General features: G+C 36.1%; 5 protein-coding genes, 1 long non-coding RNA gene and 1 pseudogene across 14 annotated transcripts; 6 read left to right on the top strand and 1 right to left on the bottom strand.

Moving 5' to 3' along the window:
• The first annotated feature begins 42,131 nt into the window (after positions 1-42,131).
• On the top strand, positions 42,132-47,099 carry LOC113712005 (indole-3-acetic acid-amido synthetase GH3.17-like). The gene is made up of 5 exons (XM_027235281.2): positions 42,132-42,522; positions 44,430-44,723; positions 44,871-44,972; positions 45,067-45,848; positions 46,231-47,099. Exons 2-5 carry the CDS (start codon positions 44,431-44,433, stop codon positions 46,800-46,802), a joined length of 1,749 nt encoding a protein of 582 aa, XP_027091082.1. The 5' UTR covers positions 42,132-42,522; position 44,430; the 3' UTR covers positions 46,803-47,099.
• Positions 47,100-58,681: 11,582 nt separating this feature from the next.
• LOC113712004 (indole-3-acetic acid-amido synthetase GH3.17-like) lies at positions 58,682-63,510 on the top strand. Of its 9 annotated transcripts, none has more exons than XM_027235277.2 (6): positions 58,682-58,959; positions 59,141-59,170; positions 60,916-61,209; positions 61,357-61,458; positions 61,541-62,334; positions 62,716-63,510. In XM_027235277.2, exons 3-6 carry the CDS (start codon positions 60,917-60,919, stop codon positions 63,285-63,287), a joined length of 1,761 nt encoding a protein of 586 aa, XP_027091078.2. In that variant the 5' UTR covers positions 58,682-58,959; positions 59,141-59,170; position 60,916; the 3' UTR covers positions 63,288-63,510. The 9 variants fall into 9 exon arrangements, with proteins under 9 accessions (XP_027091078.2, XP_027091076.2, XP_027091077.2 ...); XM_027235275.2 differs by having other exon boundaries at positions 58,682-59,008; XM_027235276.2 differs by having other exon boundaries at positions 58,682-59,013.
• A 1,442-nt stretch (positions 63,511-64,952) lies between these two features.
• LOC113711328 (indole-3-acetic acid-amido synthetase GH3.17-like) lies at positions 64,953-76,188 on the top strand. Its single transcript, XM_027234492.2, has 3 exons — positions 64,953-65,186; positions 74,638-75,144; positions 75,509-76,188. Exons 1-3 carry the CDS (start codon positions 64,953-64,955, stop codon positions 76,091-76,093), a joined length of 1,326 nt encoding a protein of 441 aa, XP_027090293.1. The 3' UTR covers positions 76,094-76,188.
• Positions 76,189-81,354: 5,166 nt separating this feature from the next.
• LOC113711327 (protein FAR1-RELATED SEQUENCE 5-like) lies at positions 81,355-83,440 on the top strand. Its single transcript, XM_027234491.2, has 2 exons — positions 81,355-82,949; positions 83,206-83,440. The coding sequence occupies exons 1-2, from the start codon at positions 81,355-81,357 to the stop codon at positions 83,438-83,440; spliced, it is 1,830 nt and encodes a 609-aa protein (XP_027090292.2).
• Positions 83,441-100,013: 16,573 nt separating this feature from the next.
• Positions 100,014-101,104, top strand: LOC113711325 (putative F-box protein At1g67623). The gene is made up of 3 exons (XM_027234489.1): positions 100,014-100,138; positions 100,215-100,377; positions 100,706-101,104. The coding sequence occupies exons 1-3, from the start codon at positions 100,014-100,016 to the stop codon at positions 101,102-101,104; spliced, it is 687 nt and encodes a 228-aa protein (XP_027090290.1).
• Positions 101,105-114,837: 13,733 nt separating this feature from the next.
• LOC140015520 (uncharacterized) lies at positions 114,838-115,865 on the bottom strand. Its single transcript, XR_011822162.1, has 2 exons — positions 115,715-115,865; positions 114,838-115,073 (listed from the first exon to the last, which is right to left on the bottom strand). It is a non-coding gene; the product is annotated as an uncharacterized lncRNA (long non-coding RNA).
• A 17,894-nt stretch (positions 115,866-133,759) lies between these two features.
• On the top strand, positions 133,760-138,443 carry LOC113712007 (indole-3-acetic acid-amido synthetase GH3.17-like; annotated as a pseudogene).
• Positions 138,444-144,179: the final 5,736 nt, after the last annotated feature.

Here is a 144,179-nt window from a genome sequence, read left to right as displayed (position 1 = left end):
ATTTTCAATTAAACCCGTTACCCAAAAAAGGACGGGCTCTTTAGGCCTTTCCTCCATTACTGCAACACGGAGCCCGTTCTGCTTTGCGGGCGAAAATTAGTTTATAGCATAAAGTTATCCTGCACCCGTTTTGGATTAGGTCACCGGCTGTCTTTGGATTTCCTCCACTGTAAGAACAAATGTGTACCCATTTTAGTTTTGGTCCAAAACTCCCTATCCTTAAATTTTTGCCACAACGTAGGAAGAAAAGTGTAACCATTTTCCTTTGTGGCCCAAAATTCATTTCTGGCATAAATTTAAATTTCCACCGTTACCCAATAAAGGACCAGCTCTTTACGGCTTCTGTCTATTACAACAACACAGTGCCTAATTTTCGCAAACCAAAACTCATTTTTCGGCTACATTTAAATTTCCCCCGTTGTGGCATAAAACACCAGTTCTTTATGGTTTTCCTCCATTACAAGAACAGAGTATCCATTTTGCGTGGAATAAACACGAATTTGTCGGGTACATTTAATTTGAGCCCGTCCTGCAATACAACACCAGCTTCTTATGCGTTTCGTCCATTATAACTACACAATATGCACAGGCACATGAATAAGGAGATTATGGCGGGAGCCAGAGAATTTGAACTGTTTTTCGTGTCCGTGGGAACATGAAAAGCTAGCTCTGTATGCCTATCTTGCATTAATTGAACAAACTGGCCACTACCCCAACTAGTTAACTTGTATGGCAACATAAGCGCAACCGTTTTTGCAATACAAGGCCTGCTCTTTATGGGTGCGCAATAAGAAATTCTTTTCTGTCTGAACTGCCTTTTTTCCCCCACCACTACAAGAGCTATTGTGCCTCCCCAAAATCTGTGAATTAGAAAGCAGAAGTGTGAAACGGAAAACATTACAATCCCGTGGTCGCCCATCTGCAGCCATTTTCACTCGCGCCTCAGTAAAGGCCCCTCTGCCGGATTTTCCCTTCTTCTCGTCAGTTTCGCCAACCCCTTTAATTTGCCATAAAGTCATTCAGTTGTGCTATAATTTCGATTTAATTAGTCTGCGTGTAACCGGTGGCACCTGAGATTACCCCCCGTTAGGGTTCAGGTGTGGCTCATCTCCGCAGAACGGAAGCACCCGCTATCTTAAGGTATTGTTCGGTATTCAGTGGAGACATTTCTATCTTATTTTTTGGAAAATTTCGTTATTTTAACTTGTGCGTGTGTTACAGTTTAATTTAGGGGCAGCTTACTCTGTGTCTGTCATTTGGGTTAACACACTCACCAGTTGAACATGTATGCTCCATGTATGCTTCATATTGTTTGGGGAGTTTTACAGACCCTTTAGGCCAATGTTTGCATCACATTAAATGCAGTTTTGCATATAAGGAACAGCTATCAACCCTTACATTATATGCAAAGGCTTAATTCCGTAATTGGTCCGCGAAGATGTAAGCGGACCAAAATCATGGGGACTAACAAGGAAACAAATGTTGCATTTTGTTGTTTGTAAAGTGAGTGGTCCAGGGTAAATTGAGATGCTGAAGTACATAAAGACCCTGTACAGCATGGATTTAGCTTGTTGAAATTCACCTTCTGTACGATAAGATGAAAGAAAATTAGCCTTACGCCTCCCAGAAGAAGTGGAAGGCAACATTCGTACTTCAGTTGTTAGCTCTATATGATGACAATGGCAAAAACGAAGGTTATGAAAAATTATGAATGTTCCACTGTGTCCAGGCAATTCATATCTGCATTCGCATCCGAAGCTGAGGTTTGCGCTATTATGGACAGCTGTTTGAATCTTCCTGTGTCTCCAGGCATGCCAGTTGAGGTAGAAGCACTGGCCTCGGAATGTATTGATATTAGCGAATATCTGCGTTCCCAAAATCTGATTAATTTCCTGTCCGTTAAAGATAAGTGTTACGATGGGTTGGTTCGAGAATTCTATGCGAATTCTAGTGCAAATAAGGACAAGTCAGTAGTGCGGTCTGTGGTTAGGAATGTACATGTTGGGGTGTCTACCGAGGTTCTATTTGCAGAGTTTTGTCTGGTTGACACTGGCTATACTGTCGATTACAAAATAATTAGTGCCAAGAATATGGATAAACTAGCTGTGCCCGGGTATGATGAGAGAGAGTTTCTAGGACAAATTCTGCAACATGATGACAGCATTAGGCGAGCAATGGGGAAAAAACCAAAGTTTTATGCGCCTGACATGAAAGTTCTGCCAAGGCTCTTGCATCTTATAATATGCCATAACATTGTTCCCAAAGGTGGCAGTATCAGTTCGGTGAGTGCACTAGAAAGAATAATGTTGTGGCACTTGTTGAACAAAAAGCCACTGAACATTGGCAAGCTGATGATTGCCACAATCTTCAACAAAATTAGGAAGATTAGGAGCAGGGACAATAAAAAAACCCATCTCCCATTCGGTATCTTTCTAACCAGCATATTCAGGCGCTTTAACGTTCCCATTTATGCTGACCACATTGACAAAGGCTTTCACAGTCACAACATTAGAGTTTCGTACTTCAAGAAAATGGCAGTGAAGTCTGAAAGCCAGGGTTGGATGTGGAAGAAGTTTAAACCTGCTAATGCTGTGCTCGGAGACACTGCAGAACAGGATAAGATAAGTGAAGCAGCCAACGAATTGGTTGACATGGGGGAGTGTGCTGCGGTTGATAAGCCGCCGTTTTTGGGACAAAGCGACGACGTTGAAGATGTTGTTATAGTTTCACAACAAACCAGAGCTGGTGCAAGTGTATGTTAATGTAAACTCTGATTTCATGTTGTTGTACATTTCTGCCAACTAGCCAAACTGCGTAACCTGACTTTTGTTTTGGTAGCTAAAAAATAAGATGAAAGAAATATTTCAAAAGGTTGGTGTTGTGCATGTGCAATGGAGCAGCATCGACACATTGCCATTTCTAACAGATGTAAGAGATTTTTGTTACATGTTTCGTAACAATTTCTTTTCTGTATGTATACTGACATCCACAAACGCGGCAGTGGCATCCAGAAGAATGTGGTGTACCTGACGCGGACTTGAAGGCAGCTGTGGCCTTCCATCTTACTCATATCACTCCCACAATGTACGGCTTGTAGTACATTTCATCAGTTGAAGTATGGCACGTCCATCGTATTCTTATGATCTTGAACTTCACTGTCCGCAGCTGTGTCAGTGCACTGGATAAGCAACAGCTATTTGGTATTAAAAAGGTGGAATTGCAGGAAGTGCTGCATGAGGAGCATTGTCTGAATGACAAAGTAAAGTTTTTGCATTCTTGGGGAATGTAATAGGTCCTTCCCTGTTTCGTGTTTTGCCATTTTTATTCAAACTGTGCATTTCTTCCTTTGTTTTAAGGTTGTGACACAGTACTTGCATTTACTCCAACGAGAGTACCAGCAATTTTGTTTCTTCAATCCTTTGTTTTGGGTACGTTGTAATACCCCTGTTTTTTAACTTTCCATAAATGTTGCTTGCAAAATTTATAGGTAAGTCTTCCCTCTCCTGCTCTTCATTGCAGGTCAAATGCGTGTTAGATTATCCACGCATATCTGCCACAACCAAAAACACCTTCGTTGATGAAACCAATGTCCAAAGTATGAAAAATCCTGAAAAGGTATACGCTAGTTTTTCATTGTCATTGCTTTCTCCCACTGAACATCAGGGGTCACAGTATTAGCTGCACAGCTGATCGGCCTAATATTGCTAAAATTGTAACAAATTTGACGCTGTTCACTGTGGTATCTGTGCAGATATTTTTTCCCATAATTTATTTCCAACATTGGTTTGTCATGATTGCACATGTGAACGAAAAAGAAGTGTACATTGTTGATTCTTCGCACAATCTGAACACATTCTACCAGGATTTGATACAGTCAGTGGTGCGTACCTTGCAAACTTGTTGCTTACGATAATAACAAACAACGTCAGATTTACAATGCCAGTGTTTTGTTTCTTTTGCAGGAATGAATTTTGGGAGAATTTTTTAAGGATGGACCCTGGACATTTCATGTTGTACAGCACAGAATTAAACAGACGGATGGGGCAAGTTGTTGCGTTTTCACTTTGAAGTTCATTCAATATTAGGCAATGGGCTGTCGCCCGAAACCTGTAAGTGCACGGATGCATGATTTCTATCTACCAGACTAACTATCTTGCATCTAAATACGGACATCTGTATGTACAGCTTGACGTTGTGATTGCTAGAAATTTTATTGCCTGGGAGATCGCATTGGGGAAACTGGCAAACCCCATCAATTACGCTGCCTTTGTCGAACAAAATAAACAGCTGACGCAGTTGCATGGCAGTGCAGATTTGCAGGAAGGTCGTGTCAAACATGACGAGCAGGTTGATGCACTACAAGGAACCGTACATATCCTAGTATTGTAATGTAGCGGTGAATGTTAACGCTGTACGTCATTTAAAATTCTTTGTCAAAACGACATTATTGGTAGCCAAACTGCTTGTTTAAAGCAGTTTCAAAAAACAAAAAAAAAACCCCATGTTTGCCTGTTCCAACACATCTGTGGCTGACAAAGCACACCGGGAACTGGTTTTGTAGTCTTCTATACCAACACATTCAATGGCTGGTGGTTGGCAAATTGTTGGTGTCCCCAGTCCATTCCTTTTTCCCTTAAAATCTGAAGATTATCTTGCTTCCTTTCACATCTGTGGGCCACATTAGATTTGACAGGGAAATACATCCAAGACATGTAATGGTTTTCTGATATTTTTTTTCCAACGGAAACTACAGGACCGTGTTCAAGCATAGCTGAAGGTCCTTCTACTAAGGGTTCGAATAAGAAACTTCTTATTCTGGATTTGAATGGAGTTATTATGGGCAATGCATTAGGTCGGAGGACCAGAAATCGAGACTTCAACTTCAGACCCCATTGCTTTGCTTTCTTGTAATTCCGTTTCTCCTATTTTGATGTGGCAGTTTGGTCATCCAAACAAAGGTATACGACAGTGTATATTGTACATGAATTGCTCAACTCTTTACGGGTTGTGTGTTTTCGATAACTGCATGTTCTGAATGTCATTTTTTTACAGGAATAATATTGAACACTATTGAAGGAAAATATTAAAGATAAACTGATTTTTTGTCTGGGTGAGATTTCTTTCCTATTATATACGATTCCCGTAGTCAGTCGACCAGCCGCAATTGTGCTAATGAGCAACTGGGACGCTTCTGTATTTTGCAGGATCAGTCTCGTTGCATTGTGGCAGAAACCAGACTTAAGGAAAATGCGGAGAAAAAGGTCATGTTCAAGGAACTGAAAAGTGTTTGGGCAGATTATAGGTCATACAACAGCTCTAACACAATATTAGTTGACGATTCTCCGTATAAATCATTCATCAATTCTGTAAGTATACCATCTAAAACTTCGTTTTGGGACTTATGCTTGTATTCCAGTTCAGATGAAGCTATAACGTTCTTTCACTGATGATTTATGTAGCCTTACAATGCAATCTTTCCCAGCAGTTACACATCACCCAATGCGGCAGATAATTATCTAGGTCAGCTGGATTTTTGTTTTACTAATGTGTACGGTTACACTTACAGGAAATTGTTCAGGTGCCCTGAAAGCTTGTGTTTTGCAGATCCTGAAGGAGGCTTTGTAGAGTACCTGAAGAAATTGGCTGATGCACATAATGTACAACAATTCATCAAACAGAACGCTTTTGGCCAGTCACCCATATTTGAAGGCAGCGCTGATTGGAACTTTTACACTGAAGTTGTTTCCAAGCTTGGCTTGGAAAAGCAAAGCTTCGAGCAATTGAAGCGAAAGCGAGAACCCCCAAAACGATATACTCCGGAGGTAGGCATGGGGTACATGTTCTCAAAAATGTTTACAGAGTAGGAGCATACTGTGTATATTTGTTAATTGCATTTCTGTTGCGCACAGACCAAATCGAAAAAGGGAAGGTGAAACCATGACGAAGATCACGATGAGGACTTATCATTCAGAGGATGCTTGAGCAAGCATGTGTTCAAAGAAGAGAAGCTGTGAATAGAAAGGTGAGAGAAGCAACACTGGTGCGCCTGACCCGGACGCTTCGAGCAGGTACTGATGTTTTCATTTTGGGTACTATTTTCTTCCCTTAGGTCTGCTTTGTTTATAAACTTCCCTGGGCTGAGCGTCTTTATGAATGGTAGTCAAATGGTCACGTTGAATATGATTTACGGATGGGAGTTTCGGAATGCACATGCAAAATAAAGTTGTCGACGACAGCATAAGACAAATGGAATTTGCTTCGTAGACCGCAACTTACTCATCGTTCACGTATTTAGTGGTTTGTGGTTGTTGAGACAAGAAGCTTCAAACTCAGTTCAAACACATGCTTACGCCTGCACTTTTTTGTAATGTTGTTTGAAGAGTCTGTCGTATTGAACCCAACATTTCTTGTAATGTTGTGCCTCTTGAGTGTCTTCCCACATATGTTTTATTTTTGAATTGTCCACTGTGTCCTTGTAGGATTGTGCCTTTTAATGCTTATGTATGTGGGCTGCAGTTGTTTTTTTCCACCCTTATAAGTTCAAATGTTGTCAGCTTTCCTGTGGTGCTTATTGTCGTATTGTTTCATAGCATCTTTTGGTCTCTAAGACAATCGTAAATGCCAGTGACTCCATCTGCCCATCTCCAACGTCCTCCAGACAGATGCAATACTGAGACTGTACATCCCTTTGATGAAAGGGAAGCCTGTACGATATGTATTGCTTTTGCTAATGCACTGCGTAAACATGTCGTTGGCCGGGGAAAATTGGCTGCTGCCAGACGAAGCCAAGCTGTTGGAGTCCGACACTGGAATGTGTGTCCTGCTGACATCCTTGCACAACTTGCAGTACAAAACAGACACCGGTTGATGGATTTCTGCAACAGAATTTGGCAGATGTTATCGCCGGGATCCATGCAGGTGCCGCACATACGGCTCCTGCAGCAAATGATTTTACGGAATAAGTAACGGGTGCTTGTTTCTGCTAGTGAAAAGTTGTTTGTGGTTCTGACTTTAAGCTCAACGGTTGTCTTACTAGAACAAAGCAGTGTGTATTATTACTGACACAAAGCAACTGGAATGTGTAAGCAAGCTATTTTTTGGCCTCGAAAAACACATGTTTAAAGAAGTAAAGCCGAAATTTGTGTGTTTGGCTACAAAGGAGCAGCACATTCATATCTTTCGTGGCAGTGCAACAGAAGTGTGCCCATTTTCTTTTTTCAAACAATTGTCGTATTGCACTCAAATTTCAGAAAAAATGTAGCTGTTTATGGATTTCGTCCATGACAACAAAAGCGTGAACTTCTTTTTGGGTTCGTGTTTATGGGAAAAAAATTGTGTTTTCCAACAAAGCACCACCAAATAAATGGCTTTCCCCAATTACAATAGCAGTGTAACGATCTTGGTGTGAAAACTGACACAAACTAGTTTTTGGCCTCCACAAACCTATTTTGTTTTTACCAATTATAAAAACTTGGTGTTTTCCAACACAGCAGGATTGAGGTTATGCCTTACCCCCAATTACCTCCGAACTGTACGCAGTTTGGAGGAAAAAACAAAATATTTCCGCCTACATTAATGTTTACCGTTTTTTCCCAAAAATCACCAGATTTTTATGGCTTTTCTCCATTTCTGAAAACATTTGCTACCATTTGGAGGCCGAAACACAAACTTCATCTAACCACTGGCCAAAAAATTCGTTCTTCTTTTCCAACATAGCACCAGCAAATTTCGCTTGGCTCTCCTCCACCGCATATGGGAATATGGGTACTCTGTTATCCAATAAATAAATTTATTTATGGGATTATGGGTAATGCGTTGTTATAATGGTGGAAAGCTGGAAAGAGCTGCTGTGTCGCTCAAAAACGGGTTTGTTTTTGTCTTATCAGCTAAGTTAAAAACCTTGAATGGGAAAATGGGTATTCTGTTCTTGTAATGGAGGAAAGCCATAAAAATCTGGTGTTTTATTCGAACACGGGGTTTTTTTTTTATCTTATGCGAGAATTAAAAACGTTTATGGAAAAATAAGTACTCTGTTCAAATAATGGAGGAAAGGCATAAAGAGCTGCTGTTCTAAAGCAGTTCGGGTTTGTTTTTTTCTTATCCGGTAATTAAAAACATTTATGGGAAAGTACGAACTCTGTTCTTCTAATGGAGGAAAGCCATAAAGAACTGGTCTTTTACGTGAAAATATGACTTTTGTGACAATGACCGCCATTTGGTTTACGAAATTATCCCAAAAAGAATTTCGCTTTACCCCTTTGTTTTATAACAATTGTTATATCACGGGTAAATCCCTAAATTAAAAAAGTTTATGGAAAAATGCCAATTCTGTTCTTGTAATGCAGGAAAGCGATAAAGAACTGGTCTTTTATGGGAAAAATATGACTTTTGTGAAAGTGACCGCCATTTGGTTTACGAAATTATCCCAAAAAGAATTTCGTTTTATCCCTTTGTTTTATAACAATTGTTATATCACGGGTAAATCCCTAAATTAAAAAAGTTTATGGGAAAACGCCAATTCTGTTCTTGTAATGGAGGAAAGCCATAAAGAACTGGTCTTTTATGGGAAAAATATGACTTTTGTGAAAGTGACCACGATTTGGTTTATGAAATTATCCCAAAAAGAATTTCGTTTTATCCCTTTGTTTATAACAATTGTTATATCACGGGTAAATGGCATAAATTAAAAACGTTAATGGGAAAACGCCAACTCTGTTCTTGAAATGGAGGAAACCCATAAAGAGCTGGTCTTTTATGCGAAAATATGACTTTTGTGACAGTGACCACGATTTGGTTTATGAAATTATCCCAAAAAGAATTTTGTTTTATCCCTTTATTTTATAACAATTGTTATATCACGGGTAAATCTGAAATTTAATTGCATTTTATTCCGAAACTTTTATATAACCAAGCATCAGCAACTGCAATGACGTTATTTCGGATGTGTGAACCAAGCTAGCTTTTGGAATGCAAAAGTTTGATTCCAAAAGCAAAGTCTCTGATTCGATTTCCATTTCTGATTCCAAACTATGAAACAATCACCCCGTAAATTATATGTTGTATCAACAAACATGTATCACTATTCGAGTTACTGATACTACGAATTACATTGCGTACGTTAACATACATTACATAGCTAAGTGTAATTAATAATAATATTATAAATTGTGTGTATGTGGGTAAATTAGATATTGTAGTGCAATGTATATATACAAATGTTATAAAACAAATGGATAATTAAAAAAAAAATTAGTTGTACAATGAAACGGCGCGTTTGTTCGAAACAGTTTGACCAAACGGTTCGTTAGACTAGTCAATGGCTGTACAATAGGACGCGACGCAGTAGTTGAGGAGTCAGGGAGGCAAATTGCACACTAGTCAATGGCTGTACAATAGGACGCCAGGCAGTAGTTGAGGAGTCAGGGAGGCAAATAGCAATGAAGCCTGAACTGTCTGCGTCACCTTCATCGGGGGGTGTCTGGCCTGCCAAAGTCACGGTACTGCATCTGGAATTCGTTTGGTGATCGACAGCAGGTACGAGGTCATCCTGCTCAGTTATGAATATCTAGCATGCTTTGTTTGTTTCTGGACGTTTTACATATAACTCGTCTTCACAACTGTTGTCTGTTTTGGTATCGCTCTACAGTTTCGTTTCTTTAAAATTTTCCCATGCCAGAGTTAGATTGATGTGTTGTTTCCAAGGGTTTCCGATGAATGGGTTACCATTTGCGTTTTGTATTTCGTCTTGACACAAATTACCATTTTCGCATTCGTGCAGGTTCAGTTTCCTCGGACGACTGGGTCCCCAGAAGTGCGTCGTAACACTGTGTACGGTGGGGGAAAAACAATAACGTTATTGTCAAAATTTACACTGCAGTTCAAGTATTGCAGTTGTCAATTTCCCACTCCCCCGCCTCATGCAATTCGTTTGACTGTTTTATTTTTTCTGTCTTAAATTTTCGTTAAGCTATGCACATAAGAGAAACATCAATGTTTCATATCGTATTGCACAATATTACGCACAATCCGGTTTGGAAACCAATATAAAAAATTGTGAAGCCTACAAAATGAGTACGACGCTGTATAACTTGCACAATATTTCGAAACTTGACATCATGCAAGGCAAGAAACTAGACTGTTATACACAAGCATGCGAAAATTAGGATATTACACCTCACCGGTCATTATTCGGTTTGATAAGAAAGCAGCGGGTGGTAAATGTTGACTTAATTTTTTGACCTTTCCGGGATTGTCTGCAGGCACCAAAAGGAGGCAACCACACATGGCCAACGCCGAAAATTTGCAGACGACAACCTCCTTCTCCTCCCTTCCCAGAGAGCTGGTATCCGAGGTTCTTGCACTTGTCGCAGCTTCTTCATCAACTGATCTTTTCCGAGTAAAGCTATGGTACATTCAGCTATTGATCATACAAATATGCGGCATTTAGTAATTTGTACATGTCATTCTGTTTTGCGTTTCTTCATTCCTGATTTTTATTAACTTATTGTGCTAAACCGATTTTGTAATAAAATAGGAGTTGTGTCTGGGTCTACTACGTTAACACAACAGTGTACCATATTTTTCGTAACGTAATAATTAATTTAGCGTACACAAATTTCAATTAACTACAAATTTAACTTGTATTTTTCCACAATTGAGAACGAAAGGGTGGCCATTTTGGAGCGATGTACATATTCGCATATGGGACAAAACGACGTTCGAAAAAAAGGGGGTTTTACGAATAAATCACCAACTCTTTATGGCCTTCGTCCTGCACAACAGGACAGTTTTGTTGTTTTGAAAAAGACATACATAGAGCGATGGAAGCAAAACAAAATTGGTGTTTTCCAATAAAGCACCCGTAAATTTATAGCTTTCTTTCGATTGCACAAAAATTGTGCACATTTTTTAGACAAATGCATATTCACTTCTTCGAAAAAATGATTTTCAAAAAATGGTGTTCTCCAATAAAACACCAACTGCTTATGACTAGCCTGCATTATAACAAACCGCTGTACTCAATTTGGAGGCCAAAAGCACCATATTTTTGTGAAAATTGGGCAAAAGCACCATTTTTTGTTGGACAGAAAAATGGTGCTTTGCAATTAAGCACCACCGCATTTAAGGCATTCCCCCACAGTTCCAACAGTTTTTCATATTTTTGGAACACCAAAGATGTTCACTTTTCAGATAACATTACTCAACATTCGTGTTTTGCAACGCAGCACCATGTCTTTAATGCTTTCCTCCATTACAACTAAACGGTGCCCATTCCGGAGGCCACATCCAAATTTGGTTTTACGAACAAAAAAATATCGTGCATGGACTGGCCATTACAACTAAAGACTGCCAATTTACAGCTTTGCTGCACGAAATCCATGATTTACCATAACATACCTTACCTGGTCTTTATGCCACTCCTCCAACATATTGCACAAACCACCCGCTCTTTAGTGGTGATTTACTTGTACGTATTTAACTGACGCTAACTGTATAAACCACCCACTTACCTTTCATGAATATCGGATACGCACGCCTAACAGTTCAAACAAAGTGACAGATAAGAGAAATACAATGACACATAAGGTGACATTTACATACTAATGCAATTCGAATTCAAAATATAGAATTGTTTTGCCAACATTATAATCACCAATACTACGGCGAACACATTCAAGCTTGCCGCTTAAGGTGAGGCATTACATGTTCATTGTTTTGCGCTGAAACCAGACGCAGAACAACCACTTTTACACATTGCCTCCCAATATATTGAGCACACAGTGCCTTTAAGATATAAGAACCACAAAATTACTAAACCCCCTACATACATTGCCAGGTTAACCAAAATCCTGCCATTCATATTGGTGGCTCGGGAACTGCAACACGAAGAAGATGATCGAACCCCGGGACGCCGCGCAGCACCACCTCCCTCATTGCTGCGCTACATTCGGAGAGAAACATGTTGATGGCTATCTTGAACCGCTCCTGGCTGGACATCAACTGCGTTGACAACAATACTGCGTTACCGTTTACAAAAGGCAGCCGATGAGACATTTGTATAAGGCGCAGTTATTGTTGGGTCAAACCTAAAGATCCAATCCCGGGCGAAACTCATTAATGTGCTCCATGAACTTCATCATGTATAGTCCGCAGTCAAACCTGAAACAGAGTAAGGAATGGGTTAGGGATGTTGGACTGCGAAAGGATATGAAGTATAAGGATGGAGCCGTAACGTGTTCGTTTGCCGAGGGCTCCACAATGCACTTTCAATGGGAAACTGGCATATGTTGTGCTTGTACCGTGGTCCAAAACCAAACAACAGAGCCTCATGAATTCTGCGCACCTACATGGAGTCAAACCAACAAAAAGGGATTACCATCTTATCTGCTGTATTATAAACAAACATGTATACAGATTATATTAGTTGGCCAAACACAGGACTTATATTGTCTGACAAAACTAGGCCCGTATAAGTAGCCATGACAGTGAAGAGGTACACGTAAATGTCAAACAATACTACTTTGTGATGGGTGAGTGGATGACTGCCGACAAACTAACCACTACTCTTGTAATTGCCTCACGCCCAACACTTTGTTGTTCATCCGGCAAACTGTCGTATATAAACAGTTTGTCGTCGGTCATGTCTATGATGCAGAGGAACCAATGCTCACAACGATAGTTCATTGGGACACAAATCTGCAAGGCACCAACGCAACAAACAAAACATATCCTGATTACACCATGCACACTAATTGCTTGCGAAAAAGTATCAACTCTGGTGTAACTCAACAACCATCCAACAAACACAACAAATGGCATACGCATACCTTGCTGCAAACATACACAGGTCCGCCAAATGAGGCGTCTGTCAGGTAGTCGGTGTACAATGTCTCGGCAGCCACATTGGTTGACAAAATCAGGTGCTATTTAGCGCAACAAATTGTCAGTAAATGAGACAAAACACAAACAGTATTTAAGTGGGTGGACATGCCTTGCGTTAATTAAATGGATATGTTGTTCATGTATGCTTCACAGCAGACTGCATGGTCACACATGCATAATACGCACGCTTGAAGGCTGACTTCGTCGAACGGTACGTGGACAACAATTGAGTGCGCAAATGAATGTGTTGGGGAAGGATTACTTGGGTGCGACGGAAGTTGAAGAGGAACTTCATCTTCGTGGTAAAGTAAACCGATAACTTGTTAATGCATATATTCAAGACCTGCAGTCCGTATAACCAAACATATGCTAACACAGCCCAAAGATCGACTTATGCGTACTTGGACAACCGCAGGGAGAAACCATGTTGCTGCCGTGGCAAATGAGTTCAGTCGCCGAAATTGACAAGTTAGCCAAGTAGCATAACAGTTGATGACCTGAAGCACAGCATTAGTGATATAATTTAGATTTTTAGTAAAATGCACACGTACTGGGTGCAATTTATTTCAAGTTACGAAGTGCTTGTAATGAGCGTGATACCTCCGAACTTATCCAACTTTCGGGAGAAAGACTCATTACATGCTCTCGACATGCAATCTGACCCAACATGAGTAGCAGCGTTTCACTGCATGTTACAATGCGAACCCGTGAGCATGTGTAGGTATGAAAACAACGGTACAGCAACGGAACAATAATACCTTTGCATATGCCGGTTGTGGAAGATGAAGTCAACAACCTGGGCAAATGTGTGAAGTGGTAAGTATCCGCAGTCCACTCCATTGTTGTCCTATCATTGGTGCGCCACATGACAGCGTTGGAGACGAGAACAAGTAAGACAGGGGTTACTGTGAAGCATTTAGTTGACAAACAATTTTACGCATACAAATACCCATCACTTACTCCTGCCTTGAATATTTGGTTAAGCGCTGAAGTGTCTGGTTGCGAGGGTGGACTCACGCCACGAAACTTACCCTACACATTATGAAGCTGTTAGCAAAATGTACGCCATCTGTCACACAGACAACTGCTTGCACATCATACTTATGCTTTACACCGAGGGGGATAAGGAATTTGGGGTACATGTCAAGCACACTAACGTAAGAACGCACGGACACTATACAACAGCCACCTTTTGTCGACGCCGCGCTGATGTCTGTAGCTTGCAGGTTGCTGACCTTTTCAAACCTTTACACTTCTTCATTACACCGGGCCCAAGTTTTTTTGATGTTGTGGACGACATTTGAGAGTTCTCCCTCGACGCAATGGGAACCAGGGGAATTGCATCACTTGGTGCAGCAGATGAGGGCCACAGTGCTTTCATGCACCCAGGTTTCTTACGTCTGGTCAGCGTCACATTACTATCCTTTATCGGGGAGGTTATATCATTTGATTGGCCACTGTCGGTGATGTGAAACCCCGATCTAGACAACCAAAACACCATGGCTTAGGCAGCGGAAATTTGACCCAACTAATCCCTAGAAGTCACGAACAATTTTGATATTATCTCAACCCGTAACTACTCGAATTAACGAACCAAATTGGAGGTAGTAGAACGCCACAATCAAGGAGATACTCGATTGATAAGTTCGGGTGAATAACTTGAGAAGATTCTCAAGTATTCAAAGGAAACTCTCTTGCCAAAGAGAAAGTGAAAACTCACTAATTGTATTTAATAGCCAAAAATTGATCTCAAAATAAAGAGGAAGTGGGGCTATTTATAGCCCTTACAAGCATTAACCCTAATCCAAAAGTTGACCAAACTACCCTACATACTTAAGAAAGATTTTGGGCCTTACTTACTAACAAATGGGCCGCAATTAAACTATCTTAATTACCTAGACTTTTTAAAACGAGAAATAACCAAAATCAACGAGGAAAATCAAATAATCCTACTAAACTCAAGCATTCGTGCAATCAACTAGTCTTCACTTGAATCTTCCAATTCCCCATGTGCTTGAATGGGCCTTGGTCTTTATATTCTCATCATTCCCCTCCTCTTAAAAGCAATTTGCCCACAAATTGAAGCACGAATGGTGACAAGACGAGTTACATGTCTTCGACTCAATCTTGTTATGATGGCTACAGATGGCATCCAATGCAAAGCCCATGTGCTAAGTTAGAAAATAACCCTCGTCGAACCTTGAATCTCACAAACCATCTTCAATGTATGCTCAACTTTATTGTTTGTGGTCATGAGGTAAGGGTCCTCAAAGTTGTATGAAGTGTATCCCGTGAAATTGAACTCCGGCTCGAACACACTTGCAAGGCACCAAGGCGGATTTGGTGATGTTGGAGCTGCATGTGGACTAAGAGCAAGACGAAAATCATAATGGTCATTGAGGTACTTGTTCTTTAAACGAACCCTTGGTACACAACCATTCCTAAAATATGGAGTGTTCCCTTCAAGATGAGCTCGAATCAACTCCCCTTTGGTGTGGACTGATTTGAGTTGACATTGTTCCATGAATGGATACCAAGGGAGTTTAACTCTTGGAGTACCAACTCCATGGAGGCTTGCAACGTCTACAATTGATTTTAGAATGGAACACACCAAGATCAGCTCAACTTGCCTTTGCTTGATCTGTATAAAAGAAGAAACACTAAACAAAGCAAAGGTAAGTTTGTTAAGAAAATAATAGGCCTTCACCGGGTTGCTCAAGATCAGCCCACTTTCTCTTCTTTCTTCCTTTTTACCACCCATCTCATTAGATTTGTCCATCTCTTTTTCTAGTTCAACAGCTGACCATTTTATCTCATTACTTTCAACTTCCTCGGGTTTTACCTCTGCAGGCACAATTCCCTCATCTAGCTTTTTCTCCATTCTATAACGCTCAAACTCACTTTTCATGCATGCTAGATCAATACAAAGTTGGTCATAAGTAAGTGATACAAGTGCAAGACGACGACTATTAAATAAGAAGGAATACTTATTAGTATGTCCATCAATTTTAACTTCTCGCCTCGACATCCATGCTTTGCTCAACAACACATGTGTCACTTGAATTGGGACTACATCACACAACACCTCATCCACATATTTGCCGATTTGAATAGGTACAAGTGTGTGCTTAGTAACCCAAACATCCCCATGAGTGCTCGTCAACTTGTACGGTTGAAGATGATCAATGGTTGGAAGATTTAATTTCTCAACCATGATAGCACTTGCAAGATTGACTTCACAACTACCATCAATGGCCAAGCTACAAATTTTATCTTTGACACCGCAACGAGTATAAAACCAACCAAGCAACTGAGATTTGACGAGGTCCAATTGCTCATCTACACCACGTAATGCCACTTCTTTGACTCCCTTAGGATCAGGAAGACAATGTTTTGGGCTAGCTTTTATGCGTCTTATACTCGCCATGACGTATGAGGGAACCTGCAAAAAGTTAGCAACGAAACCGAAGATATTGCCTTTCACGCTCCCTTACGTGTATCCACTCGCACTCATGTATATGGATGTCACTCTAATGGACTTACCAAATACCTTTACCTGTTGGGTTAGGTAGTTGAGAAATGCTGTTCAAGTCCAACAACCGTTACCAACCTTTCCACAAGTGTAATCACAAGAATGTAGGAGAAAATGTAGGAAAGTGTTTCTAGAATCTAGGAAGAGAATATAGGAGAGTTTCCTAAAGTGGATGAGAGAATATAGGAAAGGTCCTAAAAATGGATGAGAGAATTTTAGGAGAGTTTCTTAAAAAATGGATGAGAGAATTTAGGAAAGTTTTCAAAAAAAATGGATGAGAGAGTTTAGGAAAATTTCCTAAAAATGGATGAGAGAATATAGGAAAGTTTCCAAAAAATGAATGAGAGAGTTTAGGAAAGTTTCCTAAAAAGGTAGGAGAGAGTGTGTCCAAGTGAGTACAAAGAGTTATCCAAGTACTTTACTTAGTTTCCTAATTGATTTTGGAAACAAGTTAGTTTTTGGAAACCTTTTGAAAATCCTCTTCCTCTTGAACAACTTTTGGTAACCTTCTTGAAACAACCTTTGGTAATTTTCTTGAAACAACTTTTGGTAACTTCCAAATTCTACTCCAAAAAAGATTGCACAAATCAGATTTGGTTCTCTATTCAAAACAATTCGGTTGCCCCTTTCTTTCCTTTCCTTTTTTTTTTCTCTTGCCAACCAATTCCTCTTTTCTTTCTTCTTTTTTTTTTGTCTTTTTTTTTTTTACTACAACTATCAACCACGACACAAAACAAGAAAGTCCACAAATAATAACAACCAAGAACTCCAAGATCTTTCAAGAACGTTCAAGGAAGTTGTCAGGAACTTCAGAAATTTCAAGATTGTGGTCAAGAATTCAAGAAGCTCAAGATTATTGTAAGTTCTCTTCAAGATTCACAAAATTCCAACAAGTTTTGCCAAAATTCAGATTTGAAAACCAAGTAAACAAGTTGGATAACACAAAGAACAAGGCTGGACAGATTTGTATTCGTATGAACAGTAACTATAAACAGTGTCGGTGAACAGTAATGATGAACAGTATAGGTGAACAGTGTCTGTGAACAGTAATGATGAACAGTATTTTTTTTTTTTTGTTCTAAACAAACGAACAGATTGGGATAAACATATATGACTAGAAATAAACGAAAAACAAAAAAAAAGATATAACCTGGTGGTTGTCAACTAGCTCTGGTACCAACTGATGTGAAACTCCGATCTAGACAACCAAAACACCATGGCTTAGGCAGCGGAAATTTGACCCAACTAATCCCTAGAAGTCACGAACAATTTTGATATTATCTCAACCAATAACTACTCGAATTAACGAACCAAATTGGAGGTAGTAGAACGCCACAATCAAGGAGATACTCGATTGATAAGTTCGGGTGAATAACTTGAGAAGATTCTCAAGTATTCAAAGGAAACTCTCTTGCCAAAGAGAAAGTGAAAACTCACTAATTGTATTTAATAGCCAAAAACTGATCTCAAAACAAAGAGGAAGTGGGGCTATTTATAGCCCTTACAAGCATTAACCCTAATCCAAAAGTTGACCAAACTACCCTACATACTTAAGAAAGATTTTGGGCCTTACTTACTAACAAATGGGCCACAATTAAACTATCTTAATTACCTAGACTTTTTAAAACGAGAAATAACCAAAATCAACGAGGAAAATCAAATAATCCTACTAAACTCAAGCATTCGTGCAATCAACTAGTCTTCACTTGAATCTTCCAATTCCCCATGTGCTTGAATGGGCCTTGGTCTTTATATTCTCATCAGTCGGAATCCCGAATATGTAAAGGGTTCAGCCTATGTCCAGAGTCCTAAACATCTGCATACTGAGGCTGGTATCCGCCACCGGACAACGACAGCTGAACAACGTAACTGGCCTTCATGTTGGCCAGATTCGCCTCACGGTTGGCACGCCCGCGGCTGCTGTCGGCACCCTTTGGTGGGAGGAGGTGAGCATCACCTCTGCGTCGGCCCATAACTGTAGTGTGGTCATCTGCTACACAAGTTCTTTCGTCCCCTCTTACTAATGCTTCCCTCACCAAATCCAACGACCGCCCCATGCTTATCATCGTTTCCCTTACAGCTATTAGGTGCGTTTTCAACTCGTTGTTGCTTTTCTCAAGAAGACTGAGCCTACGATCAACCGACGAAGGAGGTTCAACCGGCGCGGAACATTCTCCACGTTCACGATGTGTCTTCACGGTCAGATTTACCTGCCACAAATCAAATTCATCCCTCGTAACACGGTGGATTAAGATAACAGTTGGATAACTCTAACCCAGTACCTCGAAACTTATTAACCCACCAAAACAAACATAGCGTCTGCTTACCTGGTAATTCATCTGCCCGTGAAATACGCCCGCAGACTTCAACCTTGCCATGCCGGCATCAATGTTAGCCTGCCGCCACCGCCTAATCCATGTGATTCCACCATCGTCTTTGGATTGCAAACGATCATCTCCCAAACCAAACCGGCCAAAGTACGTTATCTACAAACATGGACGCATCAGTTTTAATCATTACTTCGCCAATTTATTTATTTTTATTAGTAGTTCTTTTGGGAAGAGCTTCAGCAATTATTATGGTGGAATATAGTTCATGACGCCGACATAGGTCGTACCACTCACCACAAGAAACGTCACACATCCGGACACCTTGCGGATTGCTAAAGCTTGTGCTGTCCTCGCCCCAAACACGAGCTTATCAAATACAAATGCGCTCCAGTCATAGTCTGCCAATTCGCCAGCACGCGCAACAAACAGCGCAAACTCCCTATAGAAACTGTCACTTTCCCCAGGGCACAGCAGGTAGTACATCAAAAGTACAAATAATTTAACCCTAAATTCTGTGCCGCAGGTTTCAAGATTCTGAAGGTTTCGATGCAGTTCAGAATACACAATGCATCCTTCTGTAACTGGGATGTGGAGCTGCTCTTCAACTGCCGCACTAATGCCTGTGCTACGTAGACCATTGCATATGTCCTTGCTACCTTGCGGGAGCCCAAAACATGCCGCAACATCTGATGTGGTGACTGGCACAATGTGGCCCTCAACACTCACACAACCAATTTCGATGTTGAAACTGTTAATAATCCATGACAACATTTGTGGATCCAGCGTTAACGGCATAAGTTCAAGAATGCCAGTGAAACCACAGCCACATACAACTTCTCTCTGCTCCCTTGTCAGCCAATCAATCATTTCCTTCACATTCATCATGTTTGTTGGACTAGTCAACGTACATCCCTGCAACAATCCAAGACTAACGAAGTTAGTAAATGCAAAGTGGCGAGATATGCTTGCTTTCAAAAGTTATGCATAAACTGCAAACAGTAGGGCCTTTTTTGCAGCCTAACTCACCTTCAGTGCCAGCCCTGCACTACGTTGGCCCTGTGACGAACGAGTACTGTGGTTGCTTGAAATTCCCCCCATCGGACTACACCTGAACAAGTAGGCAAGATTCGTTGACACACCAGCGCCACCTTCGACAGTCGCTGCGCAATTTTCCCCCTCTGTGCAAGGTAATGGAGTTGTGGATGAATTGGAGTAAAGTGACAGGAGCACCTTCCAGTCCATAGTCCCATCTTCGTCGTCCCTGCGTTTTACGGTTGCACGGCCGGATAACATCCATGAGATGCAAGCCGCAATTGGAAAAATATGGTCTAACAAACACAACGCCTCCACATCCACAAACATTTGCTTCCCCTATACAGGAAACCCCAGAACAACGACCATACCAAACAATATATGCAGGGGTCTGGTTTATGGGTTACCTGCTAAGTTAGTGATGTGGCTTCAAACCAATTTTGCTGCTCTAACTGTTGGTTTCGAACCCATATATTATATGCACATACATATATATCTGTATACGTGTGTCTATGGCTTTATATATACATATATATGTCCTACTTTTGTCGTCGGCTGTGCACAATCCAAAATTTTGTTCTTCAATACCTATCCGGACCAATAAACAAATAACAAAGTTTTCGTGGCCCACGACTGGGCCTGTGCTACCAACAAACCAAAAAGTAGTTGCCGCATGCTACTGTTAACCATTTCGAACTTTACCATGTCCGTTTCTCAGTAGACAAAAGTTTACGCATGAAAGAAAGCGCGCTTTACCTACACGATTAGTGCATGTCTTTATTGTGGTTAAGCCGGACAACTGTGGTGGCTGTAAATTCCCCCTCATTTATGGTGTTCACCATTGATTTGTGTATCAGCATTTACTAAAACTATTTACAGCGCTTATGGTAAGCATGTGCACATGCGTGAAAAGTGAAACTGAAAATATGCAAGCAACTATTCTAAAAACTTAAAATACTTACATGCTTACTGGGGCTTCCAACAAAGCAAAGAACGGTGCACAACAAGAGGACCTCTGCAACAACAATTGCACTGTTTTGTGTCCGGTTGGAGGGATGAAGTCAAAGACGGTGTAATTGGACTGCACAGTCCTTACGTCAATGCTTCTTTTAGAAGAAACCTGACCCCCACCAAGCGTTTTTGGCAAGCAAGGTGTGGGACCGTGCCAGCTGTCATTGCTTTTCCCGCCAGCTGCATACGTTCATTTAATTTTCCCTCCATTTACTGCAAAGGTTTCCCGCCTGTTTCCCGTCCGGGTCTTTCCTTTGTTCCAATTATATGGTCACCCCGGTTCTTGCCGATGGCATCTGCAGTACGGTTCAAATTTGGCATTGCATTATTCAACTCCAGCTTCCAATAAGGACCGGGTATTCGGATGACAAAGTGTTACATTTACTTTTTAATTACGTATGCATGTCATTCTTTTTAGTGGTTGCACCTTATATTCCTCCACTATCTGCCCACGAAAATAACATTTCACACTATAGTAATTTTGTTATACCAAATGTGTTATTCATATTATTGTATTGGTTGTTACGGCACTTCTCTCATTTTTTTTAGGTATACATTAATGCAAGTTTAAACGTTATTATGTGTCGTTTAGCAGAAAATATATTTTATCGTATTCACGTTGATACGTCGAAAAGGTAATCAAATGAATGGTCAAATTTTTTTAATGAATGAGTTGCTTTGTATATCGGTTGTAAAGGTTCCTTTCCACTTTATAAATTACGTGTCTTCACTTTGCACAAACAATTTCATGCATATCTCTGCACTGAAAACGGTGTTTGAAATTTATAGATTACTTTCCTGTTTTGCATTGTATCCCTAAGGGTAATTTGGCATTCAGCACCATTACATTCTTATTCTATGCAACTAATAAATTAGCTTATGAAAACATGGCAAATGTATAATTTATTGGAGGCAAGCCAAAAATAGCAGGTGATTTATCGTAAAACGGCTTTATCTTCATTCTATTCCGACAAACAAAATTTGTTTATGGCAAAATGGGTATTGTTTTCTTATAATGGAGGAAATCCAAAAAGAGGTACTGTTTTAGTCCAAGACGTGCTTAGTTGGTTTTTGGCCGAAACGTAATTGTGTGTGTGGGAAAATGGGTGTTGCGATAAATTTTGTTTTTATCCAACAAATAAATTTATTTCACACATCCTTACAAAAAATTTTAGTCGAACGAAATACAAGTAAACCCATTTTTCAAAAAAATACTAGCTCTTTATGGCTTTCTTCCATTATAACAACAGAGTACCCATTTTGCACAGAACAAAAATTTGGATACAAATAAAATACAAAATAGACCCATTTTTCGATCAAACACTAGCTCTTCATGACTTTCCTCCATTTTAAGAACACACTACCCATTTTTGTCGTACAAAATTTTTATTATCGGATAACATTAAAATTGACCCATTTCCCAATAACACACTACCTCTGTACGACTTTTCTCCATTACAAGAACACAATACCCATTATCTCATCAGGTACTTTATTTATCCACTAAAGTGAAAATAAATAAATTGCCCAACAAAATACTACCTCTTTATGACTTTCCTCCATTACAACAACAGAGTACCTTTTTTGCATACAAAATTTTTTTTCCCAATAAAATAAACATAAACCAATTTCAACACCAATAAAACAGTAGCTCTTTAAGACTTTCCACCATCGATACAATAGACTACCCATTTGTCAAAAACAAATTTATTTATTGGCTAAAAAAATCCATTTTTCAATAAACCACCAGCTACTTATGGCTTCCCTTCATAATTTATCTATTTTCATAACTTAATTTATTAGTAGGACAAAATGACAATAAAATTAGGTTGAACAGCAAATTAGCCTTTACGCCGAAATTGACATACAGGAATGTAACCTATAACAAGAATTAACTCTGAAAAGCAATGAAAATTTTTAATTGGAAACCACAAATGTGAAGATGATCGGTCTAAAAGGGAAAACAATACCATATATGTACAGTATTCGCATTGCACGTTCCAAATGCTACAGTGCTACTTTTGAAAAACGCCCTAAAAAACATCTAATTCAAACGGATCCAATCATCTTCATTGAAAGGAAAAATCATTCAAAATGTTCATCGCATTTTCCAGGATGATTTTTTTCGTCTGCCACTTCTAAACGTGTAATTTTACGTCACTTACAAATTTACACTAACCAAATCTGGTCCCTACCTAGCTTTCAGATACTTTTTTCCGGAATCCACCACGTGACTTGCATGTGATCATTTTTTAAGGGCAAAATTATTATATCAAATTTTTTCATAATCTGCTTCATAGTCCCTCATATTTCACAAAATGAATTATTTCGTTCCTAACATGTTACAAAATGAGTTACTTCGTTCCTCACATTTCCAAAAACGATTTTTTCCAAGCCTCGTATTTTTAAAAATTATATTTTTCATCCCTCACTGATCATGTATACGGATAATTTTTTTGTATGAACCCACGTATATGTCTATTTCATTTTACCAGAACAGTATCAATAACATTTAATTTGTCTCCATGAATTTCATGTAAACATGCTAATCGTACTTATACACATGCTATTCAATACATATATATAGGGGTTTTAAACAAATAATTTTGTTTGAAACCCATGTATGTATTTATATGAATTCACCATTTGAACCTAGGCAATATTTGTGACTTTTCTCTTTTGGTAATGATTTGTTTATTGAGTTGTACAGTAAGCTCATGTACTTAATGGGTCCTAACTCGAATTGTATAATTGTGCTAAGAAATTTCAGTTTAAATCTGAAATTTCCACTCGACCCTTTTAAGACCAACAGTTGAATTACTTTCCTTGTGATTGTGTTAAAATTTGAAAGTGCCCATCACTCATTTCTTTTTGTCACGCTTTGCTTTTGTTTACTTTTTCTATCCAAATTTAATTCGATATAAACACTCACTAATATTTAGGATTAAAAATGTTCTTTATATTCAAATTTGGAGTCAAAGAAAAGGAATATAAGTGAAAAACTAACAATTTTTTTAAACTCATGTATACGTCTATTTGATTTCACTCACACAATACGAACAGTGTGTGATATATGTCTATTTCATTTCACATGGTATTGCACTATTCAAGTGAAATCAAATTAATATATACACTGATTTAAAAAAAACTACTGACACACATGATCAATAAATTTTAAGAAATGTAACGGATTATGAATCGAATTATATAAAATTTGCTTTGACCAATTTTATATAAAACATGACCACGTGCGTTGCGCGTGTTCAATTCCGATCAAAAAACTAGTCCGAAACTTTAGTAGGGACCAAATTTGACCGATGTAATTTTGTAAGCGATGTAAAATTACATTTTTAAGAGCGAGGGATGAAAAAAGTTAATTTGTAAAATGTGACAGACGTTTTCGACAATTTTCCTTTATTTAAAATACCAAATCTGTGAATGTGTTTTAACTGTTATCCATCGGTATCGTAAAGTATCATTTTTTCATCAAATACCAGCTCTTTAACAACCATTTCTTCATAAATAAATTATCTTTATCGGATACAAACAAAATTATACCCGTTTTCCAATAAATAGCTATTTCAAATAAATAACTACTGTTTTATTGAAAAATGGATTTATTTTTTTTATCCAATAAATAAATTTATTTATCGAAAAATGGGTACTATGTTCTTATAATACATAAAAGCCATAAAGAGCTGCCGTTTTAGGGAAAAATGGGTACTCTGTTTTTGTAATAGAGGAAAGCCATAAAGAGCTGCTGTTTTATTGGACAACGGATTTATTTGTTTTATCCGATTAATTAATTTGTTTATGGAAAATAGCTGTTCAAGAGCTGGTATTTGATGAAATTTGATATTTTACGAAACCAATGGATAACAGTTAAAATACATTCCCAGATTTCGTATTTTAAATAATGAAGACTGTGATTTAACATACCAAATCTGTGAATGTGTTTTAACTGTTATCCATCGGTATCGTAAAGTATCATTTTTCCATCAAATACCAGCTCTTTAACAACCATTTCTTCGTAGATAAATTATCTTTATCGAATACAAACAAATTTATATCCGTTTTCCAATAAATAGCTATTTCAAATAAATAACTGCTGTTGTATTTGAAAACGAGTTTATTTTTATTTTACCCATTAAATAAATTTATTTATGAAAAAATGGGTACTCTGTTCTTATAATACATAAAAGCCATAAAGAGCTGCTATTTTATGGGAAAATGGGTACTCTGTTCTTGTAATAGAGGAAAGCCATAAAGAGCTGGTGTTTATTGGATAACGGATTTTTTTTTATCCGATAAATTAATTTGTTTATGGGAAAATAGCTGTTCAACAGCTGGTATTTGATGAAAAAAATGATATTTTACGAAACCAATGGATAACAGTTAAAATACATTCCCAGATTTCGTATTTTAAATAATGAAAACTGTGATTTAAAATACTAAGTCTGTGAATGTGTTTCAACTGTTATTCATTGATATCGTAAAGTATCATTTTTTCATCAAATAGCAGCTCTTTAAAACCCATTTTTCCATACACATATTTTTTCACCGATTAAATTTTAATGTACTTGTTTTCGAATAGAACACCAGCTCTTTATGGCTTTCTTCTATTACAACAACATAGTATCCATTTTCCCATAAATAAATTTATTTATAAAATAAAATAGAAATAAACCCGTTTTCCAATAAAACACCAGCTATTTCTTGAAAATAGCTATTTATTGGGAAATGGGTATATTTTAATTTTATCTGATAAATAAATTCGTTTATGAAGAAATGGTGTTAAGGAGCTGGTATTTCGTGGGATAATGATACTTTAGCATATCAATGGATATCAGTTAAAACACATTCACATATTTGGTATTTTAAATAATCAAAATTGGTTCCATTTTAATTAGATTTTTTTTACGGTGTTTTTCAAAAACAGCACTGCAGTATTTTGAACGTAAAATACAAGTACAGTACATATCTGCTATTCTTTTCCCTTTTACACCAATCAATTTGACTTTTGTGCTTTCTCATACAAATTTTTCATTTGTTTTTTGTCAAAATGCAAAAACAAATTTTAAATTCATATAAACCAAATAAATTACCAAATTAATTATTGCCACTTTGCTCATACATTGGACGCCTGATAAGAAAGCCGTGAAGAGCTAGTATTTTTATTAATGAAAACTTTTCCCGTTAATTGCCTGCTCTTTATGACTTTCCTTCATTATATGATCAAAGTACCCTGGTTTTTTGTATTCCCCACCAATTCATATTTTGTGACGGTGAATTCAAAATTTTTCAACATCGTATTTTCATTAATCAGTCTTTTTTTCCGTACTGTCATTAAATTAAATGAAAAATAAGTTGCACGGTGTTTGGGAGCAAATTCTAAAGTACGGGTGAATAATCATAAATATTTTTATAATTGCTTAGTATATTTATGTCATGGGTATTTGTTGTTGGTATGTTATTATTAATTTTATTACAAAACTATAGTTTCACAATTTTTAAAATGTAATAAAGTAGTGGGGAAACAATGCACATTAAACGCAGGAATTGGAGGGGAAAAAGGGCTGCATCCGCATACGTCTTGTTTTGTTTATCTGCACGAGTGTTACCACTACAACATAACAGTCTGTCAGCTCCTCATTTTACAAATACACGTGTCAGAGGGCTGCCTACGATACGAATGGTCAAAGGCTTCCTACCATAAAGGTAGTGTTTGGAGTCGTTGCCTCGAAACTACACCCTCCGTCCCACTTTGACAGTCCTAATTTGTTTTTCGCACGGTCTAAGAAAAAGCAGTTAATTTTGTTCAAACAATCAATTTAGGTACCTATTTTCCTAAAATACCATCACATTAATTACATTACAACTTTATGGGAACTTCAATTAATGGTAAAAAAAGAATCAACTCTCATTATATAAAGTGGGTTTATAGTAACAACAACTTACATTGAATAAGGCTATTTTACGAAAATTAAAATACAACTACATTCTTCAATTGAAAAATGTACTACAATTTGGGACAGATGCAAAAGCAAAATTGGACTATCAAAGTGGGATGTAGAGAGTACTACGGATACCTCTGCTCTGCTTTTCCTTCTTCCAAGTTATTATCCCGCTCGCATGTGCGCTTTACATTTATTATTTGTTAAAACTTCGGTACCTTCTTTACGCATAATTTTTTGCCCAGGGCCTTGGCAGCATTTTCCCGTTGCTAACGGGTATATTTCCAAATGTATAAATGCCCAGTGGTTCTAAGTTGCAATTACACTGCCCCGGCCCAGCAAACTGCATTGGAAAAAGCAAACGAGTGTCCGAACCTGTGCTTTTACCTTGCAGCCGCGGACAACATGTTAACGTTGCATCTCCATGCGTGATTCCACGGCTTAATGTCTCCGTTTGCAATCCATCCACCTGCAACACGTGTCGCCCTCTGGAGGCCTTCATACCATAGGCATGGTCAACCCGTTCCTACCATAAAGGTTTCCCCACTTTTGCGTCATTTGTCTTGCCAGTCATTTCGAATAAAAAGTTGCATCTCACAATCGAAAAATTTAGCAATTCAACGTGATCAGTTATTTCATAGTGATGTTTTAAACTCCAACAGTGCTTGCCAATCTGACTGATTGAACCGAGATTTGGTCAGATTTTCGGTTCAAGTATGGGTAAAAACCTGTTTGTCAAAGATTCAACCAAACATCTGGTTTGATCGAAAATCGATAAAATTGGTATAAAAAAAATTAATCCTTTAGAGTAAATTTTACATATATCGACAATGAGTTATAAATCATATTTATTACCAATTTCTTGAATCAATAATCCGTAAAAAGACACTTGATGTGACAAAAAAAAGTACTAGTACAAGATTGAGTGCAAGCAAAGACTTAAAAAAACAATGGCCTGAGGGTAGCAAGCGATGAATGCCCAACATTGGAAACAATAGTATACTCGGGAAGTGAGTTGGTGACATCAGTAGCAACAGCAATGCGAGGAGTAGAATTCTAGAGATGCTGTCCTTGATCTTCCTTTTTTGCACTAGAGTTTGTGACACTCAACAATAGTATGACCTAAGCGATGATAATACTTGCATTCAATAGTTGACTTATTTGTTGAGGTTGAAGAGGAAGGTGCAGGACATCGGGATGTCGAACTCGCCTGACGAGAGGAAGCGAGAACCATATCAGTAAAAGCGTGGAGTAGATGTATGCCATGTGACAATTCCACCCCTTCTCAGGGCGAACCCTAAGGATTAGCGAATTGCTTGCCCAACTCTTGTCGAGACTCAGTCAGATAACTAGCAACCCAAGAAAACTAACGAAATATCTTCGAAGTAAAGGGTACAAACCATAATGAAAATATAATCGTCACGCTAGCTTCCCAAACTTAGAATATAGAGTTAAAAGTCAAACTTATAACTCCAAACTTAATTTATATAATATGCGGTAAACTTACAAATTCACACTTATAAGAGTCAAAATTAAAATCTTCTAAACAAAAGGTTACAATCCAAAGTACAAGTTCAAGATAAGAGTTAAGGTTATGAAAGTTCTTGACCACAGTTCCATCCCAAATCTGCTAAGGAAAATAAAAGAAGTGAGGTGAGTTGAAGTTCAGTGAGATTCCAAATAAACATGTAAGCACATAACCAATTAGAAACGTAATATAAACAAGTGAATGCAATACAATACTAGAACAAGTTAATCACAATTCAATTCAAGGATACGGATGGCTTTCAAAAGCCAAATGCACTTAAGTTTGATCGTATCGAAAATCCGTTGACTCTCCGTCAACGTTTGCATCCAAGGATGTAATGTCCGTAGAACACCACTTACTCCAATTTTCGTCCACCAGTCAACCCCCTTACCAGACCCGAACACGTCAAACAAAATAATTAGATAATACTCGAGTATACCGGTTTCCAGATTTCAGTAAACAGTCCTCAGGCTTTATCGGCCTTCTCGACCAAGCCCTTGCTGGCTCGATACAACCGACTCTCCAATTTCCGTCCACAGTCAACCCCCTTACCAGACCCGAACATGTCAAACAGTATAATTAGGTAATACTCGAGTATACTAGTTTCCAGATTTCAGTAAACAGTTCTCAGGGTTCTTCGACCTTCTCGACCAAACCCTTACTGGCTCGATACAACCGACTCACCTATGAGATTGGGTATCCAAACAGTCACAGTAGTTGATAAGATATCACCCAAACAATACACATACAATCAAATATAGATAAATCACATCTTAAAATATCAGTATACAAAACCTCAGTGAAATCGAAGGAGGTCGAGTATGATAAAGTACACGCTCGCCTCAAATTTGTCAAATCAAATGTTTAGATCAAACAATCTTAAATCAAGTATTCAGATATCTCACATAGATAGGGAACAGGCAGTGGAACACTCACCTGTTAAGAAATGCAGAGCTTATTCGTCAAGTTCCTTGGTTACGTTCACTTCCGTTTCCCAGTCCTAGGGCAACGAATGAAATCATTAACAATCTAGATTCATTTTCTAACCCAAACATAAGTTCACTAGGTGACCAAGTTGGTTGTTAATCGACTCAATTTACCATGCAAGTTAGGCTAGAAATGTAAGAAAATGTCATAAGAAAAGCAGTTTGACAAGTGCAAGAAAGTTGAGCAAAAGAAAAGTCTTATTCAAGTTCAAAAGTGTCTTCACAGGTAAACAGTCATGCACGTGCAGTCTCGGGAAAACGGCCATATCTCACTGTAAAAAAATCGGAATCAAGTGCCATTAGTGGTGTTGGAAACTAGACTTGAAGAACTTTCCAACGGTATAAAATATAAACTCTAGTTTCTCTCCTATCAATACCAGTAGCCTGGGGAAAATGACTGATTTTCCTATTCTGCTCAGCTCAATACATTGACAAAAATTACTCCATTCCTCCTTTCTAACCTCATTCATTTTGGTTCAAATTCATCCAATTCAATCCCTTAAAGTTCAGAATACAGGGGTCAAGTTAAATAGCACCATTTAAGCTTTAAATTCAACACACAAAATGAGGAAATGAACCAAGACAATCCAGCCATCAAGGAAGAACCAAAACAGTCCGCTATCTTATCCAAAACAACTACTTTACTTACTCCATTTCACCTCAACTCACACATAAGTTTAGACCAATGTTTAACCAAGATTTCTTAAGCTTAATTAAGGTTCAATAAGTCACAAAAATCAAGGAAAACCTCCACTCCATGGCTGGACAACAAAGAGAAAGAAAACAATCCCCAAGTTCACATTCAACTCCAACCTCCATTCTTTCATTATTGTTAACTTAACCAATATTCTAAGAGTTATCTCTAACTTTAAGAGGGTCCATAACATGTTAATATATCAAGGAAAATCATAAACAAAGCTTAGACAAAATTTCAAACACATGGCATGCCATACAATCAACCCTACTTCTACTTGTTTAACTCAAGGAGTTTAACCACAACTAACATCAACTCAACTTCTAGTTGTGTTCAAAACCTCAAACTCTTGATATAACACAATAAAGCTAAAATTTAAGGATTATTTACCTTTCTTAAGTGAAGCTTGAATCACCAAAATGTCCACCAAACAAGAGCTCCAAGCTTGAATTACACACAAGCCTTGAAGATAGTTCACTCAACTAAATAGGATTCCTCCTCTTTTGGTTTTTGCTCAAAGTTTAAGTTAGGGTTTTCAAGCAAGAAAATGGAGTTTTTCTTCTTCTCTTGGAAGCTTAAGAGGGCCGGCCATATGGAGGAAAAAATGGAGCCAACAAGGTTTAAATTCTTCTAATTTCCTTGGTCAAATAAGTTGAATGGTTAGGGTATTGCCACATGTCTCAATCTTGGCCATTCTTCCTTTAAACTTGTCAAATCATGTTTCTTTCCTCCAAATGTTTTAAATGTCTAATTAACACCCTTAAGCTATCACATAAAGTCTCAAACACAATTAAAAGGTATTTTGTCCTAATACATATAGTGAAATAAAATGATACCACTTCAAGGAGATGTTACAATTCATGTAGAATGCAATGCAAGGAAATTTTTAATTTATTTAGTTTTAGGGCAATGCAAGTAATTTTGGAGAATTTATATTTTTAAGTAAGGGTTCTCACATGCCATCAAGTCTCTTCAGACATCAAGTACTTAGAGAGCAGTATCAAGGGAAGGCAGTAGCTTTCTATTAAGGATGGAGGTTTGAGTATATTCAAACTCGTCAGCAATGCCATAAGAAACTGAATTAGGCAATGAGAATCGCGGTAGGCATAAAATTTGTCTACTTAACTGGTATATTCCCACCTTGGTTCAGATTCAATAATTTCATCCTAAATGTAGACCATATCAAAGTAGAAAATCTTGAATAAATTGGGCAGGCTGTTGTTTCAAAGCATGAGGACCAAGGGAAAGTTGGTACTATATATCGAGAAAGATCAGTAGCAATGTAACGGTCGGCTATGAAGTTCCAAACTCCCTTCGCAGTGTCAAATTGCTTAAAAAGACGATTAATGGACAAGCACAGAAGTATTAGTAATCCAAGTGATAATTATATGATCATCACTATCTCATTCTTCAAACCAAGCATTGAATTTGTCAGAGGATTCCTCAATGGTGGCAATAGGATGAGTGGTAGCATTTTTCCAAAGTTTACGATCACAAAGAAAATTTAGAAATACTTGAACCCAATAAGGATAATTAATGCCATCAAGAATAATATGAATTGACTGAGATACATCTACTTGAACCATGCTGATAGCCTATATATATATATATATATATATATATATATATATATATGTGAGAATGAATAACAAATAAGTAGCACTAAACCATAGAGGCAAAATCAGACAAAATGAATGCCAAACTTGGATTCAGAAGGTCCGAAAACCTTGGGAACTGGTTTGAGTGGTAAGAAAATTGAGTGTAAAAGTGTTAGACCAGTCAAAGAAAGAAGGAACTTGAGTGAACCGGAAGAGAATCAGATCTGGTCTGATTAGAAGGATGCTGCTGGAGTAAACAGCACAAGAGAAGCGCAGGTTCGGTATGGCCTGTGAAGCAGCATATGGGTCATTGCTGGAGCTCGAACACGCGCGGATCTAGACCTCGGTAATATATTGATTGGAGCAATAAACCAACCGTGACTGATCAAACAAGTTGGAGTCAGAACCACCAGCCTTTGGGCTGGTGGCCATCACCAAGCTCTTAAGACTTGGTGGAGTGGGAGGTTAAGGTTTTAAATCTTGCCTCACACCAATTGTCACAATAAAGTGGCTCTTCTAAAAAATTCAGATGGGTGCGTAGTGCACCCGTTTGGTCTGGTGGTGGTTCAATCCCTATCTGCCCCCCATAGGTCCAGTTGCGTCTCCCCTTAGATAGATTAAGATAGAGTATAATATAGATAAAATAGCGACGAATGACAAAAAAAAAAAAAAATTAAGTTGGGGTCAAATGGAACAAGCAGTACTTCACCAAACTGGCACACGAATGAAGCTAATGCCAGATTTAAATTGATTATGAGCACATGGAGACAGACGGAGTGCTTTGGTAATCAATGAAACTATTTGGAAATTGACAAATTGGAAGAATCAGTAGCGAGAAAGTCTTTGTTAAAAAAAAAATTGAAAGAAAATGGAAAACGAAATTATTGAGAGATTGGGCAAAAAGCTCTTGATACCATGTTAAAAGACATCAATTTTGGAGAAAAATGTTTATTGAAATCCTAATTTGTACAATGATATAACATCTATATTTATAAGTTTTACAAAATAAACGTAGACACCTAAACACAATGAACCTACACTAATATTTTACAAGGTAAATATCTTAACTAATGATGTAATTGATACTCATTGACATTCCTAATCTTGCTAATTAGTACTAATTGTTACAACATAATATTTTACACTAACAAAATCCTATTTATCTAAATAAACACGACTAATTATGCTTTTCGTTTTTCTTGCTTTTGCAAAGATCATCTACCTCAGACTCTTCTCCACTTTGCTTTCCCTTGGAATGCCCCTTTGCAGCACATATATTTATTTATTTAGTTCTTGTACGACGAAGGTGATACTAGGACATGGTGTTGTTTTGTTATCATTTTTTTTTTGGTTTTGTTATCAATTGAAAGCCACTTTTTTTGGTTTAAAGTATCCTTCATTTTTTTTCTTTTTGTTTTGGCCTTTTGGGTATATATCTTTTGTGGTTTGAAGTTTATTTTCTTAAATTAAGATTTTGTTATTTTGGAAGTTTCCTTTTCTTTCTTTAGTGGTTGGAAGAAATTACAGTTTTTAATTTTCACAACATTACTTGTACTGTTTTTGACTTCTCATCTTACCAAGAAACTTTATTGGGTACTGAAATAGTATTTTTCCCAATGAAAAGGACACTTACAGTTAATGGTTCCAAAGTTGTTGGATGTTACTCTCATTGTAAGATGAATTTAAAGAAATAATGTAACTGATCTGGCGCAGAATCATCATCGGTGATGGAAAATTTTCAGATTTCTTTATACATGTTTATAATAAATAAGAAAAACAATGGACCAATGAGTTGGCCAATTGGACCGATAAAACTCGGAACTAATCACTCAGTCGATCGTCACTCATTTTGACTGAGTTGAAGAACATTGCAGTGAAGTTCCATTGCTGGTTTAGTCGAGTTTCAAATTTACAGGACTAAAATGCAGTGAATATACTGACAGTGTATACATTTTCACCATTGGATAAATAATACATAATTTGAATTTGAATTTGAAACCCAAATTTGGCAAATGTGTCGTGCATCCGATCGTGCTAGTGTATACATTATCAGTGTATATAATATTTACTCTAATTATATTTACTTCCCTTAAAGTTTGATCAAATTACCAAATGAGCCCTATAACTTGATTAAATTACAGCCAACACCTTGAATGAGAAAATGTTTATCAAATTCCCTCTAACGTTAATTGCCATCAGAAATTATGCTTGCATGAGAACAATATATGATTAATCCCAAAATACCTTTTAATAAATTCAGCTTATTACATTTACAGCCCTTTAAGTTTTATTCGAATTTTATTTACGTCTCCCGAGATTTGTCAAACTGACAAAATGAAATTTAAAATTTTGTCCAAATTAGCCAATTATTCAAATAGCCAAACTTTTATTTACTAAACATTTTCCACTAACAAATTGCATCAATTGCAACTATGTCGATAAAATTCTCACAATACCTATCAATTACTAATTTTTTTCTATCCATTTATGGCATCACTAATGATAAATATTTTGGTCATTGGCATAGTTTCTTTAGCCACCATTGTTACATTTTCTATATTAACAATTCTTTTTCATGTCAATGTATAAGTAATCAAACTCTTTTTTTCAAAAATAGAAAACCTATTTTTTTTACATCCACTACTAAGGACTGAAAGTTAAGCTTTTCATACAATGACTCCCATTTGGAAATCAGAAGTAAAATTCCTAAAAGGACACTTATTAAGAATTAAGGATAAAAATTTAGTATTATGTTATGGATGAAAATTCATATAGTGTAGCTAAATACTATTTTCACACAACAAATTGCATATATATATATATATATATATATATGTTAGTATAATGGAAAGAGTGGATTGATCGAGTATGGTAACAACTGAAATAAGTTAGTCACAAGAAGGAGAAATTAAGATATTTGCTCATTTCTTAGTTGTTAGTAATTGATTTAGTTCATTTAATTTAGGCTTTGTTTTTCATGGATCACGGTAAAGCAATTTTTTAATAAAGCATTTGGCTATTGAAATGTTAAATTGCATTGTGGTCAAATTATAGGGACTTTTCAAAATTTGGACAAATTTTGAGGGCGATAAATGTAGTTTTTTGCAAGGCACAATTTTGTAATTTCCCTACTACCGTTTTTCTTGGGTGTAGACGCTATTACTCGTATGGGTATACATGCAATTTGCTCAAATCACAGGGTTCTTTTGATAATTTAATCAACCTTCAGGGAAGGTAGATGTTAAAACCTGTGGAATAAAAAAGTCAAATAAAGTTTTAGTATAATGTAAAGAATTATTACATTATCCAGTCGTCATTTATTGAATGTACGTGCTTGTCAACTACAGCTGCTGGAGAGCTTTTGTGTGTGACTCCGGCCAATAGCAAGCAAAAAGGGTGAAGAATACTAAAAACATACTATAAGTACAATAAAACATAAACCATTGAACCTATAAAAAGAGCCAGCACAAATGAGAAAATAGAAGTGCATTAGAAATTTTAGCCAATGGAACACTTTCAAAAGTCTATTTACATTTTATTGTATATCTTATCAAATATCTCATCAAAACCAACATCCTCGCCACGTCACTGATCGGACAGCTCTACTCTACTCGTCCCTTTGGGTCAGAATCGCAGGTCTTAATCCCTCTCAAAGGCTACATTTTCCACACTATTTTGCAGTGGGATCTTAGTACAATAAAATTTTTTAAGTCGGCTATTTCTCGATTTTGCTTTTCTTTTTCTTGCTCTCCCTTTGGGACAGAATAGCAGGTCTCAACTCTCAAAGGGCACATTTTGTACAGTATTTTGCCGTGGGATCTTAGGACAATAAAATTTTTTAAGTCAGGTATGTTTGCTTTTCTTTTTCCTACTTTTCTTTTTCTTGTCTAATAGCAATAATTTATATTACTTCTATCTTATAGGAGAGGGGAGTATATTGCTGCATTTTCTGGATTTTTCTAACAAAGGAAGAATGAGGCTTCCTTGTAATACTCTTGGTCGGGTTTAATCCTCCTAACCTTGTGTAGGGCAAAAGTTCTAAAAGGTTCTCTAGTTAGATCAAGCCTCAATGATTAACTTTTCTTTTTCCTGCTCGATCAAGTTACTTTTCACCATCCTATTGCTCAAAAGCTGTTAATATGTTGATTAGCCATACAGATACAGTTCTTGATCCTATTGTCGTTTACACTAATGATGACGAGATTTTAGGTTTACACTGTCGAATGGTTTGCATTTGCAGATTGAAAGTCAAACTTTTTTTTTTTGTTTTGAAAATGACGATATATCCAAGCACACATGATTATTTCCGGAAGTAAAAGCCACAAAGAAAACACTTAAGAAAAATATTAAGTAATCATTATTGTAGTAATCTTTCTGTGGTAATCCTTATTGTCTTGATTAAGTAATGCAGTATTGACCAACCAAAATGGATACTCGTCTTTATTTTTGTTTCCTTCATGCAACAACCGATGTACTATTCCTACTATATATTACTCCCAAGATAGAGGATAAGGGGAAGCTAATGGAACTTGTGTATGGGATAAGAGGAACTTACCAAATCTCTCTCAGATCTCTTTTGTTAGCCTACTAACTAAAGGCAAAGGCAAGTTGATTAAACTATAAAATAGTCTTGATTCCCTTAATTGTTGATGGCTACTTCATCTCTACTATATAGGCATCCAAAAAAAGAAAGCTTCTTCTTCCGCTGTTCCTGTCTTTATTTTTAATTTTCTTCGAAGGTTTTTAGTCTATTGTTTTCAATGTGTTTAAATAAATCCCTTCCTTTGTTCTGGTTACTTTTGGTTTAATGAAGGGTTTATTCTTCTTATCCCTTAATCAATCTATTGATCCTATTCTCTTAAGGATGAGGGAGGAAGAAAGAAGACAAAATAACAAGAATTTGGTAACGAGGTATTTTTTTTCCCTGGTTGGGAATTTTCGATCACTAAACTTTTGTTATTCAATTTTTCTTGGTGATATTTATATTTTCTTCAAGTTTATTAGAATTTTTTTCTTTTTACTGCAACAGAATTCTCAGCTCCTAGTAAAGTGATAGTATTAGAAAGGCTTTGTCAGATCAGTGATGTTATGCTACATTTGTGCTGTAAAATTGTACCAATATTTTGCAATGAATGACAGCATATTCAAGAGGTGTTATAGAATGTTTTGTTATATAATTACTTGGAAAAATCTTTGAAAATAATAATATATCATTTTTATGATGTAATGTATGTAAAATATATATATATATAGGATTCTCATAATGTTGTAACTCTCATAAGTGGCCGATCTAATAAGGATCTTTTCAAGAAGCAAAAATATCATAAGTTCCATGGGTGCAACCAAAAGTCAGCCTTTTGGTTGTATCTTGTGGGTTTAACTTAGGTGTTGTTTGTAAAAATTCTTGCCAAAAGAAAAAAAAGACCTGTTGGAGAGGTTAAAAACCGGAGTGACTAAGTGTTCCTTAGTGCTTAGTAGAAGCTCCCCTTGTTCCTATTCCTGCATCCCACATCGTTTGTTGAGAGTGTGCGTGAGTAGTACTTAAGTTTCATGGGTGCAACCAAAAGTCAGTCTTTTGGTTGTATCTTGTGAGGTTAATTTAGGTGTTGTTTGTGAAAATTCTTGCCAAAAGAAAAAAAAGACCTATTGGAGAGGTTAAAAACCGGAATGAGTGAGTGCTCCTTAGTGCTTAGTAGTGCTGAGTAGTACTTAAGTTCCATGGGTGCAACCAAAGTCAACCTTTTGGTTGTATTTTGTAGGGTTAACTTAGGTGTTGTTTGTGAAAATTCTTGCCAAAAGAAGCAAAAATATCAAGCTTTTCATTGATAGAATCGCTGCTTTATTTGAGAATTCAAGAATTGTAGCATCGCGTGGAAATTTAATATAGTGCAATCACATTGGCAATGTAAATTATGGATTACGAAAATTACTTCCATTGATCAACGTAAAAAGTTTTTTTTTTTTTTTTTTTTGTGTTTTGTTACCACTGTGATTTTTTAGTAGTCTTGCGGAAATATTTGCAGCTCAGGTACTTCAGGAGGGAAGCACAAATTGATCCCAACGACCAGTGAAAAGCCAAACTTCTGTGCATTCTTCTACATTAAACTCGTTTCTAAAGTGCTAAACAAACAAGAAAAGAAAACAAAGAAAAAAGAAAAGCTATTTTCAACTTTTTTTTTTCTTGATTTATTGCGTCAGGTTGAAAACAGCAAGCTGATCTGCTTTTCGATTCAGGTATTTCTCAAACATTCTTTCTGACATTTTCTTACGAAAGTAAGAATTTTTGGCAAACTTGAATGGAGGAAAACGGATGCACTTTCTTTTCATGGCCCCCCCTATAACTACTTCTAGTGGATTGGTGGTAAGAAATGTAATAAAAAGTTGATTTACCGATACGAAATTAAGAAGAAAGACAAAATTCAAGAGGGACTAAATCCTCGGTCCCTCCTTTAATTTTCTACTGAAATCATTTTGGCAGTCGGGAAAAAAAAAACTTTGCTCCAATTTGCCGTGTCTTCTGTACACAGCGGGGGTTTCGTGGTAAGCATTACTCCACTAGGTAAGTAGTGGAGTAACAACTCTAAACACAAATGGTGTTTCAATTTGTTTGATCTGCAAACAGGTCCTAACAAGTGACAAGATGCCAAAAATAGCATGTGGTCTTTTTTTTTTTTTTTTGTAATAATAAAGTTTAGAAGGAAAAAAGGTTATTCCATTCTAAGCTAAAGTAGGCCAATGATGCATCTTTCAACAATTTATAGTGGATTTTACAGATTGCCTATTAATAAGAGACTGTTGATAATGGAAGTCGAATCTCAACTTCTTTTAAGCAAAATAAATGAGTCTTACCAATTGAACCCACTCTCAACAATCTATGCAATATCCATTCAACTTAGGTTTTTGTATTGTGTTATTTTTAGGGTTTTGTAGGTATAAAATGGGGGATATTCTCATGGGGACAAGTGTTCACAATTCCACTCCCCAATTCAAATATGTACAAAGGAGAAATTTTGGTTTTAAATATTGGCACAGAATAAATAGCTGAAGGAAACCTTTCATTAAAGATCATGTGCTTTGTACCTATTTGTAATCCCACCCAAACAAGGACACAATGGAAAAGAAAATTTTAGATTGTGCACCATGAGGATATAGTAGCTAGTAATGGGTAAATTGGTCATTATAACCATGTGAACAGAGTTGAGTACACTTCTTTGGATTGACCACCGGTCAAAATGCTTATATTTCAAGTTAAGAGTTGCAAACTTCCAAGGGTAAAAATTCAGGGGTCATTCATTTAACTTCTTTAAATGACATATTTCCTTCCATAGGAGAATGGTATTTTTATCCAATGGCATGAGAAGGGTGAACTTATCAAGGTTAGAAATTCTGATGGCATAATTGTCTTTTCAGCTACTGACATAAACCAAAGTTCATGGCTTTGACTAGTTTGACCTGCATACTCAGCGAATAAAGGGGCTAAATTATAATTGAGCCTGATTGCGTGTGGCTACTTTAATTAACCTAACCTTATCAAGCCTGGATCCATAACTCATTCACATTAAAAACACCTATAACTTTCTTCTATAAATCAAGTTAATTGTCGAGACATATATTAATTTGTTTTGTTTGCTTCACCGTCAACTAACCATCATAAACTTTGAGGTTCATCAAACTCTTAGGAATAGAGTAGAAATACAATGTTACAAACTTTGAGGTTTGCATCCCTAATATGAAGTGTCTTATAGTGGTTCTTATAGATTGTTTACTAATGAGAGATTACTGGTAGCGAGACTTGTATTTAAAATTTCATTAGATAATGTGAACAAACCTTACCAACTAAATCCACTCTCATAAATACCAGTAATACAACAACATGCAAAATTAAAATGAATGTTTCTTTTTAGTGCAACTAATTAATTGTGTCTTGACAATCAATTTTATTAATCCAATTTCAAATTCACCACCACCATGTGGGTCATCAATTGTATGATGTAATTGCCTAGCAATTTCAGAAAGTTCCTTCCCCTTGTTGACCACCAAATGAAATTTATACATATAAAATTGAAAGTAAAACATGTGGTATTTTAGGAAAGCGAAAATCTAATAATCTCACAACACGAGGGATTATCTATTTGGGAGAAATATAGTTCTGGTCCCCAATGTATAGCCTATATGCCAAATTAGTCCCCAATATTTTTACAAAATAAATTTACTCCCCAAAATTTGTGATTTTAGACAGCTTTAGGACAACTAATGGAAAATCATCATAACTAATGGTTAACATCAAATTGGCGTTAGTCAAAAGTTTTGAATTTGTGTTTCTAGACCCCTAATGTTCAAGTTTGGATCATTACGGTCCTATGAGTTTCAAGTTTGAATCATTACGGTTAGAGCTTTGAAAATAAAATAATATGTGAATTAAATTAAATATACAATGAATATGTTTCTAAATTTCTATAAAATTTCATGAAAACACATTATATTGACGCAACATGGTGGTAGCCTATATATATATATATATATATATATGGTAGCCTATATATATATATATATATATATATATATATATATCTTTGTTAAATAAACTATAATTTGGATGACAATATACCAATAATAAATAAAATATAAAGTAGTGGAAGAAAAGGAGAATTCTAGTTTTATAATTTAAGTTTATTATAATTACTACTACACAAATTGTTGCATGTCTTGTGCATGTAGATTTTAAATTCTTGTAGTTAGCCATTGTACTTATAAAAACTAATGAAAAGAAGTATAATGTGAAGTGATTATAGGAATTCTTTATAAAACTTTCTTTTATTTCTTGTTGTCTTTCCCATTAATTAAAATTCAATGTTCCAATACTATAGATTTAAAGGATTCATTTTAATATCTATGTACCTTAATAATCATTTAATAGTCCCAATGATGTGTACAAAATACCAATTTCATTTCAAACTCAATTGTTAACCTATTAAAATGTAAAAAAAAAAAATTAATTACTTACAAAAGTATATATTCAAAGGGAAACTTAATTAAGTTTTTTAGTTATCATTAAAAATAAAAATAACAAAACTCATAATCAATTAAATATTAGTAGTGAGAAACAATAAGACAGATATATTTTAACAAATTTTAGACTAACTATGCAAAAGAAAAGAAACAAATGGGATAGTATTGGCATGAATAAATAAAATAATAATAATAAAAGAAAAAGAAGTTTAATTAGAATTCCTATGACCTATTTAATTTACATCTCATTTAATAGTAAATCCTTAATATCACTGTTTAAAATTTAAGAGAAGATAATAATTCAAAATCAAAACATTGAGGACTAAAAGTGCAAAGTAAAAATTGTTGACTAGCAGCAATTTAATGTTGATCATTAGTCATTGGTCTATTTTCGCTAATTGTCATAAATCTGTCTAAAATCAAAAACTTTGGAGACAAGATTTCTTTGGAGAGAATTGTAATTTTAATCCTCAATCTATTACCTATGTGCTAAACTAGATCCCAATCAATTTTGTAAATACATATAGTCTCCAATCTATTCAATTTTGTGAAAAAAATAGACAATTAACTGATTACTTCCAATTTCTAACGGAATCGTGGCCCATGCAATCACATGCCAATACTTAAAAAATCTTTTTCCCCCCGTTACTTAGAAAACTCAGCACTTAAAACAGACTTATATCGGCTGAAAAGGAAAACTAGGGGACTATGCTGCAATTTCGAAAACTTACTCATCTTCCCCAAACGTGCCAGACAAGTGCTGCTACCCTCCTTCCATTCACTGGCAAGCCACCGGAAACCAGGAACCAAGAAGTACGGCAAGAAAATTTTACAATTTTCCGCAGTTACGTTGTTTGGCATATTTTAGAGCTTGCTTTATTGGGTTTCTCTTGGTTTAATCTAGCATTGAAGGATTATTCTGCTACTTTAGAAAATATTGATTTCAGATGCAGAGTAATGTCGAACCGGTGGTTGTTAATGTGGTTCTAGTGCAAAGATCAAGCAAAAGAGAGGTATTATTGGAACTCAGAGAATGACGAGCTTCGGAATAAGTTGATGAGTGAGAAGATTATTGAAAGATGAATTGCGCAGTATGAGAGTAGGAAGGGTAGTGATAATGGTGGTGGTGGTCGGGGCTTTGGGAGAAAGAGGTATTCTTGTTGATGTTTCAGCCAGCAGAGAGGGTAGTTTAATTGGATTCATACTGAAAATTTTGGGGGAAGCCAGCAAAGGCGATGGCTTGTCAACTTTTGAGTTCATAGGCAGTGGAGTTATTGGAGCTTTGCTGAATTACTTTACGTCCGGATATTTCTCCAAATATGGAATTTTAGAAGCTGAGTTTCCTGAGCTGCAGCAACAAGCTATCAGAAGGTACAAATCTTTTGTTTCAGTTGCCCTTCCATCAAATATTGAAGAAGAAGACTACGTTTCAGAAATTGCAGCATAATTCCCCCAATTTTCCTTCTTAGCCGATATTAGTCTGTTTTAAGTGCTAAATTTTCAGAGTTAAAAACAATCATGCTTTCAAGTGTTGGCACGTGACTGCATGTGCAATCATTCCGTTAGACATTGGAAGGAATTCGTCAATTGCTCATCTTTGCGCAAAGTTGGATAGACTGGGGACAACATTTGCTTTGCAAAATAGATTGAGGACTAATTCTACGTATGGGTGAAGGGTGAAGGGTTAAGGACCAAAATTACAATTCTCCCATTTCTTTTAATCGAAACATTGAAAGGGACCGACGCATGGGCCAAACATTGGGAGCCGAAACTGCAAACAACTTTTGATGAATAGGGACCGACGCAAACAACTTCCTGTATCACTGCCCATTGGTCAACCTTGGCAGCTTCACTGCTCCCCAGTGCCTGCATCACTGAGTAGCAGTCGACAAAAAATAGGCCTCAAAGGCGTCATTTTCTGCAAGATTTTTGCGGTGGAATCATAGTGCAATCAAGATTTTTCCAGGTGAGGTATATTTGGGCCGTAGGATTATATGCAATCATGTTCCTTTTAGGTGAGGTATATTGGCTTCCTTGATTAATTTCCGCTTGTTCTTTCTGATGTGATTCATATGGTTTTCTTTTTTGCTATGCTCTATGCTTACTTGGCCACATATTTACATTTTTTCGAATGCTTTGCATTTGTAGGTCGAAAGTCAACAAGATTCATACAGTCAAATTGTTAATCCTGTCTTAATATGTAGTTCTTTTAATTTTTTTCAGAGTTATGGTTATCATGCTGACAAGTTTGGTGACATTAGTTACACTTTTTATTTGGCAACTCCGTTTACTGGAAAACCCCCAAAATCTTTTGTATTAATTAGGATAGATTACACTTTAATATCCTGTGATTTAGTGCTTTTCCATATCAACCTTTTACCATTTCAAAAACTATATGTAACTCCACCATGATTTGGACTAAAATGTCAAAATGACCGAATTTGCATTTGGTAACATAATCTACTAAAATATCAAAAATACCCCTATATTAATATGAAAACTATTTGTTAACCAGAGGGATGTTATGTATAGGTTTTGAAAACAAAAAGTAGTTATGTGGAAAACACTAAACCATAAGGGACTAAAATGTCATGCATACTGTGTTTACATATTTTGGCAATTTTAGTCATTTTAGTTTCCAAATGAGGGTAATCTCAACATTATAGTTGATAGGAGGTGTAAACGAATCTAATCAAGTTGAAAACCCTAATATTCAAGTTTTTTTTAATTATTTTAACAAGTTTGAAATTTTGTTCAAACTTGACTTGTTTATTTGCTGAACCGAGTTTGAACGAATTTTTTTTATTGAGTTTGAATGTTATTGAGTATAAAACCTTGTTCAAATTTGGTTTAACTAGTTAGCTAACCGAACTCAAACGAGCTCTTACCAAGTGACCTTGATTTGAGTATCGAGTAGGTTAGTTCATTTTTCCACCCTATGAGTTAGTTCCCTTACAGAGTACCATTTATGTCACTTTGAAACTTTAGTCCAAACATAAGGGTTTATACATAGCATTGGAAACTATAGAAGTGTTACATGGAAAAGCATTAAACCACAGGGGATAAAGTATAATTTGTCCTATAAATTGTATTGCAGAATACAACTGGTATCTAGTATATTTTTGCCATATTTTGGAAGATGCATACGAATAAGCTTCCTTTTGTGGCTAGAAATGTGCCATTCATTTAAATTTTGGATCACCTCTCTGGGGGTGTTATTTGCCAAATCGAGCCCAAATATTGAGGTACTAGAACTCAAGATCAAAGAAAATTAATTTGTGGTCGAGTCCGAGCTCAAGTTCGGTGAATATCACGTGTTCATGCTTGAGTTTGAGTCAAGAAAATTATGAGGACAAGCTGAAGCTCGAGATTGAGCTTGCTCGACAAAATATACATAAAAACTCTATAAGCTAAATAAGGAATATTATATGGAGATCCAACTCAATTCGTATAGCAACTCAAATTACTCGAACTCGATTTGAATTCAATTTTGACTGAACTCAAGCATGGATATAGATCCATAAGAGCTTGATCGAAGGTACATTCAAGATCATTTGGCGATTTTGGATTCTGCAAGTGATGAGCATAGCATAAGTAGAGTAGGAGACTAAGCAACTCAATGAGTTTTTCTGTTTACACCATTACAAATTTACAATGGCAACATACAGCAAACTAACTAGGCGTCTTGGAGAAGGGAATGAGGATGAGAGGATGGATCACCTGGCCAATGGGTTTAAAAGGGCTTAACCATGGCGTGAATCTTTTCCTCAAGACAATGTAGTTGAGCATGCTTATTCATGCTTATTCATTAATTAATTTCCCTGTATATTTCCCATCCCCAAACTCAGATTCTGCATTTCTTTTCTTTACCAGAATGCTGCCAACCTTTGATCCAAGAGATACTGAAGCTGGTTCAAGGATTTTGGAGGATATAACCAGCAATGCTGGTCATATACAAGAACAGGTCCTGGAGGAGATTTTAACTAAAAATGCAAGCACCGATTACTTGAAGGGTTTTCTTAATGGTCACTCTGATAAGGGACTATTCAAGAATAAAGTTCCTGTGGTAGATTATGAAGATATCAAGATTTACATCGATCGAATTGCACTGGATGGAGAGCCATCTCGGATTTTAACTAATGAATCCATTACTGAGCTACTCAAAAGGTAAATCAGTTTCTTTGTTTTGTTCTAATTAGATGAAAGGAAACTCCTGAATGGAGTGAGATCAATAATGCTGAAGCACGAGTCATTTCTGTTCTTTTTCATGAATTTCTTGTTTTTCTTAACTGAAATCATTAACTTCGTTGGCAGCTCGGGCACTTCAGGTGGGAAGCAAAAGTGGATTCCAAAAACTGCTGAAGAGGGAGAGCGCAGGGCCTTTATTTGTTGTCTCCGTGATACTGTTTTAAACAGGTAAAGTCTAATGCAATGAATATACAGTTGTTATTTCTTCAGTAGAATTATAAGAGTCAAACAAAAAGTGCTAAACGTATAGCTTTGAACTAAGGTACCTACAGGGCTTGAGCGATGGGAAAGCGCTGTTATTTGTCCTTATCAACCCGGATATCCACACTCCTGGTGGCTTAGTTTTAAGAACAGCCTCAGAAAGCGAGATAAAGAACAGAAAAGACAGATATCCTCAGTTTATATTGTGTGAAGATACCAATCAGAGCTTGTATAGTCAATTACTTTGTGGCCTTGTGCAGCGAGATGCGATAGTAAGCGTTGGTACTTTTTTCGCCTCGGGTTTGTTAAGGATAATCAAATTTTTCGAGGAACATTGGCAGGAAATGTCTTCCAACATAAGAACTGGTCAAATGAGTGCTTGGATCACTGACCCTAACTGCAAAAGGGCTGTCTCCTTGATTTTGAGCAAACAAATGCCGGATTTGGCTGATTCAATTGATCTTGTATGCCAAGAAAAGTCTTGGGAAGGGATAATTAAGAAGATCTGGCCAAGGACCAAGTATGTCCTGGCCATTATTACAGGGTCCATGGCACAATATATCCCTGCACTTGAGTTCTATACGGGTGGGTTACCTGTAGTGTCATCACTTTATGGTTCTTCAGAGGCATTTTTTGGGATAAACATGAAACCTTTGTGCAGTCCTTGTGATGTCTCGTATACTTTTATACCAAACATAGCCTACTATGAGTTCTTACCAATTGACAATCATCAAGATCCAAACTGCACCAACAGGAAAGATGCTCATTTGAAAGATCACATTGTGGATCTTGCTAATGTTAAGATTGGCCAACATTACGAACTTCTTGTCACGACCTTTACAGGTGAGATCACTGTACTTTTGAATCGACCCTAACTGCCTGTGGTGTACCACAGATGTGAACTATAATTCTGTTAGTCTGACCCATGAAAAAGTATTTGATAAAACACAGAAGTGCCTCTTCAAGGTGTCTACTGGTCTCCATTTTAAACGCTTTATCATGTTCTAAAATGGATAGTAGTTCCATTAATTTCTACTTAACAATTGCCTTGGACATCTAATGTGCACAACTTGTTCTGATGTTCAAATTTGTCGAATATAGGTTTATTACATTCTGTTTTTTCTGTACATTTATTATCCTGATACACACAACCAATGATTATTAGACAGTTTAAAAGCTTAAACGCTCTAATGTCTAGAATATTGATGGAAGAATGTATTTTCAGGTTTGTACAGGTACAGAATGGAGGATATTCTCCTGGTGACAGGTTTTCACAATTCCACTCCCCAATTCAAATTTGTACAAAGGACAAATGTGGTTTTGAGTATTCACACAGATAAAACAACTGAACAAGACCTCCAAAAAGCAGTTGCAATAGCAATGCAGATCCTTCAACCACTTGGCTTCTTTCTTTTGGATTACAGTAGCTATGCTGATACATCTTCTATTCCTGGTCACTATGTACTCTTTTGGGAGCTTCAACTCAGACCAAACGATGATACACCTGAACTTGATCAGGTTAAAATGGAAAAGTGTTGTAGTTTAGTGGAACAATCTCTGGACCAGAAATATAAGTGGCTGAGGAATCAGAGCATCAGTACCATTGGTCCATTGGAAATTAGAGTTGTGAAACAAGGAACATTCAACGTGCTCATGGACTTTTATGTTTCCCAAGGAACTTCTTTAAACCAGTACAAGACACCTAAGAACATAAAGTCTGAGAAAGCCATTGTAATTCTGGACTCCAGAGTAGTGGGAAAATTTTACAGCAGAGAAGTGCCTAATCAAGACTCGTAGCCTGTGGTCTTCAAGAATCTTTTTCCATATTTCATCCTAGGCATTCATATACCTTGTCTTGCAATGTCGAAATATAAAGTACTTCACCATTGTATGGATGCATTTGTGTTCTACTATTTTTCAGTTTGTTTGTGAAGCTTGGTGGATGAGGATAGTATCTGAAACTCTTTTACTCATCAAATTGAGGGTAATGTTATTCTAGTAGCAAAAGATGTTATTCTCCTCTCATGGAGTTTCCCAGTGAGAGTTTATTCTCTCTTAGGAATTTTGAATGACAGTTTTCTCCTCTCCTAGAAATTTCTAATGATAGCTTTTGTAGTTTTTTTTCTATTTTTTGTACTAGATCTAAGTTTTTGCATATTTGGTTGTCGGATCTGAAATCTTTTAGATCTACCTCGTTAGATCTCACTTTAACATCTAAATTTAAATCAGTTAATTAGCAGATCTGGGAGAAAAGAAGCAACACAGTTGGAAGCATGCATAGATGATATTGGGGCAATAAGTGTTTTATTTTTTGATATTATTGTAGTTTCACAGTGTAATATTCTATTAATTTTTTAAATTTGTAATATCAAGATTTGTTTTTCAGATCTATTTGTATTTGTGCATGATTGATGTAATTTGTGCTATTAGTATAGATTTAATGTTATCATGATGTTTTATAATAAAAAAAAAGTTGGTCAAATGTAATTCAATAATTATGAATATGGATTGCTAGGCTATGACTGGATATCAACAATAGGGAAGAAACTAATCTACCAAGTAGATGGGGAAATTTAGGAACCCAAATCTGGAAGAATGGCTTGACTGGAGCTTAAAACAACATAACACTGTAGAGATAGAAGATGAAGATTGGCAGGAGTTTGATTCAAGAACTTTTTTATTTTGCTTGGTATGCTGGAACCTATATTACTGCAAGTAAAGATAAAATCAATGCTCAAACAGTGATAGCCCAAGCCGAATTCAGTCAGGAATCTCTCACCAACTATCATAGAGCAGTACAGAAAGAGCTGAAGTTTATCAATTGGAGTAAGCCCCAAATTGGATGGGTGAAACTAAATGTGGATGGAGCATCAAGCAACAGTTTAGGACAAGCTGGAGCAAGAGGACTAAATAGAGATGAAGGGGCTTACTGGATGAATGGGTTCGGTGTCAGCTTGGGAACTACAAAGAACATGGTAGTAGAACTATGGGCCATCATTTATGGGTTGAGTATGGCAAGTGGATATTTGTTGCAGAAATATGATCATTGAATCAGACTAAAACGTGAGTTTGGGGCTGAATGACAAGGCACCTGAGGAAATCCCACACTACACTCTAAATTAGCACATAAGCTAAACAATGGAAGTGAGAATTGAAGCATGAATGGCACGAGGGTAACAAGTGCACGGATTATTTAGCAAAACTAAATCTCCATTTGATAATCCAATTCAACACTTAAATTTAACGAATTCATATCGTAATATATTCGGATGCATTTGATAATAAAAAATAGAACATTTGGATTAATTAAATGGCACTAAATTTTCTAGTCAAAACACACTCTAAAAAATAGGGTAAATTTTTTATACACTGACAGTGTATACACTATCACCGTTAGATTCATGACACATGTGCAAAAGTTGGATTCAAATTCAAATTTTACATAGTTGTCATTCATCCAAGACTGATAGTGTATACACTGTCAGTGTAGGAAAGATTAATTCTAAAAAAATAAGTGATAAGTTATTCACTTATCACATAATGTAAAATACACCCAAATGTATCATATTTAGTAGTAAACAATTTAATTACTTAATGAATTCAAACTTCAGATTTCAGTTTTTAAATTTTAACTTAAATTCTTTGACACACCACCAGGCGAGTTTAGAAAATTATTGAATTTAGATGTTATGGATGTAACTGTACCCAGATTGGTTGCTATTATACCCAGACAGGGTATAATAGGCAGTAATGGGTAAATTGGTCATTATGACATTGAGAACAGAGTTGAGCATACTCCTTTGGATTTGACCACCTATCAAAATGCTTAGTTGAGACTAGCAAATTTCAAGGGGTAAAAACTTGGGAGTCTTGCATATAACTTTTTCAAATGACATATTTCCTCCAATAGGAGAATGTTATTTTTATCCGATGGCATGAGAAGGGTGAAGTTATCAAGGCTAGAAATTCTGATGGCATAATTGTCTTTTCAGCTACTGACATAAACCAAAGTTCATTTCATGGCTTTGACTATTAGTCATGGGGTTTGATCTGCATACTTTGTGAATAAAGGGGGTAAATTATAATTGAGTCTCATTGCATGTGGCTACTTTAATTAACTTAAACTTATCAAGGCTGGATCCATAACTCATTCACATAAAAAATAGTATAACTTTCTTCTATAGATCAGCAGTTTCACGCTAATTGTCGAAACATAAATGAATTCGTTGTATTTGCTCCACTATTAACTAGCCATCATAAACTTTGAAGTTCATCAGTCTCTTCAAAATAAAGTAGGAATACAATGTTGCTCCACTAAGTTAGTAGCAGAGCAACAAATCTAGATACAACCATTGTTTTCAACTAGTTTGATCAAAACAAGTCCTAATAGGACGCCACAAAAAGCATGTAGTCTTAATTTCTTTTTGGTTATAATAAGATTTGGGTGGAGAAAAGTATTATCTTATTTCAATTCAGAGCAGGATAATGACGTATTTATCAATACAAACAATGCTAGGAAATTGCACGACAAATTCTTCTCGAAATTCTCCATATGTCATATGAAGCACCTTGAAATCCTCCATATGTCATATGGAGTGCTTTATAGCAGTTCTTATAGATTACATACTAATGAGAGACTGCTAGTAACGAGACTTGTATTTGAACTTCCCTTAGATCAGCTTCAAATAAAAAAACTTTCCTTAGATGATGTGAACAAACCTTACCAAGTGAACCCAATCTCAAAAATACTAGTAATACAATAATATGCAAAATTAAAATGAAGGTTCCTCTTCAGTGCAACTAATTGTGTCTTGACAAGCAATTTCGTTTGTTTGGATAGGGTATTATTTGAAATAATTACTGTAGCATTTTATGTGATGCGATGTATGTGAGATAAAAAGGTAGTTGAAAATATAAAAAGGTGGATTGGGAAATGTGTTTATGATGCAAGCGAAATATTATTTGGGATAATTTCACTATCCAAACGAACCTACAATCCAATTTCAAATTCACCACCACCATGTGGGTCATCAATTGTATGATGCAATTGCCTAGCAATTTCAGAAAGTCCCTTTCCTTAGTTGACTACCAAATGAAATTGGGTAAATTCTATTTTGACCCCCTAAACTATATCCGATTTCCCACTTCAGTCCCTAAACTTTAAAATGGGACACTTAGGTCCTCAAACTACTGAATCCGTCCCAATTAAGTAAAATTGTTGACAAAATCCATAAAATCGTCAGGGTTTTCTGAGCGTGCAAAACAAGCGCCATTGACCAAAGGCAGGGATGCAAATTCAGAGAAAAGATATAAAAAGAAAGAAATTTATTTAGCACAAAGGAGGGAAAAGGAGGGAAACTTTCCCTCCTTTTATTAGGCACATTCGGGTGATATAATTGACTCAATCCAATTCATAAAAGGGAAGAGATGTGCCCTAATAAAAAAGAAAGCAATTGGCTGAATATCCAAATGAGGGGTAAGAACTAAGAGGTTGAGAGCTTTAGAAAATCTAAAGATAAGAAAGAAGACAAATGAGAGATGGTTAGGGACACATGCAACAATGGAAAACAAGCATTTCCATTATATCTGGTTTGTACTTCTTCCCCTATGGTTCCGATTTGTATGCAATACACCTAAGTAAACCTGTATTTACTCTCTCAATGGTGTTGTTAATGTAGGAAATGGGGTAATGCAGTTATTGGGATTGGGTGGATCCTGAGATGTGTCAAAGGTCCAAGGATATAATATATCCTTGGACTAATAAGAACAAAAAACAAATTGAAATCTAAGATTGAGAGGTTGCAAGAGAACTCAAATTACAGCTGCAGGAAGCAAAACTACGGAGGCTAAAGATGTACTTGTTTCTTCACTGGGTTGTTGTTGTTATATGGATGCTTTTGTTCAAATATGGGCCATAAAGGTCATCATTGGAGTTTGACAAGAATCATGTCCATCTATGTGGGAAAAGAAGCAAAGGTGTAGTAGAATAACATAGTGCAACATGCAATGCATAATGGTGCTATATAATTGGGATGGAAAAGATGTAATTTTTGTCACTCTGTATAAGCTACGATTCTAATGTAATGTAGCATATGCTTGAAGGAGCACTAGGTTCACTAATTTTGGATACAATTTTTAGTTTAAGGGATTATGTGCTCTTTTGTTTGAACTTTAGGGACCTAAGTGTCCCTAGCTAATGAAGCATTGGGATTGAACTATCCCTTTTTGTATAGTTGAGGGATTGAAGTGTCCCAACTTATTGAACTACTTTTGACAGTAAATGATTAACCTGTTAACATTTGTAACACCACCAACTGTTTGAGACAATAGATGCAATTGAAAATGGACTGAATTTGATCATTTAAGAAGAAGGCATGTTTAGCCTTACACCAAAAGACCAGACATTTCACAAATTTACAAAACAATAGCAAAAATTTCTTGGCGTTTACAACATCAGTTGCCATTTACAAAACATCAGCTCCCCAAAATATACTGTGAACAATTTATAGCAATAGAAATTCGCAAAACCCAGCTAAACATAGAGCTGCAGCACATTGCCATTTACAAAACACAACTATTTTCTTGTGTGATTTAAATTTTCTAATTTTGTAGCTTCATTTGCATTCCTATAGAGCTGAACATTGGCCAATGCTAGTTGAATTATTCATATGACCTGCTGCTGCCTGCAATGTAGATAGATTTACGCACATGTTTCCCCTCCAAGTGAAGGGGGTTGGTTGAAGTCGTCTGGTGACACGACTAGTTGAACCCAGCTCTTTTGTCTGCCTATCATCAATGTATGAGTCTTGTGGTTTCATTGTTATCCCTGGATTATGTGAATAAAGTTTGTCACCAGTATTGGAGTTCAACTACATGTCAGGAGATAACAAGTAGTTAATAGGAGAGTGAACATAATTGTATCTCACACAGCAACAAATGCAAATTTCAAAGCACTGGCATGTCCAGATTCAATTTCCTTTGAAGCTGTCTCATATGGGTTAATCAGAGAATTAGTTGCAACACTGTTGAGTCCAAGTTCTCCAGTCATGTCCAGTGAGTTTCTAAAGATCCATTGCCTCAGCTTGCAACCTTTCTTCGAATGGCCAGGTTTCCTGCAAAATGAGCATTTTCTTGCGCCCTTGATTGGTTGTTCTCCATCAATTTTCTGTTCAGTCTGATTTTGAGGAGCAGCTGTGCAGCTCTCTTATGTACTTAATTGAGTGACATTAGCAGTACTTGGACTAGTACTAGTATGCCTTGTTTCATTTTTGATGGCATCTATTTGTTGTGTGCTGTTCCCACTAGATTCTTTATCCATATGCCCATCTGGTCTCTTTTCTACTGCAACAGTTTGCTGGTTTTTTTAGGGCAACTCCTCCTATTATGTTCGTATTTCTTGCACAGACTACAGCTCATCTTAGTGCCAATCTTGATGACTTTGTGAGGTTTAGATGGATTCACATATAACTGCTTGTTCCTATCTTCATCTGATCCCTTTTTCCTCAGTTTTTTTGGTCTTTCAGGTGATTTCCCATATTTTGGAGGCCTCATTGGTGGTAAATCTACTTGGGCCCATAGATTAGGACCATTGATTGGATTCAACATAGGTTCATAACTCTTCATGTATGTACTCTTCCAGTAGGTGGGTGCTATATTTTTTTTTTTTTGATTTGGCACGTCTCCTATTAATAGTAGCAACTGCATGGCCACATGGGATTCCCCTCAGTTGCCATTTTCTACAAGTGCAGGTCTTGCTCCCCAAATCAACGGCAAACTGGTCACTGAAAGGACAACATATTTGATACTTCATCGGGCTAGCATAGTAGCAAATGCACATGCATTGCTCTTTCTTGGCCTTCTCAAGAATGTCAAAAATTGCTGGACATAAGAGACCTGAAAAATAAAAGAGCAAATTAGATATTGAACATAGTGTAACTTTAAAAATTGTGATAAAAAATAGTAAGTAAGTAGCTTAACCTTCATGCTTGGACATTGTCTCTCTATTCTTCTCCATTCTCTTCAACACATATAAGTAAATAGTCCGCAACATGCCTACGATAGGCAATGATCGTGTCTTTAAAATAATTGAATTAAAAGATTCACACATATTATTAACCAATATATCGCAATCCAATCCAGTCTTGATATGAGCCCTAGACCAAGTATTGGGGTCCTTTTCATCCAAACATGCATATGCATCCTTTGATTCTTGCTTCGTCATCTCCATTTCTATTTTGAGCTGAGTTATATATGAAGCCCTTGCACATCTCCAAAGCCTTTCTTTAAGAGCAAGGCCTCTGTGCATTTGCTTGAAGTTGGTGTAAAGGTGTTGGACACAACAGCTATGCTCAGCTTGTGGAAGTTTGTCCGTAACTGCTTGAACTAGACTTTGTGCAACACAGCACAACAATCACATATGCCACATTAATATCAATAGTTTAACGTAACAACAAAATTTGATTTGGTAATATAGCTAATAAATACTACCTTTTGTTTGTCAATCATAATGCACCAAGTACTAGAGTCCGAAATTTTCAAATCTTGTACAAGCAATCCTAAAGACCAACTCAAGTTATCATAATTTTCTACCCCAACAACTAACAAAGCCAATGGAAACATTTTGTTATCACCATCCATTCCAACTCCTAATGAAAGTTGCCCATCATGTGGACCTTTTAGGAAGCAACCATCTAACCGAATTCACTTTCTACAGCCAGTCTTCTAAATCTAGAAACATCATCTTCATCTACATCAGTCTCAACAAGCACACTAGATCCCGGATTTGCTCTCCTCAATTCACCACAAAATGCTTCCAACATGGTGTACTGTTTGTCATGAGACCCTTGAATAGTGTCTCTCACTTTTCTAAGTGTTCTATACCCTTGCTTAAGATTGAAATCAACATTTAACTCCTCAGTTACTTTGGTCATCAACTCATGCACTGTCATAGATGGCGCTTTCCTGACCTTATCAACAAATAGTTTGCTGGCCAACCTAGATGTCATATTTTTATTGTGGAACGCTCTTCCACAAGTGTGCTAATCACTTAAGTGTTTTTATCTGAAAGGTATTTCACCTTGCATTTTAGACCCCAATAGCTGCCAGTCACAATTTCTTCATTTCACTCTTACCCTTCATGTATCAATTTTTCTTGAACTACACATCTCTCCCATCCATAATTGCCTGGATTCTTACAGCCAGCCTAAATGTAATAACTGATGCGAACCTCTGACCAACTTCAAACTATGGTTTCTTCATGTTTGTTTGCTCATTGAAATCTAGAAATTTAGCCCTCCTTGTCTTACTATTCCCATCTTCATCGAATTCACTTTGACTCTTCAATTCAAATGAACCATTTGAGTCATATTCTGATTCCATGTCATCAATATTAATCATATCAGGGTCATCACAGCGGTTAATTTCAATGGGTGGGTCTTTCTTGCTTCCTGACTTCTTCTTTCTTTGCTCACTGCAATGAGAAGGAACATGTTCATTGCAATGCGAAGAACTAGGTTCATGGGCACCTAGGTCCCCTCTAATACTTTGACCAATTCTTATGGCTTCATCTAATATGTCATTGTCTCCCCCTTGATCCTCATAGTTTGAATCTGCCAACTTCTCATCAACATTGACTCCATTTTCATCCTCTTCTACTCTGGCATTATCACATGATGTTTCCCTTACACCACCTTCATTGCCAGTTGCCTTTTCTGCATTTTCATTACAATTTTTACATTTATCCTCTTCTCTAACTTGTGCATTTGAAGCTTCATCATAGCCTTCAACAGCTTCTGGTTCCTTTGCAGCGTCACTCCTGCTATCAGCTTTCTCTTCTACCACAATTTCAGCTTTAGTCGCTTTGCTATTCATGTCTTCATTTTCTGGTTCATCTTCAGCAACAACACAATGAAAATCCTCACATTCTGGTTCAACTTCAGCACCTTTTCCTTGCTCGTCTACAGTTTCTGGTGCTACTTCAGGCCCATTGCTACTGTCCAAACCTGTAGAAAACAAATTTGGTACTTTCGATGACTAGTTGCTACTGCACCCTTTCCTGGTATCTAAATTTGCTGGTTGCATGTCAACATTTTCTCTTCCATCTTGTTCCACTTCATCAGTGTTGACACCCTCTTCTATGATCATAACATCACCGTCTTTATCACTTTCGGCTTCATCTCCCTTAGCTTGACTTAAGGGTATGGCAGCCTGTGGACAACCTTCTGATCCGACTCTAAGAAACACTTCGGCCACCCTATGTGGTGGTAATGTGTTCACCATCACCTCACAATCCCTATCACACAAACAAATGAACAAGCCTGTATCCAATGTCATCCCTAGCAGCAGATAATACCACCCAAAACCATCTTTTATATCATACCCAAGCCTCTCTCCACATTTGTCTAGAGTTACTAATGACCACATTTTTAGGTTGCATCCATCGATAAAATCAACCCTTCCTTCTATATACTGTTTGTTAGGAAACTTTGTGAAGGTCCCTTGATGGTATATCTACAACGAGAAAGGTTCAGGCCAAATTCCACTATTACCATTTCTTGGTTCAAAGAAAAAAAATTTTAATTCAATAATTAATTTTTTACACCTTTTACAGTGGATCGAGGACCACAATGTCTTCAATACAAGGAACATTAGGGTTTGGACAGCATAAACATTGACTTAAAAAACACCCCAAATCATTTTCAGACCCATATATTCGACATTAAACAATTTTGTCTACCATAATTTGTCACTAACATATAAAGGTTAATCTGGCCCTTTTTACATTCCGCAATAGCCCTACAAAACCTAGCCGACAACAATAACAATTCAAATAACCCAACTACTATATATACTACTATAATAACCAACAAGCAAACAATGACCCTAATATCATTTCTCTTACCCAGATTGGTCTTTCTCTTCTTGTTCTTCAATGGCGATCTCATTTCTCCATCAATCCTCTTCCTTCCCATGTTTACAATAAACTTCACCTCTGAATCACAATCACGTTCATTTCAAGGTATTTCTTAGTAGAAACTGGGTAATGTATCATTCACACCTCCTCTCTCTCTCTCTCTCTCTCTGTTCAAATCAAATAATTCAAAGTGAAGAAGAAAGAAACAAAGCAGTTTTGACTTATTTCTTTGGCCCTTATACCTAGTAGACGAATTTACAATCATGTCCTAACTATTTTAGTTTTCATTGCTTATTTAGTCTCACTAACGGCGCTTGTTTTGCACGCTCGAAAAACCCTGACGATTTTGTGGATTTTGTTAACGATTTTATTTAATTGGGATGGATTCAATAGTTTAGGGACTTCAGTGTCCTATTTTGAAATTTAGGGACTGAAGTGAGAAATCGGGTATAGATTAGGAGGTCAAAATGGAATTTACCCAATGAAATTCATACATTCAAAATGGAAAGTAAAACATGTGGCAAATTAGTTAAGGGAAGATCTAATAATCTCATAACACAAGGGATTATCTATTTGGGAGAAATATAGTTTTGGTCCCTGAATGTTTAGCCTATATGCCAAATTAGTCCTCAATATTTTGACAACAACAAATTTAGTCCCCAAAGGTCGTGATTTTAGACAGCTTTAGGTCAACTAATGGAAAATCATCATAACTAATCGTCAACATCAAATTGGCGTTAGTCGAAAGTTTTGAATTTGTATTTCTAGTTCCTAGTATTTCAAGTTTGGATCATTAAGGTCCCATGGGTTTTTAGTTACAACTAGAGCTTTTAAAATAAAATAATATATGAATTAAATTAAATATACAACAAATATGTTCTAAATTTCTAAAAATTTCATGAAAACACATTATATTGACATAGCATAATGGTAGCCTATATATATATATATATATATATATATCTTTGTTAAATAAATTATAATTTGGATGACAATATACCAATAATAAATAAAATATAAAGTATTGGAAGAAATTAAGAATTCTAGTTTTATAATTTAATTTTATTATAATTACTACTACACAAATTGTTGCATGTTTTGTGCATGTAGATTTCAAATTTTTGTAATTAGCCGTTGTACTTATAAAAACTAGTGAAAATAAGTATCAATGTGAAGTGATTATATGAATTCTTTAGAAAACTTTCTTTTATTTCTTGTTGTCTTTCCCTTAAATTTTTTTTTCAAATAAAAATTACTTTATTTCATGCAAGGAATACATGTCAAGCAAATGAAAGCGCTAGTATAGTCTACCCTCTTACTCTACGCAAACTTGGGACACCCACCTGATCAAGAGCGAAATCACCCCTCACCAAGCGAGGCAAATCACGTAGAGAGCCATACGTTAGACTCTTCCCTGAGTCCGCTCCAATGTTTGCAAGGCGGTCAGCCGGTTTATTCGCTTCTCGAAAGCAGTGTGATACCTCTCTAAAACAGTCTTTCCCATAAATTAAAATCTAATGTTCCAATACTGTAGATTTAAAGGATTTATTTTAATATCTACAAAATAACAATTTCATTTCAAACTCAATTGTTAACCTATTAAAATGTAAAAAACAAATCAAATTAATTACAAAAAGTATATATTCAAAAGGAAACTTAATTAAGTTTTTTAGTTATCATAAAAAATAAAAAAATAAAGCTCATAGTCAATTAATTATTAATAGTGAGAAACAATAAGACATATATATTTTAACAAATTTTAGACTAACTATGCAAAAGAAAAGAAACAAATGGGATACTATTGGCATAAATAAATAAATAAAAAGAAAAAGAAAGAGAAGTTTAATTAAATTCCTATCACCCTATAATTTACATCTCATTTAATACTAAATCCTTAATATCACTGTTTCAAATTTAAAAGAAGATAATAATTCAAAATCAAAACATTGAGGACTAGAAGTGTAAAGTAAAAATTGTTGACTAGCAGCAATTTGATGTTGACCATTATTCATTGGTCTATTTCCGCTAATTGTCATAAGTCTATCTAAAATCATAAACCTTGGGGACCAGATTTGTTTTAATCGATACATTGAAGGCTAATTTGATACATGGGCCAAACATTGGGTACTAAAACTGCAACTCTCCCTGTATATATATACAATTTCCGGTCAACATTTGATGAATATGGACCGGCGTAAACAACTTCCTGTATCACTGGTAATTGGTCAACCTTACTAGGGCTGTAAACAAATTGAGCCACTTGTGAGCCGATCGCAAGCGGCTCAAATCCGAGCTCGACTCGAGTTCGATCAACATCGAACTTGAGTCGAGTTCAAGCTGACTAAGTCTAACTCGAGTTCAAAAATATAAATTTCGTTAACTCGCGAGCTCGATTATATATATATATATATATATTAATATATAAATATTATTTTTTATTTTAATAGTAAAATTACATATATATCCCTAATATTTTATTCTTTGTTAAGAAAAATTATTATTTTATTTATTTTTTAAAATAAAATAATAATTTTTTTTAAGCTCGACCTTGACATTTTGATTTCGTCGAACTCGAGTTCGAGTTCGAGTTTCATAAACCTAGGTTGAGACTCAACTCGATTAGATCAAAATTCAACTCGACTCGACTCGTTCACATCTTTCAACCTTGCCAGGTCAGACAGCTTCTTCACTGCTCCCTAGTCCCTGCATAACTTTCTATCCATTCATATCACAAAACGCAGCATTTACAATGCAAGGTGGAAAGTTGTCCCACCATGTAACTCTATCCTCACAAATAAAGATGACTTAGCCAGTAAGTGGGCTGGAGTATTTCCTGTCCTACATACATGTGCAATCCGACATCCTTGGAATTCATTTCTAAGTTTCTAACTCTGTCTACCACATGCCCTATTACTAAGAGATCCACTTCTCTGCTATTAAGCCGGCATAACTGAACAGCAGTCGACAAAAATTAGGTCTCAAAGGCTTCATTTTCTGCAAAATTTTTGCTGTGGGATCAAAGTGCAATCAAGTTTTTTCCAGGTGAGGTATATTTGCGCCGTAGGATTATACGCAATCAAGTTCCTTTTAGGTGAGGTATATTGGCTTCCTTGATTAATTTCCTCCTGTTGTTTCTGATGTGATTCATATGTTTTCCTTTTTACCTATGCGATACGCTTACTTGGCCATATATTTACATTTTTTGAATGGTTTGCATTTGTAGGTCGAAAGTCAACAAGATTCATACAGTCAGGTTGTTAATCCTGTCTTAATATGTAATTCTTCAAGTTCAGTTTTTTTCAGAGCTTTGGTTATCACTTATCATGCTGATAAGTTTGGTGATATTTGTTGCCTTTGGTTGAAGGACGAAGCTGTGGTAAATTGGTAGTCAAAACACTACTCACCTTTTTATCTGGCAAACTCCGTTTACTTGAAAAGCCCCAAAATCAACACTTCAGTATTAATTAGGGTAAATTACACTTTACCCTACAGGGATTTAGTACTTTTCCTTATAAACCTCTTACCATTTCAAAAAGGAGACGCAACTCCATCATGATTTGGACTAAAATGTCAAAATGATCAAATTTGCATTCAATAACGTAATCTACTAAAATATCAAAAACACCCCTATGTTAATATGAAAACTATTTGTTAACCAGACGGATGTTATGTATAGATTTTGAAAACAAAAGGTAGTTATGTGGAAAACACTAAACTATAAGGGACTAAAATGTCATCCACACTATATTTACATATTTTGGCCATTTTAATCATTTTTGTTTCTAAATGAGAGTAATCTCAACATTTTAGTTGGTAGGGGTGTAAACGAACCTAATCAAGTTGAAAACCGTAATGTTCAAGTTTGTTTGATTACTTTAACAAGTTTAAAATTTTGTTCAAACTTAACTTATTTATTTGCCGAACAAAGTTTGAACGAGTTTTTTTTATAGAGTTTGAATGTTATTGAGCATCAAAACACTGTTCAAGTTTGGCTTAACTAGTTGGTTAACCAAACTCGAACGAGTTCTTACCAAGTGACCTCGATTTGAACATCGAGTAGGTTAGTTCATTTTTCAGCCCTATGAGTTGGTTCCCTAACAGAGTGCCATTTCTGTCACTTTGAAACTTTAGTCCAAACATAAGGGTTTATACATAGCCTTGGCAACTATAGGAGGGTTACATGGAAAAGTATTAAATCACAGAGGATAAAATATAATTTGCTCTATTAATTAAATTGTAGAATATAACTGGTATCCAGTATATTTTTGCCAAATTTCGGAAGATGCATACGAATAAGCTTCCTTTTACGACTAGAAATGTGCCATTCATTTAAATTTTGGATCACCTCTCTAGGGGTGTTATTTGCCAAATCAAGCCCAAATATTGAGGTACTAGAACTCAAGATCAAAGAAAATTAATTTATGGTTGAGGCCGAGCTCAAGTTCAATGAACATCACGTGTTCATGCTTGAGTTTGACTCAAGAAAATTATGAGGACAAGCTGAAGCTCGAGATTGAGCTTGCTCGACAAAATATACATAAAAACTCTATAAGCTAAATAAGGAATATTATATGGAGATCCAACTCAATTCGTATAGCAACTCAAGTTACTCGAACTCGATTTGAATTCGATTTTGACTGAACTCAAGCATGGATATAGATCTATAAGATCTCGATCGAAGGTACATTCAAGATCATTTGGCGATTTTGGATTGTGAAAGTGATGAGCATACCATAAGGAGACTAAGCAACTCAATGAGTTTTTCTGTTTACACCATTACAAATTTACAATGGTAACATACAGCATGCTAACTAGGCATCTTGGAGAAGGGAATGAGGATGAAAGGATGGATCACCTGCCCAATGGGTTTAAAAGGGCTTATCCATGGCGTGAATCTTTTCCTCAAGACAATGTAGTTGAGCGTGCTTATTCATTAATTAATTTCCCTGTATATTTCGCATCCCCAAACTCAGATTCTGCATTTCTTTTCTTTACCAGGATGCTGCCAACCTTTGATCCAAGAGATACTGAAGCTGGTTCGAGGATTTTGGAGGATATAACCAGCAATGCTGGTCATATACAAGAACAGGTCCTGGAGGAGATTTTAACTAAAAATGCAAGCACTGATTACTTGAAGGGTTTTCTTAATGGTCACTCTGATAAGGGACTATTCAAGAATAAAGTTCCTGTGGTAGATTATGAAGATATCAAGATTTACATAGATCGAATTGCACTGGATGGAGAGCCATCTCGGATTTTAACTAATGAATCCATTACTGAGCTACTCAAAAGGTAAATCAGTTTCTTTGTTTTGTTCTAATTAGATAAAAGGAAACTCCTGAATGGAGTGAGATCAATAATGCTGAAGCACGAGTCATCTCTGTTCTTTTTCATGAATTTCTTGTTTTTCTTAACTGAAATCATTAACTTCGTTCGCAGCTCAGGCACTTCAGGTGGGAAGCAAAAGTGGATTCCAAAAACTGCTGAAGAGGGAGAGCGCAGGGCCTTTTTTTCTTGTCTCTGTGATACTGTTTTAAACAGGTAAAGTCTAATGCAGTGAATATACAGTTGTTATTTCTTCAGTAGAATTATAAGAGTCAAACAAAAATTGCTAAACATATAGCTTTGAACTAAGGTCCTTCCAGGGATTGAACGATGGGAAAGCGCTGTTATTTGTCCTTATCAACCCGGATATCCACACTCCTGGTGGCTTAGTTTTAAGAACAGGCTCAGAAAGCGAGATAAAGAACAGAAAAGACAGATATCCTCAGTTTATATTGTGTGAAGATTCCAATCAGAGCTTGTATAGTCAATTACTTTGTGGCCTTGTGCAGCGAGATGCGATAGTAAACGTTGGTACTTTTTTCGCCTCGGGTTTGTTAAGGATAATCAAATTTTTCGAGGAACATTGGCAAGAAATGTCTTCCAACATAAGAACTGGACAAATGAGTGCTTGGATCACTGACCCTAACTGCAAAAGGGCTGTCTCCTTGATTTTGAGCAAACAAATGCCGGATTTGGCTGATTCAATTGATCTTATATGCCAAGAAAAGTCTTGGGAAGGGATAATTAAGAAGATCTGGCCAAGGACCAAGTATGTCATGGCCATTATTACAGGGTCCATGGCACAATATATCCCTGCGCTTGAGTTCTATACGGGTGGATTACCTGTGGTTTCACCAGTTTATGGTTCTTCAGAGGCATTTTTTGGGATTAACATGAAACCTTTGTGCAGTCCTTATGATGTCTCGTATACTTTTATACCAAACATGGCCTACTATGAGTTCTTACCAATTGACAATCATCAAGATCCAACCTGCACCAACAGGAAAGATGCTCATTTGAAAGATCACATTGTGGATCTTGCTAATGTTAAGATTGGCCAGCATTATGAACTTCTTGTCACGACCTTTACAGGTGAGATCACTGTACTTTTGAATTGACCCTAACTGCCTGTGGTGTACCACAGATATGAACTATAATTCTGTTAGTCTGTCCCATGAAAAAGTATTGGATAAAACACAGAAGTGCCTCTTCAAGGTGTCTACTGGTCTCCATTTTATACCCTTTATCATGTTCTAAAATGGATGGTAGTTCCGTTAATTTCTACTTAACAATTGCCTTGGACATCTAATGTGCACGGCTTGTTCTGATGTTCAAATTTGTCGAATATAGGTTTTTTACATTCTGTTTTTCAGTACATTTATTATCCTGATATACACAACCAATGATGATTAGACAGTTTAAATGCTTAAACGCTCTAATGTCTAGAATATTGATGGAAGAATGTATTTTCAGGTTTGTACAGGTACAGAATGGGGGATATTGTCCTGGTGACAGGTTTTCACAATTCCACTCCCCAATTCAAATTTGGACAAAGGACAAATGTGGTTTTGAGTATTCACACAGATAAAACAACTGAACAAGACCTCCAGAAAGCAGTTGCAATGGCAATTCAGATCCTTGAACCACTTGGCTTCTTTCTTTTGGATTACAGTAGCTATGCTGATACATCTTCTATTCCTGGTCACTATGTACTCTTTTGGGAGCTTCAACTCAGATCAAACGATGATATACCTGAACTTGATCAGGTTAAAATGGAAAAATGCTGTAGTTTAGTGGAACAATCTCTGGACCAGAAATATAAGTTGCTGAGGAATCAGAGCATCAGTACCATTGGTCCTTTGGAAATTAGAGTTGTGAAACAAGGAACATTCAACGTGCTCATGGACTTTTATGTTTCTCAAGGAACTTCTTTAAACCAGTACAAGACACCTAAGAACATAAAGTCTGAGAAAGCCATTGAAATTCTGGACTCCAGAGTAGTGGGAAAATTTTACAGCAGAGAAGTGCCTAATCAAGACTCGTAGCCTGTGGTCTTCAAGAATCTTTTTGCATATTTCATCCTAGGCGTTCACATACCTTTTCTTGCAATGTCGAAATTTAAAAGTACTTCACCATTGTATGGATGCATTTGTGTTCTACTATTTTTCAGTCTGTTTGTGAAGCTTGGTGGATGAGGACGGTATCTGAAACTCTTGTACTCATCAAATTGAGGGCAATGCTATTCTAGTCGCAAAAGATGTTATTCTCCTCTAGGGGTGAGCAAACAGTGCATATTCGGTAATTTGGTTATATGAATTTGGTAAATTCGGTTATTAGACTTACAGAAATCTAAACCACTTTCAAATTCGAATTGGAGATACCCGAATTCATTCAATTTCGAATTTGAATTTGGAAACGGTAATGAATTCGGTTAACCCGAATTCATTTAAAAAAAATGCTGAATCCTTTAATTGCAGTTTCCGGCCTAATTAAAATAATAAGTATTATAGTTACACTAAATATAGTTATGTATTATACCTATACTTATTAATTATTATCTAATTCTAGTCATGCATAAAATAATAAGTATTATAGTTATGTTATGTATTGTTGTATATTTGTATTATTATAGTCATATAACAATTAACAAATATTAAAATAGTATATTGTACATTATTATATATTATTATTATCATAAGTACATGATAACACCATATACTAACTATTATTAATAGCATTTACCTATATAATATAATAATATATTAGTAGTATATACTAATACTAAACCAATTCTTTATAAATGAATTCGAAATCGGTTATTACCAAATTCATAATCTCATTATCTATTTCATACCATATTAGAATTTGGTGAATTCGGTAAATACCGCTTTTATACCAAACTATCAAATACCCGATTTCAAATTACCAAATTGAATTTGAATTCGGATATGAATTCGGTACGTACCGAATTTGATCACCCCTAGTCTCCTCTCATGGAGTTTCCCAGTAAGAGTTTATTCTCTCTTAGGAATTTTGAATAACAGTTTTCTCCTCTCCTAGAAATTTCTAATGATAGCTTTTGTAGTTTTTTTTCTATTTTTTGTACTAGATCTAAGTTTTTGCATATTTGGTTGTCGGATCTGAAATCTTTTAGATCTACCTCGTTAGATCTCACTTTAACATCTAAATTTAAATCAGTTAATTAGCAGATCTGGGAGAAAAAAGCAAAACAGTTGGAAGCATGCATAGATGATATTGGGGCAATAAGTGTTTTATCTTTTGATATTATTGTAGTTTCACAGTGTAATATTCTATTAATTTTTTAGATTTGTAATATCAAGATTTGTTTTTCAGATCTATTTGTATTTGTGCATGATTGATGTAATTTGTGCTATTAGTATAGATTTAACGTTATGATGATGTTTTATAATAAAAAAAAAAAGTTGGTCAATGTAATTCAATAATTATGAATATGGATTGCTAGGCTATGACTGGATATCAACAATATGGAAGAAACTAATCTACCAAGTAGATGGGGAAATTTAGGAACCCAAATCTGGAAGAATGGCTTGATTGGAGCTTAAAATAATATGACACTGTAGAGATAGAAGATGAAGATTGGCAGGTGTTTGATTCAAGAACTTTTTTATTTTGCCTGGTATGCTGGGATCCTATATTATTGCAACTAAGATAAAATCAATGCTCAAACAATGATAGCCCAAGCCGAATTCAGTCAGGAATCTCTCACCAACTATCATAGAGCAGTACAGAAGGAGCTGCAGTTTATCAATTGGAGTAAGCCCCAAATTGGATGGGTGAAACTAAATGTGGATGGAGCATCAAGCAACAGTATAGGACAAGCTGGAGCAGGAGGACTAATTAGAGATGAAGGGGCTTACTGGATGAATGGGTTCGGTGTCAGCTTGGGAACTACAACTAACAAGGTAGTAGAACTATGGGCCATCATTTATGGGTTGAGTATGGCAAGGGATATTTGTTGCAAAAATATGATCATTGAATTAGACTAAAATGTGAGTTTGGGGCTGAATGACAAGGCACCCGAGGAAATCCCACACTACACTCTAATTTAGCATATAAACAGTTGGCTAGCTAAACAATGGAAGAGAGAATTGAAGCATGAATGGCACGAGGGAAAGATTAATTCTAAAAAAAAATGTAGGAAAGATAGTGTATACACTATCAGTGTAGGAAAGATTAATTCTAAAAAAATAAGTGATAAGTTATTCACTTATCACATAATGTAAAATACACCCAAATGTACCATATTTAGTAGTTAACAATTTAATTACTTAATGAATTCAAACTTCAGATTTCAGTTTTTAAATTTTAACTTAAATTCCTTGATGCACCACCAGATGAGTTTAGAAAATTATTGAATTTAGATGTTATGGATGTAACTGTACCCAGATTGGTTGCTATTATACCCAGACAGGGTATAATAGTTAGTAATGGATAAATTGGTCGTTATGACATTGAGAACAAAGTTGAGCATACTCCTTTGGATTTGACCACCTGTCAAAATGCTTAGTTGAGACTAGCAAACTTCAAGGGGTAAAAACTTGGGAGTCCTGCATATAACTTTTCAAATGACATATTTCCTTCCAATAGGAGAATGCTATTTTATCCGATGGCATGAGAAGGGTAAAGTTATCAAGGCTAGAAATTCTGATGGCATAATTGTCTTTTCAGCTACTGACATAAACCAAAGTTCATTTCATGGCTTTGACTATTAGTCATGGGGTTTGATCTGCATACTTTGTGAATAAAGGGGCTAAATTATAATTGAGCCTCATTGCATGTGGCTACTTTAATTAACTTAAACTTATCAAGGCTGGATCCATAACTCATTCACATTAAAAACAGTATAATTTTCTTCTATAGATCAGCAGTTTCACGCTAATTGTCGAAACATAAATGAATTTGTTGTATTTGCTCCACCATTAACTAGCCATCATAAACTTTGAAGTTCATCAGCCACTTTAGAATAAAGTAGGAATACAATGTTGCTCTACTAAGTTAGTAGCAGAGCAACAAATCTAGACGCAACCATTGTTTTCAACTAGTTTGATCAAAACAAGTCCTAATAGGACGCCACAAAAAGCATGTAGTCTTAATTTCTTTTTGGTTATAATAAGGTTTGGGTGGAGAAAAGCATTATCTTATTTCAATTCAGCGCAGGATAATGACGTATTTATCAGTACAAACAATGCTAGGAAATTGCACGACAAATTCTTCTCGAAATTCTCCATATGTCATATGAAGCACCTTGAAATCTCCATATGTCATATGGAGTGCTTTATAGCAGTTCTTATAGATTACATACTAATGAGAGACTGCTAGTAATGAGACTTGTATTTGAACTTCCCTTAGATCAGCTTCAAATAAAAAAACTTTCCTTAGATGATGTGAACAAACCTTACCAAGTGAACCCAATCTCAAAAATACTAGTAATACAATAATATGTAAAATTAAAATGAATGTTCCTCTTCAGTGCAACTAATTGTGTCTTGACAAGCAATTCATTTGTTTGGATAGGGCATTATTTGAAATATTATTTGGAATAATTACTGTGGCACTTTTTGTGATGTGATGTATGGAGATAAAAAGGTGGGTTAGGAAATGTGTTTATGATGCAAGCGAAAAATTATTTGAGATAATTTCACTATGTGGGTCATCAATTGTATGATGCAATTGCCTAGCAATTTCAGAAAGTCCCCTTCCCTAGTTGACTACCAAATGAAATTGGGTAAATTCTATTTTAACCCTCTAAACTATATCCGATTTCCCACTTCAGCCCTAAACTTTAAAATGAGACACTTAGGTCCTCAAACTACTGAATCCGTCCCAATTAAGTAAAATTGTTGACAAAATCCACAAAATCGTCAGGGTTTTATGAGTGTGCAAAACAAGCGCCATTGACCAAGGGCAGGGATGCAAATTCAGAGAAAAGATATAAAAAGAAAGAAATTTATTTAGCACAAAGAAGGGAAAAGGAGGGAAACTTTCCCTCCTTTTATCAGGCACATTCGGGTGATATAATTGACTCAATCCAATTCATAAAAGCGAAGAGATGTGCCCTAATAAAAAAGAAAGCAATTGGCTGAATATCCAAATGAGGGGTAAGAACTAAGAGGTTGAGAGCTTTAGAAAATCTGAAGATAAGAAAGAAGACAAAGGAGAGATGGTTAGGGACACATGCAACAATGGAAAACAAGCATTGATGATGGCATCATGGACAGGTTTAAACCCAAGAAGAAGGTTTTGTCGATGTCCAAATTACAGGATAATTCCATTTCCATTATATCTGTTTGTACTTCTTTCCCTATAGTTCCGATTTGTATGCAATGCACTTAAGTAAACCTATATTTACTCTCTCAATGGTGTTGTTAATGTAGGAAACGGGGGAATGCAGTTATTGGGATTGAGTGGATCCTGAGATGTGTCAAAGGTCCGAGGATATAATCCTTGGACTAATAAGAACAAAAAACAAATTGAAATCTAAGATTGAGAGGTTGCAAGAGAACTCAAAGCTGTAGGAAGCAAAACTAAGGAGGCTAAAGATGTACTTGTTTCTTCACTGGGTTGTTGTTGTTATATGGATGCTTTTGCTCAAATCTGGGCCATAAAGGTCATCATTGGAGTTTGAAAAAAATCATGTCCATCTATGTGGGAAAAGAAGCAATGGTGTAGTAGAATAACATAGTGCAACATGCAATGCAATGCATAATAGTGCTATGTAATTGGGATGGAAAAGATGTAATTTTTGTCTCTCTGTATAAGCTGCGGTTCTGATGTAATGTAGCATATGCTTGAAGGAGCAATAGGTTCACTAATTTTGGATACAATTTTTAGTTTAGGGGATTATGTGCTCTTTTGTTTGAACTTTAGGGACCTAAGTGTCCCTAGCTAATGAAGCATTGGGATTGAACTATCCCTTTTTGTATAGTTGAGGGACTGAAGTGTCCTGACTTATTGAACTACTTTTGACAGTAAATGATAAACCTGTAAACATTTGTAACACCACCAACTGTTTGAGACAATAGATGCAATTGAAAATGGACTGAATTTGATCATTTAAGAAGAAGGCATGTTTAGCCTTACACCAAAAGACCAGACGTTTCACAAATTTACAAAACAATAGCAAAAATTTCTTGGCATTTACAACATCAGTTGCCATTTACAAAACATCAGCTTCTGAAAATATAATGTGAACAATTTATAGCAATAGAAATTCACAAAAACCAGCTAAACATACAGCTGCAACACATTGCCATTTACAAAACACAACTATTTTCTTGTGTGATTTAAATTTTCTAATTTTGCAGCTTCATTTGCATTCCTCTAGAGCTGAACATTGGCCAATGCTAGTTGAATTATTCATATGACCTACTGCTGCTAGATAGATTTACGCACATGTTCCCCCTTCAAGTGAAGGGGGCTCTCTTTGGACAAAATTTTAAGTTTCATTTTGTAAGTTCGACAAATCTCAGGAGAGGTAAACAAAATTGGATAAAACTTAAAGGGCTGTAAATGTAATAAGGTGAATTTATTAAAAGGTATTTTGGGATTAATCATATATTGTTCTCATGCAAGCATAATTTCTGATGGCAATCAGCGTTAGAGGGAGTTTGATAAACATTTTCTCATTCAAGGGAATTGACTCTAATTTAGTCAAGTTATAGGGCTCATTTAGTAATTTGATCAAACTTTAACGGAAGTAAATATAACTAGAGTAAATATTATAAATACTGATAATGTATACACTATCACGATCGGATGCACGACACATCTGCAAAATTTAGGTTTCAAATTTAAATTCGAATTATGTGTCATGCATCAAATGGTAAAAATACATACACTGTCAGTATATTCGCAGCATTTTAGTCTTGTACATTTGAAACTCGACTAAACCAGCATGTGAACTTCAGTGCAATGTTCTTGAACTCAGTCAAAATGAGTGACAATTGACTGAGTGATTAGTTCCGAGTTTTATCAGCGCAATTGGCCAACTCATTGGTCCATTGTTTTTCTTATTTATTATAAACATGTATAAAGAAATCTGAAAATTTTCCATCACCGATGATTATTATGCGCTAGATGAGTTACATATGTAATTATTTCTTTAAATTCATCTTACAATGAGAGTAACATCCAACAACTTTGGAACCATTAACTGTAAGTGTCCTTTTCGGTGGGAAAAATACTCTTTAAGTACCCAAAAAACTTTCTTGGTAAGATGAGAAGTCAAAAACAGTACAAGTAATGTTGTGAAAATTAAAAACTGTAATTTCTTCCAACCACTAAAGAAAGAAAAGGAAACTTCAAAAATTACAAAATTGTAATTTTTAAGAAAATAAACTTCAAACCACAAAAGATATATACCCAAAAGGCCAAAAAAAAAGAAAAAAATGAAGGATACTTTAAACCAAAAAAAAGTGGCTTTCAATTGATAACAAAACAAAAAAAATGATAACAAAACAACACCATCTCCTAGTATCACCTTCGTCGTACAAGAATTAAATAAAGAAATATATGTGCTGCAAAGGGGCATTCCAAGGGAAAGCAAAGTGGAGAAGAGTCTGATGTAGATGATCTTTGCAAAAGCAAGAATAACGAAAAGAATAATTAGTCGTGTTTGTTTAGATAAATTGGATTTTGTTAATGTAAAATATTATGTTGTAACAATTAGTACTAATTAGCAAGATTAGGAATGTCAATTAGTATCAATTACATCATTAGTTAAGATATTTACCTTGTATAATATTAATGTAGGTTCATTGTGTTTAAGTGTCTACATTTATTTTATAAAACTTATAAATATAGACGTTATATCATTGTACAAATTATGATTTCAATAAACATTTTTCTCCAAAATTGATATCTTTTAACATGGTATCTTTTCCTGTTCTTTAGGAAAATTGTTAGACTACATGGAATGCCATGCACCATTGTTAGTGATAGAGATGTTAAGTTCCTCAGTTATTTTTGGAAATCGTTATGGGGTAAACTAGGAACTAAACTCTTATTCTCTACTTCTAGTCACCCTCAAACCGATGGTCAAACTGAAGTAGTTAATAGGACACTCTCTACTTTGTTGCGTGCACTTATCAAAAAGAATTTAAAGTCATGGGAAGATTGCTTGCCACACGTTGAATTTGCCTATAAGCGCACAGTCCATAGCACCACACACTATTCCCCATTTGAAGTCGTTTACGGTTTTAACCCTCTCACACCTTTGAATTTATCACATTTACCTATAATTGAGTGAACTAACATGGATGGGTTGAAGCAGGCTGAGCAAGTGCGTGCCTTCCACCAAAAGGTAAGGAATAATATTGAAAAGCACACATTCCAATTTATTCGTCATGCTAACAAAGGTCGTCGCAAGATGATTTTTGAGCTAGGTGATTGGGTGTGGATTCACATGCGCAAAGAGAGGTTCCCCGTGCAATGACGCAACAAACTCTTGCCTAAAGGAGATGGTCATTTCCAAGTGGTGGAACGCATCAAGGATAACGCCTACAAATTGGACCTACCAGGTGAGTACGGTGTCTACGCTACCTTTAATGTGGCTGACTTAAGCCCTTTTCTTGCAGATGATGAGCTTGATTTGGGGACAAATTGCATTTAAGAGGAGGGGAATGACGCAAGAGGAGGGGCGGCTGCCCTTGAGGCCGTGAAGGAGGACCAAATGGAGTTCAATGGCCCAATGACAAGGGCTCGTGCCAAGAAGCTCAAAGAGTCCATGCAAACACTAGTTTGCACCACCTACGAGGGAATTGACCATGCATGCATTGAAACCGAGCTTGAGCAAGACAAGACAATTCGCTATACTCTCATTCAAGTCCTTGAGTCAAGCGAAGTGGAAATGGGAGCTCCATCCGAAGATTAAAATCTCATTTTCTGAGGTCATTAGTTGAGTCGTTGACATAAGGGCTTGATAGTCCATTATCTTGTTTTATTTTAGTGATAAAGTGTCCTCATAGGTTCGGCCAGGCCCACTAGGCCACCTTGGCCGAAACTAAGTCCTTTAGTTCTTAGGAAATAAGTGATTACAAATCACTTTAGGATTTCTAGAATCAATTCCACATCACTTTCGGTTTTCTTCTCTATGTAAGGCTATAAATAGCCCACACCACCAACAGTTTTATTCATTCAATAATATTTCAGAAATTTGAGTGTTTACACTTTTCTCTTGTCTATGAGAGTCCCTTTGAATACTTGAGAATTGCTCGAGAGTATTCAATTGAACTTATCAATCAAGTACACACCTTGATTGTGGCATTCTTCTACTTGTAACTTCGTTCCACTTACTCGAGTGCTTGTGGGCTGAGGTTAAGTCCAAGGTTCGCTTCATAGAGTTAGGTGTTCGAGTGTTGCTTCGCAAACCAACTTGATTCCTTCATCTAGATCTGGGAGCTACGTGGGATATGAGTTCATGCCTCCGGGCGGGTTCGTATCAGTTGCCCTAAAAAAACTAGCAAACTGCTACAGTAGAAAAAAGACCAAATGGGCATATGGATAAGGATCTAGTGGGAATAGCACACAACAAACAGATGCCATCAGAAATGAAACAAGGCATACTAGCACTAGTCCAAGTAATGCTAATGTCACTCAATTAAGTACATAAGAGAGCTGCATAGCTACTCCTTAAAATCAGACTGAACAGAAAATTGATGAAGAACAACCAATCAAGGGCACAAGAAAATGCTCATTTTGCCAGAAACCTGGCCATTCAAAGAAAGGTGGCAAGCTGAGGCAATGGATCTTTAGAAACTCACTGGACATGACTGGAGAACTTGGACTCAATAGTGTTGCAACAGATTCTCTGATTAACCCATATGAGACAGCTTCAAAGGAAATTGAATCTGGACATGCCAGTGCTTTGAAATTTGCATTTGTTGCTGTGTGAGATACAAATATGTTCACTCTCCTATTAACTACTTGTTATCTCCTGACATGTAGTTGAACTCCAACAATGGTGACAAACTTTATTCACACAATCCAGGGATAACAATGAAACCACCAGACTCATACATTCATGATAGGCAGACAGAAGAGCTGGGTTCAACTAGTCGTGTCACTAGACGACTTCAACCAACCCCCTTCACTTGGAGGGGGAACATGTGTGTAAATCTATCTACATTGTAGGCAGCAGCAGGTCATATGAATAATTCAACTAGCATTGGCCAATGTTCAACTCTATAGGAATGCAAATGAAGCTGCAAAGTTAGAAAATTTAAATCACACAAGAAAATAGTTGTGTTTTGGAAATGGCAATGTGTTGATCTATGTTTAGATGGGTTTCGTGAATTTCTATTGCTATAAATTGTTCGCATTATATTTTGGGGAGTGATGTTTTGTAAATGGCAACTGATGTTGTAAATGCCAAGAAATTTTTGCTATTGTTTTGTAAATTTGTGAAACGTGTGGTCTTTTGGTGTAAGGCTAAATGTGCCTTCTTCTTAAATGATCAAATTCAGTCCATTGTCAATTGCATCTATTGTCTCAAACAGTTGGTGGTGTTACAAATGTTTACAGGTTTATCATTTACTGTCAAAAGTAGTTCAATAAGTTGGGACACTTTAGTCCCTCAACTATACAAAAAAGGATAGTTCAATCCCAATGCTTCATTAGCTAGGGACACTTAGGTCCGTAAAGTTCAAACAAAAGAGCACATAATCCCCTAAACTAAAAATTGTATCCAAAATTAGTGAACCTAGTGCTCCTTCAAGCATATGCTACATTACACCATAACCGCAGCTTATATAGAGAGACAAAAATTACATCTTTTCCATCCCAATTACATAGCGCCATTATGCATTGCATTGCATGTTGCACTATGTTATTCTACTACACCATTGCTTCTTTTCCCACACAGATGGACATGTTTCTTGTCAAACTCCAATGATGACCTTTATGGCCCAGATTTGAACAAAAGCATCCATATAACAACAACAACCCAGTGAAGAAACAAGTACATCTTTAGCCTCCTTAGTTTTGCTTCCTACAGCTTTGAGTTCTCTTGCAACCTCTCAATCTTAGATTTCAATTTGTTTTTTGTTCTTATTAGTCCAGGGATTATATCCTTGGACCTTTGACACATCTCAAGATCCACTCAATCCCAATAACTGCATTCCCCCGTTTCCTACATTGACAACACCATTGAGAGAGTAAATATAGGTTTACTTAGGTGCATTGCATACAAATCGAAACCATAGGGAAAGAAGTACAAACAGATATAATGGAAATGGAATTATCCTGTAATTTGGACATCGACAAAACCTTCTTCTTGGGTTTAAATCTATCCATATTGCCATCATCAATGCTTGTTTTCCACCGTTGCATGTGTCCCTAACCATCTCTCCTTTGTCTTCTTTCTTATCTTCAGATTTTCTAAAGCTCTCAACCTCTTAGTTCATACCCCTCAGTTGGATATTCAGCCAATTGCTCTCTTTTGTATTAGGGCACATCTCTTCCCTTTTATGAATTGGTTCGAATCAATTATATCACCCGAATGTGCCTGATAAAAGAAGGGAAAGTTTCCCTTCTTTTCCCTCCTTTGTGCTAAATAAATTTCTTTCGTTTTATATCTTTTCTCTTAATTTGCATCCCTGCCCTTGGTCAATGGCGCTTGTTTTGTACGCTCAGAAAACCCTGACGATTTTGTGGATTTTGTTAACAATTTTACTTAATTGGGACGGATTCAGTAGTTTGAGGACCTAAGTGTCCCATTTTAAAGTTTAGGGACTGAAGTGAGAAATCGGATATAGTTTAGGGAGTCAAAATAGTATTTACCCAATTTCATTTGGTAGTCAACTAGGGAAAGGGACTTTCTGAAATTGCTAGGCAATTGCATCATACAATTGATGACCCACATGGTGGTGGTGAATTTGAAATGGATTTCGTTTGGATAGTGAAATTATCTCAATAATATTTCGCTTGCATCATAAACATATTTCCCAACCCACCTTTTTACATTTCTAACCACCTTTTTATCTCACATACATCACATCACAAAAAGTGCTACAGTAATTATTCCAAATAACATTTCAAATAATACCCTATCCAAACAAACGAAATTGCTTGTCAAGACACAATTAGTTGCACTGAAGAGGAACATTCATTTTAATTTTGCGTATTATTGTATTACTAGTATTTTTGAGATTGGGTTCACTTGGTAAGGTTTGTTCACATCATCTAAGGAAAGTTTTTTTATTTGAAACTGATCTAAGGGAAGTTGAAATACAAGTATCGTTACTAGCATTCTCTCATTAGTATGTAATCTATAAGAACTGCTATAAAGCACTCCATATGACATATGGAGGATTTCAAGGTGCTTCATATGACATATGGATAATCTAATTTTTCAAGGAAAATTGGCAAGAAATGTCTTCGAACATAAGAACTGGACAAATGAGTGATTGGATCACTGACCCTAACTGCAAAAGGGCTGTCTCCTTGATTTTGAGCAAACAAATGCCGGACTTGGCTGATTCAATTGATCTTGTATGCCAAGAAAAGTCTTGGGAAGGGATAATTAAGAAGATCTGGCCAAGGACCAAGTATGTCATGGCCATTATTACAGGGTCCATGGCACAATATATCCCTGCGCTTGAGGTCTATACGGGTGGGTTACCTGTAGTTTCACCAGTTTATGGTTCTTCAGAGGCAGTTTTTGGGATTAACATGAAACCTTTGTGTCGTCCTTATGATGTCTCGTATACTTTTATACCAAACATGGCCTACTATGAGTTCTTACCAATTGACAATCATCAAGATCCAAACTGCACCATCAGGAAAGATGCTCATTTGAAAGATCACATTGTGGATCTTGCTAATGTTAAGATAGGCCAGCATTATGAACTTCTTGTCACGACCGTTGCGCCTTTATAGGTGAGATCACTGTACTTTTGAATTGACCCTAACTGCCTGTGGTGTACCACAGATATGAACTATAATTCTGTTAGTCTGACCCATGAAAAAGTATTCTATAAAACACAGAAGTGCCTCTTGAAGGTGTCTACTGGTCTCCATTTTAAACCCTTTATCATGTTCTAAAATGGATGGTAGTTCCATTAATTTCTACTTAACAATTGCCTTGGACATCTGATGTTCAAATTTGTTGAATATAGGTTTATTACATTCTGTTTTTCGGTACATTTATTATCCTGATACACACAACCAATGATGATTAGACAGTTTAAATGCTTAAACGCTCTAATATCTGGAATATTGATAGAAGCGTGTGCTTTCAGGTTTATACAGGTACAGAATGGGGGATATTCTCCTGGTGACAGGTTTTCACAATATCACTCCCCAATTCAAATTTGTACAAAGGAGAAATGTGGTTTTGAGCATTGACATAGATAAAACAACTGAACAAGACCTCCAGAATGCAGTTACAATTGCAATGCATATCCTTGAACCACTTGGGTTCTTTCTTTTGGATTACAGTAGCTATGCTGATACATCCTCTATTCCTGGTCACTATGTACTCTTTTGGGAGCTCCAACTGAGATCAAATGATGACTTTCCTGTACTTGATCAGGTTAATATGGAAAAATGCTGTAGTTTAGTGGAACAATCTCTGGACCAGAAATATAAGTTGCTGAGGAATCAGAGCATCAGTACCATTGGTCCTTTGGAAATTAGAGTTGTGAAACAAGGAACATTCAACGTGCTCATGGACTTTTATGTTTCTCAAGGAACTTCTTTAAACCAGTACAAGACACCTAAGAACATAAAGTCTGAGAAAGCCATTGGAATTCTGGACTCCAGAGTAGTGGGAAAATTTTACAGCAGAGAAGTGCCTAATCAAGACTCGTAGCCTGTGGTCTTGAAGAATCTTTTTGCATATTTCATCCTAGGCGTTCACATACCTTGTCTTGTAATGTCGAAATTTAAAAGTACTTCACCATTGTATGGATGCATTTGTGTTCTACTATTTTCAGTTTGTTTGTGAAGCTTGGTGGATGAGGACAGTATGTGAAACTCTTGTACTCATCAAATTGAGAGCATTGTTATTCTAGTAGCAAAAGATGTTATTCTCCTCTCATGGAGTTTCCTAGTGAGAGTTTATTCTCTCTCAAGAATTTCTAGCGATGTTTTCTCCTCTCATAGAGATTTCTAATGACAGCTTTTGTAGTTTTTTCTTATTTTTTGTATTAGATCTAAGTTTTCTCATATTTGGTTGTCGAATCTAAAATCTTTTAGATCTACCTCATTAGAACTCACTTTAACATCTGAATTTGAATTAGTTAATTAGCAGATCTAGGAGAAAAGAAGTAACACAGTTGGAAGCATGCATATATGATATTGGGCCAATAAATGTTTTATCTTTTGATATTATTGGAGTTTTACAGTGTAATATTCTATTAATTTTTTAGATTTGTAATATCAAGTATTTGTTTTTTAGATCTATTTGTATTTGTGTATGATTGATGTAATTTGTGCTATTAGTATAGATTTAATGTTATGATGATGTTTTATTAAAAAAAAAATTGGTCAAATGTAATTCAATAATGAATTCGGACTTAGATTTCAACTTTCAAATTTCAGTTTTATTAAACGTACCCTAAGACTTAGATTCTTTGATGCACCTCCAAAAGAGTTTAGAAAATTATTGAATTTTAGATGTCATGGACTTAACTATACTCGAATAGGATGCTATATAATGTAATAGATTGGGACCACAACCCTCCATGGGATCTTAAAAAAAAAAAAAAAAGAGTAGTGTTTCAATAAGCATATTAACCTTGAATAGCGAGGCAATCAGTTAATTAGGATATAACAAACTAATTATGCCTATGATCCGAAGCTAATAAGTACTGGTAAATTAAAAACGGAAATGAAATTTTCAAATTTGCATTGGATAAGCTTTGGAACTCTAGTACATCTCAAAATTACCCAATACCCAAATCTTGAAAAGAAATAAACAAAGAAAGCTACTAAAAGGTGCAAGGCATCATGCTTATCGTTTGATAAAATCCCCACAACAAATATTATATTGAAAGAAAAACAACACCCAAATATCATATGATCTAGGGATATTACAGAAACCTCCCCTGAGGTTTCTGACATTGACACTGACCTCCCCTATGGTTTGAACAATTACACTAACCTCCCCTGAGGTTACTAATCCTTTGCAAATTCAGTCCAAACTATTAAAATATTGTTTTAGGGAGTGAAATTAGAAGTTTTTACCAAATTTGTCCTTTGTACTACATGTCCAATGAATGACAAAATACTACAAATCAATTAACAATTAATAAACTCTAAGGAGTATAGTTTATAGGCAAATACGCATTACCTATTTAAAGTACTGACTCTTTACGGGCATTTTACTTTCAAACATTTAATTTATGATAAATATATCAATATTTGTAAGTAAAATTCAAAAAGTGTTACAGTAATATTCTTGTAAAAAGGAAATCGGTAGGTTATTTATTTAATATAAATCAAATATTTTTTTTAAAAAAGAAATGGCCCATAAAGTATTAATTTTTTATGATTTTCATCCATTACATGAATAAAGTATTCATTTTTTATGTGTATTTTATTATGAATCATTTAATTTATGTTAAATACATAAATATTTGTAACTAAAATTGAAAAAGTGTTATATTAATACTTTTACGGAAGAGAGATTGGTAGGTTTTGTATTTAACAAAAATTAAATATTTGAAAGTAAATACAAATATGTATTTGAGCGTAAATATTTGTATTAAATTAAATGTTTGAAAATAAAATACCCGTAATGAACCGGTACTTTAAATAGTTATCGGTTCTTTATGGACAAACACGCATTACTCATTTAAATTACAGATTTTTTACGGGTATTTTACTTTCAAACATTTAATTTATGATAAATATATCAATGTTTGTAAGTAAAATTCAAAAAAGTGTTACAGTAATATTCTTGAAAAAAGGAAATCGGTAGGTTATTTATTTAATATAAATTAAATATTTTTTTAAAAAAAGAAATGACCCATAAAGTATTAATTCTTTATGACTATCATCCATTACATGAGTAAAGTATTGGCTCTTTATGGGCATTTTATTCTGAATCATTTAATTTATGTTAAATACATAAATGTTTGTAATTAAAATTGAAAAAGTGTTATATTAATATTTTTACAGGAACAAAGATTGGTAGTTTTTATATTTAACAAAAAATAAATATTTGAAAGTAAATACAAATCTGTATTTGAGCGTAAATATTTGTATTAAATTAAATATTTGAAAATAAAATGCTCATAAAGAGCCGATACTTTAAATAGATAATGCGTATTTACTTATAAACTATACTCCTTAAAATTTATTAATTATTAATTGATTTGTAGTACTTTATCATTCATTGGACATGTAATACAAAGGACAAATTTGGTAAAAACTTCTAATTTCACTCCCTAAAACAATATTTTAATTGTTTGGACTGGATTTGCAAAGGATTAGTAACCTCAGGGGAGGTTAGTGTAATTTTTCAAACCACAAGGGAGGTCAGTGCAAATGTCAGAAACCTCAGGGGAGGTTTCTGCAATTATCCCTATGATCTACTCAAACAAGGAGAGATAAAAAGTGTTGCAAGGACATCATTTTAAATGCCGTGTACCCTAGGCGCGGTTCCATATCTGATCTATTTATCAAGGTAAATTCTGTAGTGTATTCACATATTTCAAAGACAGGTGTGGAAAGTAAATTATATGGCAAAGAAGCTGGCACGTAGCAACCTGACATGTACGGAGATGAAGGGAATGTTTCTAAAAAAGTAAGTGGTGACCTATAACCGCGGTGAATGTAGCGTACGGCAAATGTTGGAAATGTATTGGGGTGAAACGGAATTAACATAAATATAATGGGGTAAGGAGTAAAAAAAAACCCGTTAACTTTATTAAAACAACCCCAATTTTTAACTCTTTCGTCCATAATAACAACACAGTACTCATATTGGAATGCATTTTAGAATAAATAGCCAACTCTTTATGGCTTTCCTGCACTACAACTAAAGATTAAATCCATTTTGGATTGGTCAATCTTATATTCAAACGTGTGTCCCAGTTTAAAAGTTTCAGCTCCCCTTGGCTCTCTTCCATTACAACAACATAATACCGAAGGTGGCATAAAGACAGACTGATTTATCGGATAAAAAGAAATTAAACCCGTTGGTGAGTAAAAGACCAGCTCTTTGTGCCTTTCAACCATTACAGTGACAGAGTACCCAACGTGCCTTAAATACAAATGTTGGGTAATGGGATAAAATTTAGTTAAAACGGTTGTCTTATAAACGACCTGCTGTTTACGGCTTTCGTCCATCAGACGTTCAGGAGAACCCAATTTCGTAGAATACAAAATTGTTGATCGGAAAGCATAAAAATTAACAGCCGGTGTCGGTTCTGTTGTATAAAACATCGAAGAAAAAGAGAAAGCAGTACTAAACAAAGCCATGCTGGGGCCACCGAAGAGGAAGCGTATAAGGTACTAAACACACAGCCATGTTGGGGCCCGCAGTGATGCGTGTGTTTGAAGACAGGTGGTGACGTCGGAATCGAAGGCAAAAATTTGGTAAAGAAGAAGTCAAGGCGGAATAGACAGAGGTGGTGTCTACTGGCGTAAATTTAGGCGCAGGCGGTGACGGTAGATATATCTGAGGAAAGCCCTTGCGAAGCTGTGGTGATAGAATGCAGCGGCGTGGAACAGAAGCAGAGAAATCAAAGGTGAGTACTTTTTTGAGTTTTTCCATAACTTTGAAAAATGGAGTAAAATAACGAGTAAAACACCTGTACGTCTACTAGGGTGATTTCTACAGTTCTTGTAAGAGGCAATGATAGAGGAATAAGGAATACGAAGTACGGGGTGTAAGACCCTGCGTCTTCGAACGAAGATGTAACGAAACCGGGAAATTATCGCAGTTTATTTGTGCACGGAGCTTTGTGTACGTACGTAGGAAATGTTGGTCCTCTAATTTGTATTAAATAGTGTAAAGGAAATTAAGCAGAAATGAGTGAAGACGTGAAGAAGACGTTGTAACAGGACTAAAGTCTTAAAATAGAGTGATTTGGATGGCCGTGTGGACATCGATAATGGCCCCCATACTGCATTGCGCATGGTTATGTGAAAAGAATTAAAGAAACACACAGTAGAGGTTGAGTTTGTTGGTGTTAATGAAAATGCATGTCGATAGTGGTATTTTGTGCTAAAGGTTGATATAATTGCATCAGCCACACTTATAAAAACTGTGTATATGAATGTTAGAGTAATGTTTATCGTCTGCATTTTGTGAAAGTTGTGAGGTAAAGTATGGTTTGTTAAGTGAAATGATCGTGTATATATGTTTTGTTCCATTAGTAGACGATCAGTATTTATGTTACAAACGAAAGCATATGGGGAGGCTGAAAAAAAAATGTGTAGCGACCATGGTTAGAAAAAGCATTGAACAACCACACAGGGGTTGTAAGTATGGGGCAGGATGGGGTGCTTAAAACTCATGACATGGTGCAGGAAACAGAGAAGGGAAAAATGGGGATGGATGGTTGCGGCAGGTTAATGTCATTTGACCTTAACCAAGAACCTGAGTGTGACCGAGACACATGCAGTGAAGAAAGCGGTGGTTCAATAGGAGGACACGAAGATGAGGAGGCAGATGAATTGGTGGGCGCAATAGGCGTGGATGACGTAATGAAATTAACATTTGACACGGAAGAAGAAGCTGGGGAATTTTATAATTTGTATACGAAACTAAGCGGATTTGGGATTCGTAAAAGTAATGCCAAACGAGATGAAGATGGCATTTCAAGATTTAGAAAATGGGTATGTTGCTGTGAAGGTTATAGGAATGAAAAGTGATTTAATTATGAAGACCGGAAAAGAGAAGCAAAAGCAATCACAAGGACCGGGTGTGGGGCTTGCTTTCGCGTGAAATATGACACATAATCGGTAAAATATGTGGTGACACGTTTCATTATGGAGCACAATCACCCGCTGGCATCAGAGGCAAGTGTGCAACACCTTAGGTCGCATAGAAAAGTGAGCGATGCAGAATATGCGCAGGCAAAAAGTCTAAAGTTGGTTGGGGCCAGAATATGCTAGATAATGAAACATTTTGTTATCAAAGCCGGAGGGTATAGTAACGTGGGATTTTGCATTAAGGATCTGTATAACCGAATGGACGAGGAACGTAGAAAAGATATTTTTAATGGCGATGCAGAAGGGGCACTTGGGTTCTTGGCAGCGAAGAAGGATGCCGATGACATGTTCTTTTATAAATATCATGTAGATAACGAAGGAAGATTGGCAAGGTTGTTTTGGGCAGATTCTAAATCTCGTGTGGACTTCAGTGTATTTGGAGATGTATTGGTGTTTGATACAACATACAAAACAAATAAATACCGCAAGCCACTAGTTGTACTTGCAGGGGTAAACAACCATTTGAACAGTACTATTTTCGGCTGTGCACTGTTATCAGATGAGAGGATTGAAACATATGAATGGGTGCTAAGTACATTTGTAGAGGCTATGAAAGGTAGAAAGCCAGTAGCAGTGATGACAGATGGGGACAGTGCAATGCGAAGAGCGATAAAGAATCTTCTCCCGGATGCTTGTCACAGGCTATGTTCGTGGCACTTGCATAGGAATGCACGGAGTAATATTCGCTGCGAGGAGTTTAATAACAGGTTGTATGACCTGATGGCGAGAAAGTTTAGCACTCTTGAGTTTGAGGATCGCTGGGCTAGGTTAGTTAATGAATGTGGGGTGGTAGAGAATGAGTGGGTGAAGAAGTTGTACCGTAGGAGAAGGTTATGGGCAGAGGCCTATTTACGCGGTCATTTTTTTGCAGGTATGAGAAGCACTCAAAGGTGTGAGAAAATGAATGCGTTTTTGAATGAGTACTTGAATGAAAAAATGCGACTATATGAATTCATTAGAAGTTTTGATTCGGCAATAGCATGGCTTCGACATACTGAGAGCAAAGCAGTTCACACAAGCGAAAACACAAAACCAGTCTTAACCACAATCCTGCCCGAATTAGAGGGGAGCACAGCGGAGGTGTTTACAAGGAATGTGTTCTTCATGGTGAGGAAGCATTTGAACAGGCAGGGACTTCTAATTTCTGAGGGCTGGAGCGAGGATGGAGGGAGTCGTACATATTATTACTCGAAATATGGTGGACACGAAATTAGTTGGAGGGTGGTTTATGATAGGTCAATGGAGAAGCTAATCTGCTCTTGCATGAAATTCGAGTCAAAGGGGATTCCTTGTGCTCACATGTTTCGTGTGATGGTGGTAGAAGGAATGAACAGGATCCCAGAAGCATGCATTTCGAAGCGGTGGACAAAGGGAGTTTACAGTACTAATAATGGAATGAAAGCATTTGTTGCAGACGAACAGCTGACACAAATGGCCAGATATGGCACTTTAAAGTCGAGTTGTAATAGTATGTGTTACTATGCATCCTACATGGATGATGCGTTTAATGATCTGCAGCAGATGTTTGACAAGCATTCTGTGGACCTAAAGGAGAAGTGGATTGAAAGTGGATATGGGGGAGACGGATTTGCAATGGATTCAAGAGTGATGAACGATAGAAGTAGAAGAACATTCGGGCTGTTAGATCCCAGGGTGTCCCGGTGTAAAGGTGATCACAAGCATGCAGAATCAAAGAAGAAAAGAAAGTGTGGTCATTGCAGGTACTATCGAAAATGCATACGTAGTTATAAGCAATTTGTTAATTGATAAAATACATGAAGTGGACAGTGAAGGTAATAATTATTATGTGGGTATTTTTGAACAGTAGCAAATAAACACATAATTGAAAGTGCATACAAAGTATACAAAGTTATTGGCAGTGCAAGAAAGTTGAAGTGGTGTAATGTTAGCAATGTGCTTAGTTGACGTGGTTACTTGCAGTCACAAATGATTTGACATGTGATATATGGGTTGAAGATTGCAGGCAGGCCACAACCAACGAACATGCCCATACAAAAAGAATTCGCACAACACAGCAGTTCATGATGATCATATGGAAAATTGTTTGGATGAATCGCTAGAAAAATCAATTGAAATTGGTACGGGGTGGAGCGACTCAGGCGAATGGAGAGGACAAGCATTTGCACCACAAGCATGCGGTAGCGGTGGAAGGGACACAGGTGACCAACAAAGAAGTCCAGGAGAAAGATGAGGCACAACTGTTTTGATGGTTCGGTTTGCAGTTACGCAATAAATAAGGCAGGTTTTGGTGAGTAGAGGTGCAAGAGTATTGAAGGTTGCTAGCTATGTCTAGATGGGTAAGTCACTGTAGTTCCACCGAAGGCGTCATGCACAGAAGGATCACAAGATGCATGACTGTCATGGTTGCGTCGTAAGCACTGTTGTAGCAAATAGTGCTGCTGCACTTGGTTAATAGGAGAGAGTAAGTAGTTGACAAATTGTGTATTACGGTCCTTTTTTGTAAATAGGAAATTAAGTGGAAGCGTATGTTGCGCAAAATCTCTTCGTGGGATAGACGTTTTCCGAAGTGGCTACTTGGGAATCATCTTCAGTTGCCCAGGCTTTGTAAACTGGTGCCTTACACTGCTGCTATAAATTGCTTTTACAATATGGGCTGTTTCTTCGTCTCCTTGCTATCCTAACCAATGACCGTAAGGCCCAACGCCTTTTGTTTTGCCCATCGTTCCATTCTGGTGTAGGAACAGTAACTTTTGTTTCTCCCCATCTATTTTCATTGCTCACAATGCTTATGCGTCTCTTCAGTGCACCAATGACAATGGTATTATATATGTATTATATATGTATATTAACTTATGCAATATAATTAATATTATGAATTATACTAATAATTATACATATCTACTAATAGAAATTATTAATTAGTTCGAATAAGTTTAAGAATACATTTGTACTAATATATTTAATTAGCCAATAACTATCAGTTACGATTAATATTTTTTACATCATTTGTACATTTCCATTGGAGTTTACTATTTTACGTAACTTGTTGGCACACGATTAATGAATTTCTTATTATAACAATTATGCAATGTCCGCGTCATGTTCGTAATCTAAATTGCTATTAACATGTAGAAAAAATTCCACATGTTTACTGACACTCCATCCGAACAACTTTGATACCTCTGATGCTTTTTTGGTGACATAGTTAAACAAAAATTGGTATACCCTGTTGGAACAATCCACTTAGGTAGCAATGCTTCGTCAGCCTCCCTCACACTAATTACTGTACAACTGTGTGGAAGGTAGAACACACTAATTACTGTACAACTGTGTGGAAACTTGAACTCATGATATAATGTTGGAGTTGCATTCATACAAAAGGCTTTTCTGTCATGATATAAATAAGTCCGAAAAATGTAATGCAGTAAGTATGATAGATTTATAGTAACAACAACTTGCATTTAAATTGTTTTGTTGTAAATATTTCACTGCAAACTTCAATTGCAGGTGAAGAACAATCTTGGATAGACGAAAAATAAGAACAGGACTATAAATTAGTTGTGGGAAATTGACGGTGACAAATTTTCTATCGAAGCAGTGAAACAGTACAAATTTAGAGAAACAAGTTCAACGTTACCAATTATCTGTGAACTGTTAACATTTTCCGTGCTGGGTGTTCAAATTTTAAATTGTATTAGAAGTACACAACAGACGTGGCGATTGCTCACAGCTCGGCTTTGTTGCTGGGGACTCCCAACTAGTTTGCATGCTCATTCCTCCGGCTACACAACCTTGTTTGCGGTTATAGGCCATGGGTGCTCAGTCTTTGGCATTATGAATTCCCTGACATTCGTGAGCTTTGCCTCTACCAAGGTCTTCCGTAAATGTCTCCGTCCCAGCACTTGTGTTCGGACGCTTAGAAAGACAGGATTCCCAGCCACCAATTCCACCGCGAAGGCAGCGTTTCCCTGCCCCTTTTTGGAGCTTCAATGCACTTTCCAAAATTACCTGTATTTGATGTAGCCTTTGGTCCACCACTTGTGAGTTGGCCGACACATTGGATGCCAAACGAAATATTTCTGCACTTTTTTCTAAGACTTTCTTTCTGAGGCCCATGCACTGAACAAGCAGGTCCTCGTACCAGTGTCTAGGCACCTAAGCGGAAACAAGACAGATGGCTGTATTAATTTTACACAAATTGCTAAAATTAAATGGCGAGTGAAGTACAGGGCGAAGAATGCCATACCACATCACCAACAGCACATGGAAGAGGCAACCCTATTACATCGCCACCAACTCTGTGAATGCCCTCCTGCTGCAGTGATCCATCAGTTTGTATGCACAACACAGACCAGGGAGGGTAATTAATTGGATGTTTCAGTGACGGTGTTGTAGCCTCACTTAGTGGCAACTGGTCACATATATGAATTACGCACTCCTTCCCACTGGGTGGCAACGTGGAGGAAGTCATTGGTTTCATTAGCCTGCTGCGCACAAACTCGTCATACGTAGCATATGGAGGGGGATTTGGGTATAGGCTTGCAATTGGCAGTCCATGAAGCACATTATGTAGCGTGTTTCCCGAAATTGTATCAGCGCTGTACATATCTGATGGCCGATGGGGAGGTTGCTTTGCACATACACCTGCCTAATAACCCTCTCGCCCAGGTAGTAAAATCGTCCCATGGGGCCATCCAAAAGCAATCTCGTTGCAGTTAGTTCCTTGGATTTGAGATACCGACTAGGCAATGACATTGCAGGGAAGGGTAGCCAGTTGACCTATGACACACAATTAACAAGCGATGTAACATTGGTTTGTTGAACAGGCGGAACAAATTCATAACAACTGTTAACACGTAGGCGGTAGAAAATGTAAGATGTCGTAAGTACGGGAACTAACGTTGTCCGGGTTAATGGTGTCAATTGCGCGGCGAAAATGTTCGACCGTAGACGGTGATTGTCGGCTGGCTCTATTACACGAGCGCCATCGCCACATTTTGGGCAATACGTCCCTCTCGTCCTGTTTCAGTTTATACGGGCTTAACTGAAGAATTTCATAAGCCCACACCTACACGAGGTTGTACAAATTATATCCAGCGTTGGAGATGAACACTAACTGCCTGAAAAGTTTATTTAACGGAACAGGGTAATGTCGAATTGACACAGAGTGAAGGCAATTCTGGACTTACCTCCCAAACGAAGCTGTAGCCGCCAAGGCTTTTCGTCCGGCGTCGGGAGACGGCGGACATAAATCTGTACAAGGTTGCCATCCCCGCCCCTCCCCAGTTATAATCCCCTATACGATCTACGTCCTCCAGCGCAGGCAGACAGCACAGGTGAATTGTTTCGGCCGTGTTGCTAAGTAAAGTGCGGCCAAGCATGTAGAGAAAGAAAGCTCTAGTTAGATGTGCCAGCTGGACGTCGTCGTTCTCGTCAATGGCCTTGTCTTTGTAGAATGACAATATATCGGTAACTCTGATGGCACCGGCAGAAGCAAAAGCTGGCACCCAACCCAATTGCTCGTTGATGTAATTGGCATTTTCCCTAACATTGTAATCCCACGGAATGGCCAACCCGCCCACTGCAACACCGGTTATACAGGTGAAGTCCAAGGGTGTCAGTGTCATCTCTCCGAAAGGCAAGTGGAACGAGTTTGTTGAGTCCCACCATCGCTCCGCAAGTGCGACAGGCAACTTCCTATCTCTATCGGCCACGGGCAAGTGGCTCAGAAAATCCCCAAACCCAGCAGTAACAACTTTCGCGGCCACCTTACGAGGCAGCCTCTTCCACCACTCCATAACTTCGACTGACGACCCTCTAGGATAAATTGAATAGACTTCCTGTGCATTAATGTAGAACCAATTCAGGCAGTTATATATAAGTATAAACCAAATGAGGGCTTAGGGCAAAATAAGCACAAGTAATTGTCGACATTGATTCTGCAACATGTACCCCCTGTGCAAGGAAAATGTGTGATATGTGGGTTTTCCGATCAAGCAGCAGTTCTTGCGAGTGTTCTTCATCAGCCGGTGGACGGTACCGATGGAGCCTGCCCATCGCACGGCTTTTTTGGAGTTGGATTTTATTCCGAATATTGTGATGGCGCAGCTCTAGTTATCACAAAATCCCTGTCACCCCACCCGCGATTATGAACAGCTTTGCCGTTAAGTGTTGCGGCCTTGTAGGTGCGTAGGCGTCTTTCTTCGCGAGAAATTTGAATTGTTAGACATTTTGGACGGCTGTCGCCAGGTTGGGCGTGCAATGGGCTTGTACCTGGTAATTAGGGTTGCAAATTGGGAAAAATGTGTTACAGTGACGGTCGGCGCGTGTGCTATGCATGATTTCATTGGCCTTGACATACATACCCTTCTCAGTTTTACTTGGACGACTAAGGAAACAGTGTTGTGGCCAACCTGCGCGTCGTAAGCAATGAAATGTCTCCGAACGTTTCATTATAGCGAGGGGGAAATTTGGATCAGATTGCCATGAAATAATTTGAATTTATAAACAGAAACCGCAACCCCAAGTTAGGAACAGGGGCAAATTGAAAAGCACCCGTAATGGATGGTCCGGACGATAAACGAATACGGGTTGCCAGAACTGCAATGACACTATGTTGACACGGGCTGTGCAACGCACAGGCACGGCCCTCTAGAACATTTGTTAAATACATACCACCGGCAGTTTTAGTGCACAATGAATAGAAATATAGGAAAAATATTAAGTATAAAAACAATTAAAATTTGCTGTGAAAAGAACTTTCAGACGGTAATGTTAACCCCAATTTATTGTGATTTGGAAAAAGGATTTGTAACCAACATTATGTGTACGTAATGATACCAAAAAAGAAAACAAAGCAAATCCATTATGAGTGCATGATGGGTTTAAGAGCAGCATAGTTTTAATTGTAATTAAATAAACAGTTGTCATAATGTTTCAAAAATTTTAATAATTAGAAAAAATATAGAAAGGCACAAAAACCTGTGACCAGCTTCAACATCAATCAAAAAAATACAAACTTGCATATTTTTCTTTCTTTTTTGAGAGAAATAGCGAGTTAATCCATCCATTTAAATCATGTCTAATAGCATTACAAATAGATGAAAACATTATCTAACCAAGTAGTTATAGAATATGTATAGCAAGTTTAAATAAAAACATGAATTGCCATATTTGTAAATCTACATATGCAAATTCAAATTCAACAATTTGTTTGATTGCAATTATGTCTTCTTATTGAAAATAGAATTTTCTAATAATATTTTGTATAGTGACACTCTAAGCTAAAAGCCTCAATACTAACTTCCACCACCAAATGCATTCCTTTGAAAACTGCAACTGTTTTAGCTAGTCAAATCAACAAAATATTATTAACTTCTTTAGCCAAATATATTAGACATGTCCATTTGAAGTTGCCTAACAATCATCTCAAACTCTAATTACATTATCTATCATTATGGGCAATAAAAAAGGATAAGAGTAAGTCATATAGAACCAAATACATAAGTTAAAGATTCTGAAGTCTAATTTTGCACTTTTTTTATTTCCAAGGTATCATTTGCTAAAATTAAAACCATGAAAATAAACTTACTATTTATTTGATTATTAATAAAATTTGCCATGTTATCAGTAATAATTACTATTTATGTATAAAAACTTACTACTACTTGAATTAAACTTACTAAGGTTTATTATGAGTGCTTACTAACTAAGGTACTAAGTTTTAATCATTAATAAAAACATCGTATCATTATTTGAAATAAACTTCGTAATACTACTTTGAGATAAGGTTTTAATGTAAAAATTGTACATGCATTCCAAAAAATGGAAAATTTTGATCCTTAATCATTTTTATTGCCATGTTATTAGTAAGAATTACTATTTATGTATAAAAACTTACTGTTATTTGAACTAAACTTACTCTTTTAAATGTAAGTTTGGGATATCAAGTAGTAATCTATTTATTTAAAAATTAAGTTTAATATTTATTCCAATTTACCTTTTGAGGTATAAAAGTTACTAATCTATTACACTTAACTTAATATTTTAGATAGGAAACTTACTTCCATAATTTTAGGTGTTATTTTATTTAGGCGAATATGTTCAACAATAAATCAAATGATCGGTAAAAGTGCAACAACGTGTTATATCAGGTAAAAACTATTTCGCTATCATAACTATCGTTTAGTATCTATATCTAAATGTATTGCTGGGGGGTTTTGGATAAGGAGCTTCAAAAATTATCAAAAGTCTGAATGCTATTTGAATAGAATTTTGCATTTTTTTAATTAAAAAATATTTATCTCTTAACTAATCATGTAACCGGCCCTACAAATCCTATAATCATACTTATATTTTTTCCACATTTCCCTTATGTTTTTTCCACTACCCCATAAAATTCAAACTCCTAAACTTTAACTAACGGATAATAACCACCCCTGTAAAATGATATCTGCAAATTCCAATTCACATCTCACATTTATTACTGACACTTACCATATCACTTAGAGTAATAACTAACCGTTAATTTAAGAAATTCGCAACTACGAAAGTCAAATATCCAAAATATAGGAGCCTGTTTAAATTACAATTTTCACAATTCAACGTATCTTATTGTCATAATATATTTTACTCTCACAATCATTCACAAATTATAAAGGCATTAAAAATAAATAATTTTTTAAATAAAAATTAATTCAAAGGTAGTTAATTCACGCGCTCACACATATATACATACATATATATATTCTCATAATTCATATATATATAAGATTATCAAATCGAATGCATAATACTGGTAAGTATTTCATTTTAAAATAAAAAAACATGCAATTACATTTATTTCTATCCATATATCATTCATTTTTTAATATAAATTATTATTATTACTTTAACATCCATCTTTTGCAAAAACACAATTCTTGAATGATTTACAGTTTTTGTCATATTTTGAACTATTGTTAGACAAATCTTAAATTTGAATTATGTTGGTGAAGTTTTTTAACTTTTTCGAAATTAAAATGGTATAATTTTTTAATTTATTTTAATAATGTAAGTACCGTGCGTAGCACGGATATTCACACTAGTTGTCCTTGTATGACCGAGCCTGAGAGTTTGAGCATGTTTTGGTTGAATGTTATAATTCAAAATTTGGGGTTTGGAGGGAATAGGTTATATCCATTGTAATCAAAACTCAAACAAAAGTGGGGATAAGCCTGGTTGTCACAACGAACTATATAAAGTGGATTTTTTTCAATAAAAATAAACCCATTTTTCAATAAAATCCTAACTCTTTATACCTTTCCTCTATTATAAGAACCGTGAACCCATTTTACCATAAACAAATTTATTTATCGGATAAAAAAAATTTATTTATCGACAACAATAATTTAATGAACCCGTTTCTCAATAAAACATCAGCTCTTTATGGCTTCCCTCCCTTATGCTGGTTAGAGTATCCATTTTGCCATAAACAAATTTTTTTATCGCATAAAATAAAAATAAACTATTTTTTCAATAAAAAACCAGTTCTTTATGACTTTCCTCCATTATATTAATATAGTACCCATTTTTCAAAAAAAAAATATTATTTATCGAATAATATAAAAATGAACCTGTTTTTCAATAAAACACAAGCTCTTTATAGTTTTCATCTATTATAAGAACAGAGTATCCATTTTTTCATAAATGAATTTATTTATCGGATGAAAAACTAAATATATTTTTCAATAAAACACCAGTTTTTTATGGTTTTCCTCCCTTCACTACAACCAAAAAGGGTATTAGCGACAACAACTTTAGGGGACAAAGGGAGAGCTTGACGCTCTTACCACCTGTATTATAGCAAGGAAAAGGACAATACCTCACCAAAAATTTGGTGGACGGAGAGTCGTGAATTTTGGGTTTTTTTTTCCTGATTTTATTCGATGTGGTCTTGTCTGTATGATTGGAAAGTTCAATTTCTGATGTACTTTCAGGGGGGTTTGGCTGTAGCAGCAGGGAAGTGGGGAAGTGGGGAAGTGGGTGGCTTTCCGGTGGTACAGCCGGATCAGTATAAGGAGATAAACTAGCCGAGTCCATTGGGATTGAGGCTGAGGAAAAGCCCTTCCCTTTTGGAATTGATCCAAATGAGGCTTTCTCAAGCTAATTCACCTAAGGGTGCAAGTTGAAGTAAAAAAGAGCTTAAAGGGGCCGCTGCTTCTGGTTCGTCTGAGAAGCTCAAGGCTTCAAATTTTCCAGCAACTATTCTGCGAATTGGGACCTGGGAGATTTTAGAAACTTGTTTTATTGGATTGCTTATGATTTCGTTAATTTTGATTGCATGTCTTTGTTGTAATTTGTAGTATAAGTCAAGATATGAAGGGGATTTGGTAGCAAAGTGTTATTTTGCAAAGCATAAGCTTGTACGGGAGGTTCGTGATGGCGGGCTCAAGAAGTTGGGTCCAATATATCTACATTGAAATAACACTTATGATGGTCATTGCATTTATGGGCATTTTAAAAAATAAACTCTGCATAAGCTAAAATTTTCGTAACTATAATTTTTTACATCTGTCATAACTTATTGATGGTTAAAATAAGGATGTTGCTGCGGTATGTTTACCTTAAAATAATAGCAAGGATTTATGAAATTCTCCATCCCCACATTAATTTAAACTAAATATGAGACTGCATAAGCTGAGAAAACAAAGCAGCATTTCATTTGAACAATCATGAGAGTCCCACTTTCTTCAACTTGAGGGGATGCAGCATCACCATCAGGCTCGTCAATCATCATCTTGGAGGAATGAACAAGACATTGTTAGTAGACCTCGAGAAGACATGAAACACCATCACCCAGCTCAGGTAACCGGTCCTTTTAATAGTCTTGAACCAAAATTTGATATTCAGTAAAAGTTTCTGACCAACAGAAATGTAAAATGTCATTTTCATTTGATTTATAATCTGTAGTGTTGATAGTATTGGTTGTAATATATTATTGCTCGTTTTGTATTTGTAATGACAAATTGGTTTGTTATTTGGTATACAAATTTTGCTATATCTCAATATTGACATTAATGATGATACCTCTTGCTTAAAAAGTGGTTGAAAAAAAAATTAGCAACTACAGTCACAAAGTTGCTTTCGGCAAGTTTCTTGCAAGAAAATCATACCTGCTATATTTGATCGTCTTTGGTAAGGGGTCGATGGTTTTCAATAAAACACCAGGTCTTTGTGACTTTCCTCCATAAATTTTCTATTTTTCCTTTTTCCCCTGAAATAATTTATTACTTGGATAAAATCAGAAACTCCATTATAAGAAAAGGTTTGGAGGGAATAAGTTGTAAGCAATCCATGACAATTACCGTCTGATAGTAACATGTGAAGGAACAGGGGCTATGACAATTTGCTATATGTACTGTGCAAATCTTATCCCATTGAAAATCACATTGAGAGGTGGGCCAGCATTTTGCTATATCTCAATATTGACATTAATGAGTTTATGTTTATTTTATCCGATAAACAAATTACTTTTTGCCTTCAAAATGAGTACTCTATTCTTATTCTTATAATAGAGGAAAGTCATAAAAGTCTGATGTTTTATTGAAAACATGGGTTTATTTTTATTCTGTCTGATAAATAAATTTTTCTAACAAAAAATGGGTACTCTGTTCTTAAAATAGAGGAAAGTCATAAAGAGCTGATCTATTATTAAAAAACGGATTTATTTTAATTTTATCCGATAAATAAATTTATTTATGAAAAAATGGGTACTCTATTCTGATAATGGAGGAAAGCTATAAAAAGTTGGTCTTTTATTGAAAAATAGATTTATTTTTATTTTATTTGATAAATATTTTTATTTATGAGAAAATGGGTACTCTATTCTTATAATGGAGGAAAGCCATAAAGAGCTAGTCTTTTATAAGAAAATTGATTTATTTTTATTTTATTTGACAAGATAATTTAATTATGCAAAAATAAGTACTATGTTCTTATAATGGAGAAAAGCCATAAAGAGCTAGCCTTTAATGGGAAAGTGATACTTTACGGAAAGTGACCAGGATTTGGTTTATGAAATAATCCCAAATAAAAATTTAGAATCAATTTATTTGTTTTGATAGTTGTATAAGAAAAAATATTTATTTATATATTATTAGAAAATATTTAGAAAAAACCCAATCCACCCCGTTTTTAATTCAGTCGGTGTCAAAGTAAAAAGTGCCATATAATTTTCCAAGGATTCAAGAAAAATCATTCGCCAAAATTGGCTAACGGTTTCTAAAATTATCCTTTGAAATTAGAAATACATTGGTTTGTTTTAGTCCGAAAGGTTGAACTTGATTCGTTTGTATTGCTCAAAATAAATTTTTTGTAAAATTCAAAATAAAAAATTAGAAGAAAACAAGTAAGGACATCACCAGTTGTAAAATGTCATATACACATTCCTTATAATTCTTTTTGAGACCTCCAACCAGTGCTTTTTGTCCAAGGACAAGAAAGAAATGTAGTAGCTTTACTTTTTTTTTCGGACATTTTCTTGACGAAACCCAAGAAGCTTGACGAAATCTAGTAGCTTTACTTCTCACATTGGAATTCACATTGGAATTCACAGTGGAAGGTGGGCCACCGGCAACGAAATGAAATGTGGGCCACCAGCAATGAAATGACCGCTCACATATCTGTCCATCCGTCCACGAGGCTGTAATTCTTGTGCTATAAGCAAGACTGGCGCCAGTCTGCCGCCAGTCTTGTCATCTTCGGGACTAACCCCGCCAACCGAGCTAAAAATCTTGGCGCCAGTATTTGTTTACGTGAATTGAAGTAGACTCGCTTTGATACCTAAAAATGGGTACTCCGATTACAATGGAGCAAACCCAAGAAAACCCTATGTTGAAGTGGACAAGGGTTACTTTATAAGTCAAATACATAATTTGGTGGTGTATGAGTACCGTCATCTTATAACTGTCGGGTTTATTTTGTGTATAGGTTTGTATTAATTGAATGAGCATTATATCTAAAGAAAAAGATTAATAATCAAAACTGAAAATCTTGAATAGTTTAGGCATCACGTATTTTAAATTTTCTGTATATGTATACATATATACGTATGTATATATATTTTATTAATTATTCTGTAGCACAATATAAAAAGATGTAAAAATATTATTTTCATTTTCAATACAATCCCAGGCCTAGAATTCAAATGAATACTTTAAAAGAAAAATAATATGGTCTAGAATAGTTCAAAAATATGAAGGAAAATCAAGGTCCACATACCATTAAACTATTACTATTATTTGTAAAGGAAAAATCCAAAAATTATATTAAAAACTAATTAATGGAAAAAAATTTAGAAAAAAACCCAATCCACCCCGTTTTTAATTCAGTCGGTGTATGTGAAAGTTATTTGGTGGTGTATGAGTACCGTGATCTTATAACGGAGGATTAACCCCCGAATAGGTGGTGTTTTATTTAGAAAACCTATTATCTGTGTTTTATCTCTTAAATTAAGTTGTGTATGGAACAATGGGTATGTAATTGGTTGTAATGGAGGAATGCCGTAAACAGTTGGTCATTTCTTCGAAAATGGTTGCATTGTTATTCGACCCACAGCTAAAAGGGGGAAAATGGGTAGCCTGTTGTTGTAATGACGGAAACACATAAAAGGCTGGTATTTTATTGGAAAAAATCATTGTTATTATTGTATTAGGAAAAAAATGTCTGTCTACGGAAATCGGTACTCTGTTGTCATATTCCTGCCGAACCCGTCCACAGCTGGTCTTCTACAGCGGAGTAGTGCAATTCAGAAATATGCATGCCATTTGGTTCTTCTAATTTTCCCAAATAAAAATTTAGATGCAGTGCCAGCTGTGACTTATTATCGCACTAACCCAAGTTAGGTTGGTTAACCGTGGTCCGCAAAAGGATGCCTGAGAGGGGTCAAACCGCTCTTAACCACTCAATCCATGCACTGCAAGCTCCTCCATTTAAACCCAGGTCCGTCATCCATATCTCCTCCTATAAGAGCTTCCCGAAACTAAACTTCTTCCTTGCATGCCCATTGACTTCCGCATTGGTTTCGAACAACAGCCTTCGCTATAAAGGGGCCGCTTAAGTTGTTCACCACCTGTAAGACGTAACTAGACGAAAGAATAGCTTCGTTCTGCATTTTCTAACCCCTGAACCGACCAGGCTCGTCGTACCAAAATCGTTTTCCAGACTGACTCATGGCACTTGGACGATTTCCTCAAATACATGTCCTCAACAACGGAGGCATGGTCGGCTACTTTCAAGATGAGGTGTTACCACTTCACCACATTGGAGTGAAGTGGATAGTTGAGGAAGCCCTGGTTCGGTTAGATAGGTTTCCCGGAGCGGAGTTTCCACAGTCGATGCTGGTGTCTTGCATCCCCGTTCGCAACCCCATTGCGAACGAGGAAGTATTCCGGTCGCTGGTCAAGTGGCGCCGCCGTCCACTCCCCCTTATGCAGAACCTGAAGGCGTTTTACATCATGACCTACAATGCATGGTTTGCGGGCAAGGAGGAATTTGTTGCACATTTCCTGGGTCTAAAACCACTGCTCCATACCGACGTCTGGATCCTCTTCGGCGCTAACTTTGAAGACTGGTCTGTAACAAGGTTTCTGGCTGACCAGGGGTACCCCGCTAGTATGACACGCAACGTTGCCATTGCGGACAACCTTCACACCGCAACCATTTGCTGGAATCCATCAGCTGTAGAGATCACGTTTGAAGACAGAGATGCTATTGACAGCCTTGTCCTCACTGTGCGGCGCAGAAAATACCGCAGCTTTCTGAGGGTAGCTACCACGGTTGCCTCCTTAAACCCTATGTTTGGTCTTATTGTGGAGCGTTTCGAGTGAAGGTTCGCAGGTACGGCGGTGTGCTTTTAATTTTTTTGTTGAAGATCATATTTGGATGGTGGGTGGTTGTGTGTTCATGGCCCTTGCTGTTGTTGGGCGTACCATGCATGATTTTGATTGTTAGCGTATGAAGGGTAGGGGTCAGGGGATGATAATATGCAAGGCCTGAAAATTAGGAGTGCACCGTTTGTCGGATATGTAAGCGATGGTACTTAGATCCAAATATATAAGTAAGAACTTGTTTCGTCGTTCAACTCCACAAATTTTCCAATTTAACCTAACAATGCTGTGCCACATCCCAATTTGTTGTACGTAACCTTCAGCTTGTTTAGTTGCCTGGCTAAGCTGAAGTTCATATTTAACAACGCAGCGATTGCCATCCCACTGACTAATGACGTTCATCGATCAATCAACGATCCCTAGTACCTCATCCGCACACACATTTCGTGGGACAAAGGGAACAGGGCATGCCGAAAAACCACATAATGCAGAATGTCAAAATAAACCAAATACGGAAACCTAGTATGTTATATAACGTAAAATCACCATTTAAACAGTAACACTCCGCCGGTTGGACGAACTCATTGGCACATGCGGCAACCACCGGTTGACAACGGAGGGACAAAAGGCATAAGGAGCACAGCAGTGCCAACCACAAATACAAGAGGCTGTAAACGAGCCTTAATGGCCATTCTATCCTTACGGACACCATAGTCTAGTACTGTACCGGGGGGGGGTTTGGAGGGAATGCAATCAACGCGAACACATTAATTCACGGTTTCAGAACCAGAAGAAGGACTACCGCCACCACAGCTACCACAGCAATGTTAAGGATGGTCACGTTCCTTTGCATGCTTCTCAGTTCAGCTATGATGGCAGACACCTCCGCCGCGGGTGTATTAGGAAAAACGGGGGCGGTACTTGACGGGGGGGCGATATCGGGAACTTCAAACCCCGTTGCTCGTGCAAACTCATCACACCAGCCAATGAACGTTCGACAGGGCCTCTGCAATACAACTACCTTAGCAATCTGAAATTAATGGAAGAAACAGTTCTAACGAAGAACATACCAGGGCGTTAGCGCAGCGATAGTAGTGGCGCCCCCTGTTTGCTTCAGACTTCCAGACAACCCGAACTGCACAGCTTCGACCACAATTGCAATATAATGTAGGCCACACCGTGCTATTGACCGACCCGGCTGAAGACGAAGAAGCCATTCGCAAAGGTTAATCTCCTCCGCGACACCGCCTAACTTTATCTCTGCCAAACACAAGGACAGGGCGCTCCCACGGTGTCGACGGACAGCGGCTTTAACAAGAATTTGGGGGTTGGAGGGAATAGGTTTTCGCCAACAGTAGTCAACACATTTGTTTGCTTATTTGGGTGTGGATGAGGTTATTGCTTGGTTGAGTACTTGGAGTCTCCCATCACATGTATAGTTGATGTTTCGGAACTATTACAATAAATATGAATAATCTCACTATCCTCCCCTGAGGTTGATTTAAATTTCACTGGCATCCCATCCCATTTAACAGAAATTTCACTGACCTCCCTTACTCTATTGCATTTTTTGGTAACAACGCAGTCCAAATCTGATAACAATATTATTTTCATGTGTGAGAAGGTATTTTTATTCCATGGATGCCCCTTTGGTCCTTGTATTGGTAGAAGATTGAAAGAAGAATAAATTATTATAATGATTACTAAAGTTGAGGGGTTATAAGTACAAAAAAAAAAAATTTGTAAGCACTAGATGTGCCAGGAAAAATGCCGAGTTTCACAAATTTTAAGTGAACTAGTAGGTTATCTATTTAACATAAAATAAGTAAGTAATTAAACTAATTAAATGCAAGAGAGAGAGAACTAATTAAATGGAAGAAAGTCGTAATAGAGGAAACCTATGCAAAACGAATATTAGTATATCAGCTTTTAAATTTACATCACGTAAACTAATTGACAATTCCAAAAGCTGGTTGGTAATTACATTTAACGACAATAACAGAAATTTAATATGTAATGAAGGTGATTAAAAAATTATTACTGCTAGGCGGCAATAGAAGAAGTAATTTGGCGCCAATTTTTGAAAGTTAAATTTATGTATTTAACATAAATTGAATATGCGAAAGTTAAAATAAGAAAACGAAATTGCGCATGACATACCAGCTCTATATGGCAAACATTGTACCATCTTTTTATGGGAAACATACCTGCTATTTATAGGAAATATTGGTTAAATAGCGGACGGCGGAAAACTAGTATGTTTTGAACCAAATTTTTTTGGGCAACATACTAGCTCTTTATAGCAGCAACTACCGGCCAAGACAGAACTAGTATGGTTTTTATTTGACATAACATTAATTATATGACGGTTTACCAAAATTTGAACAAACAACGCATACTATACCAGCTCTTAAAAATGAAGTGGCATGTTTTGTAGTACGTTAAGTTTCAGATTTATTTTTGGAAACATACCGAAAGTTTTATAGGGAAAAAGGGTTTAGTAGGGGCTAAAATGTAACCTAGTATGTTTTCAATTCAATTATAGTATTTAATTTTATTAGTTTTATAACATAAGTAATACTGCTGGAAAAGCCTCACCAAATCGTGGTCCCAGTCTATAAAATATCACTTTGTAGTAAAAGACCAGCTCTTTATGGTCTTCCTGCATTATAATAACAGAGTACCCTTTTTTTCATAAATAAATATATTTATCGGATAATATAAAAATTAAACTCGATTTACAATAAAAGTGATGCTCTTTATGGCTCTCCTTTATTATAAGAAAAGAGTACCCATTTTTTCGTAAACAAATTTATTTATCGGATTAAATGAAAATAAACAAGTTCTTGAATAAAACGGGAGCTCTTTTTGGCTATCGTCCATAAATTATCCCTTTCATGATTTTTCCATAAGGTAATTCGGGGGAGGTTTCTGAGGGTATCCCTTATAATATATGTGTATATAATATTAATAAATTATATAAAAACATATTTACATTTGTTATTATCAATAGATTGTAATCTGCTGCCAAAGTAATTTGGCTTCCGCATAACCCGATTCGAATACACGCTCCAATACCGAAACGGGTTGATTTTCGAATATGTAAATCGGGTTTGCCTCCCCCTCGACGCCCGTCCCCGCCTCATCAATTATCCCACAAAAAGCTTGTCTTTCCTGAACTTCTCATCGTTTTTCCGATTTAGCCCATCAAAAGCTCCATTGTTGTGTAAACACACTGTACAGTTTCGGTTAAAGCTTTCCCCACCCAAAGTGTGGAATTTCGAGCGTTACAGAGGAAAAACACCAGCTCTTTATGGCATTTACCCAAACATTTGTGAACACCGGCTCTTTCTGCGTCTTCTCAATGAATGGGTTCGGGTTACGACGTTCGTGGCAGCATACGATGAGTGAGTCTGGACAAGTTTGAAGGACGCGACCTTTTGGTTGCCATTTACCCCGCCCGACCTGTCTGCAAAGTCTGTGCTACCGGCTTCTACGAGTTGGTTGACGACCACAGGTACGAACTAACCCTCCCTGTTTATCACTGTGGAACCTCCTTTGCTATGCGATTAACGCCGTTAAATTTACGATGTACGTGTAGTGCATGACTGTTCATCTTCCCTTGCTATCGGTGTATTGTTACGGTTCTAATGAATTGACCGTATTGACACATACGTTGGTTGGTTTGAAAAAAATGTTACGGATGACAGTTTTTTGACGACAGAATGTTGCGTCGTTTGCAGGAGAAGTCGCCACTTTCCCATTTCTGTTCGAACGAACGCTAAGGTTAGTCGGATGTCCAGAAACAGTGGGATATTACACCTGATCTATCATTTTTGGATTTTATGAGGAAGTAGTTTTTGTTTGAAGTTTACTCCATTCTTGGGGCTTTCAGGGATTCACTAAACTGTGCCCAGTAAAAGGAGTTAACCGGTCATGGCCAACGCACAAAAACGGAGTTCAGGAACCTCCATCCTCTCCCTTCCGACCGAGGTGCTATCCGAGGTGCTTGCACGTGTCGCGTCTTCTTCATCCACTGATCTTTTTCGGGCAAAACTGTGGTTCGTTCTGCTATGGATGATACAAACTGGAAGAGGCGTATTTTAGGCGTAATGGATCATTTCTATTATTTTGTAGCTGTAAGTTGTTCAACGAAGTTTCCGACGCAAAGAACATTTACCAGCGGGTGTCCCTCGACAGGTTTGAAATCGTTCCGTGGCAAAAAAATCACAAAGTGTCGAGGTTCTTGAAGAAGTGCAGACAAAGCAAAAATCCAGAAGCCTTGTACCGAAAAGGAGTAGTAAGTTGGGTTGCTTTGGAACGTAAGACGCAATAGTTATGGGAAAATTCGGTAATATTTTAAATGGAATAGTAATGAACTAACATTCCATAACCATACGTGAGTTACAAAATTTCTACACCAAGCTCACATCATCTCTTTCATTTGAACTTCAATGTGATTTTGGTCAGCACACTTCACCCAAAAGATTGGCCTACAACAGGTTACTGCAGCTTTGGGCCCCAGTAAATAACTGTTGTCTCGCCGCCACTGTTCTGCCTGCACTTTTAAACTTTTTCGTTAGTCATACATTTCGCAAGACTGTAATATCAACCTTGGAACTGCTTAGGTTGATTTTTTTTCGGATAAGCACGAGGACTCAGCATTGGAAAACCTGGAAGAAGCTGCTAATTCAGGCCATGCCGATGCTGCATATGCGTTGGGAATAATTTACATCTTTGTTGGTGGGGACGAGTTAAAGCGCAAAGGTATGAGACTGCTCATGAAATCCAGAATTCTTAAAGGCAGAGTGAATCTTTGCCGTCAGAATTTGCGAGCGCTGCTGAGGATGATATGGGTCAAGAATCCTGTGTTTCTAAACCCAACGCCCATTTGTTGTGCCATGACACATGAGAGGAAAACATCTTCATGGCCTATGGATGCCGATGAAGTGGAGGAGAGTACGTGTGAAGGGTGCGCTTGCGATGAAGAAATTCGAGCAATTTGTGCTGCCCTGCCATATCGTTAGTGTGTAAGATTGAATGTTGACAACACTAACCGTTACGCTTTTTTTATGTTTGCCAACTGAATTGACCGCTACTTCTTACTCTCTTAATATTACTGGTATGAAAACATAAATAGCTTATGTTGGCCCTTGTATGTTCTGACTTTTTCTCGACAAAACGCCGTTGTAGACAAACGTGTATGAAATGTAAGAATAAAGGATGATAGTTAGAAGGTAAAGAGGGAACTCCTCAGCAGTGATGTACGTGACAGATACTGTAGTGAAGTGAGAAGTTTACTAAGTACAAACGAAATGGTGGTTGATTAGATACTGCAAAAAAATTTACTTATGGAAAAAAGGGTACTCTGTTCTTATAATGGAGGAAAGTCATAAAGAGCTTGTCTTTTAAGACAATGTGATACTACGATGAATAGACCACGATTTGATTTATGAAATTATCCAAAGAAAATTGCTGAATAATTTTGTCGACTTAATTAATTAATTATTATACATATATAAATCATTGTTATATAATTATGCTAATCTTTAATTTTATATTACTATATACACATATATATTATAATTATATGCACATATAAAATATATTTATAAATATATTTAAATAGTAATATGTAAATATATATTATAACAGTATTTATAATATACATTTATAAAAAATTTTAATTAATGTATAATATACTTTATAGTGATATAATATATTAGTATAATTATACAATGCATAACAAAAATATATATAATAATGACATAATTTTCTTTGCATAATTTGATAATCCAAATCGTGGTCCCAGTCTGTAAAGTATAACTTTGTAGTAAAACACCAGCTCTTTATGGTCTTCCTGCATTATAATAACAGAGTACCCAATTATCCCATAAATAAATATATTTATCGGATAATATAAAAATTAAACTCGATTTACAATAAAAGTGATGCTCTTTATGGCTCTCCTTTATTATAAGAAAAGAGTATCCATTTTTCCGTAAACAAATTTATTTATCGGATTAAATGAAAATAAACAAGTTCTTGAATAAAACGGGAGCTCTTTTTGGCTATCGTCCATAAATTATCCATTTCATGATTTTTCCATAAGGTAATTCGGGGGAGGTTTCTGAGGGTATCCCTTATAATATATGTGTATATAATATTAATAAATTATATAAAAACATATTTACATTTGTTATTATCAATAGATTGTAATCTGCTGCGAAAGTAATTTGGCTTCCGCATAACCCGATTCGAATACACGCTCCAATACCGAAACGGGTTGATTTTCGAATATGTAAATCAGGTTTGCCTCCCCTCCACGCCCGTCCCCGCCTCATCAATTATCCCGCAAAAAGCTTGTCTTTCTTGAACTTCTCATCGTTTCTCCTGTTTAGCCCATCAAAAGCTCCGTTGTTGTGTAAACACACTGAACAGTTTCGGTTAAAGCTTTCCCCCCCCTTCTGAAATTTGGAGCTTTTCGAAAAGTTTTTCGCGGCAAGGTCCAAAAAGAAGTAGATTTATCGCGTTCGCTTCCTCTGTTGCTCAAAGTACTCAACAATTGAATCGCATCCCGGAGCAAGCATAGGCAGTAACATGGAGGCCTGTATGAGTCTTCCAGTGTATGCAGGCATGTGGGTCGACGTAGAAGGTCTCGCTGGTGAGTGTATTGATATCACGGAATATCTGAATGCCCAAAATTTGTTAAATTTGCTGGCAAATAATGACAAGTGCTATGATGCGATGGTTAGGGAATTCTATGCTAACTGTAGGGCAAATAAGCAGAAGTCAGTTCTGCGTTCAGTCGTTAGGAATGTAGAAGTGTCAGTGTCTACTGAGGTTTTGTGTTCAGAGTTTGGGTTGGTTGACAGTGGATACACTGTTGACTATAAACGGATTAGCGCAAAGAATGTAGATAAGGTTGCTGTGAAGGGGTACAATGACCTAGAATTTCTTGGAGAGATTAGGCAAAATGGTGATAGAGTTATGAACACGGGGAAAAAAACTAAGTTTTATGCGCCGTATATGAAAGTGTTGCCACGCCTGTTACATCTGATAATAACTCATAACATTTTACCCAAAGCCGGAAGTATCACTTCCATTAGTGCATTAGAAAGAGTTATATTGTGGCATATGTTACACAAACAACCCGTCAACATACCCAATTTGATCATTGCAACAATGCTCAACAGGATTAGGAAGATTAAGAGCAGGGAGAATAAGAGAACACATCTCCCATTTGGTATGTTGCTGACCAGGCTCTTTAGGCGCTTTAATGTGCCATTCTTGGCTTCCCATGTTGACAGAGGATTTTACGCCCAAAATATGGGAGTATCGTACTTCAAAAAACTGGCATTCAAAGCTGAAGATGGTGGTTGGATGTGGAAGAAATCCTATACCTCTGATGCTGTCATTGGTGAGACTGGGGACGCGAATAGAAAGGTTGAAGAAATAAATAAGATGGATAAGGGGGGGAAGTGTGCTGGGGTCGAGGTGGGGCCGGTTGTCGGGGAAAAGGCACACCTTCAAGATGTTGTCATACTGTCTGAACAAACCAGAAAAGGGGCAAGTGTATGTGACAAAGTTATTTTACTCCTTTTTGTTTCTTCTTCTCGATGGCAACACAGGAGCATAACCCAATATTTGTATGACTAGGTTGCGGATAAAGTGACACAAATTTTACAAAGGGTTGGTGCCATCGAAGTGAAGGACTGCAGAATTGAGAAATTGCCATTTATACGAGATGTAAGACATGCTCTTGCGCTCTCCTGTAATCCCCTTTATATATGCTAATACCTTTATTGTCCAGTGTCTACCACAAGCTTCCGGCGTAGCACCTGATGAATTGAAAGAAGCCGTACGCTTTCATGTCAGAGAAGTCGTCCCGCAGATGTATGTTAAAGTATCGGTATTTTCTTTGGCTAACACTGATCTCGCTTTCATCTGATTATTGTAATCATCTCAATCATTGTTCACAGCTGTGTGAGTACACTAGATAGGCAGCATCTCTTTGATATTACAAGAGAAGAACTGGAGGAAGTGATGCTTCAGGACACACTAATCAGTGACAAAGTAAGTTTTTTATGCGATTGCACAGGCCTACCTTGTTCACTAATCTCGCTAAAAATTGTCCACTCGATGTTGAATGTTTGAATTTGTTCCATTCTCTGAAGGTTGTGACCCAGTACCTTCACTTACTCCAGAAAGAATATAAGCAATTCGTTTTCTTCAATCCTATGTTTTGGGTACGTAACGAAAATTATTGTATGTGCTGTTGTGCCTTGCAAAATGTGGACCTAATACTTGCTTCTCAATCACTTGGTTGTAGCTTAAATGCGTCTTAGACTATCCATGCATATCTCCCGCAACCAAAAAGACATTCGTTGATCAAAGCAATGACGACTATCAGTCAAATCCTGAAAAGGTAAACATTAGCTATCATTCTCGCCTTAACATTCTTATACAATATGAGTAGCAGCTGCATGTTAGTGGAATTGGATTTAGCCTAACATGCCTTAGCTTTTAACACATTTTGGTAACATTGCTTGTTGTATGCGATTGCAGATTTTTTTCCCAATCATTTATTCAAATCATTGGTTGCTCATGATTGCACATGTCAAGGACAAACAGGTGTACATTGTTGATTCTATGGACAATTACAAAACCATGTACCAAGGTTTGATGCAATCTGTGGTGAGTATACTCCAAAAGCGTACCTTAGCTTCGTTTCCGAAGAAGGCAACATTTTTCTAACATTCGAAACCTGCCGTATTTATTTCCTTTTTTAGGAATGGATTTTGATGGAAATTTTCCACCAAAATCAACCCTGGACATTTATTCTTGTAAAACACAAACTAAAACAGACAGACGGGGCGAGTTGCGGGGTTTTCACTTTGAAGTTTGCGCAATGTTGGGCAAAGGGGTGTCGGCCAGAATTTGTAAGTGCACACATTGACAACCCCTTGTGGCAAGCTGACTCTATTGCGTCTGACATTGTTTCTGAATGTATGTACAGCTTGATGTTGTCATTGCTAGAAAATTTATTGCCTGGGAGATCGCTTTGGGTAAACTTGCGGACCCGTTCGCTTATGCTGCTTTCCTGATAGAAAATAAACAGGCACATGAGGCTGTAACCAGAGGAGATTTGCAAGATGATGCTACCAAGGATGTGGGCCATCAGGAAACAGGGAACGGTACATTATGTCTCGCCTTTACTGTAATTGGTTCGTTGCATATGAAGGCAATATTAAATTTTAAATTCTTTAGGGCTGTAGCAAATTATTGGTACGAAATTAATCATTCTATAAAGGAAACCATAAAAAGTGTATGTACCTCTGTTCCGATGCATCTCCTTGTGACAACATTGTAATAAATCCTCGGCCCCAGAACTTTGCTTTACACTTTCCAATTCCTCTTGTTTGATTTCTCATTATGACATTCAAATTTGATCTCACAAAATAATGCATGTGCTGAAATGCTGTATGCCTTCAATTTTTCCCCAGCCGAAGGTACAAGGGTGAAAAAAAACCCGCCAGAACTTGCGTCCAGCAATGATTCAAAGAAGAAGCTTCTTATTCTTGATTTGAATGGAGTGCTTCTGGGCAGTGCATTTACAAGGATGACCAGAAATCGGGACTTTAACTTCAGACCACATTGCTGTGAATTTTTGCAGGTCTGTCTGTCATATTTTGAGGTGGCTGTTTGGTCATCAAAGCTAAGGTATCCGCCAACCTATATTTCAATTACTTGATTAACTAGAACGTCCACAAGTTTTTCTGTTGTTCCCTTAATTCAAGACAGTTGTATTTTCTGCAGCCACAACATTCAACCAGTGTTGGACAGTCTATCCAAAAAAATGAATGAACGTTTGGAGCAGAGACTGTTATTTGTTTGGGTGAGATGTCATTCACAAATTACTTCGATTGTGTGTAGTCAGTCCGTGTGTAAGACTTCTGATAAATCAAAGTCGGAAACAATCAATATTGTGCAGGATCAGTCGCGGTGCACTATGACACAAACCAGGCTTAGGGAAAATCCAGACAAAACGGTGATGTTTAAGGACCTAGAACGTGTGTGGGGAGAATATAAGTCGTACAACAGCTCTAACACGATATTAGTCGATGATTCTCCGTATAAATCCGTCCTTAATTCTGTAAGTGCACCATACGGGAACTGATCGTTATGTTGTATATGTTCCAGTATGCACAAACAACATGATCAGGCCTAACTGTTTCCATATTACTCGTTCTTCAGCCGTACAATGCCATCTTCCCCACCTCTTATACATGTTACACTGTAGAAGACAATTATTTGGGTAAGACCTGGTCTTTTTGGCTTTGAAATGTGGCTTTTGCTACGGAAGATCATCCGTTCAAAGATTGGCCTGACACAAAACTTATTTGCAGATCCTGAAGGAGATTTTGTAGGACACCTGAAGAAATTGGCCCGTGCTGATAATGTACAAGATTTCATTAAGCAAAACCGTTTTGGACAATCACCCGTAACAGAAGGCAGTGTGGATTGGAACTTTTATGTTAATGTTGTCAGCAAGCTTGGACTACAGAACACAGCAAAGCAAGTGACGCGCAAACGGGAAGCCCCAAACATATATCCTCCGGAGGTATTTAGATGCATTCATGTTCAGGACTATGTTGACAATAGTTCATTTCGTTTTTTTGATAGCTAAAATTGCGTCTGATCATATGCACAGACCAAGAAAAAAAGGAAAATTTGAAAGCATGAGGAAGATCAGTTTATGGGCCGTTCACTGTACAGAAGCTTCTCCAAACCATTGGAAGGAGAGAACCTATCTTCTGATGGGACACACAGGTTAAAAACTTTTGTGCTTTAGTCAGACACTGGGTCTGTCTAATTCATATATGTTGGTACTACTTTCTTCCCTTCTGTTTTTGTTTGCAAACGGCCATCGCTGAGTTTTTTTATGCAAATTCTAAAAATGTCGAAGTTGGGAATGACGTATGTTGTATGCAGGTTCCCGAATGCACATGAGGAAAAATGATCAGATAATGCCTTTAATTGCTGTCAAATGCAGGATGCGTCAACCATATACTTCAGACCAAATTGGCATGTAGTAAGTTTAGCCTGTTTTCATTCTAATTGTTTGTTGGCAACTTATCGTCTAAACATTAAGGATCTAAATGTCACTCACTAAATCTGCCCGTCTGGTTAACCTCTCGGATACGTGCAATACTAACAGTTGGTCAGGGAGCAATGGTTGACATTAATTGAGCTAGGCTCCTTGCTTTGCGTCTGTACCAAAATAAAGTCCAGCAATGGAATCTTCAAACCCAACACGAAGTCTGTATGAGTAATGTATTCCTTTAGCTAACCCCTGGTTGAATATGTCATTCGATAGGGAAAATTAGCTGCTGGACTAGGAGCTTAAGATTGCCTCACTTTTGAATGGGGATGTCTATGCTGCTGACAGGCTTGGAGAACTTACAATACATTTCTGGGCCTGTATTGATGCATTCGTTGTACAAATTGGAATATGTTATTGAAGGGATGCACATGACGCAGGCACAGATGTTTCCCATCATGCAAATATATATGTCGATATATTTATAATATATACGTGTATGTAGTAATAATATATTATATAATTATATTTGTTATTACAAATATAGTAATATATACTAAAAATTATACTTATTAATATATAATATTCTCTATAATTATAAAAAATATTAGTACAATTACACAGTGTATTAAATAAAAATATATTATAAATTTTTATATAAATAAATAAACTAATTCTAAATTTTTTGGGATAATTTCATAAACCAAATAGCGGTCACTTCCGTAATGTATCACTTTCCCATAAAAGACCAGCTCTTTATTACCTTCCTCCATTAATCTAACAATGCACCCATTTTTCCATTAATAGATTCATTTATCGGATAAAATATATGATAACTCGTTTTGCAATAAAACCCCAGCTTGTTATGGCTTTTCTCCAATATAACAACAGAGTACCCTTTTCCATAAAACAATTTTTTTTCCAATAAAATTAAAATCAATCAGTAAATTATACTAAAATATATATTATAATTTTTTATATAAATAAATAAATTAATTCTAATATTTTTGGGATAATTTCATAAACCAAATAGCGGACACTTCCGTAATGTATCACTTTCCCATAAAAGACCAGCTCTTTATGACCTTCCTCCATTATAAGAACAATGCACCCATTTTTCCATTAGTAGATTCATTTATCGGATAAAATATATGCTAACACGTTTTGCAATAAAACCCCAGCTTTTTATGGCTTTTCTCCAATATAACAACAGAGTACCCTTTTCCATAAAACAATTTTTTTATCCAATAAAATTAAAATCAATCAGTAAATTATACTAAAATATATATTATAATTTTTTATATAAATAAATAAATTAATTGTAATATTTTTGGGATAATTTCATAAACCAAATAGCGGACACTTCCGTAATGTATCACTTTCCCATAAAAGACCAGCTCTTTATGACCTTCCTCCATTATAAGAACAAGGCACCCATTTTTCCATTAATACATTTATTTATCAATCAGTTCTCTAGTAAAACCCCTTTTCCAATAAAACACCGGCTCTTTATCGATTTCCTCCACTATGACACAGAGTACCAATATCCCATACTTACTAATTCACTTATCGGATAAAATTTAATTGAACACGGTTTGCAATAAAACACCAGCTATGTATGGCCACTTTATTTGTTCGATAAAATCGGATCGATATTATACTTGAGTGCCATTTACCCGTTAGCATAGAATGCAAAGCAAGAAACTAACCTATTGCAGGTTAAAACTCCGTGTTAAGACAAATTGTTTCGGATACGTCAAGACACCTAATTCATAAACTCTCGCGATACATAAATTTAATTACCACAAATAAAATTTTTCAATCTTTTTTCATTTATTTCTAATGACTGCATACCATGGATCACTGTACGCTACTCATAACCAACCACAAATCTTCTCTTAACTCTCGACCACATGAAGATTGTGGTACTCGTTATCCCCATGGCAACGTCTCCCCGCACCAATAGACAGCGAGTTTGCTCGGTTGAACTTTGCTTTCCCTTCCTCTAATGAAACTCATAGATACACACCAACCGCTTGCCTTACTATGGCAGCTTTTGGACTCTCTGTCTCCGTCTTCTACATTTTAGGCTACGACGACGTCCATCCGACTATGACACCGCCTAAAACATGGCCCTTTCCACAAAATGCCGCTACTTTGTCTCTCTATCTTGCCACCTTCATTGAACCTCAACTTTATTCATCTCCAACCTCCTGTGCGTGTTCGCTTTCCGCATAATTTGATGACGGACAACGTTGGCATCATCCAGAACCAAAGACAGTGCTACTTTGCGCCGCTCCTGCTCCGAATTGTACTGCACCCATAAATTTGTTACTATCTCCATCGTTCGCAACCAATGCAAGCATACACACTTACTGTTACAGCATACGACGCCATTCCTTTTTCCTTACCTGATTCCATTTCCAGCTTCCAATTCCACTTGATAACATATCCATGTACTTCAGCATGAATAACCCACAATCCCACCTGCATTACAAACCATAACCACATATTTAGACAGTGACGGTTGCTGAACTATGGAAAAAACATCCAAACCTATGCACATGCAACTTACGCATTCCGTTGCTGTGGACATGTGGCTGCAGCTTTTATTTTGTACAGCCAAAGGCATGACGAATACTGCCCCTCCAAACCATAAGTCAGCGCTGCTTCCAACCTTTCAATCTGACGGCCAAACAAGAAAAACATATGCAATTTTAAGTTTACTGCCACCAATTGTAAAGGTGATGGTCGTGTTCATGAAATGTTTGACAAACCAACTTAGTTTACCACTGTCTCCACGGAGCTGCGCCTATTCATTTCCGTTTGCTCGTCTCCTCTCATTGAATCATAAATTAATACTTCTTCGCTTCCCATGTCCACCACACACATATACCAATGCTCATCGTGCCACATTGGCACGAATATCTGAAGCATAGCAGCGGTTAGTTAGTCATCATCATGGCAATCTGTATCTATTCCATTATGCTACATAACAGGGCAGCTGCTCGTACCTTCTCACACTTTTTTATATTACCTCCTACTTTACATTCCTGTAGATATGTACAGTACAGCTCGTCTGCTGATTTGTTGAACTCCAAAATCTCTTGCTACAACACGACAGTAAAATATGACATTTTAATATGAATGTACGTACTCACAAGCCACCAACTTTGGCCGAACACTTGTACCTGAAACCAAGTTGGCATGAACCACCATCGCATTGACTGATCGTCAGGACGCCTTTGCTGCCTTGTTGTTTTCATCGCACAATAGCAATTGATTATCTGCACCAAACTCAAGTCACATCACTTCGTCCTCCGTGAAACAGTCCACACAACACCACCCAATTTCAATCCCTCGATTTACTCACATCACATGCCATGGGTTTTTCAGGAAGCAACGACCCCATTGCATCCCGACTTGCTGTCTGCCCCTTAATTGACACCAGTACTTCCCTGTCATTACAACAACGTGCATTAATCTTTTCCCTATGTGTATTACGGTTTCATAATCTACAAACTTGATATCATCATTTTCAATGACTCGAGTTAAAACGGCCAGAGTAGGTTCGGTCTTCCTCACTAATACAACCAGCAATCACGGTTTCAATGACTCAATCGGTCCTTAGGGTCATTGAGTTAGCCTAAGGCGGTTATGTACTCACCATAAGGGTCATTGAGTTATCATTGTACTTCCATTCTCAAACTTCTGGAATACTCACCTTTTATTCTACATGCAACCATGTTACCTACCCTTGCTTTTTATATAAGGTGGCATGATTGACAGCACACAAATTGTAAGTTTTATGGTCACTTGTAAACCAATTTTAACTGCTTCGAAGATTTTCGTTCCTATGCCCTCTCCCCTATGGGGATAATCATACTACATATTTAGTCAACCTTATAATTGCAAATACTTTTCTGTCCCCTTTCCCGTTGCAATTTCAAATAAAGGATAAAACAAAATAGAACTGTTGATTTAACAAATCCATGATCCAGTACATACCCTTGCGACAGCTGAGTGTCAAACAAGAACTTCAGTATTTTTGCTCGTCCCTCACTCAATTTTTTCCCGATAGATGCCAGCCTCGTTTCCTGCTACCACAAAAATATGTCATCTTTCATTGTCTATAATTTCCCATACTTTAGTAATTCTGGAACGTTGGAATACTCACCTTTGCCAATAAAGCAACGATCTTCGTTTGACACTTGTTCATCACACTGCTATCCATCTGTACATAAAACTACAATTTATACTTTACTTTTCTAATGCTAGAAATACCTTGGCACAAACCGATGCATACCTTTATTCTTTTACCTTGCCTTCTGTTTTGTTTGTCTTCCCCCACAGGCTTCTCCGTATTGTCCATCCTTAGTCTCTTTCTACTCCTCCACTTTGTAATTTTCGATGCACTCTTTTCACCAATTACAGTACTATTCGTAGTGACTCTATCATTTTCACTCCTGCTTTTGGACCTAACATCTGGCGTTGTAGGACTAAATTTATGTAACTCACTCCCTCTTCTAACATTACCGCGCCAATCGTCCTTCTGCCCACCCTCCACACCAAGTGCCCGGTTTGTTTTGCACACCCTTCCACTTTCATACATGCTCCTCAGCCTTTCAAAACGACATTCAATCATTGCTTCCATTCTACCAATACTATCCTTCACATCTTTATTACCACATTCAATTTCAATCAGTCTTCTATCAATGTCTTCTCTACAGCTTATGTTATTATAAAACTGCACATTGCCCTGTCACTACAACCCTTCAGTTTTGTACTACTAGTAACGTCACAAAATGCAGATTGCAATTTCAACAACAATTCACACGAAAGGATTTTACATTACCTGTTCCCCCTCAAATATGTGATTCCTCCTCAATATTCGCACGCTTTCATTAATCTCGTACCTTCCCCAAAATCTTAGCCTCGGCCCTCTCAGCTGGAACTTGCGAAACTCGTCCTCACCCTCGATATAGAATCGTTCCAGATAGTAAATCTGCACGGACAAAAACGCCTACCATCATTTACGGGTCTTTTCTATCAAAGTTTAATTTCATTATTCCAGCAATTCCTATCTCTAATACAAAATGGTGCGTCTTTCTTATACCATCAAGAAAAGTGCACATCCTGCTATTCCGTTGCCGTCTCTATCACGGATGCTCTTCACCAAATTGTCAAGTATGAATTTCGACCAGTTCAAATTTTCCATATTCTCCTCTGTAGCCACTACAGCCACCAGAGACCGGCTCACTGTGTGATCCAAACTTGGTGCTAACAACCTACCAACAACAAACAATACGAACTTCACTTTGAATTCTAAGCCTTCGTTATGCAAACTACATATACTGTGCCTCAATTCCTCCACTACAATTTCACCGCTATTTATTCTGATATTCAATTCTCTTTCCAACTCTGTATCCATCTCTTGCCTTCGCTTTTCGCTTTCAATATCTTTCCCACGGCTGCTCAAACCAAGTACACATTCCACATCCTCGGCTGTCACCTGTAGACAGTACCCATGAACGTTCAGTGTCCTCTGATCTACATCAAAGTTATCCACCAGCCACTTCAACATCTCTTCGTCAACCTCTACTCCCTTCACATTCAAAATTGACCCGAATCCAAACTCTCTTACAGCCTGCCGCTGCTCATCCGAGATCCAATCCACCATATTCTTCACGGAATGAGTTGAGTGGCTTACCATTGTTTCCGCCGTCCGACGAATGGCCTTCCTTTCACTGCTGCAACTTTTATAATTCGAAGGTGTTCCACTCTTATGCATCAGCGATACTACCATTGTTTCCGCCGTCCGACGAATGGCCTTCCGTTCACTGCTGCAACTTTTAAAATTCGAAGGTGTTCCACTCTCATGCATCGGCGATACTACATTTTCGCTTTCTCCTTCACTGTCCCACTGCATATCCGAAGCATCTATTTCCGCCGCCAGCTCCATAACAAATCCCTATCTTCTGCTATTCCTCCTGCTCAGGTTTTGGCACTTTTTCCTTTCTAATACGCCTACACTCTTTAGCTTATCCAGTAAGCTTCGCGCCTTTTTTCCATGCCGTACTTTCGCGTACAAACCCTCACTTTCCCGATTGCTTAATTTCGGCCCCTCCACATTTCACATGCCCGGCTGGAGTCCCCTTCAACCCCCAATAGATCTTCCGGTTGCACGTCACAAAAGCCCTTTCCACGTGCCCGCCCAACACACTTCCCCTACCGTTTGTGGCCCAAAATGCTTGAATGTCTTTTCCCTTAACTTTCCACACCTCTGTTTTGACATGTAAACATACCGCAGCAACATCCATTTATCAATTGCAACGAAATTGACCTTGTCATGAAAAATACGTATCCAGCCTATGATGCCCGTGGGGACAAGCAATATTAATATTATTGGCGCTATAGGTACTGACATGGATTGAATAACAATCGGGGGTCCACTTTGCGTCATTTGTCTTGCCAGTCATTTCGAATAAAAAGTTGCATCTCACAATTGGAAAATTTAGCAATTCAACGTGATCAGTTATTTCACAGTGCGTGTGCTATGTTTTTAAACTCAGACCGTGCTAGCCAATTTGATTGATTGAACCGAGATTTGGTCAGATTTTCGGTTCGAGTATGTGTAAAAACCCGCCTGTCAAAGATTCAACCAAACATCGATTTGATTGAAAATCGGTAAAATTGGTGTGAAAAAAATTAATCCTTTAAAATAAATTTTACATATACTGATAATGGGTTATATTTCGTTTTATTACAACAACTTGAATTAATAAACCATGAAGAGGCACTTGATGTGACAGAAAAAGTACTAGTAGAAGATTGAGGAGTGCAAGCAAAGACTTAAAAAAACAATGGCATGAGGGTCGCAAGAGATGAATGCCCAGCATTGGAAACAACAGTATATTCGGGAAGTGAGTTGGTGACATTAGTAGCAACAGCAGTGCAAGGGCCGAGGAGTAGAATTCTAGAGACGCTGTCCTTGATCTTCCTTTTTTGCACTAGAGTTTGTGACACTCAACAATAGTATGACCTAAGCGATGATAATACTTGCATTCAATAGTTGACTTATTTGTTGAGGTTAAAGAGGAAGGTGCTGGCAATCGGGATGTCGAACTCGCCTGACGAGAGGAAGCGAGAACCATATCAGTAAAGCGTGGAGTGGATGTATGCCAGCAACTCTCTTCAGACATCAAGTACTTAGAGAGCAACATCAAGGGAAGGCAGTAGCTTCCTATTAAGGGTGGAGGTCTGAATATATTCAAACTCATCAGCAATGCCATAAGAAACTGAACAAGACAATGAGAATCACGGTAGGCATAAATTTTGTCTACTTAACCAATGTTTTTAAACTCGGACCGGCCAGTGAACCGGAGAGGAGGCGGTTCACGGTCCGACCGGTTCAACGGTTCTCTGTTTTTTTTTTTTTTGCAGCTTTAATGCTAAATACTTCATAGGTCTTCACTGTACAGTCTACATTGGAACTTGACGGTTAATGTACATTCTAACATGGTTATTAATAACTTAAGTCCCTAAAATACATTTATCAATATAACTTAAAACTAAATTTAAGTTGAGATAATAATTAATTTTCTAAAAATTATACATGAAACCTGGAATGATAAATATAACTAAAATATCATAATTCACCGCAAGTTTTCATAAATTCATTACAAACATAAATAGATATAGCCCAAATATTCATCAATTATCACAAACAAAAACACACAAATAACTAAAATAAATGTTGACATTCTTTCACAATTCCAAAAAAGTCCATAAAAGAGTTCAACTCATATTCAAGGCATACAATTTGAATAACAAATGTCCATCATTGGCATGACAAGGCATGAGCACCCCCTTCACAATTTCATCAATTTAACCTGAAAAAGTTAAAAAGTTTATTACAAAAAATATAAATCTAATTGGTGAAACTAAAAAAGAAAAGCCAAAAAATTTTGAAAAACAAAGATACAACCAAACACAAAAAAAATCAATTGCTACTAAACATTACTAATTAATATGTTATATTACCAATCATTATCTTCATCACCATCCAAAAGGCGCCTACGCTTAAATGCTTCCAAGTCAATATCATTATTGACTTCAAGTTGAAATAATATTGATTAAATAAAAAAAGCCGTATGAACTTTGAACATTTGAGCAGAAATTAGTTTTTGGTCACAGAAATTAATTGAATAAAAAAAGGGCATACGATTGCATACTATAATCATAAATCACAAATTAGTTGCATACGGTTATTGTCACAAACAATATCAATGGAACAAAAAAAGGGCATTCCAAATATTAATTCCAGAAAAATACAAAATTAAAAAACCAAACATGACTAATTTTATTAATTTGGTACTTCATCCAAAAAATAACTTCTCCAAACATGACTGCCAAATAATTTATGATTCATAAACGGATGAAAATTTGGGGGAAAAAAAGAAGAAAATACGAAAAAATCCACTAAAGATAATATAGAAAACAAAAATCAAGAAAAGGCAAAAATTAAACTTACCAAGATGCAAAGCTTTGGAGTCCCGTCTAAAAATAATAGTGTGCTGATCTTGTTGTGGATATTTGGATGTGGAAGGATGATGAAGAAAAAAAAAATAGATTAACTGGAGATTGAAGGAATGGAGGAACTGAGAAAGTGAAGTGAAGCCAAGGAGAAATGAGAAATGGTGCCGTCTGTGCGTCTGTGCGGCTGAGAAAGAAAGTGAATTGAAGGAATGGTGCCGTCTGAAGCCAATGCTAGGGTTTTTTTTTAATTTAATCTAATTTTATATTTTGACTAGATTAAGTAAAATTCTACACAAAAAAAAGCTTGTCCCTCGGTTGTAGATTGGTGGTAAGCATACCCATTGTGACCATGAAGGCCCGAGTTCAAATCTTAGCTGCCTCTATTCTTGTTATTGTTTTCAATTTCAGATCTATTGCTTGAAAATTTATGAACCGGCGGTTTACGGTTTTAACGGTTTTTAACGGTTCATCCGGTTCCTAGCGGTTTTCCATTAGTTTCCGGGTGTAATGCTGGACCGGACCGTTTCTTAGCTGCCTCTATTCTTGTTATTGTTTTCAATTTCAGGTCTATTGCTTGAAAATTTATGAACCGGCGGTTTACGGTTTTAACGGTTTTTAACGGTTCATCCGGTTCCTAGCGGTTTTCCATTAGTTTCCGGGTGTAATGCTGGACCGGACCGTTGATGCTACCGATTCGCGATCAGACCGGTCGAACCGGCCGGTCCGATCCGATTCTGAAAACATTGTACTTAACTGGTATATTCCCACCTTGGTTCAGATTCAGTAATTTCATCCTAAATGTAGACCATATCAAAGTAGAAACCTTGAATAAATTGGACAGGCTGTTGTTTCAAAGCATGAGGACGAAGGGAAAGTTGGTACTAGATATCGAGAAAGATCAGTAGCAATGTAATGGTCAGCTATGAAGTCCCAAACTCCCTTCTGCAGTGTCAAATTGCTTAAAAAGGCGACTAATGAACAAACACAAAAGTATTAGTAATCCAAGTGATAATTATATGATTATCACTATCTCATTCTTCGAACCAAGCATTGAATTGGTGGCATTTTTCCGAAGTTTACGATCACAAAGAAAATTTAGAAATGCTTGAACCCAATAAAAATAATTAGTGCCATCAAGAATAATATGAATTGACTGAGATACATCTGCTTGAACCATGCTGATAGCCTATATATATATATATATATGAGAATGAAGAACAAATAAGTAGCACTAAACCGTTGAGGCAAAATCAGACAAAATGAATGCCAAACTTGGATTCAGAAGGTCCGAAAACCTTGGGAACTGGTTTGAGTGGTAAGAAAATTGAGTGTAAAAGTGTTAGACCAGTCAAAGAAAGAAGGAACTTGAGTGATGCTGCTGGACCAGATATGGTCTGATTAGAAGGATGCTGCTGGAGTAAACAACACAAGAGAAGCGCAGGTTCGGTATGGCCTGTGAAGCAGCATGTGGGTCGTTGCAGGACGTGACTGATCAAACAAGTTGGGGTCAAATGGAACAAGCAGTACTTCACCAAATTGGCACACGAATGAGGCTAATGCCAGATACCCGAAAATTATTAAAAGGGATAATTGCAGAAAGCTCCCCTAACTTTTATAGTAATAGCATTGACCTCCCCTATCAATTTTGAAATAGCACTGACCTCCCCTATCAAAAGTTGGAAGCAATTTAATAGGCAAAAGTGGGTTAATTTACTAAAGTACCCCTGACATGATTTAATTTTATCAAATGAATGTGATGAGTACTTTCATCAAACCCAACAAAACATTTGTTAATAAAAATTACACTAAATTAACTATTTCTGCATAGTTTAACTAATTAACTAAATAACTAAATAACTAATAATCTAATTAATTAATAACTAATTATCTAATTAACTATTAACTAATTATCTAATTAACTATTAACTAATTAACTAATTATCTAATTAACTAAAGCTGTTGTCTGTCCGAAACTAACAAAGTATTTGGATGTTAAACTAATTAACTGCTTAACTAATTAACTACCTAATTATCTAATTAACTAATTAACTAATTTTTGTTTATCTAATTAACTAATTATCTAAAGTAAGAATATTGATATTACTGTAACACTTTTTGAATTTTACTTACAAACATTGATGTTTTTATCATAAATTAAATGTTTGAAAGTAAAATACCCATAAAGAACCGATACTTTAAATAGATAATGCATACTGCATATAGTTTAACATGCAAATAATTTTTTTAATTAGTTAGTTAGTTAATTAGTTAATTAGTTTAACATGCAAATAGTTTGTTAGTTTCGGATAGACAACAGTTTTAGTTAATTAGTTAATTAAATAAATAGAAATTAGTTAATTAGTTAATTAATTAATTAGATAATTAGTTAGTTAATTAGTTAAGCAGTTAATTAGTTAATTAGTTTAACATGCAAATAGTTTGTTAGTTTCGAATAGACAACAACTTTAGTTAATTAGTTAAGCAGTTAATTAGTTAATTAGTTTAACATGCAAATAGTTTGTTAGTTTTGGATAGACAACAACTTTAGTTAATTAGATAATTAATTAATTAGATAAAGAAAAATTAGTTAATCAGTTAATTAATTAATTAGATAATTAGGTAGTTAATTAGTTAAGCAGTTAATTAGTTAATTAGTTTAACATGCAAATAGTTTGTTAGTTTCGGACAGACAACAGCTTTAGTTAATTAGTTAATTAATTAATTAGATAAATAGAAATTAGATAATTAAGTAATGCGTACTACATATAATTTAACATGCAAATATTTTGTTAATTAATTAGTTAAGCAATTAATTAGTTAATTAGTTTAACATGCAAATAATTTTTTAGTTTCGGACAAACAACAGCTTTAGTTAATTAGTTAATTAATTAATTAGATAATTAGTTATTAGTTAATAGTTAATTAGATAATTAGTTAATAGTTAATTAGTTTAACTATTAACTAATTAGATAATTAGTTATGCAATTGTCAAGCAAATAATAATTGTCAAGCAAGTAAGGGCAAAACTGGAAAAAAAATCTTATCTCACTTCTATAAAAAGCTGTCAAGGAGGTCTCTGCAACAAATTGTTACTGTTCAGGGGAGGTGAATGCAATTTCTAAACCTAGAGGGGAGGTCAGTGTAAATGTCAGAAATCTCAGGGGAGGTTTCTGCAACTATCCCTTATTAAAATGATTACGAGCACATGGAGACAGACGGAGTGCTTTGGTAATCAATGAAACTATTTGGAAATTGACAAATTGGAAGAATCAGTAGCGAGAAAGTCTTTGTTAAAAAAAAATGAAAGAAAATGGAAAACGAAATTATTGAGAGATTGGGCAAAAAGCTCTTGATACCATGTTAAAAGATATCAATTTTGGAGAAAAATGTTTATTGAAATCCTAATTTGTACAATGATATAACGTCTGTATTTATAAGTTTTACAAAATAAACGTAGACACCTAAACACAATAAACCTACACTAATATTATACAAGGTAAATATCTTAACTAATGATGTAATTGATACAAATTGACATTCTTAATCTTGCTAATTAGTACTAATTGTTACAACATAATATTTTACATTAACAAAATCCTATTTATCTAAATAAACACGACTAATTATGCTTTTCGTTTTTCTTGCTTTTGCAAAGATCATCTACATCAGACTCTTCTCCACTTTGCTTTCCCTTGAAATGCCCCTTTGCAGCACATATATTTCTTTATTTAATTCTTGTACGACGAAGGTGATACTAGGACATGGTGTTGTTTTGTTATCATTTTTTTTTTGGTTTTGTTATCAATTGAAAGCCACTTTTTTTTGGTTTAAAGTATCCTTCATTTTTTTTCTTTTTGTTTTGGCCTTTTGGGTATATATCTTTTGTGGTTTGAAGTTTATTTTCTTAAATTACGATTTTGTTATTTTGGAAGTTTCCTTTTCTTTCTTTAGTGGTTGGAAGAAATTACAGTTTTTAATTTTCACAACATTACTTGTACTGTTTTTGACTTCTCATCTTACCAAGAAACTTTATTGGGTACTTAAATAGTATTTTTCCCACTGAAAAGGACACTTACAGTTAATGGTTCCAAAGTTGTTGGATGTTACTCTCATTGTAAGATGAATTTAAAGAAATAATGTAACTGATTTGGCGCAGAATCATCCTCGGTGATGGAAAATTTTCAGATTTCTTTATACATGTTTATAATAAATAAGAAAAACAATGGACCAATGAGTTGGCCAATTGGACCGATAAAACTCGGAACTAATCACTCAGTCGATCGTCACTCATTTTGACTGAGTTGAAGAACATTGCAGTGAAGTTCCATTGCTGGTTTAGTCGAGTTTCAAATGTACAGGACTAAAATGCTGCGGATATACTGACAGTGTATACATTTTTACCATTAGATATATAATACATAATTCGAATTTGAATTTGAAACCCAAATTTGGCAAATGTATCGTGCATCCGATCGTGCTAGTGTATACATTGTCAGTATATATAATATTTACTCTAATTATATTTACTTCCCTTAAAGTTTGATCAAATTACCAAATGAGCCCTATAACTTGATTAAATTACAGCCAACCCCTTGAATGAGAAAATGTTTATCAAATTCCCTCTAACGTTAATTGCCATCAGAAATTATGCTTGCATGAGAACAATATATGATTAATCCCAAAATACCTTTTAATAAATTCAGCTTATTACATTTACAGCCCTTTAAGTTTTATTCAAATTTTATTTACGTCTCCCGAGATTTGTCAAATTGACAAAATGAAATTTAAAATTTTGTCCAAATTAGCCAATTATTCAAATAGCCAAACTTTTATTTACTAAACATTTTCCACTAGCAAATTGCATCAATTGCAACTATGTCGATAAAATTCTCACAATACCTATCAATTACTAATTTTTTTTTCTATCCATTTATGGCATCACTAATGATAAATATTTTGGTCATTGGCATAGTTTCTTTAGCCACCATTGTTACATTTTCTATATTAACAATTCTTTTTCATGTCAATGTATAAGTAATCAAACTCTTTTTTTCAAAAATAGAAAACCTATTTTTTTTACATCCACTACTAAGCACTGACAGTTAAGATTTTCATACAATGACTCCCATTTGGAAATCAAAAGTAAAATTCCTAAAAGGACACTTATTAAGAATTAAGGATAAAAATTTAGTATTATGTTATGGATAAAAATTCATATAGTGTAGCTAAATACTATTTTCACACAACGAATTGCATATATATATATATATATATATATATATATTAGTATAATGGAAAGAGTGGATTGATCGAGTATGGTAACAACTGAAATAAGTTAGTCACAAGAAGGAGAAATTAAGATATTTTCTCATTTTATTTTTATTTGTCATTTCTTAGTTGTTAGTAATTGATTTAGTTCATTTAATTTAGGCTTTGTTTTTCATGGATCACGGTAAAGCAATTTTTTAATAAAGCATTTGGCTATTGAAATGTTAAATTGCATTGTGGTCAAATTATAGGGACTTTTCAAAATTTGGACAAATTTTGAGGGCGATAAATGTAGTTTTTTGCAAGGCACAATTTTTTCATTTCCCTACTACCGTTTTTGTTGGGTGTAGACGCTATTACTCGTATGGGTATACATGCAATTTGCTCAAATCACAGGGTTCTTTTGATAATTTAATCAACCTTCAGGGAAGGTAGATGTTAAAACCTGTGGAATAAAAAAGTGATGTGAGACGCGGAAGCAAAGATTGGATCTTAGAGTACACGTTGCGAATTGATGGAGTTGAACCCAACTTGGACCACTCAAGAACGAATTCAACGGTGGAGGACGCCACAATCAAGTGTGATCGCTTGATTGATAAGTCAATAAACAACCTAGGAGCCACGCTAGGATGTTCAACTTAGCTTTCACAAGCTAAAGGAATTTGCCTTAATGCAAGACGAAATTCTGAAATTTATTAATAATATCACAAAAACTGAATGTAAAACATGACTTAAGGCTATTTATAGCCTTGACTAAACCCTAATAAAGCTTGGAAAATACAAAAGAAATTCGGCCAGCGCACATCCTTCACTTGGCCGAATACAGTTCAGCGTAGCCACTTAACTGCGGCCCAATCCGCCGTTCGAACCTTGGCCACTTGCATTTTCAACCGTAAGCAATACTTTAGTAGTCTCGCCAGGATCTTCTAACTCAATCCCTTCAATGGGCGGTTTCTCTTGGGTTTGGACGGCATAAACCAAGGCTTGAAGCGACTCCTTGAATCTCTTGGATCGTGCTCGTGTCACTGGGTCTTGGGGCACCTTTACAGGGTCTACTTGAACACCATGGGTCTCGTCCGCATCAAAAAGTCAAATAAAGTTTTAGTATAATGTAAAGAATTATGACATTATCCAGTCGTCATTTATTGAATGTATGTGCTTGTCAACTACAGCTGCTGGAGAGCTTTTGTGTGTGACTCCAACCAATAGCAAGCAAAAAGGGTGAAGAATACTTGTCTACATCTTTCATGAGTACTTCACCTATACAAACATGCTAAAAACATAAACCATAGAACCTATAAAAAGAGCCAGCACAAATGAGAAAATAGAAGTGCATTAGAAATTTTAGCCAATGGAACACTTTCAAAAGTCTATTTACATTTTATTGTATATCTTATCAAATATCTCATCAAAACCAACATCCTCGTCACGTCACTGATCGGACAGCTCTACTCTACTTGTCCCTTTGGGTCAGAATAGCAGGTCTTAATCCCTCTCAAAGGCTACATTTTCCACACTATTTTGCAGTGGGATCTTAGTACAATAAATTTTTTTAAGTCGGCTATTTCTCGATTTTGCTTTTCTTTTTCCTACTTTTCTTTTTCTTGTCTAATAGCAATAATTTATATTACTTCTATCTTATGGGAGAGGGGAGTATATTGCTGCATTTTCTGGATTTTTCGAACAAGGAAGAATGAGGCTTCCTTGTAAGACTCTAGGTCGGGTTTAATCCTCCTAACCTAGTGTTAGGGGTGGGCACGGGTCGGATACCCGCCCCGAACGTCAAATGGCTGACCCGACCCTAACATGTCGGGTCGCTACTTTTTTTACCCTAATCCGCTCCGCTTGCCCTCGGGTACCCGATCCTCGGATACCCGAAAATTAGGGGCGGGTCATAGGGTACCCGCCCCTATTAAAGAATGCAAATTCCTGTATGAATGCAAAGACAAAGACAATAGCAAAGACAAACGAATTTGCAATTTCATCTTAGAAGATGAACTTGCCGTACGTCCAGCCCAAGATAGAGACAAAGACAATAGCAGTATTCAAACTAGACAAAGACAAACGATATTCAATTCTCAAAAGTGATCAGTAGTAGACTAGCAGTAGTACTAGTTCCACACCAAGCCATATTTAGTTCCACACCAAGCCATAAAGTTAGAAATACAATAAAATTTCCCAATTCCAGCTACAATCACCTTAACCTTCTACAACACATTAAGGAGCACAATCTTCAAGAATCATCAATCTTCAATATTAATAATAGAATGCTCCTCTGTCAAACCTAAAAAAAAAATTTCAAAAATAAAAACAACCAAGAAACATATTAGCACAAGTTGAAGCTCAAATGAATAAGAAAATTTTGACGTTCAGTTGACATGTATCAGTTTCATAGGCTTTAGCAACAATTTTTGGATCTGATGATGAATGATCAACACTTGGGCTTGCAGCTGTAGTAGCTGTATTATCCCCTGTACTTGACATCTGAAAAATTCAAGAAAAGCAAGCAGAAGTCAAAGTCTCAAATAATGGCTTGAGAAGCTAAAGCAAGATTGGTCAATGCCATGCATCCACCCCTGATTCTTGAACTAAAATTGCAAGCCCATATTTTTAAAGCAAATTAAAAGCAATCCAATCAAATCCCAGCTAAAAAGATTTTCTAGTGAGTTGCAGAGCTATGCATAATAATAATACTCCTACATTTGTTTAGTGCATATCAGCACTGATGCTCCATCAAATTGTAGCCATTCAACGCAAAAACCAATTCCAATTCGGCACTAGGTTGATTCTTAAGCATACAAAAACTAAAACATGAATTGAGCTGAATATCCTTTTCCCTCCATTATTTTATTTTTATTTTTTTCCACAAGGACACAACTACCAATTGATTCCCGGCATACCAAATGGAACTGGACGCATACCTTCAATGTATAATAATAGTACTCATCATCATACTAATAATGCCAGTTAATTTTTTTAAAAAAAAAAAAGAGAAGAGGAATAAAATCAAACCAAAACCCAAAAAGAAAAAAATATGGAGGAGACGATAGTATAAAATAAAGATTGGAAAAAATAAAGACAAAATCAGAAGGTCGGCGTATGGATATCTCACTACAAACAAGTGAGATACTCTCAAAGAAAACTTTTACCAAGTTGGAAGGACCAGTAAAAGAAAACATTTTATCCATCACAGCTACTGTGAAAGAGTCATGAGCAGCAAAAGAATCATGCATTATATAATTTATATTCCCAACCCCCCCAACCAGCAATACTATGAGATATCCATACTTCCAACTAGTGAGATATCTAATACTTTCATGAACAAATTTAACATATGTTTCTAATGTTATTGGTAAGATCAATTATTGTACTTGCTGTTGCATGAGTGCATCTGGGTTCATCAAATCATCGACACAAAAAAACTAATTTGGGACTGAGAAATTACCTTTATGTGACGGTCGGCGTTGGCGTTGCACTTGTACAACTTGAGTGTTTGGGACTTGAGAAATTGAAGGTCCAGAAGCCCAGAGGCTAGAACTAGGACTGAAGAGTGAAGTCTGAACTGAAGGTGAAGAAGTTGCGGCGGCGCTGAAGTGAAGACTGAAGGCTGGAGTGTCGACTGAGATATGTTAGGAACTTAGGGTTAATAACTTTAAAATATTATAAATTTGTCCCTATATTTTTAATATTTGTAAAATATACCCCCGGGTCGGGTACCCGCGGGTTTTAGATTTTGTGATCTGTATCCGTATCCGAATTTTATGGGTACCCGACCCTATCTGCTCCGCTGATAAAAATAGGGTCGGATACCCTAATTTTAGGGGCGGGTCGGAGCGGGTCGATCGGGTTTTCGAGTTTTCGCATTTTTTTGCCCACCCCTACCTAGTGTAGGGCAAAAGTTCTAAAAGGTTCTCTAGTTAGATCAAACCTCAATGATTAACTTTTCTTTTTCCTGCTCGATCAAGTTACTTTTCACCATCCTATTGCTCAAAAGCTGTTAATATGTTGATTAGCCATACAGATACAGTTCTTGATCCTATTGTCGTTTACACTAATGATGACGAGATTTTAGGTTTACACTGTCGAATGGTTTGCATTTGCAGATTGAAAGTCAAACTTTTTTTTTTTTGTTTTGAAAATGACGACATATCCAAGCACACATGATTATTTCCGGAAGTAAAAGCCACAAAGAAAACACTTAAGAAAAATATTATGTAAGTGCCCGGTGCAACCCAATGAGTACAAACAAATTCACAATGATGCACAAAGATATATCAAATTTAAGCACAATAAAGAAAACTTAATTAAAGAGAAAGGATAAGAAATGCAAACCAAATATCAAACCAATAGCCTCTTCAATTGATGGCGATGCTAACCAAGATGTACAAGTGAAGGCTCACTCCTTCCTCACCCCAAACACTCTTTGGTTGAGCCAAGGAGTTTTACAACTATTCTAGTTAACCCTCAACAACCTACACTTGAAAGATCACTCACCCAATTAAGAACTATTTTATACAAATGAGGCAACCTTCACCAAGGTTTTACCACTCCGAGTGATAGGTTCACCTTCACCAAGGTTTTACTCCTCCTAGAGAGTAACCTTCACTTGAGCAACCTCACAACCCAACTTTCCCAACCCCTTATACAACCAACAAAGAATCTTTCTACTCAAAAATCTCACTTGTAAGCTTGTATTTTGTGTTGGCAAAAGTCCCATGTCTTCTTGTGTTTTGGGGTGTTTATAGAAGGTGAGAAATGGCTCCAAAAGGCTCTCCAACGGTCAAATATTAAATGCTGTCAAAACTAGCCGTTGGCCTGTCGGACGTTCGAACCACCTGTCGGACGTCCGAATCCTGCGTCCAAACCACCTGTCGGACGTCCGAACCCTGCGTCCAAACCACCTGTCGGACGTCCGAACCCTGCGTCCGAACGTCGTCAGAGAGTCATCAAATCTTTGCGAAATTTCTCGGACGTCCGATGCGATTGATGTACGTCCGAGGGGTGCGTCCGATCCTTCCGGACGTCCGATGCTTCCTCACGAGCGTCCGACAGAATATCCTTCCTGATGTTCTTCATCCTTTCGGACGTCCGATAGCTTCCTTTCGGACGTCCCACATGAGTGCCCTGTTTTTGCTTCTTCTTTTGTGCCACAAGAATCTGTTCTAACAAATTGCTCACATAAAAACATTAGCCCAAATCTACATTTTGGTTTGTTAGTCATCAAAACCAATGATTGATCGACCAAGGTCAACAATCTCCCCCTTTTTGATGATGACAAACAAAATGAAGATTTCTTTGATCAAATAAGTTCAAATAAAACTCCCCCTTAGAAAATGCCAACATACAAAGAAATTTCAATAAATCCTACTCCCCCTTTTGACATCAATCAAAAAGCAAACTCCCCCTTTATTTTCCAAATCAAGACCATATAGAATGACAAAACTGTCATGATACCAATTGTAATTTTTTATAGGGTTCTTGGGAGTTAGTACAACATGATCTAGCAATCCACATGGATTTCATACCTTTTCTCATATTTTTCTTTACATAGCAATCATTTTGCATATGTCCAAATTGACAACAAAAGTGACACGTGATAGAAGTATTTTGCACATAAGTGGATTTAATGCAACTAATTTTCTTACTTCTTATCATAGCAAACTTATTTGTGCCTTGAAAAGATTTGCTTTCTTTTGTTTGAGAAAACTTTTGTTTTTCATTTTGGAGAAACTCGTTCAAGTCATTAATTCTTTTCTTTAACAAATTTTGTTCCTCCAACATTTTTTCATAAAACTTTATTTTCTCTTCCAACTTCCTTTTCAAATTATTTTTGCAATCAAAAACATTTTTTTGATTTTTTAAATCATCATTTTCCATTCTCAAACATTTGTTTTCCTGAAAAAGTTTGGAGTTTTCTTCCAACAAATCATTTATTTTTGTTTTCAAATCTTTATTTTTAGCATAAGATTTTCTCAAACTTTTATGCATTTTAATCATAAGAATTTTCACATCATCATCTTCATTATCTTCATCACAAGAAGAGTGATAAGAATTTACCTCATCTTCTCCAAAGGCCATTAGTGCCATTTGTGCCAACTCTTCTTTTTCTCTTTTTGAATTGTATTCATCCCATGTAATTTTGCAATCTCCTCTTGAACTTCTCTTGTTGAAGATCTTCTTGAAACTTTTGATGTGAGGAGTTATATCATTGTCCACTTCCATGTTTTCATTACCCATGAAGGATGGGTTATCCCCCACTTGAGATGCTTTAAAAGCTATGCCTCTCTTATACATTCTTGCATTTTCTTCCTCTTGCACTTTGAATTGCAGCTTTAATTCATAAGAAGTTAGGGAATTCACAAGAGATTCAATGGACATAGAATTTAAATCCTTTGCCTCTTCTATAGCATTTATTTTGTTCTCCCATTTTTTTGGCAAGGCATTCAAAATCTTTCTATTTTTCTCACCTAAAGAATATTCTCTTCCAAGCAATTTAAGATCTTGAATAATGTCACAAAATCTACTACACATCTTATCAATATTTTCAAGAGGATGCATTTTAAAAAATTCATATTGAGAAACAAGCAAAGATTTCTTTTGTTCTTTAATATCTTGGTTACCTTCATGAAATACACACAATTTATCCCAAATATCTTTAGCTGATTTACAACCTTTAATCCTACTAAATTCATTTACATCTAATGCATTGTACAATATACACATGGCCTTGGCATTCAAAGAAAGGTATCTCTTGTCTTTTTCATTCAATTCTTGTCTAGTCTTTAATCTACTCAAATTAGTGGTAGAGTCAATTATTCTGGCTTCATAAGGACCATCTTCTACCACATACCATAATTCAATATAAACGGATTGTAAGAAAATCATCATTCTTTGTTTCCACATGCTAAAATGAGAACCATTAAACATAGGTGGTCTATCAATAGATTGCCCTTCTAAAAAAGAAACTTTTATGGTTGCCATGATCTTTACTCTAAGCGGTTAAGCTTGATCAAAAGAGACCAAGCTCTGATACCAATTGTAAGTGCCCGGTGCAACCCAATGAGTACAAACAAATTCACAATGATGCACAAAGATATATCAAATTTAAGCACAATAAAGAAAACTTAATTAAAGAGAAAGGATAAGAAATGCAAACCAAATATCAAACCAATAGCCTCTTCAATTGATGGCGATGCTAACCAAGATGTACAAGTGAAGGCTCACTCCTTCCTCACCCCAAACACTCTTTGGTTGAGCCAAGGAGTTTTACAACTATTCTAGTTAACCCTCAACAACCTACACTTGAAAGATCACTCACCCAATTAAGAACTATTTTATACAAATGAGGCAACCTTCACCAAGGTTTTACCACTCCGAGTGATAGGTTCACCTTCACCAAGGTTTTACTCCTCCTAGAGAGTAACCTTCACTTGAGCAACCTCACAACCCAACTTTCCCAACCCCTTATACAACCAACAAAGAATCTTTCTACTCAAAAATCTCACTTGTAAGCTTGTATTTTGTGTTGGCAAAATTCCCATGTCTTCTTGTGATTTGGGGTGTTTATAGAAGGTGAGAAATGGTTCCAAAAGGCTCTCCAACGGTCAAATATTAAATGCTGTCAAAACTAGCAGTTGGCCTGTCGGACGTTCGAACCACCTGTCGGACGTCCGAATCCTGCGTCCGAACGTCGTCAGAGAGTCATCAAATCTTTGCGAAATTTCTCGGACGTCCGATGCGATTGATGTACGTCCGAGGGGTGCGTTCGATCCTTCCGGACGTCCGATGCTTCCTGACGAGCGTCCGACAGAATATCCTTCCTGATGTTCTTCATCCTTTCGGACGTCCGATAGCTTCCTTTCGGACGTCCCACATGAGTGCCCTGTTTTTGCTTCTTCTTTTGTGCCACAAGAATCTGTTCTAACAAATTGCTCACATAAAAACATTAGCCCAAATCTACATTTTGGTTTGTTAGTCATCAAAACCAAGGATTGATCGACCAAGGTCAACATATTAAGTAATCATTATTGTAGTAATCTTTCTGGGGTAATCATTATTGTCTTGATCAAGCAATGCAGTATTGACCAACCAAAATCGATACGCGTCTTTTTTTTCCTTTCCTTCACGCAACAATTCATGTACCATTCCTACTATATATTACTCCCAAGATAGAGGATAAGGGGAAGCTAATGGAACTTGTGTATGGGATAAGAGGAACTTACCAAATCTCTCTCAAATCTCTTTTGTTAGCCTAAGGCAAAGGCAAGTTGATTAAACTATAAAACAGTCTTGATTCCCTTAATTGTTGATGGCTACTTCATCTCTACTCTACAGGCATCCAAAAAAAGAAAGCTTCTTCTTCCGCTGTTCCTGTCTTTATTTTTAATTTTCTTCTAAGGTTTTTAGTCTATTGTTTTCAGTGTGTTTAAATAAATCCCTTCCTTTGTTCTGGTTACTTTTGGTTTAATGAAGGGTTTATTCTTCTTATCCCTTAATCAATTTATTGATTTTATTCTCTTAAGGATGAGGGAGGAAGAAAGAAGACAAAATAACAAGAATTTGGTAACGAGGTATTTTTTTCCCTGGTTGGGAATTTTCGATCACTAAACTTTTGTTAATCAATTTTTCTTGGCGAGATTTATATTTTCTTCAAGTTTATTGGAATTTTTTTTTTTTTTTACTGCAACAGAATTCTCAGCTCCTAGTAAAGTGATAGTATTAGAAAGGCTTTGTCAGATCAGTGATGTTATGCTACATTTGTGCTGTAAAATTGTACCAATATTTTGCAATGAATGACAGCATATTCAAGAGGTGTTATAGAATGTTTTGTTATATAATTACTTGGAAAAATCTTTGAAAATAATAATATATCATTTTTTATGATGTAATGTATGTAAAATATATATATATAAAAATAGGATTCTCATAATGTTGTAACTCTCATAAGTGGCCGATCTAATAAGGATCTTTTCAAGAAGCAAAAATATCATAAGTTCCATGGGTGCAACCAAAAGTCAGCCTTTTGGTTGTATCTTGTGGGTTTAACTTAGGTGTTATTTGTGAAAATTTTTGCCAAAAGAAAAAAAGACCTATTGGAGAGATTAAAAACCGGAGTGAGTGAGTGCTCCTTAGTGCTTAGTAGAAACTCCCCTTATTCCTATCCCTGCGTTCCATATCGTTTGTTGAGAGTGTGCGTGAGTAGTACTTAAGTTCCATGAGTGTAACCAAAAGTCAGCATTTTGGTTGTATCTTGTGGGGTTAATCTAGGTGTTGTTTGTGAAAATTCTTGCCAAAAGAAGCAAAAATATCAAGCTTTTCATTGATAGAATCGCTGCTTTATTTGAGAATTCAAGAATTGTAGCATCCCGTGGAAATTTAATATAGTGCAATCACATTGGCAATGTAAATTGTGGATTATGAAAATTACTTCCATTGATCAACGTAAAACGTTTTTTTTTTTTTTTTGTGTTTTATTACCACAGTGATTTTTTAGTAGTCTTGCGGAAATATTTGCAGCTCAGGTACTTCAGGGGGGAAGCACAAATTGATCCCAACGACCAGTGAAAAGCCAAACTTCTGTGCGTTCTTCTACATTAACCTCGTTTCTAAAGTGCTAAACAAACAAGAAAAGAAAACAAAGAAAAAAGAAAAGCTATTTTCAACTTTTTTTTCTTGATTTATTGCGTCAGGTTGAAAACAGCAATCCAAAGAAGAATATACAGCAAGCTGATCTGCCTTTTCGATTCAGGTATTTCTCAAACTTGAATGGAGGAAAACGGATGCACTTTCTTTTCATGGCGCCCCCTATAACTACTTCTAGTGGATTGGTGGTAAGAAATGTAATAAAAAGTGGATTTACCGATAAGAAATTAAGAAGAAAGACAAAATTCAAGAGGGACTAAATCCTTGGCTCCAATTTGCCGTGTCTTCTGTACACAGCGGGGGTTTCGTGGTAAGCATTACTCCACTAGGTAAGTAGTGGAGTAACAACTCTAAATACAAATGGTGTTTCAATTTGTTTGATCTGCAAACAGGTCCTAACAAGTGACAAGATGCCAAAAATAGCATGTGGTCTTTTTTTTTAGAAGGAAAAAAGGTTATTCCATTCTAAGCTAAAGTAGGCCAATGATGCATCTTTCAACAATTTATAGTGGATTTTACAGATTGCCTATTAATAAGAGACTGTTGATAATGGAAGTCGAATCTCAACTTCTTTTAAGCAAAATAAATGAGTCTTACCAATTGAACCCACTCTCAACAATCTATGCAATATCCATTCAACTTAGGTTTTTGTATTGTGTTATTTTTAGGGTTTTTGTAGGTATAAAATGGGGGATATTCTCATGGGGAAAAGTGTTCACAATACCACTCCCCAATTCAAATATGTACAAAGGAGAGATTTTGGTTTTAAATATTGGCACAGAAGAAATAGCTGAAGAAGACCTTTCATTAAAGATCATGTGCTTTGTACCTATTTGTAATCCCCCGCAAACAAGGACACAATAGAGAAGAAAATTTTAGATTGTGCATCATGAGGGTATAATAGTTAGTTATGGGTAAATTGGTCATTATGACCATGGGAACAGAGTTGAGCACACTCCTTTAGATTTGACCACCGTTCAAAATGCTATATTTTAAGTTGAGAGTTGCAAACTTCAAGGAGTGAAAATTCAGGGGTCATACATTTAACTTTTTTAAATGACATATTTTCTCCGATGGGAGAATACTTTTATCCAATGGCATGAGAAGGGTGAACTTATCAAGGCTAGAAATTCTGATGGCATAATTGTCTTTTTAGCTACTGACATAAAACAAAGTTCATTTCATGGCTTTGACCATTATTCATGGGGTTTGATCTGCATACTTGGTGAATGAAGGGGCTAAACTATAATTGAGCCTAATTGCGTGTGGCTACTTTAATTAACCTAAACTTATCAAGGCTGGATCCATAACTCATTCACATTAAAAACAGTATAGCTTTCTTCTATAAATCAGTACGTTGTTCACGTTAATTGTGGAGACCTATATAAATTCGTTGTATTTGCTCCACCGTTAACTAGCCATCATAAATTTTGAGGTTCATCAAGCTCTCCGGAGTAAAGTATGAATACAATGTTCTTCCACAACCAAGTTAGTAGCAGCAACCATTGTTTTCAACTAGTTTGATCTGAACAAAGTCCTAATAGGACGCCAAAAAAAGCATGTGGTCTTAATTTCTTTTTGGTAATTATAATATTTGGGTGGAGAAAAAAGATTATCTTATTCCAATTCAGGGTAGGCTGGTGACGTATTTATCAGAACATACAATGCTAGGAAATTGCACGACAAATTCTTCTCAAAATTCTCCATATGTCATATGAAGCACCTTGAAATCCTCCATACGTCATATGGAGCACCTTATAGTGGTTCTTATAGATTACTTGTCCCCAATGTTTAGCTTATATGTCAAATGAGTCCCCAATATTTTCACAAATATAAATTTACCCCCTAAAATTTGTGATTTTAGACAGCTTTGGACAACTAATGGAAAATCATCATAACTAATGGTTAACATCAAATTGGCATTAGTCAAAAGTTTTGAATTCGTATTTCTAGTCCCTAATGTTTCAAGTTTGGATCATTATGTTCCCATGAGTTTTAAGTAGTTGCAATTAGAGCTTTGAAAATAAAATAATATGTGAGTTAAATTAAACATACAACAAATATGTTCCTAAATTTCTATAAAATTTCATGAAAACACATTATATTGACACAGCATGGTGGTAGCTTATATATATATTTGTAAAATAAATTACAATTTGGATGACAATAGGGCAATAACAAATAAAATATAAAGGAGAATTCTGGTTTTATAATTTAAGTTTATTATAATTACTACTACACAAATTGTTGCATGTCTTGTGCATGTAGATTTTAAATTCTTGTAGTTAGTCATTGTACTTATAAAAACAAATGGAAAAAAGTATAAATGTGAAGTGATTATAGGAATTCTTTATAAAACTTTCTTTTATTTCTTGTTGTCTTTCCCATTAATTAAAATTCAATGTTCCAATACTATAGATTTAAAGGATTTATTTTGATATCTATGTAACTTAATAATCATTTAATGTTCCATATGATGTGTATAAAATACCAATTTCATTTCAAACTCAATTGTTAACCTATTAAAATGTAAAAAAAATTAATTACTTATAGAAAGTATATATTCAAAGGGAAACTTAATTAAGTTTTTTATCACTAAAAATAAAAATAATAAAACTCATAATCAATTAATTATTAATAGTGAGAAACAATAAGACAGATATATTTTAACAAATTTTAGACTAACTATGCAAAAGAAAAGAAACAAATGGGATACTATTGGGATGAATAAATAAAATAATAATAAAAAAGAAAAAAAAATTTAATTATAATTCCTATGACCCATTTAATTTACATCTGATTTAATACTAAATCCTTAATATCACTGTTTAAAATTTAAGAGAAGATAATAATTCAAAATCAAAACATTGAGGACTAGAAGTGCTAAGCAAAAATTGTTGACTAGCAGCAATTTGATGTTGACCATTAGTCATTGGTCTTTTTTCGCTAGTTGTCAGAAATTCGTCTAAAATCACAAACTTTGCTTTGGGACGAGATTTGTTTTAATCGAAACATTGAAGACTAATTTGATACATGGGCCAAGCAATGGGGACTAAATCTGCAACTCTCCCGGTATGTATATACAATTTCCGGTCAACTTTTGATGAATAAGGACCGACGGAAACAACTTCCTGTATCACTGGCAATTGGTCGACCTTGGCAGCTTCACTGCTCCCTGGTCCCTGCATCACTGAATAGCAGTCGACAAAAATTAGGTCTCAACGGCTTCATTTTTTCCAGGTGAGGTATATTTGCGCCGTAGGATTATATGCAATCATGTTCCTTTTAAGTGTGGTATATTGGCTTCCTTGATTAATTTCCTTTTGTTGTTTCTGATGTGATTCATATGTTTTTCTTTTTTCCTATGCTGTATGCTTACTTGGCCATATATTTACATTTTTTTTTCGAATGCTTTGCATTTGTGGGTCGAAAGTCAACAAGATTCATACGGTCAAGTTGTTAATCCTGTCTTAAGATGTAGTTCTTTTAGTCAAGTTGCTTTGCATTTGTAGTCCTTTTAGTTGTTAATCCTGATAAGTTTGGTGATTTTAGTTGCCTTTGGTTGAAAGACGAAGCTCTGTAAATTGGTAATCAAAACACTACCCACCTTTTTATCTGGCAAACTCCTGTTTACTAGAAAACCCCGAAAATCAACAACACTTTTGTATTAATTATGCTAAATTACACTTTAACCTTCAGTAGTTTAGTGCTTTTCCATATAAACCTCTTATCATTTCAAAAATCGGACGGCAGACATAACTACATCATAGTTTGGACTAAAATGTCAAAATAACCAAATTTACATTTAGTAACAGAATCTACTAGAATATCAAAAATACCCCTATGTTAATATGAAAACTACTAGTTAACCAAATGGGTGTTATGTATAAATTTTTAAAACAAAAGGGAGTTATGTGAAAAAACACTAAACCATAAGGGAGTAAAATGTCATGCACACTACGTTTACATATTTTGGCCATTTTAGTTATTTTAGTTTCTAAATGAGGGTAATCTCATCATTTTAGTTAGTAGGGTTGTAAACAAATGTAATCAAGTCGAACACCCGAATGTTAAAGTTTGTTTGATTATTTTAATAAGTTTGAAATTTTGTTCAAGGTTGGCTTGTTTATTTGCTGAACTGAGTTTGAACGAACTTTTTATCGAGTTTGAATGTTATCAAACATAAAACATTGTTCAAATTTGGCTTGACTAGTTGGTTAACCACGATCGAACGAGCTCTTACCAAGTGAACTCGATTCGAGTATCGAGTGTGTTAGTTCATTTTTCAGCCCAATCAGTTGGTTCCTTTGTAAAGTACCATTTTTGTCACTTTGAAACTTTAGTTCAAACCATAAGGATTTATACACAGCTTTGTAAACTACAGGAGAGTTATGTGGAAAAGCAGTAAACCACAAGGGGTAAAGTATAATTTATCCTATTAATTATATTGCAGAGTACAACTGGTATCTAGTATATTTTTGCCGCATTTCGGAAGATGCATACGAATAAGCTTCCTTTTATGACTAGAAACGTGCCATTCATTTAAATTTTGGATCACCTCTCTAGGGGTGTTATTAGCCAAATCAAGCCCAAATATTGAGGTACTAGAACTCAAGATCAAAGAAAATTAATTTGTGGTTGAGTCCAAGCTCAAGTTCGATGAATATCATGTGTTCATGCTTGAGTTTGACGCAAGAAAATTATGAGGACGAGCTGAAGCTCAAGATTGAGCTTGCTCGACAAAATATACATAAAAACTCTATAAGCTAAATAAGGAATATTACATGGAGAACCTACTCAATTCGTATAGCAACTCAAATTACTCGAACTCGATTTGAGTTCGATTTTGACTGAACTCAAGCATGGATATAGATCCATAAGAGCTCGATCATTTGGCAATTTTGGATTGTGCAAGTGATGATCATAGCATAAGGAGACCAAGCAACTCAATGAGTTTTTCTGTTTACACCATTACAAATTTAGAATGGTAACATACAGCAAACTAACTAGGCATCTAGGAGAAGGGAATGAGGATGATAGGACGGATCACCTGGCCAATGGGTTTAAAACGGCTTAACCATGGCGTAAATCTTTTTCTCAAGACAATGTAGTTGAGCGTGGTTATTCATTAATTAATTTCCCTGTATATTTCCCATCCCCAAACTCAGATTCTGCATTTCTTTTCTTTACCAGAATGCTGCCAACCTTTGATCCAAGAGATACTGAAGCTGGTTCGAGGATTTTGGAGGATATAACCAGCAATGCTGGTCATATACAAGAACAGGTCCTGGAGGAGATTTTAACTAAAAATGCAAGCACCGATTACTTGAAAAGTTTTCTTAATGGTCACTCTGATAAGGGACTATTCAAGAATAAAGTTCCTGTGGTAGATTATGAAGATATCAAGATTTACATCGATCGAATTGCACTGGATGGAGAGCCATCTCGGATTTTAACTAATGAATCCATTACTGAGCTAATGATCAGGTAAATCAGTTTCTTTGATTTATTGTAAATAGATTAAAGGAAACTCCTAAATGGAGTGAGAGTAAAGTCAATAGTGTTGAAGAGCGAGTTATTTCTATTCGTTTTCATGAATTTCTTGTTTTTCTTAACTGAAAACATCAACTTCGTTGGCAGCTCGGGCACTTCAGGTGGGAAGCAAAGTGGATTCCAAAAACTGCTGAAGAGGGAGAGCGCAGGGCCTTCTTTATTTGTCTCCTTGCTACTGTTCAGAATAGTTAAATTCACTAATGCAATGAATTTACAGTTGTTATTCCATCAGCAGAATTATGAGAGTCAAATAAAAGGTGCTAAATGTATAGCTTTGAAATAAGGTACCTCCACGGCTTAAACGATGGGAAAGCGCTGTTCTTTGTCCTTATCAACTCGGATATCCACACTCCTGGTGGCTTAGTTTTAAGAACAACTACAGCAAGCGAGATAAAGAACAGAAAAGACAGATATCCTGAGGTTATGTTGTGTGAAGATACCAATCAGAGCTTGTATAGTCAATTACTTTGTGGCCTTGTGCAGCGAGATGCGATAGTAAGCATTGGTACATTTTTCGCCTCGGGTTTGCAAAGGATAATCAAATTTTTTGAGGAACATTGGCAAGAAATGTCTTCCAACATAAGAACTGGACAAATGAGTGATTGGATCACTGACCCTAAATGCAAAAGGACTGTCTCCTTGATTTTGAGCAAACAAATGCCAGATTTGGCCGATTCAATTGATCTTGTGTGCCAAGAAAAATCTTGGGAAGGAATAATTAAGAAGATCTGGCCAAGGACCAAGTATGTCCAGGCCATAATTACTGGGTCCATGGCACAGTACATTCCCGCGCTTGAATTCTATACAGGAAGGTTACCTGTAGTTTCACCAGCCTATGTTTCTTCAGAGGCATGTTTTGGGATAAATTTTAAACCATTATGCAATCCTTATGATGTCTCATATACTTTTATACCAAACATGGCTTACTATGAGTTCATACCAATTGGTAATCATCAAGATCCAAACTGCACCAATAGCAAGGATGCTCACTTGAAAGATCACATTGTGGATCTTGCTAATGTTAAGATTGGCCAACATTACGAACTTCTTGTCACGACCTGTACCGGTAAGATCTATATACTTTTGACCTGAAAAAAGATCTCTATACTTTTGATTGACCTAATTGCATATGGTATACTGTAGACGTGAACTATAATTCTGTTAGTCTGTCCCATGAAGTACTCTGCAGACACAAAATTGCCTCTTGAACTGTTTGCATCTTATTACCAGAAGGTGTCTTCTGATTTCCATCTGAATCTATTTATCATGTTCTAAAATGGAAGTATCTCCATTTGTTTCTGCTTAACAATATGTAATGTGCAAGAGTTGTTTTGATGTTCAAATTTGTCAGATATAGGTACTGCATTCTGGTTTTTCGTGCATCTATTATCCTGATAAACATAAACAATGATGATTAGGGAGTTTAGAAGCTCAATCGCTCTGATATCTAGAATATTGATAGAAGCGTGTACTTTCAGGTTTATACAGGTACAGAATGGGGGATATTCTCCTGGTGACAGGTTTTCACAATACCACTCCCCAATTCAAATTTGTACAAAGGAGAAATGTGGTTTTGAGCATTGACACAGATAAAACAACTGAACACGACCTCCAGAATGCAGTTACAATTGCAATGCATATCCTTGAACCACTTGGGTTCTTTCTTTTGGATTACAGTAGCTATGCTGATACATCCTCTATTCCTGGTCACTATGTACTCTTTTGGGAGCTTCAACTCAGATCAAACGATGATATACCTGAACTTGATCAGGTTAAAATGGAAAAATGCTGTAGTTTACTGGAACAATCTCTGGACCTGGAATATAAGATGCTGAGGAATCAGAGCATCAGTACCATCGGTCCTTTGGAAATTAGAGTTGTGAAACAAGGAACATTCAACGTGCTCGTGGACTTTTATGTTTCTCGAGGAACTTCTTTAAACCAGTACAAGACACCTAAGAACATAAAGTCTGAGAAAGCCATTGAAATTCTGGACTCCAGAGTGGTGGGAAAATTTTACAGCAGAGAAGTACCTAATCAAGACTCGTAGCCTGTGGTCTTCAAGAATCTTTTTGCATATTTCATCCTAGGCATTCATATACCTTGTCTTGCAATGTCAAAATTTAAAAGTAATTCACCATTTTATGGATGCATTTGTGTTCTACTATTTTTCAGTTTGTTTGTGAAGCTTGGTGGATGAGGACAGTATCTGAAACTCTTGTACTCATCAAATTGAGGGCAATGCTATTCTAGTAGCAAAAGATGTTATTCTCCTCTCATGGAGTTTCCTAGTGAGAGTTTATTCTCTCTTAGGAATTTTTCGTGATGTTTTCTCCTCTCCTAGAGATTTCTAATGATAGCTTTTGTAGTTTATTCTATTTGTTGTATTATATCTAAGTTTTCTCCTATTTGGTTGTTGGACCTAAAATCTTTTAGATCTACCTCATTAGATCTCACTTTAACATCTGAATTTAAATCAGTTCATTAGTAGGTCTGGGAGAAAAGAAGCAACACAGTTGGAAGCATCAATAGATGATATTGGGGCAATAAGGGTTTTATCTTTTGATATTTTTGGGGTTTTACAGTGTAATATTCTATTGATTTTCTAGATTTGTAATATCAAGTATTTGTTTTTCAGATCTGTTTGTATCTATGATTGATTGGTATAATTATTGCCATTAGTACAGATTTAATGTTATGATGATGTTTTATTAAATAGAAAAAAGCTGGTCAAATTTAATTTAATAATTATAAATATGGATTGCTAGGCTATGACTGGATATCAACAATATAGATGAAACTAATCTACCAAGTAGATGGGGGAAATTTAGGAACCCAAATTTGGAAGAACGGCTTGACTGGAACTTAAAACAACATGACATTGCAGAGATAGAAGATGCAGATTGGCAGGTGTTTGATTCACGAACTTTTTTTTTATTTTGCCTGGTATGCTGGGAACCTTTACAACTAAGATAAAATCAATGCTCAAACAGTGATAGCCCAAGCCGAATTCAGTGAGGAATCTCTCACCAAGTATCATAGAGCATTACAGAAGGAGTTGAAGTTTATCAATTGCAGTAAGCCCCAAATTGAATGGGTGAAACTAAATGTGGATGTAGCATCAAGCAACGGTTTAGGATAAGCTGGAACAGGAGGACTAATTAGAGGTGAAGGGGGTTACTCGATGAATGGGTTCTGTGTCAGCTTGGGAACTACAAATAACATGGACCTCATTTGGCAAGTGAATCTTTTGGGTGTTTGTTTAAAATTTTACTGCAGCTTACTGTAGAAGTTGTAGAAATTTTTTTTGAAAAGTGTAAATTTTTGGATATTTTGAAATGTATAGTTTAAAAACTTTGAGACAATAAGAGACAATAAGGGCAGTCTAATCTCTACATGGTCAATCCCAACCTCATTAAGAGGAGAGGCTGCAACCTTGGAAGCTCATGCTATCAGAACTGCCTTGCTCAAAGCATTGAAGGAAAATTGGACGTCCATCTTGATACTTTCTGACTGCAAAGTTCTGGTTGACAAATTAAACCACATGAGTGAAGACCTATCTGACATCAACATTTTCCTGAGAGATATCAGGACATTAAGTAGGTCTTTTTGGCGTTGTACTTTCTCCTTTGTTAAGCGAGAAATCAACACATGTAGTCATGGTTTGGCGAAATTCGCCACTAACCTTATTAACGAAACTAGGTGGAAGAACAGTTTCCCTGTGTGGACCTCTATGGCTACACAAAGTGATTATCTGGCAGCTGCCAGCTAGTATGTACATGTCTCTTGATGTATCAAAGATATTGATGATATAAATGAATGACTTTTGACAAAAAAAAAAGGGTTAATTACATTTACCTCCCCTAAGGTTTGACCATATTACCAATCAATCCCTGTAATTTGTCCAAATAACGGTCTCACCCTTTGAATGATCAAACATTTAACAAAAACCCCCTTAATGCCGAAAATGCCCTTATTGAGGCCATGTTCATTAAAAAAAGAACATATTTTTATTTTATTAACCCTGAAGCAATCCAAAAAAATAGAAAAAAGTTTTTGCTTATTATTTTATAAAAACCATATCTTTGCTTCCATAAATAGTTTTGAATCAATAATTATTTTAAATCTTAAAAATGAATATTAAAAATTAGATAAATTGAAAGAAAAATAAAAAAGAAGCAATTATTTTAAATCCTCAAGTATGGTTCAAATTTGTGGTTCAAGGCATGTTGCGGAGAACACAAGGCATGTTTTCCTCAATTTGAACCATACTTCAGGATTTAAAATAATTGCTTCTTTTTTTATTTTTCTTTCAATTTATCTAATTTTTAATATTCATTTTTAAGATGTAAAATAATTATTGATTCAAAACTATTTATGGAAACAAAGATATGGTTTTTATAAAATATTAAGCAAAAACTTTTTTCTATTTTTTTGGATTGCTTCAAGGTTAATAAAATAAAAATATGTTCTTTTTTCAATGCAACATGGCCTCAATAAGGGCATTTTCGGCATTAAGGGGGTTTTTGTTAAATGTTTGATCATTCAAAGGGTGAGACCGTTATTTGGACAAATTACAGGGATTGATTGGTAATATGGTCAAACCTCAGGGGATTCTTCTACATTAACCTCGTTTCTAATGTGCTAAACAAACAAGAAAAGAAAACAAAGAAAAAAGAAAAGCTATTTTCAACTTTTTTTTTTCTTGATTTATTGCGTCAGGTTGAAAACAGCAAGCTGATCTGCTTTTCGATTCAGGTATTTCTCAAACATTCTTTCTGACATTTTCTTACGAAAGTAAGAATTTTTGGCAAACTTGAATGGAGGAAAACGGATGCACTTTCTTTTCATGGCCCCCCCATAACTACTTCTAGTGGATTGGTGGTAAGAAATGTAATAAAAAGTTGATTTACCGATACGAAATTAAGAAGAAAGACAAAATTCAAGAGGGACTAAATCCTCGGTCCCTCCTTTAATTTTCTACTGAAATCATTTTGGCAGTCGGGAAAAAAAAAACTTTGCTCCAATTTGCCGTGTCTTCTGTACACAGCGGGGGTTTCGTGGTAAGCATTACTCCACTAGGTAAGTAGTGGAGTAACAACTCTAAACACAAATGGTGTTTCAATTTGTTTGATCTGCAAACAGGTCCTAACAAGTGACAAGATGCCAAAAATAGCATGTGGTCTTTTTTTTTTTTTTTGTAATAATAAAGTTTAGAAGGAAAAAAGGTTATTCCATTCTAAGCTAAAGTAGGCCAATGATGCATCTTTCAACAATTTATAGTGGATTTTACAGATTGCCTATTAATAAGAGACTGTTGATAATGGAAGTCGAATCTCAACTTCTTTTAAGCAAAATAAATGAGTCTTACCAATTGAACCCACTCTCAACAATCTATGCAATATCCATTCAACTTAGGTTTTTGTATTGTGTTATTTTTAGGGTTTTATAGGTATAAAATGGGGGATATTCTCATGGGGAAAAGTGTTCACAATACCACTCCCCAATTCAAATATGTACAAAGGAGAGATTTTGGTTTTAAATATTGGCACAGAATAAATAGCTGAAGAAGACGTTTCATTAAAGATCATGTGCTTTGTACCTATTTGTAATCCCCCGCAAACAAGGACACAATAGAGAAGAAAATTTTAGATTGTGCACCATGAGGGTATAATAGTTAGTTATGGGTAAATTGGTCATTATGACCATGGGAACAGAGTTGAGCACACTCCTTTAGATTTGACCACCGTTCAAAATGCTATATTTTAAGTTGAGAGTTGCAAACTTCAAGGAGTGAAAATTCAGGGGTCATACATTTAACTTTTTTAAATGACATATTTTCTCCGATGGGAGAATACTTTTATCCAATGGCATGAGAAGGGTGAACTTATCAAGGCTAGAAATTCTGATGGCATAATTGTCTTTTCAGCGACTGACATAAAACAAAGTTCATTTCATGGCTTTGACCATTATTCATGGGGTTTGATCTGCATACTTGGTGAATGAAGGGGTTAAACTATAATTGAGCCTAATTGCGTGTGGCTACTTTAATTAACCTAAACTTATCAAAGCTGGATCCCTAACTCATTCACATTAAAAACAGTATAACTTTCTTCTATAAATCAGTACGTTCACGTTAATTGTGGAGACATATATAAATTCATTGTATTTGCTCCATCGTTAACTAGTCATCATAAACTTTGAAGTTCATCAAGCTCTTCGGAGTAGAGTAGGAATACAATATGTTCTTCCACAACCAAGTTAGTAGCAGCAACCATTGTTTTCAACTAGTTTGATCTAAACAAGTCCTAATAGGACGCCAGAAAAAGCATGTGGTCTTAATTTCTTTTTGGTAATTATAACATTTGGGTGGAGAAAAAAGATTATCTTATTCCAATTCAGGATAGGCTGGTGACGTATTTATCAGAACATACAATGCTAGGAAATTGCACCACAAATTCTTCTCAAAATTCTCCATATGTCATATGAAGCACCTTGAAATCCTCCATATGTCATATGGAGTACCTTATAGTGGTTCTTATAGATTATTTGTCCCCAATGTTTAGCTTATATGTCAAATTAGTCTCCAATATTTTCACAAATATAAATTTACCCCCTAAAATTCGTGATTTTAGACAGCTTTGGACAACTAATGGAAAATCATCATAACTAATGGTTAACATCAAATTGGCGTTAGTCTAAAGTTTTGAATTCGTATTTCTAGTCCCTAATGTTTCAAGTTTGGATCATTATGTCCCCATGAGTTTTAAGTAGTTGCAATTAGAGCTTTGAAAATAAAATAATATGTGAGTTAAATTAAACATACAACAAATATGTTCCTAAATTTCTATAAAATTTCATGAAAACACATTATATTGACACAGCATGGTGGTAGCTTATATATATCTTTGTAAAATAAATTACAATTTGGATGACAATATGGCAATAACAAATAAAATATAAAGGAGAATTCTGGTTTTATAATTTAAGTTTATTATAATTACTACTACACAAATTGTTGCATGTCTTGTGCATGTAGATTTTAAATTCTTGTAGTTAGTCATTGTACTTATATAAACAAATGAAAACAAGTATAAATGTGACGTGATTATAGGAATTCTTTATAAAACTTTCTTTTATTTCTTGTTGTCTTTCCCATTAATTAAAATTCAATGTTCCAATACTATAGATTTAAAGGATTTATTTTAATATCTATGTAACTTAATAATCATTTAATGGTCCATATGATGTGTATAAAATACCAATTTCATTTCAAACTCAATTGTTAACCTATTAAAATGTAAAAAAAATTAATTACTTATAGACAATATATATTCAAAGGGAAACTTAATTAAGTTTTTATCACTAAAAATAAAAATAATAAAACTCATAATCAATTAATTATTAATAGTGAGAAACAATAAGACAGATATATTTTAACAAATTTTAGACTAACTATGCAAAAGAAAAGAAACAAATGGGATACTATTGGGATGAATAAATAAAATAATAATAAAAAAGAAAAAAAATTTTAATTATAATTCCTATGACCCATTTAATTTACATCTGATTTAATACTAAATCCTTAATATCACTGTTTAAAATTTAAGAGAAGATAATAATTCAAAATCAAAACATTGAGAACTAGAAGTGCTAAGCAAAAATTGTTGACTAGCAGCAATTTGATGTTGACCATTAGTCATTGGTCTTTTTTCGCTAGTTGTCAGAAATCTGTCTAAAATCACAAACTTTGGGACGAGATTTGTTTTAATCGAAACATTGAAGACTAATTTGATACATGGGCCAAACATTGGGGACTAAAACTGCAACTCTCCCTGTATGTATATACAATTTCCGGTCAACTTTTTTGATGAATAGGGACCGACGGAAACAACTTCCTGTATCACTGTCATTTGGTCAACCTTGGCAGCTTCACTGCTCCCTGGTCCCTGCATCACTGAATAGCAGTCGACAAAAATTAGGTCTCAAAGGCTTCA

Source organism: Coffea arabica, chromosome 10e (genome assembly GCF_036785885.1).
Source record: "Coffea arabica cultivar ET-39 chromosome 10e, Coffea Arabica ET-39 HiFi, whole genome shotgun sequence".
Classification (NCBI taxonomy): domain Eukaryota; kingdom Viridiplantae; phylum Streptophyta; class Magnoliopsida; order Gentianales; family Rubiaceae; genus Coffea; species Coffea arabica.
This window is presented reverse-complemented; position numbering and strand designations above follow the sequence as displayed.

Excerpts from the sequence above, each read along its gene's own strand:
- LOC113712005 (XM_027235281.2), top strand. The coding sequence starts at position 44,431 with ATGCTGCCAACCTTTGATCCAAGAGATACTGAAGCTGGTTCAAGGATT. Across the intron at positions 44,724-44,870 it reads ATTACTGAGCTACTCAAAAG|CTCGGGCACTTCAGGTGGGA; the intron begins GTAAATCAGTTT and ends CTTCGTTGGCAG. Across the intron at positions 45,849-46,230 it reads TCTTGTCACGACCTTTACAG|GTTTGTACAGGTACAGAATG; the intron begins GTGAGATCACTG and ends ATGTATTTTCAG.
- LOC113712004 (XM_027235273.2), top strand. The coding sequence starts at position 60,750 with ATGAGGATGAAAGGATGGATCACCTGCCCAATGGGTTTAAAAGGGCTT. Across the intron at positions 61,210-61,356 it reads ATTACTGAGCTACTCAAAAG|CTCAGGCACTTCAGGTGGGA; the intron begins GTAAATCAGTTT and ends CTTCGTTCGCAG. Across the intron at positions 61,459-61,540 it reads TGTGATACTGTTTTAAACAG|CTTTGAACTAAGGTCCTTCC; the intron begins GTAAAGTCTAAT and ends CTAAACATATAG.
- LOC113711328 (XM_027234492.2), top strand. The coding sequence starts at position 64,953 with ATGATAGCCCAAGCCGAATTCAGTCAGGAATCTCTCACCAACTATCAT. Across the intron at positions 65,187-74,637 it reads TGGGAACTACAACTAACAAG|GAAAATTGGCAAGAAATGTC; the intron begins GTAGTAGAACTA and ends TAATTTTTCAAG. Across the intron at positions 75,145-75,508 it reads ATGAACTTCTTGTCACGACC|CGTGTGCTTTCAGGTTTATA; the intron begins GTTGCGCCTTTA and ends TATTGATAGAAG.
- LOC113711327 (XM_027234491.2), top strand. The coding sequence starts at position 81,355 with ATGAAACATTTTGTTATCAAAGCCGGAGGGTATAGTAACGTGGGATTT. Across the intron at positions 82,950-83,205 it reads AGAAAGTGTGGTCATTGCAG|ATTGCAGGCAGGCCACAACC; the intron begins GTACTATCGAAA and ends TATGGGTTGAAG.
- LOC113711325 (XM_027234489.1), top strand. The coding sequence starts at position 100,014 with ATGGCCAACGCACAAAAACGGAGTTCAGGAACCTCCATCCTCTCCCTT. Across the intron at positions 100,139-100,214 it reads CTTTTTCGGGCAAAACTGTG|CTGTAAGTTGTTCAACGAAG; the intron begins GTTCGTTCTGCT and ends ATTATTTTGTAG. Across the intron at positions 100,378-100,705 it reads CCTTGTACCGAAAAGGAGTA|GTTGATTTTTTTTCGGATAA; the intron begins GTAAGTTGGGTT and ends GGAACTGCTTAG.